The sequence below is a fragment of the Takifugu rubripes genome, chromosome 1, assembly GCF_901000725.2.
Source record: "Takifugu rubripes chromosome 1, fTakRub1.2, whole genome shotgun sequence".
In the NCBI taxonomy this organism is placed as follows: domain Eukaryota; kingdom Metazoa; phylum Chordata; class Actinopteri; order Tetraodontiformes; family Tetraodontidae; genus Takifugu; species Takifugu rubripes.
In genome coordinates, this window is record NC_042285.1 from 15,631,681 (window position 1) to 15,766,634 (window position 134,954).

The window sequence follows — 134,954 nt, forward strand, 5'->3', positions numbered from 1 at the left end:
GAGATTTGTTCCTGTTCAATGAAAGCTGAAAGCACTTCAGCCAACTCTGTTTTATTTTCCAGCACCGAAGTCATTTCATTCTCAGAATCTTTTCCAGTGTGCACTTTCTCATTATATTTCCACATGTATTTACGAGCAAATCCGATATTTCATTGGTTATTAACCCAATTTTAAATAAGTCATCTCTGAACTCACTGTCTCTGTCTGTGTGGAGCTGCTAGATGTGTTGTGCTCGAGTATCTCAGAAATATTACTAATATCTCATCATTTCAACTTTCGTATCTCATCATCTCTACTTTCGTATCTCATCATTTCTACTTTCATTTTTGTTAAATGGTGGAAGGGTGCATCCATGGAAACACCTTTTAAGAAGGGTTGGATTTTCTTATTAAAGATTACAGTAGCATTAGAGAAGAAAGTGACTAGTCACTCCAACTGAACATTTTAAGACTATTGAAACTGCTATCATAACACTATTAGCTTGATGTTGTACAGTTTCTGAGCACCAGCCTTCGTCTCCCTAAGAACCGAGCTGCTGGTTGCTTCACCACCAACCGATGTCCTAAAGTTCTAGTGGACTATACATTGTGGAACACTGCATTTTAAGGCTAACCTCCCTTATCTGATAACAGAGAAGTGTGAAACTATTCTTTCATGCACATGTTTCATTTCTGCATTTTGCTTCTGGGGAATTTTGGTAAATACCATCCCAACTGCTTATCTGTCACAGGAAGGTGCTCAATACACCACAGTCTAGACCCAGTCTCTTGCCTCGTCTACTAAACAGTGACGAGGGAGTGACGAAGGTACTTCTGCATTTCCGAACACATCAGTTCCTCCAAGAAAGACGTCACGGCAGCGTGGGCCGAGGACCAGGTTTGTGCCAGTCAGGAGGGCAACTGCTTTCTTCTGCTCTAAGATAATATGCCAACAATGCATAGTAACAATAACCTATTTAAAGATCAATCGACTGTGGCCACATTCAGCCGTGAGTAATTGGGTCAAGGACAACCCATAAACTCTGCATTTTATCAAGAGGCATAGGGAGAGTAGGTCTCATCTGAGTGGTTCTAATTCATTGTGCTTACCATGAAGCTGCCAATAAACATGGGGAATGATCCTGTAGAAAATATTAGCAGGTCTAGTATTAAGAATCTTTTAAAACATGGGCCTAAAGTAAATCCCACACTTCCAACAATCCTACAAGAGTTGCTAATTCTGTAGGTTACACAAATGGTTACAGGTTACATGTAGGTTACATGTTTGGTTGTAATAGGTGACATCTGGCTTATGAGAAACTCTCACTTTCCCTTATCTCTCACAGGAAGGTGCTCAATACACCACAGTCTAGACCCAGTGACGAGGCAGTGACAAAGGTACTGAATTTCCAAACTTATCAGTTCCTCCAAGAAAGACATCACGGCAGCGTGGGGCGAGGACCAGGTTTGTGCCAGTCAGGAGGGCAACTGCTTTCTTCTGCTCTAAGATAATATGCCAACAATGCATAGCAACAATAACCTATTTAAAGATCAATCGGCTGTGGCCACATTCAGCCATGAGTACATTTGCTGCACAAAGCAGGTGTTGGGCTTTAATATGACAACTGCAGAAAAGACACATGCGCTTTACCTCACGCCAGTCAAAGATGTGATATATATTATATGGCATGGCTCTGCCTCTAACACTTTAAGATGGTTAAAACTCTTAGCTGGATTCGGTATCTCTCTGCTCTATAAGTTTCTATTGTCTATTTATGGGACTAAAGAAAGCAAAAGTTGAAATGAGTGAAAGTGTTGACGGTAAATGATGGTAAATGTTTTACATGTATGTCGTTTCTCTTCTCTTTTTGTCCCTCATCCTTTCCCCCCCCGCAGCCATCAGCAGGAGGGTCCACCCACGTCAGCCTGCTCCTGCTCAAGGCTTCTTCCTGTTAAAAGGGAGTGTTTCCTGCCACTCTTGCTTGTTTAGGGGTCAGGCTCCAGGTTTCTGTAATGAACTTGTCTGCAGCAGAAGCTGTTTACATCAAGTTGCACTGAAATGAAGTTGAATCGGTGTTGAAATGTGTGATAACCTGCAATGAAATGTTTCACAAATGTGCAAAGATGCAAAGATCCACGTGGCATCTATCAGATGTTGGGGGACGTTTGTGGAACAGCTAATGAGAGGAATGTGTGAAATCATGTGCTCAGTCAGCTGCCGCTACAACCTGCCCTATGAAAGTGGAAGAGAATCATTCAGATGGACTCGAATCCAACAGCCACAGTTCTACTTGCTGAAAGACAGCCTCTGCCAGTCCTGCCAGGGAGGTTAATAAGACTTTAGTACAAGTTAGAAGTTCACCAAATATAAAAAATCACATTCAATTTGCAGTTTGCGTGTCCTCCAGCCATAGAGTTGTGGGTTCTATTACTAGAACCACAACTGCATGTAGAACTTTAGACTATTTTAAATATTTTTTCCATAACTTTACTTGCTGTGACTAACAAAGACATTGCTGCCATCCTGTGACGAATCGTTACAGCACACGTTTGAGAGCGCCCAGGTTTGAAGAGCAAATCTATGTGAGTCACCTCCACTCTCGCTGAGGTCAGAATATCTGTGCAACATTATGGTCGATGTATTTTTTAATTTTTTTAAATTGTTTACAAGTGATGAACGGCTAGTTTGTTCAAACTGTGTCAGGCAGAAACCAGTTCTCTTAGATTTTTTACAAGCATTTTTATATAAAGTTATTAAAGGGTACAAAATGTCACTCAGTTTAGCTCCATCTGTTTTGAACTGCTGCTGTGCACGTTGCTGGTGATGAATGCAAAGTCTCAGTGGAAGCTCATCAACGAAGGCTGTATTTTACAAAAAATAAAAAGATGATTTTTTCTCAGGTAGGAGTTCCTGAGAAATTACTTTGTACTGCAGCAATGTAGTTGCAAAAGATAATAAGTTGGTAATTTACTTGTGTAATATAGCGACCGACAGCGGCAACAGCGGAGTCAAGAGCAGAAAGGTTTTTATCCTGAACAGGGCTTTTCTTTCACTCTCCTAACAGTCAAAAGAAGAAACTTGACTAAATGTCACAAATTAGATGATTGGATCTAACCCTTTAACCCAACTGTTTTTCCCCCCGAAGAGTTTCCGTTTTCGCAATGTTATTGTGAGCACGTGATGTGCCAAAAGCAGATACTATCAGCGTCTGTGGTGCTTCCAGGTGCCACACTGCAGAAGAATAATGAAACCTACATCATGCTGCACCAAATGTGTCACCCAAACACCTGTCTTTTTGCTTATTCATTTAATTGCTTCATTAGAAAAATAAAAAAAAACCCTCAAAAAAAACAATAACTACAGTGAACAAGGCTGCCCCATTGTCTTCTATGAATAGCCATCAGAAAATGCCATGTCTGTCAGCGCTGGGTGTGATCTGGCCGTCTGGTGCCCAGTGAGTCAGACCCACAAGGCCAGGCTCTGAGGAAGTTCCTCAGCTTCCTCTGCCAAACTTTCAACAAAGGAAGGTTTGCGCTCATACGAAGGGAATCGAGCATTTCATATCCAGATTTCTCACTTCTCTTCGTACAGTATACAGTACCCACGGAATACAAGCATTTTTATGTAAGTGTGATAATAACTGTTTTAATGGCGACTGTGATGATGTTCAGAGGAGTGGACCAGGGTGGACCTGCCAACGTATTCTCCATGTTTTCTATCGGGGAAAAGCAGGCGGTCGTTGCCAGCCCAGTGGAACTACTAAACCAGCTAATTCTGCTAGTTCTGATTTACCCATTTAATATGTTGAGGTTTTTAAATATGCTTTGATGAAGCCAAGGGTTTTCTGTGCATTTACATTTGTCCTTCCAAGACCTCGATTGCTTGATGTCTTTTGCAAGATAAAAGATTTACATGGTAACCTTCAAAGACTAATTTTAAAGCCCATACTCCCACAACAAAGAAGACTACTATCCTTCAGAAGGAAGACTACCACACCAATCCTTGTGGTGCTGTCCTCTGTATCTTTCGCTCTGACCTCAACACACTATAATCAAAGGTGCTTTTGAACCAGAGTAAACAAGTTTCAGCCTCCTGGGTCACACAGCTTAGTGTGGAAAAAGCACCAAAAAACATAAGCTAAAATAAATCTCTGACTTCAAGTGGCGTGACTGAAGAGAGACCACCAGCACCAAGGCGGCTCCAGACGGCAGCTATGGCAAAACTGCAACAAAATCTTTGCACCATTCAAAGCAGCTCTGCTGTCAGAACAACTGTGGATCTTCCATGCAGCTGAAGCCACATCCTCCCCAGAGGAGACACATGGCACACCATGTGCATGAAACTAGGCACGTCTCAAAATGTCACAGATGGCTCAACACCCTCTCAACACGCACACACACACACACACACACACACACACACACACACACACACACACACACACACACACACTACTGTGTACTTCAGACATCAAGCGTTTCACAGCCCCTGACCCTGACCCTGAGCCTGAGCCTGACCCTGACCTTATCCTAAAGTCAGTTCTAACCTCAACCTTATAAATTAATCTTGATGTTCAAACAGATCTTTCAGAGTGTGACAAACACACTGAAAGTTCTCACCCTACTAACATGTATTTCCGCAACTGTGTGGTATATATAAACACACACACGCATGTACACATGTACAATACACACAGACATGCCCATTTTTTAAAATGAAAAGACCGTTTGATGTGTTACATTTGATAATTTGCAAACGTTTGAAATACGTTTACAGGTAGTCAAATAAAAAGAGTTGAAGTGACATGAGAGAGAGAGAGAGAGAGAGAGAGAGAGAGAGAGAGAGAGAGAGAGAGGGGAGGGAGAGAGAGGGAGGGAGGGAGAGAGAGGGAGGGAGAGGGGAGAGAAAGAGAAATGTGATCAACAGGATATTTTGTCACTATGGCTACTGGCAGCAGATGTATGACATGCTGCTGTCCTCATTCCGACAGTCTGGTTCAATGTAATTCGTTTGAACCTCAACTTTGCGCGGGTCGTGCCATGTCCTCTGGATCCTTAAAGCATCGGTGAATATCTAGAAATCCTACCTCAATTTATAAGGTGAGTTGTATCTGTCCTTTCTGACTGAACATTAATGACACTGAACTTTAAATGTATAGCTTTCTAAGTCTGTTATTCTATTCAGTCTTCCCACAGTCAAATACCAACTCCATGAGAGCATTTTTAATCCAAAGAAACACATTGTGCAAATCATTTTCTGTATGAAATTTCAGTGACATTATTTGGCTTTTAAGATTAGGATCTCCATGTGCGAACAGGAAATACCGTGGTGTCTTTCTGAGGAATTAATTAATTGAAACACTAATATCTCGCTAAACTTTCCCAGCATGTCGGGTTATTTTTTAATTTTTTAACCTGTGTAAAATATAACTTTGATAAGAGACCCCAGGTAGCATTTTCTGTGGCTTTGCCCCAGATACACCTTTGTGTTTGTGAAAGGACAGGAAATGTGGGTCTCCGCTGTGCCATGTGCTCATGCGTGTGATCATTTCAGCGCAAACAATATAACTTTCCTACTGCCTGCCATTCAAAGCAGAACACACTAAGGAAGCAGACTTCCTCATGTGCAAGACCATCTCTCAACACTGAGACGGTTGATAGTGTGTGAGAGAGTGTAGATCTGTATTCTAAATCACACTAAAGAACCCCACTGTGCATCTTTAAAATACACCTTTTTGCTGAACCAAATCTAGTTGTATTTAAAAATGTAGTCAAATGGGAGTTTGAGGGAATCCTTTTCTCGTTGCTGCTATTATGGTCTATGGAACCTACAGTTTGGATGGAGAAAACTGACTGTTTTTGTAGGAACTGAGGTAATAAAATAGAGCAAGGAATTGAATTATGTGGGTTGTGTCTAAAGATAGCCACAGGGTGGCAGTAGACACCACGAATGTTTGTGAGCAGCACGTGTATAATCACAAGCATCTACTGACAGTATAATCAGATAGTAAGGGGACTTCCTTTGCATTAAAAAGGCATCTACACATCTTCTTGAAATCGTGTCTGTGGTTTTTCTGCAAAGAGGTGTCATTTTAGCTTGTTTTTAGTACACCTGTGGTTATATCTTCCCTTTAGCAAAACACTGTGTTAGAAAATAAATAAAGTCATTAATATGTTTTCTTTCATGCAGTTTTTTGCAAGATGTCTGCGACCATGCTCTCCTCCTCCACTAGCAACAGCTCTGGGAACTCAACGTGCACCATCCTGTATGACCACCGGGAATATGCCAGGGTCCTCATGCCTCTATTCTACAGCGTCATGTGCTTTGTGGGACTGCTCGGCAACTGCCTCGCTCTGCACGTGATCCGTCCTAACCTGAAGAAGATGAACTCCACCACCCTGTACTCCCTCAACCTGGTCATCTCCGACATCCTCTTCACGCTCTCTCTGCCTCTGAGGATCGCCTACTACGCCTTGGGTTTCCACTGGCCTCTGGGCGAAGCCGCGTGTAAGATCTCTGGCCTGATCTTTTACATCAACACCTACGCCGGAGTCAACTTCATGACCTGCCTCAGTGTGGACCGCTTCATCGCCGTGGTGATGCCTTTGCGCTTTGCCAAACTCAGGAAGGTCAGCAAGGTGCGCTACATTTGCCTGGGCGTGTGGCTGCTGGTCCTGGCGCAGACCCTGCCCCTGCTGAACATGTCCATGACCAACGAAGAGGCGGACGGATACATCACCTGTATGGAATACCCCAGCTTTGAGACGGTCGACCATATCGCCAGTATACTGATCGGGGCCGTCATCGTTGGTTACATCGTCCCCGTGGTGACCATCCTTGTGTGCTACTCCATCCTGTGCTACCGACTTCAGTTCATGGCCAAGAACAACCATTTGACAGACAAGTTTGGGCGGAGCCGCAAGGCCATCGGCGTGATCTGCTGCGTCTCCTTGGTGTTTGTCGTATGCTACAGCCCGTATCACATCGACATCCTGCAGTACATGCTCCGCAAGCTAGTGTCTGACCCTGGGTGCACCGACCTTGCGGCCTTTCAGGTGTCGCTGCACATCACCGTGTGTCTGATGAACCTCAACTCCTGCTTGGACCCTTTTGTCTACTTCTTTGCTTGCAAGGGCTACAAGAGAAAACTCCTGAAGCTGCTCAAGCTACAAGTCAGCATGTCCTTCTCCAGTGTGGCGAGGACCTCGCCCGACTGCTCCTCTAAGGATGTTAACGACGGCACCAAGATTCACCTCAACAGTTCCATCATGGGCAGTGAGAGACTGGCAGAAATGAGAGCCCTGCAGCATGAGTGAAACAGTGAGAGAAAAGAGGAAGAAAACCCCTCCTGAACTGTGCAAGTTCTCCCTTCTAAAACTCAGCAGGTCGTGGAAATAATGGCATGAGATGTGGAGCAACACGTGGCCTTATATTTGAATAGAATTTTTACGTTATTTCTCTTTTTACAGCAAGATTTCGTTTGTTTGTTAAAACCCCGTTCTTCCAGTCAGACTCAGTCACTGAATTTAGAGAAGATCTTTAAAGTTGTCCTGTGACAGAAGAAAGCTACTTTAAAAGTGTATCCCCAGGGTGAAGTCTATTTAAATCCTCATAAAATATTTTTAAGAAAATAATCTGTTTTCCAGTTTTGTTTTCACACGTTTGTGACTCTCAGCTTTGTTCATGTGCTCTTGTCACATTAGCCGAGGAAACTGGAAGGTGTGAAAACATGTGCAAACCAGCAGTTACCCAAAGATCCAAAACTGGGAATTTGTGCCATATTTTAAACATTTGTTTTCGTTGTGCTGCTAATCTATTTATTAGTTGTTGTTTTTTCCCCGCTGATGTTTTTCTGCGATGGAACAAATTAAGCATCTCGCACATCTGGCCCACACTCCAGCAGTGACGCTAAAACTGACATTAGCGATATTGATATCACTCATTAAGATCATGCAAATTATGATTTAATCTAATTACAAAAAAAAGATTCCAGAAGCATGAGGGTGAACTTTGAGATATACATCTGTTTGTGTCACAAAGAGGAACAAAGTTCCATACAGTTTTAGAGCTTGAGGAAGTTGATCAAAGGCTCTGATAATGACCCCTGAATTTATTACAAGTGTGTTTGTTGGTTGTCCTGAGATGGAAAATAAAGACAGTGATTCACGTTCATATGTTGTGTTGGGAGGTGAGCACAGCCGGAGCTGCAGCAGCTGGTGGGTGTTGAAAGGCGGCATCTGATTAAGGTGAAGATCAAGTGTGCAAAACAAAAAATCGGAGAGGAGTTTCTATTTTTTGGGCAATGGTATCTTACAGTACCTCCCCAGACAGTAAAGCACACATCAAACACTCCAATAAACCCAGAACTCATCGGAAACACAAAGGAAAACACAACATTTTCTGCCGTTCACAGCTTTGTGTGAGACTTTTGGCAGGTTCTAAATTTGAAAAGAGTGTTTGAAATAGTGTTGAGCTATCAAAGGATGGTTCAACTCCAATCATAAGGTCAGGGAACCGTCTCTGACAGCAGGTTTAACAAACTCCGAGTTAAAACCTGAACTCTCGGTTGACCAACTCTGAGCTGCCAAATGCAGAGTTTTTGGTTTCAGAACGGTAAACAGTTAGTTCACTCAACTTTGAGTCAAATTTGCCCTGAGTGAAGCTCCTGCATGAAGATCTTAAAAGCCTTATCAATGGAGCACAGAAGACAAGATTCACCATGGCAACAGGTAGAAACAACATGCCTGTTATAAACGCATGGTTTGAATTGGACCTCCATTATGGCCAACAAAAAAGGGTTACACTATTGTTTCCCTCTGATTGTGGCAACACCTCATCATCAACTGGCTCCATGAGACGTGGACTCGGCATGTCTGACGCTGGCTTCAGTCTCCAGGCTTCAGCTTAAGAGCAGGAGAAACTCAGGGCCAGTTGGAGCAAACCCACCAGCGAGCATGCTAGTTTGATGGAGTGCGTTGCCCTGGTAACTGACTCAGAGTTATGCTGAACTGGCTCTGTGAAACTAAAGAAGCTGAGTTCCCCTCATCTCACGGGTGACTAAAGTCTTTTCACTAAACCTGCTTTTAAACGGGCGCTGGTGTAAAGAGAATTTGGGGATACATGTGCAGAGTTTAGTCTTGTCCTCTAGAGGGCAGCGTAAAGCTATTTTAAAAGCTTTTCTTAAACGCAGCTTAACAGGGGTGGTTTTTTTTATTGTTTTGGTTTGTTTTATATGTCCTGGATGTGCAGATATGTTTAAACTTGACTTTTTGTTTGGATTTACAATAAGGCTAAAATGGTGCTTAAACCGTGTATTTCTTTCTAAATGTATTTGCATGGACATTTAGCATACATTCTTGATTCTTTGTGGTGTGGAATAAGACATTTTTAAGTCAGCAGTGTGACAAGTTTCTAAGAGAGCGAAACAGCACACAGACTGTTGTCATAACAACATATTGCAACAAATACAAAGTACCATCTGGTATGATTTTCTTCAGACAACAGCAGATCATTATTTTTCAGGACAAAGAATGAGCGTGAATGAGCACCCTATATTAAACCATTATTTAAGCCTGGTGTGCATGCAAATAAGAGCAACGGCAGAAAAACGGGAACCGCAACAACAGTGAGAAATCACAACTTTAACTGATTTACTACATTGGAGTAGAAACTACAAGTGGGGGAAAAGAGGAAGCCGTTTTTAACGGCACAATGCCTCTGTGAGCTGCATTTTCGAATCCATAATGGTTGCAATCGCTCGCACATTAACCACACACATTAATCTGTATTCAGCTGCGGTCCAGCCTGACCTTGAGCTTTTCACCTCAGGTATGCGCTGTGCATCCATTAAGTCGACTTGGTGTAAAAACCATCTTACGGTATCAGCGTGAAGTGTCTATTACCACCGTCTTATTTCCTGTTTATATGGCAACTGCGTCAACATCCTGTTTTTAATTACTTCTCTCAAGCAGCAGATGCTTCTCGCAGCAACCTGCTGTGGATTACTCCCCTGAGAACTAATGTGCTGTGACAGACCCCACTTTTCCAATCAATAACTCGCCCTAAATCTGCCATCTCTCTGCCTGCCAAACACACTCCCACTTCTAATGGCACATCATTTTCTTTAAGGGGGTGTAATTGCAGACTGTGGAAAGCTGCGGCTCTTTGTGTCAGCTGCGTAGATACTGCTAAGACATGTAAAAGAACAGAAACTACAGCACACGGTCAACACAGGAAGTGATGGGGGCTTTACAGCAGCCTCCTCATCATTTCCAGCACTCTTTGTAAGAACATTTCATTTCCCTCTTTTGACTCAAATAAGAGCACGAAAACGCGTTTCAAAGTGGCTGTTGTACCAAGACACTGAGTGATTCCAGTGGTAAGTGCTGTTTTGTATTGTCCAGGTAGGGCTCCCTAGCGTCTTTTATCACTTTTGGGGAAAGGATTTTATGGTTATTCGCACCAATGCCAGTATTGTTGTGTGTAGTTGAGTTTTCAGACGAGCAAACTTTGTTTTAACGTTAAATTATTGTTGGATTTCAAGACTGTTGTTGTAATGATAGAATAAAGTATGGAAAAGAGAAACACAGATGGAATTTAAAGAAAAAATAACTTGTGCAAAGATTTCATTTTCACTTCCGAGCAGAAGATTTCCTATTGATTCCACACTGTCTCTGTTTCTAGACTTAGCTTCTGTGTTCCGGTTTACATGTATACAGTACATGGGTGTGTTTGTTCGGTGTTACTTTCTGTTGCTGTGGCTCTGTTTTCTGCACCCGAGCTGCACAGGTTTTACAAGTACCCTTTGAAATGATCCACAGCCGACTGTTAAACACGGACATACACATCTACACATCTACTTCAGAAACGGAACTGTGTTAATCTCTGTTCCTCTGCTATACATCATTCTGACTGGCTTTATGTTGTAATTACTTCTTTCTCTTCTTTCTCTCTCATTCTCTCTCTCTCTCTAAGTTCTTTTGTGTGTTTAGAAAAAAGGGGGGACAAAAACCCTTGCAGACTAAAGAGGAAAAGTAAGTGGCAGGATCCTATTTAAAATTTTAACGATTGCTTTTAAGAGTCTCCGAGGCACAGTGTCAACTCACCTGTCTCAGCTGTTTTTTTGCAGCCTCACAGTTCAGCCAGGGAACCAAGGTGGACAAACTGGTTGCGTTTGGAAACTTTTTCGATCTTGGCTGAGAACAGCTTTTACTGTAACAACCCCCGCATTGTGAAGCGGCCCACTCACTTTTGTGTCACAGCTACCTGGACTTTTGCCGAGATGTGTGCCATTTCTTGAGCAAGGTTAGTTTATTTCCCAGTTACTTTTCATACTCTTTTATACGTTTGTTTACGGTAGTTTTATGGTTTACCTTAATCTATTACATTATTGGAAAGTTGTTTCGGTTTTCATATCTGTTGTAGCCATGTAATTTAATTTAGCTACATGTCCTGATGTTCTGAATGGGGTGTAGGTCTTTGGTTCCTTTTTGATGGCATTGCTAAGTTCTGTTTTTTAGCCCAAAACAGCAACTTCTTGTGTTTTGCATATTTCAGAATGATGCTAAACTCGTCCAACATGAATCCGGAAGCTGCACGACCGGAGCAGGGACCGGCAGAGTACCGCATCACCAGCCTGATCTTCTACTGCTTCATCTTCACGATCGGAATCGTGGTCAACATCACCGCTCTCTGGGTGTTTGGGCTCACCACCAAGAAGAGGAACTCCGTCACTGTGTATATGATCAACGTGGCGGTGGTGGACCTCACCTTCATCCTGCTGCTTCCCTTCCGGATGGTCTACCACCACACCGACTACTGGTATTTTGGGGATGTTTTCTGCCGAATCAACGCCGCCCTCACCATCTTCTACCCTTGTATGGCCCTGTGGCTGTTTGCTCTGATCAGTGCAGACCGCTACATGGCCATCGTCCAGCCCAAGCACAGCAAAGAGCTGAGGAATGTCCCGAAGGCTGTGGTGGCCAGTGTGGGAGTGTGGATCATGACATTGGGCTCTACCGTTCCCCTACTCTTCTTTGATGAAGACCCTGATCATTCCTCCAACTTTACCACCTGCATCAAGATGCAGGACATCGTATACATGCGGAACAACAATAGTGTCAACTTTGTGCGCCTCATCTTCTTTTTCCTGGTTCCCATATTCCTGATGACTGGCTGCTATATCATTATTGTGGACAATCTGATCCACGGTCGCACCTCTAAACTCAAACCCAAAGTGAAGGAGAAGTCCATCCGCATCATCCTCACGCTGATCACCCAGGTTCTGGTGTGTTTCGTGCCTTTCCACATTGTCCTGGTGCTCCGCTTGATTGGGACTGACGAAGATGGCGGATACAGCACGTGGGCCGTCTTCACCACTTTCCTGATGAACCTCAGCACAGTGTTGGACATGATCCTGTACTACATCGTCTCCAAGCAGTTCCAGGACCGAGTAATCAGCGTGATACTTTACAGGAACTATCTCAGGAGCGTGAGACGGAAGAGCAGGCACGCGCACACTGGCAGCGTCCGCTCGATGAGCAACCTGACCAGCGCAATGATATAAAAGAGCCGTCACCAGCGCCATCGTGGGCAGCCTGCTGCCTCCTTTGCAACAGTGAGCGCTTCGCTGTATACATGGCTGATTATCAGCAGGATCAAAGCTTGCAATTAATTTCCAAGGCCTAATTTATACTCACAGTATGGGAGTGTTGCTGTTGTGGCGGAAAAACATCTGTGTTCAGAGCTGATTGACTCACCCATGAGACTCGGAATGTTTTCTGCGCAGCTCTGCTCTGGTAGACAAAGCGCGGCTCAGGTGTGACACATACAGGTGTAAAAAAAAAAATACTAAAAAAGCAGCTCATCATTAAAAAGAGTGAAGCAATGTTTCTGCTTTTGTTTTGTACACACACTTTATAACGCATGATGTCAACCAACGTTTATTTTATTATTAACCACCTGCAGGAAATGACAGGGGCTATTTCCCCCTGTCGATGCGTTGGAAATACACCTCTGCACCACCCATTCAAATCAGCACCAGTGCTCATGACGCACTGCTGCTTTGCGAAGAATTTTCTCTTTTAAAAAAAATTCCTTTTATTAATTCTTGGCAACTATTGCTGATGAAAACTAATCGCATCGACCAGTTGAGGGCAGTGTGGCACAGCTAGATCCCATTTACCTGCCAGAGCACCAAACATGTGGCTTCTTCACTCCTGAAGTGGCCAGCGTGAGATTTCTTTTTGCTCAGGTGCAATAGAGATGTAGATTAAAGAATTATAGGCAGTTCCAACTTTATAGTCTCGAACCACCTCCGCCTCCTTCCACAGAAGTTAACAACAGTCCCAGCGGCTTCCTCTGCCCATCTGACCAAAGTGTGTTTATGGTGCCACGTGAATGCTATTGATTGATGTTGAATGATTCAGTCGCTTAAAGTGCATTTACAGTAACATCCTCAAGAGATGTCAGCGAGGCAATTTGCTGGATTCAGAGTAACCTTTAAACCTTGAGGAGGAGGGGGGAAGCATTTCTGCACAGGAATGCTGCAGCCATGCCAGAACCAGAATAAATGAGTGGAATTTTATATTAAATAGAAGGCGAGAGCCCAAGTCCAGTTTGATGGGAGGAACGCACAAACACCGCCCAATCCAACAGGAGATCCGGTGTTGCCAGTTGTTATGGTAATTGAGTTTGCTTGTCAGTCACAGCCACACGGTCTTAACTGGATTACACAGAGAGTCAGTGCCACTGAGTAACTAGTGTCTCCTGGAATTGGATAATGTAGCACCACCACTGCAGCCACACACAGCCCATCATATCAGCTACATTGGTGCATTAGCTGTAGCAGCTAAACAGTTCCACATAAAGCTAAATAACTGTGTTGCTTCGTTGGGATTTTGTTGAACTGCACTGACAGTCTGTCTGTGAAGAGTCCACTGGTCAAAGCGCAGTCATGTTGGACAGACCTGGTCCAGATTTATGATTTATACACCTATGATTTATACAGTTTTAATCTCATTACAAGATTTCCATCTGATGTGAAATTCTGGGAACTGCGCATAATGATTGGTTTATTGGCCCAAGGACTGCAAGTAGATTTATAACCGAGATGTCAAAGGTCAGGCGAGGCATCAGAGAGTCGTCCATCTGTCCCACCTGTTAGACATCAAAGCGGGGAAAAAAACAACATGTCCACGCTGCTCACAGCAATTGGCATTTAAAACAATTAAGTTTCCTGTCAAGTCCCTGTGATGAATTATCCGGAAGCTTTACCCGCTGTAATTCTAAATCTTCCCAACAAGTGCCTTTGTTGTAGAGAAATTAATGAAAACAAGATTGTCTTTCATAGGAGCTGATCTAACAGCGCGGCAGCCAGCTGCTCTTCTTTGGGAATAAAAAAAACAAAAAAAAAACAGTCAGCATTAAACACAGCTCACGCAAAGTATGTTGGGTTCCCCCCCCCCCCACCACTCGTGTGGAAAACAAATCAGGCAGCGAGCGCAGTGGCCATCTGTTTTGTTATTTGATATGTGTGAATACATGTTGTAATGACTTTGTTTGTGAATCGCTCTCCGCGGCAGAACACACGAGAGCTCTCGAAGTGCTGGAGTGTTCAAAGCTAATCATATAATTGGACACAATAGTCGATGACAAATGGAGACGCTCGGAGCCAGCCAGCTGGGGAAGTGAATATGTAATCATTGTAAAATCATATCATTTTTGCATATTTGAAGACAGCTTAATAGAGTTTGCACGTCAGCAGACTATCAAATGATGATCAGAGCAAGTGTTTCTATATTTGTTTAACCGTAGAGGGCTTTGCTGGACCATCCGTCTTTGTTATCACTCAGGGTTCCTCGTGTTGGTGGCGTTGGCTTGCCTTTTGTGTGATTTTGAAATAGGTTTGGGCTGAATGACACTGTTGGATCTGAAAATAAAGAGGAAATGGGTACAGCTGGGAACCGCCTACAGCAACAACTCCAACCACAGTTACTGGTACCCCAAGGGTTCTGCCGCAGAGGCTGGGAGCTACAAAAGTAATGTAAAAAAGAATTGTGGAATAGCTCAATTATCCACATCCAGCTCAACACCTGAACAGTGTTGACCCACATGATGCTTAAAGCACTTTTGCAAGTAAGCAGAGCTTAAATAGACTGAGGTAGTTAAAGTGAGTAAATCACATCTGGAACTCTTATGACACAAAACATCTGAAATATTCATCTGACCTAATGTAATGTTTGGGTTTTTGAGCTTCACTGCGTAAATAACGCTACCGCTGTAGCAAACAATTGTATTTCAAGACCCGTCTTGCGCATGCCTTTTTTTCTATACAGTCAGAGGAAACAGGAAATGGTTGTAGGCAGGTTGAAAGCAGCTGAAGAACCATGTCTGTCGAAGTGGAACAGTCAAACCAATGTTTCTGATTTTATTTGGAAAATATCTAATTATGGTTGCTGAGTCACAGCTATATGTACTATTGTGTTTACACCAGGTCCATAGAGGAGTCATCGCATATACATGTGCCACACAACTAAATGACAGACAGACTAATCCTACGAATCATCTGACCAAATAATCACCAAATGAATCCAAAAGCAAGAAGTTGTGAGAACCCTCTCACAGGACTCGCACATGACTGCCTCTAGTGGTGAGGAGTAGAATTAGAGATGAGGGTCCTGTTGTTTAGAAAGATGCCGCCATTATTTCAACCAGGTTCAACCACAGCAAGTATCCAACGATAGATAGAAACTGTGAGCTGTTGCTGAGAGCAACCTGTCACAACAACCCTGTCAGATATCAAAATGCATTTTTTATAATACTTAAGTCTACGCGTTTATTGCGTTTCCTCACGAACACACGGCCACACTGTATGTGTGTTGCCACCAAACATGTTGACGTTTGCTTTGGATCCCTGTTCCCCACAATTTTACAGTACCATTAGTCTTCATATTGTTTCCATTAGTGAGCACGAGGACATGAAAGAGAGCCTATAATGTTATATAGATACTGTACACATCAAGCCTACCCAGGGCCTCCTCGTCTGCCGTACCACATTAGCTACAAGCAGCTGCCTGCATTTACATCATTTAGCATTTCTCTCAGGGCACTTTAATACACTAAAGCTCTCCCCTGGTAAATTTTACAATAGGATGTTGAAGGATACTTCTGGCCTGCCATAGGAAATGAAAGGCACATGTGCATGGATGGAGCTGTACACTGTGGGTTCCCCCTGTGATGCAAGACTAAAGGGCTGTGCAACTGCCCTAATAGATTCCTCTTGTGAATCGTAGGAGATTAGGCATAAGTTGTTGTTCTTATGTGCAGCAGATGTGCTATGATATCCTATCTTTAGTGTAGGAACTTCCAGAGGAACTCCTTTTCTGCACATGCGTAGCCACAATTGCTTTGTAGAGGGGTGTGTGTGTGTGGGGGGGGGGGTCCCCCTTTTTTTCTTAGGCAATTGTGTTCCAGCCCTGATCTGTGTTTTGTCTCCATTAAAAGGGGATCATCTACTGCAAGAGATTCAAATGCTGCTAAACGGACTCCAATTGACCCAGCAGTTAGCAGCAAACAGGGAAGGGAGAGGAAATGTATGGCCTTCATTACAGCACTGTGTCTATTTTTGCAGATTGTTTTGTTGACACAAAAACGCACGCGTGCGCACATACAGACACACACCCACACAAACACACATACAAAGACACAGACACACAAACACACACACAGCTGCCATTAGCACATATAAATAATGTAAGGCCCTCATCTCGTTTTTTTTTTCCAACTCTACTCAGCTAAGTGCTTGCAAGAAAACCTTGTCCTTCTGCTTGTCAGGTTCTCCATAGATTAGTATAAGATTTATTTTAAGTCGGTAAAGCAGCATGTTCTGGACAAGTGTTTTTCTCGGTGGAAGTGGGAATGTTTTCAGTTGTATTGCGTGAAGTAGAATAAGAAGGCCAGCGAGGACTGCTTGAGGTTAATATTTAATCTGCTGTCTCTTTAGGTGCCTTGCGATCCACAGAAGGGCATGAAATGAGTAATAAAGAAACAGGTATAAAGGTGTTGTAGTATTGGGAGGCTCACTAAAGAGGGCCTGTTGGCGTACGCAGTCGTGCTTGTTTCCCTAGCACCCTCAACAACAGCGCAGCGTTCTGCCAGTGTCTGCTAAGGCTCCCATCTAGGCTGATGTGATGCGCAGGTAAAGATGGCTGCTGAGAGGAAAAGTGCAAGAAGCAAAAGTGTGTGTCTGGTGGGGGCACAAAGGAGGACATACACTTAGGCAGGGCAATGTGCATGGAAAGAGGAAGGAAGGAGGGATGGAGCGATGGAGGCCCCTCGCTACCTTTGTGTGCCACTCACGTCTTCCCTGCCTGAGCTCAATTACTGGATTGATACTCAGAGAGGAAACTTCATCATGTCGTACAGATGTCTTCGCCGGACGGAAGAGGGAGACGACGCTTGCTGTCATTTAACATGACACGGGCTGCATTCATTCCACGCAAACAAGAAACTAATAAATACAGTGCTTAAACCGTGAGGGATGGCAAACAATCTGGCAGGGTAGCATGAAAAGAGGGGGGGTGTTTTGGATCCTTTAGAAACACAGGTTGACCTCGTTAATAAGCCTAAATGGATTTTGTTTTCTTTAGTGTTTTGCACAACAACAACTGATATTTATTTGCTTAAATTCAACATTAACATCAGGTGCTGCAAATGCAAGAACCTCTCTGCCAAGAAATGTGGGTCCCAGGGATCACTCAGCCTGGCAGGCATAATCCCTAAAACTGTATATGCACCAATCCACAGACCGTCTTTGTCTCATTCCATATCCGACTCAACCCGTCCTCCCAGCGTATCGCACCAGAGAGGAGGCGACTGTCCGTCCCCAAACTCATTCACTCCTATCAGGGAAAGAAATTACCTCCAGAGGTTTAAATCCCCGGCTGAAGCTGGACTTCAGCGAATTCATTTAAAACAATAACTCGTAATCAATAACACTCTTGCAGCGAGCCGTTCAGCTCCATCATAATAAACATTTTTTATAACCCGGACAGCTTCATAAAAGTGCTTTAGGCATCATTGGGCACAGCGGTCATTAGTCAGTGCCTGCGTGTAAATAAGACTAAAACCAGCTCGCCGGTGCGGCTTTGCAGACACCAGCCTGTGTCCCTTCTACACTGTTCCATTTCAAACACGACACACGCACAGAACACACTCTGCAACAATGGCCGTGTTTTGCTTTAATTTGATTAGGTTTTGTCTCAGCAAATGCCAAGTCCTGTTTTGCCTGAAGAACATATCTCTTAATCACGTTCCATCCAGGCTGCGTCTTTCATCTAAATCTCACAGCCGTGGCTCACACCCAACTTTATTTGCTGAAAGGTGTGTGTGTGTGTATGTGTGTGGGGGGGGGTGGTAGACGTGCACGCACCCACCCACCAAGCCACACACATACACACCCACGTGCAGACAGACCTACCCGTTTTATCACATAAAGCGGTGTTTTGTATTTAGCCGTGCGTGCTGAAGGTGTGTACGTGTGCACGTGCGTGCGTTTGTCTGTCTGCAGGGCTCAGATCCACGTTGTTTGGTTTGCTTCTCCATTAAGAGAGCTGTAAAGGAGAGGGAACAGATGGCTGCTGGCCCGCTCTGTCCTGCATCCTCTCACAACTGCCACACTTCCTGTGCGTCCATTAATCTTCTCTCGCTACTCCTGCAGCACAACTTTATTAAAACAACTCAGGAGAGAGCGAACAACGAGCCCGCGCAGCTGTCAGGAGCAAAAGACAGAGTCATTCGTTCACAGAAGAACAGCCTCGGATTTCTGGGCGCATCTGTGTCGAAGCTCCAACGTGGTCGGCTTTGCTGCGCGTTCGCGGTGGTACAGACACGATAAATGATTGTTATTACGCAGCCGAAATTCATACGTACGGCCTGTGAGGCCCCGGGTCCTGGCTACGTAGACGTGGACGGCATCTCCTCCCATCTAAGAGCAGAGGTTTGGACACACACTGCAACCCTACAGGCAGCAGGTTTGTTTTCAACAATGGGCAAACTGGATTCCTTTGGCCAATTAGACACATTAGAGGGACATCAGAATAATCTCTTCACAAAATGTCCCATGGAGTGAGAAATAAACACCCGAAGAAGTAATCACACAAGGCGTAAATACGCAGCCCTGCTGCCAGGTTCTTCTCACAGGAGGAAATATATTACAGTTTAAGGGGCATGTGGAAATTTACATGTGGTGCGCCGTCATGACAAATCTCCTGCAAACGCAGGACCACTGGGCCCTGCGCTGTGTGTCCGTAGCACTCAGCGGGTAAATTGAAAAATCAATTCCAATTTAAATTATTGGAATAAAGAACTCCAGGAACCGGAGATAAAAAAAAAGAGGGGGGAAAAACCTTCTTCTAGATCCCCTTTAATTGGAAAGTCAGTTCTTCAGGGTATTCTAATGGTTCTGAGGGAAGATTGCAAAATGAAGTTGATGAGCTGCTGGTAGTAAGAGTGTGTGTGTGTGTGTGTGTGTGTGTGTGTGTGTGTGTGTGTGTGTGTGTGTGTGTGTGTGTGAGTGTGAGTGTGTGTGTGTAAGTGTGTGTTTGTTTGACTGACCCTGTGTGTTTCTCTGTTCTGCCACACAGTGGTTGGTCCCCCCCTCTCCCCGATGACAGAGGAGCCAAATGAAGACTAATCCAGCAGGCTCACACACACACTTACACACACACAGCCTGTGGTCACTCGTCTCTCATCCATCTGCTATCTGGGGGAGTTTTGGGGCTTCTAGGTTAAAATTAATGAACGGCTCCTTATTGTAAGAATGTAATTTACGTAAGAGGACCAACTCTGGTGATTTCAAACTTAATTTTGCGAAGCCGACAGATGCCACATCAGTCCGAGGTCCCCGAGGTGCCCGGCACAAAAGCTGACGTACAAAAATCAGAAAATGTTTTGCTTATTGCTTCACTGATGCTGCTGGGAAGATGATTCTAATCATTCAAACCGTCGTGAGAAGAATGCGTCTTCCTGTCAACAACAGAACTATTACCTGAAGGTTACACCCCAGGAATAATGAGCTTCATAACACATTTTACTGAATTGTTTTTTTATTTTGTCCATTTTCTTAGTTTTCCAAACTCAATTTTTAGGTAAAAACTGCTTCGCTGCCCCCAAGTGGCCAAAATAATTGGCTATTATAATCAAGTGTATAGTTATTACAGATAATATAGCAAAATATTGTCATTTATTTGTCTTTTTAATGTCCTGTGTCAGCAATTGGTACAAACTGTCTCTTTTTTGTAAATCCACTGGTTCTGTTAAATATAAACCTCAAGCTTTAAACAAAAGACTCAAGAATTTAAAAAACCATAACAATATTACAAGAACTGAACCTGGACCCTGGATGCTGCAAGTCATTCCCTGATGCTCCAGCCTGCTCAAGTGCAAACCTCTGATCATCATTTCACTTGTGTAAATGAATGAAGACATGTTTGAGAGAATCCATCATCTGCCCGTGGATCTGACCTTTGACCCTGGTTCTTCCTGTAGTGAAACTGTCATAACTGCTTCGTCTCCGAGGTCTAATCCCCAGATGACACGTCACAATCCAGCGAGACCAACTGTGCCATTATCAGCCTGTGAAAACAATCTGTTGTGGATTAAATCAAAGGGGCCATGCCAGTGGCATTATGCCGCAGTCCTCTGTGAATCAAATCCGGCCCTGCCTCCACCTCATGCCAGCTTGGCCCGAGACCTTTCTGCACCATGTTGTTGACATTAAAAGACACGACACGCCGAGACATTTCTATTCAAGAAACTTGTTGACATACTTATCAGACATCACAGCGTCAGGTGTCATTTCCAGAGGGTCTTAAGGGAGTAATAGAGATGCTAAAGGCCAGACTGGACTCAAATATCACAAAAGGATGAGATGATATGAACACGCTTTGACTGAAAGCAAAGACAGCATGAGGGGAGGAGAAAAAAATAAGCTGAAATGCATTCTGCTGGGGGGTGGGGGGTGGCGGCGGGCTTGGCTCCATTTCCGCCAAAGAAGCGCAGAGTTAAAAGGTGGACCCTGTACAAATGAAACTCAATTTCACGCCACATTATCCTTCCCTGTTCTCTTTCCTGGCTTTCATTTTCATTAAGACCAGAGACAATCATAAATTAATAATTACTGCTGAATGTCTAAACGCAGGCCGCAGTCCCGGCTCCCCCCCCTCGCCTCTGTGGTCCTCCATGTTCACGCTTGCAAAATGTTAATTTAGGTAATGTGGCTTGGCCCTTGTCAGATAAAACTGTTTTGTAGTTTCACTAATACATAATGGTCCATCTGATTAGGTGACATTAGGCCCATCTTTCAGACAATCAGCCCGCACCTTTCCTAATGTCTCCTCACAGACTCGGGGCACTGCTGAGTGATCAAGACGTGCAATAGTGCAGATTTCACCAAATGGCCCTCCACTGTGAAACTGAGCGAGGAATCGGCTGCTAATGCAGTCTGAGCTCCCCGGCTTCACCCAAACTTCACTCTAGTGGCGTCTGAATCCGGAAACGTTCCTGCAGCCGGTCGAACGAGCGCAAAAAAACAATCCTGCGTGATCCAGCGATAAGCAAACAGAGGCGGGATGTGGAATAATCATGTTCCATGATCAGTCGGGCCGAGTAGAGGGGGATCGGCCCGCGTCCGAGCGCCGCCGCTGTGCATTTCCTGCAGCGCGTCGCACAGGAAAGTCAAGTGAAATGTAGCAACGCAACTATGACGCACATTTGGTATTTAAAGTCGGCGTGCCTCGTGGTCATATTTGTACTGAAATGAATTTATTACAAAAATGTGCAATGATATGAAACACGTAGCCGCGGGGGCTCCTCTCTCTCACATGCCAGCGCAGGGAGGGAAGGCATCAGATGCAAGAGGCAAAAAAAAAGAGCATCGCATCGGAGGTGAGAGCCGTGAATCTTTCATGACAGGAAAAGAGAAGAAAGATTTAAGTCATTAAATGGATAAATTAAACGCCGGGTCCGAGCGTCTGTTACTCCAGAGTGAGCTTGAGTTGTCCGGAATCAACAAGAAGCATGGCTTTATGATTGATTACCCGTGGTAAGTCATATTGTTCTTTCAAGGTTGATTGAAACTTTAACCTCATTTTTATTAAAAGGATAAAAAAAAGGGGGAGAAATACTTCAGGCCTTGAATTTTTACAATGCAGCATTGAATTATGCAGCAATCAGTCAATTATTCATCTCTGTAGCCGTGTTACGGCCATGCTTTAAAAAGCATGCAAAAACGGGAATGGGCCAAACATGCTGCATCAGCACGTTTCCTCAGAAGTGCTTACCAGAGAGATTCGTCTTTCAATGTCAATTTCATATTATTTTATGGGTTTTAGGAGCGCTACCTGTTACCGAAATGATCCCTGTGGATAAGTGCGAGCGGCTCCAGAGCCAAACAAACAAGCCTTTCTCAGAAATGATCCGCGAGGCCGTCATTAAAAACAAGAAGCTGTCAAGAATACTTCAATAAAAGCAAGATTAGGTACAACATTCTACTCTCCCGCGTTACGCTTCAGCCTTACACGGATACGGTGGTGTGTGTGTGTGTGTGTGTGTGCGTGTGCTTTTTACATTCATACAGAGACAAGTTTCATGCTGATGCTGCTAATATATGTCACTTGGAAATACACTTAAAAAATTGGGTTTTCTTTCCATTTGAACGAGCAGCCAATGCAGTAAAAACAAATACACAAGAGTGAGACCAGACCAACACTTTCAACGACTCTGAGACTCCTAACAACATATTTGGCCACAGCAAACAGTTATATTTGACCGTCTCCACGGTGACGACAAGCTCTTCTTCAACAAGGTGGCACAAAACAGGATCTGACCAGCACGTTTATCATCAACATGTTAACTTTATTTGAACTTGAAGTACAATGAAGAGATGATTCAAGAAGCTATATAAGTTATCAGTGACAACAGACCTAGACACTCCATTGAGAATAAAAAGAACAAACACATTGTGATCATGGGAGACTCCTCCTCCTCCTCCTCCTCTTCCTCCTGATTGTAACACATAAGTTCTAAACTGGTTTGCAGGTAAAGGACTGACATCAGCTTATGTTTAGAGAATATACACAGGCGTTTCAGCACCGGAATACAAATGATTTAAGGGGAAAAAATGATACATAACCCCCCTGATAATGTATCATGGGTTCTCTTTTGCTCATGTTCAAAGACCATGAAAAAAAAGAATGAGTTTGGATTCAAAAGGGATTTGAACGATGGAATTTTTCAAAAAGTGTCCCGACTGATTGTTTCTCAAGCAGACACGTGATCGATCGCGTTTATTCTGGAGCTTTTCTTTTATTCCGACTAGAAAATTCATTGAGAGGTGCAGAATTTTTTCTTGTGGGTGTGTCTCATGACAAAGAAAACAAAAAAGTACAGTAAATTCCAAGAAATATTACCTCTGTTACAAAGATTACAGGATTATTGACAGCAAACGTCTTCATTTTGTAAGTGAAATGTTTGATAGTTATCATCCGGGCTTGAGGCGGGTCAAGCCGAAATATTTGATCAGCACAATAGAGGATTTATTAAATATCATAATTCCAGGACAAACATTTACATGCCTGCATGCTTTCTCACCAAAATGGCAGCTATAGGAAAGAATGATGGCTCAGAAATAGAACGAAACAAAACTATAGGTTTATATAAATGGTGGTATTGTTTGCCTAATAGCTCTAATGCATACACAATACCTCTTAACATTATATACACACCTTGTCAATCCCCTCAGGATCGATAAGAGTCCGATTCGCTATCGTGATCACCAGATCTTTTATGTACAACAACGGTAAAAAGGAAACTTGATTGTTTTGTCATCTAATTTAGAAAACATAAAAATCAAATGTGAGTGTTCTCCTTGAACACGCAGATCAATCCACAGATATTTTTCTTCTTTGTCACAAGGTTCATCTTTGTGGGTTTTTTTTTTCCTTTAGCGTCTCAAAATTCAATTTGAAATACAAAACGAAACTTCAGTCTGATTTTTTTTTTCTTTTGATTTTGAAGCTTTCTCGCTGGCTGAGATACAGTATAAAAATCTTCAGTGCTGATTTTATGAGTTATTACCAACTGTGTACCATGGGTACATCTTTACTGTGCTCGATATATGTGTTTATCCTTCACACCGGCCATCCCGCTAAGTCAAAACCTGCTTTATCAAGCCAGAGTGTTTAATGTTGGTCTCGGTGAGAGAAAACAAAAAAAAAGACTTTTTTTTAACTCTACATTCACACAAAACCTCCCATGTGGGTGAACACAGCATTTCCACTCCTACAAGCAGCTTCTTCCCTCTACTAAATCAGCCTGGGATGGGGGACACTGAATCTTCAAGAGTTTGCTTTTGTTTCTGTCTTTTTAATTTCTTTTTTCATTATTATTATGAAATTTCCATTCCCTCCAGCTCCTGGTGGCCTTATCAGTACATCACTGTGGTTTTCAGGAACAGTCTTCCATCTGCAACAGAGGACACACACAAGCCAAGAATTAGCCAAGAGCTAACATCCTGCTGATGATGATGAAGGGAAAAAAAGAGGACAAAGCAGCGCTCAGGATGTGATTGTCGACGTAACCTCAAAATGTTGCCCCGCGGTCTCCCAGTTTCAGCTGTGCTAATGTGGATTTGAACCCAACCAGATAAAATTAACTTGGCGACCAGCGCAAAAGTGATTAAATATCACGCACTCACCGAGTTTACAACCGTTGATGGCCCTTTTATGATTTATTGGAGCGTGTTGTTGACGTCGGAGAGAAGAATAAATAAATCATTTTAACCTTTTGTATTGAAGCTGTGCGGCACATAGAACTACACACACACGCAGAGACACTGTTGCATGCATATTTGATCAGCAGTGCAGCTCACGCTGTAAAAGTAGCTCCGATAACAGGACAGAAGGTACAGGAACAGTAGAAGACATCTCTACTGATGTGCTTGTTTGAGCATAATACTGCACTCATGGCGTGGAGCACACTCTTAAGTGACATTTCCTGCATGGAAATTGTGTTGATTGAAAACGGCGGGCGCTGCTTTACTGCGTTATCTCCAGACACCTCCAACCTAACGAGCGTTGTCCATTTCCAGCACAACACTCTTGTCTGAGTGTTCGCCTGAGCGAGCAGCACGGCTCCGGAGTCGAGCTGGTAAAAGCATCTGTTAGGCACAGCTCAGGAGCTTGTCTGACGTTTATTACCTCGGCGATGCCTCCGCCGGAGTGAGGCTACAGCGGCGCCTTTAAGGAAGGCGCACCTCTCGATGGCAGCGCGCGTAAATAATTCAGCATTAAAGGGGGGCGCACACAAAGACATTTAGCAGCGCAAGTTGTCGGACATGACACGAGCCACGGAAGGACATCGGAGACGACGTTTGACTCCTGCTGAATCGGGGGCCCTGGGGGGGGGTGGGGGGAGGGGGGCAGGGGTCTGAAAGTGCAGTCACCTGTTCCAAAACACACTCTGCATTTTTTCTGGAATTGAAAACTTGCATGTCAGATTTAAACTTTAAAGGAATATCATTGCACACAGCAAATTCTGGCTCATTTAATACACCCCCCCCCCCCACCTCTTTTTTGGCCATTGGTTTATGAGCTGCTGTGCACGGGGGAGAAGAGACAACAAAGGCGTGTTGCGTGCGTGTGTTTACAGTAAGCGTGTGTGGAAGGTGGAGGGGGGGCGCCAGGGTGGCGTACAAACACACAGGCTAATTACCCAGCATCGCCGCGGGTCTCGGCGGCATTGCTCTCTGGCTGCCTCCATCCAGGCACCAAACACAGAGCTCGGCATAAAAGTCATACGGCACGGATGCAGACGGGGGGGGGGGGCGGCATGCACGGGCCGGGATGCACCGCTGTCGACACGCGCCTGCTTTTCTTTGCATGTTACGCTCACCTGGCTTCACAGTTGGAGCAGTTTATAGAGGTGCAAATAGAAACGCAGCCTCATTGAAATGATCTGACAGCTAATGACATCCGAGGCGTCGTGGCTTTCTGCCTCACCTCTGATGAGCAAAACCCCAACAGCTCAAACATAAAGTGCAAATGTTGAAACATCTTCTTTTTTGACACCTGTCACCTGATGCTGTGACATGTCGTTTGGTGGAAAGCGTTCTCATTAAAACATGTAAAAACTTAAAATATATATATATTTATATATATATATATATATATATATATATATTCAAATCAAGATGAAAAGTTCATTAAAGAAAATAAATATTTCATTAGATGCTAAATAAAACAAAGGGATTTTTTTTGGCTTCTCTCAGCATAAAATTCCTTTGAAAGATTAATTAATACATGTAAATTATGCAAATTATGCCCATGCAAATATTTTATGAAGACAATTAAGGGATCCATTAATTACAGTCTTTTTTGCTTCAGTGACATTCATTCATTTAATTTTAATTTCACTTTAACTGTTTTGATGTTTAATCTTGCAACAAAGAACTTTATCTCTGCGCACAGGGTCGCGTAAACTTGCCCGGCACATCGAGTGGGACGCGGCGGGGAATCGGAAGCAGATAGTGGGGGAAGATATTCGCATGTGCGCGGTTGCCAGGCAGTTACTGGCGAGGTTTTACGGTCCCAGTAGCTCGGCTGCCTGTTAAAAGAGCCACGTTCCCACTTGGACCTGATTCAAAACACTGTAAAAGCAATTAATAAACACAGACTGTGTTAATATCGCAGAATTAGAGAAGTGTGACAAAAGACAAATAGAAATAATTAGTTCTCTAAAATTATGCTCTCATTACTCCCCCCCAGCACCCTCTCTCTCTCTCGCTCTCTCTCTCTCTATTATCCGCGCTCCCTCTCCTGTTTTTGACTAGTTTGGAGTTGAGAATCTACCCGCACATTCCTCTTAGCTTTCATGCGAATGATAGGCTTGTTATTTTCCCCTTCTGCTTGTGTAATTTATCAAAATCCTTCCTTTTTTTTGCCACGTGAGGTTAATTAAGGGTAGAGCTTGCAGGGTAGAGCAACAGAGACATGGGTGGCAGACAAATGCTCTGCTAATTAAACCAAAGCACACAAAAATGCAGCTTTTTATGCGCTGTTCTCCTTCGCTTTTCACATTTGGGGGGGTGGGGGGGGGGGGGGGGGGGTAAGACAAAAATCCATTCTGACAAAGATCAAATAAAATACACATATTTTCTTTAATATGCTCACTGTCTGTCCAAGGTTTTAACACTGTATTTGATATAATTAGATTAGAAAAGTGCCAGCTCTTCATACGAGAGCCGGGAGATTAAAGTGGCTAAATATACTAATTTGGTATGAAATGAGGGGCCATAACTGTGCTGTATCTGAACATGATCATTGCATTTAAATGATGACATATGGATTTCCTTTTTTAGGGACATCAAACTGGTTCAGATTCCCGCAGTGCCTGAATGGCATTTAATTAAGGGGGACTCATCATTTCTCTCGAAGCATCCTCGTTGCTTTTGCCCTTTCACTAAATATCAGTTCAGTAGACTAATCAAACATTAAAGAGTTAAAAACAGGCCCCCTCTTATTCCCGCATAGGAGGGTGAATATTTTCCACTTTTCTCAGCAAATTACACGGAGCCTTTTCCTGGATAAATTAGGCCCTCTCCCACTGATAAGGCTGGTCCGGGGCCGACGCAGCTGAGGCACATTAAAGAGAGACGTTCGAGCAATAACGAGGATATTCAACCTCTGCGAGATGTTTTCTAGCTGGGTAAACACTGATAGCAGACGGTCGACCGAGGTTATCGCAGGAGCACCCTTCCCCAAACGCGTAGCGCACCCCCCAAGGCTAACAAACAAACAAACCATTAAAAATGTACAAGCCTTATTCATAAAATGGATTGATTTGCCCATTTATTGCTATCAGAGGGGGGATTCCATAGTTTTTTTTTGCGTGGGGGGGGTTGGTGGTTTTATGACTCATTAATGCTGCCAGTAATAATGCTGCCGTAAATAAACCCTTTTTTGATTCACGCTCAGTGACGTTACAGCTGGGTCCTTTTGCTACTCTTGTCTGGGGTTTCCGGTGATAATCGGTTTCCTGAACGCACCGCAGTCATTTAAAGTCAAGTAAAGAACAATATTATTTCTGTAAAAAACCAATGATCTTGACCTGGTGCCGTGGCCCAGATGGTGAGCTGTATGCCTGAACAGCAGGCACAGGAACACTAATGTTCATAAATTGAACAGTGTGTGTGTGTGTGTGTGTGTGTGTGTGTGTGTATGTGTCTGCATGGCTGTGTGCAGGGGGGAGCAGGACGTGGTGGGGGGTGTGTGCGCGTGGCAGCAGCAGAGAGGAGAGCATGAGGAAAAAAAAGAGAGCCAGAGAAAGGGAGAGAGATTTATTGTCTCATCTGAGCCCCTGTACCTTGTATTGTCCTTTCAGCATCTGTTCTTCCACTGCTGCGGTCGCTCTCCATCTCAGGGGTCAGAGAGTCTGTGAGGAGAGAGGGATCAGCGCCGTTAAACATCCCTGACACCCAACTATCACAGCACCACTTCCAAAGCATCGCTCACTGAAAACAAGAGGCTCTGAGCTGTAACGCAGCCCTTGTGTGTTCTGGATGGATTCAGCCGGGAGCGAGAGACAAATTAATCTGTAACCTCACCTCCAGAACAATAATCTCTCAGAAAGTTAGCCTGGCTTAGACGCGTTTGGCTAAAAAATGTTGCGTCTTTTGAGGGGGGAAAAGGAAAGTGGAAGTGCTTCATTCGTATAAATATGTCTGAAATTGACAGATAGCTGCAACCATTTGTGAAATTAAAGCCACCGTCAGAGATAGGAGATATCAGATGTTTGTGGTCAGTTCAAAACAGGAAATATAATAACATTAACCTACACAGGACCCTAAATGAACAGCAATCTGTAAAAGGGGAAAATTTAGAATATAAACGGAATTTTTAATTTCAGGTTGGGGACATTAAAACAGCAACAAAAGTGATCACAGCTTTAGATAAGAGGCTCTATTTTAGACATTTTATTACTGTGCAGTTAACGATAAGGGATGATGAGACGGCAGATAGGCGGGATATTACTAGATCTGTAATTTTACTTTGCTCCAGGTATCTCCTGGAATATCAGAATGAGTCGGAGGTGAAGTGTCTGACCGTTGAGCGAGCGCATGCTGTCAGAGGGCGACGGCTGCTTCAGGGTCTGCTCAACCTGCTCCCTCCTCTTGGATTCGTACTCCAACGCTTCTTGGAGTTTCCTCTTTGCCTTCTTCTCTTTCTTCAGACGCTTCTGAATGATCGCTGGAATGGTGCGAGACAGAGAGTTACCCACGAGTGGAAGATGCAAAATCACGTAAAGCTAAATATTTGATAGCGTATTAAGATCTTCCTTTATAAAATAAAATACTGGCTGAGCCTTAACAAACTGCTGCGGGGAATTGCAGCAAATTGAAACATTTATTGGGATATTTTTTTTTATGAATTTCTCTCATTAAACATAAACGACACAGTTAGCATATGCAGCTGATGCATTTAACATGAGACCCGGTGATTTTCTCAGAGTAAATGTGTATTAGCAATTAGGGGAACTGACTCTGAGGAGGGAGAGCCACCGCTAACGTGTAACCGGAGAAGCCGCCTGCGTCAGTGACTCGATGAAAAAATTAAAAATGCATGTGGGTGTAGCTATCGCGACTGCAGACGGCACACACACAAACATGCAACAGTCACTGGCTGGTAGTTGTCAGGCGCTACCTCTGTTCTTCTGTTCCATGGCGAGCTGTTTCTCCAGAGTCTCCCTGAGCTCCCGCTCTCTGAACAGCTCCATCTTCAGCTCCGTCTTCTCTAGCTGCACCTGCTTCTCCTGGGCCCGCGCGTTGTCAATCGCCACCTTGAGCAGGCCCTGCACACACACACACACACACACACACACACATGCATGAGCGTGTATACGCAGTGGTGAGGAGAAGAGAAGGGAGAGGAGGCAGCAGGGAAAAGAGAGTGACGTGGACTATTTAAGAGCTTCAAGCTGAAGTGACAGCTAACCACAGTGAAAGTATGTCACAGCACTTCTTTGTGCTGAAGCGGAACGCAGGGCCAAACGCCGGCTGCCAGCTTTGTGACTGCGCTCAGGTGGGCCATCCCAGTTTGAGGGTCTTTTCCATCTGTGAGGAATTCATCATTTTTCCAGTGTCAATATACACAATTAAGGATGTTAGATGTTACCTGGTCAGACCTACAGGCGGACAGGGCAGCATACTGTAGTCTGGTGCATATGGAAGATGTACATTAAATCCAGAACTTAGATTTGAATTGAGTCTGGGATTTCTGAACTTTTCTAGGTTTTAGAGCCTCTTTTGGCCAGTGTGACCATGGCTGGACTTCATTTAAAGTTTTAAGGGCTCATTCATTTCTAAATAATTGATTGAATTTTGAAACAGAGGATGAAATGACAGCGTCACATCTTTTTTATTTCCTTACCTTAAAAATTTTACATTTTGAGGGATATTCTTTTTTTTTTTACATTTCTTGAAATGTAACCTAACAACAATTTTAAAACCTTTTAAATATACATTCAAATCTAACACACTTGTTCGGCATTTTGAAATGCGGCAACTGAAACTTGTACGCTGCAGATTCTAGGTTTGATGTATGTGCAGATTTTACAGTTCCAATTGAAATGGACTCAGCTTTCCAACAGTACCTTTCTATTTTACACACAGCGAGCCCTTTCTGGACTGTTTTAGTGTCTGCGGAATATTTGTAAGCTCCTGATACAACACAATAGAAGTGAATACCCTGAAGGACATGTGACTCTTCATGTATCAATTACATCGCTGCCATTTGGACTCTGGCGGTTCTGAACTGAGGCGACAGCTCGAGTCAAAGCCACAAAGAGCGTCAGACACTGGAATCACAATTATTCCCCATCCACAAGCAATTATATCAAATGCGCTGGACGATATCTTACTAATTGTTGATTCTTCTGACCCCAATTTATACTAAGTTGCTTTATCTTCATTTTCTGCTTGGTTTCATTTTGTTGATTTATATATAAATATCTTGCGGACGGAGCATTATCAAAGATGAGTGGAGTGTTGGGAGCTGCTCATGGGTTTACTTGTGGCTCTGTAATTACCACACGCTGCCAAAGGAGAGGCAGGACAGTGATGCCAGCCTACAAGTGCAATGAGGAGGGCAGCGGCGCGCACACATCATTACCCTCGGTGACAGAAGGCAAATACATTCATCTTTCTGACTGAGGTTGTTTGAGCCGAAGCCTAAAAGGCGCACTGAGGAGAAGGGTGCTGCAGATGTGTGTGAGGTACTTTTACTGATGGGCTCACTTAGGAAAATGGCGCCTTTTCAAACTTGGGAGAATTATAAGAATTTCATCTACTTCCATGGATAGATTTTCTTTATTTAAAGGACTTTCTGTTTTCATTTAACACAAAGATTGCCGGGCAGACATTGCTGGTGTTCCGTACGTGCTGGAGGAGCTTTAAATGTCCTGCAAATGCAGACTGGAAAAGTCAAGAAAACGATATCAGCTGCATTTTTCGTCTGTCATTGGCAGAGAGCGTGTTCAGAAACGGAGCGAGCAGCCATCTGACCTGATGTGAACAGACTGGCGTGCTGCTCTGGGACCGTCTGTACACACAGCAGTTTGAAATAATCAAATTTGGCATGTGCGTGTCTGTGTTTTCTTTTCCTCCACGTGGCTGAAATGGGTTAAATGTAGTCTACAGATGTACGCTGTTATTAAAGAACACAGCCAGAATGGAGTCAAACAGGGTCGCTGGACAATACCTGTATGTTGGTGAGGAGAGTCTCTATAGACGACAAGCCATCTGGGAAGAGAAATGGTGATGGGAAGCCTGGAGGCAGGGCCTGTCCGGCCAGTGACAACCTCTCGTAGCTGTCTCTGGCTGTTGGGGTGCACACCGAGGTCTCCTCTGTAAAGGAAAAACAATAAAAAGAGCTGGATGACAATGGTTTATTGGTAGTGGGGAAACATATAGATTGTGATCCCAGAATTCCCCTCGCAGCAGGAGCTCAATGGAATTGTATTGGGGTCCTGTTCTGTTGCTTCCCAAGCCTTGAATGTGGGGTTAAGTAAAAATCATCTGACACATAAATTCTGCTTCCACCATTAAAGGTATGTCATGCGGACTAAGAAATCGGGAGCAAGCCCGCCGCTTGACCCCAGAAGCCGAGGCCTCCTTTGTGTACATACACGGGCGCCTGTCAAGCCCGAGATGACATCATCCTCCATTCATCACTGGCGGAGGGGTAGGGCCCTGCCATCTGCTGTCCAGCCTCTCCACCAGGCCTCAGAGGAGGGAAGAGGAGCAGGGGAGGGGAGGGCGAGGAAGCAGCAGACGCAAATGCATTCTGGTCAACCTAAAACAGCATGTCCGGCGCTGCTGTCTGTTGCCCCATCAGATCTGTCACGTTTTTAAACACCACAAGCTTTTCCGACATCCGATGCTCCGATCTGGCCAGTCCGACGGGTGGGGGTGGGGGGGGGGGGTCATTAGTTTATTCAAGCAGCTCACTCGCCGTCAGCTGTTTAACTGTTAATTTAATAAAAGGAGGGGAAACCATTTGATTTGTAAGGTGGAGCCCAGGCGGCGTTGTGCACGGCACCTCTGCTCTCATCCACTCTCTGTATCTGTTTATGTGCGGGCTGCATCTTGTACACACAGCGAGCCGAGCCGAACAGCCCACCCCTCCACCCCCACCACCCCCACCCCCCCATCAATATTCACCAACGCCAGCCAAGTGCTGGGAACAGCTGGTCTTACATTAATTAGTTTAAAGTATTTATTTCACCCATCCTCCGAGCAGATTGAGCAAAAACATTGGAGATTATTTGAAGCATCTGCAAATGCCCTGGAAACATCTCCACGCCAAAAGCCGAGTGCTAGAATTTGCAGTTTAGGCTTGTAATTTCAACATTTTTTTTTACTTCTTACAGAGGGAAAGATGGTGAAATATGCACCGCTGGTCCGTGGAGAGAGTAAACAACCTTTCTCCTCTTTCAGATGGAGTTCACTCCTGTTGATTAATTAGAATGGATGGTTGCCTAATGGATTAAAATTTGTTTATAATTTGACTTCATAGAAATAATGAATTGCCTACTTTTAAGGAGCCACTCCTGTGGCAATTTGTTTTGTTTGCTGTGGTCTTGTCTGTGGATTGAGGTGGGTGTCTGAGTGGAGATAAAATGCACTCTCCTTACACGGTGGCACAATATGAAAGTCCCATTTTATCTCAATAAAATAACTAATCAAAGATCAAAAGCATTACAGTTGGCTCCAGCTCAGGTTGATATAGATGCATTGCATGCATTATATGCTCGCATCACCCACCTCCAATAAAATCACCATAACAACTAGAGACGTTAGTAGACCTCGGGGAAAGGTCCGCCGTTGTAGCTTTGTAATTGATTTGTACTGTAGGCACTTTGTCCCTTATTTAGTGTTGGCATAAATCATAAATCATTGCTTTAACAAACTCCGGCTTCCCACTCAGCAGGCCTCCCCTCCAACACAATGTTGGATCACACGGAATACGTGATGGCTTTGTTGCAGGGGAAACAACCTGTCATGCTCTGGGAAAAGCAAACAGCGTGTTTTGTTCGACAGACTCCGACTACCGCGCAGCACCTCTTGTCAGGGAACATATCCGCACGGAGCCCAGCATAAATACCGACGTGTTCAAAGGAAAGGAATGGGAAGCTAATGAGCGGCTAATTTAATCAATATAATCAAAAGCGGTTTAATGAAACTCAAATGTAAATTCGAGCGGAACATGATTTAGATCTTCCGTTTCTTTCCTTCTTATGTTATTGCCCCCTCTAGACCCTCCCTCTTTTCCTCCATTCCTGGCTGCAAACGCTGGCATGTGTTTGCATGTTTATTTCTCACCATCGCTCCAGAATCACTGACTTCAACTTAATTACTGCGACAGGCGTTGGGAGTGATGGGGGCCGGTGGAACGGAGCGCTGTGTTTCCAGGTGATATTTCTCCACACGGCACCGCTGCCAACGGCAGCTGTGACAGCCTTTTTGGCTCACTGTACGCTGAAGGTACAGTTACGGCCGCCAGCCTGTGAAATACTGTGTGCAGCAGAACCACTCGCGGGTCACCTCTGTCACAAATAACATTTCATGCACAACTGTTTCGCCGGATAATAGGAGCCACAAATAAAAACGGGGCGCTGTAAATACAATGCATTCTGAATGAAATGCCATAATTTAAAACAACACCGCCCCGCTCTGCCACCCTCCTCCGCCTTGCTCTCAATAGCTGCAGAGGGAGTCCTTGACAGTGTGCTAGCAATGATGAATCACCCATCCAGTTAATTTTCTCACTCCTCATGTGCTGTGCTGCTAAAACAGCGACCCAAGAATTGACTTGACAAACTATGAATGTATAAAAAATATCACTTGGAGGGATCTGGGCTTATCTCCAATTTACATGTTATTAGAGTTACGCGGCGGGCGGCACTTGGACCGAACAAAGTTGAGGCAAAAAAAGATGGGTGCGCGTGATAAGCGGAGATAAAACGTGTCTAAAAGCCACTTGAAAAGCCTTTGAAATAGTTGAAGGAAAGTTGCAGGGAGCGGGGAGAAGCGGGAGGAAAGTGGCCTGATTTTCAAAATGTGACAGACACACATTGCAATCTGTGGTAAATCTGGAAGAAACCTTGGGAAATTTAGCTGCAATCTCTGGATAAATAGCTGTAATTGACCTTGGGAGTTGAAAATGTGCCATATGTTTCTGGTTCCTGTGTTTGAAACTGAGTCCCTCAGGACATTTCTGCTGAGTCCTTACAGAAAGGCAGGGGGAGAGAGAGAGAGAGAGAGAGAGAGAGAGAGAGAGAGAAGGATGCCGAAAATGAGAGATAGATGGATGGAGACAGAAGATGGATGGGCGGATGGATGGATGGATGGATGGATGGATGGATGGATGGATGGATGGATGGATGGATGGATGGATGGATGGATGGATAGGTGAGGAAGGGTCTGAGTTGTAGAGGAGGCTGGAATAGAATGGGTGTGCCGAGAATAAAAGACTGACAGAGGAGAAGAGGAATAGGGGAGGTGAGGGGAGAGAGGGAGAGCAGAGGTAGATCTGGCTGGCCGAGTCAGTGTGATATATTGACAGGTGAAGCCTTTGTCCTTGCGAGCTCGTGTTCCTCCCAGCAGGAGAAAAGAATGCTAAAGCTGGAGGTTGTCAGCGCAGCCAACACAAAACAAGGCACTGTTTCTCAGCACACAATTACATTTGATGTGACCTGCCAGGGCTGCGGAGAGAGCAGCCTCCTTCAAATGGAGTAGTTATGACCTCTTGGACGGCCATTAGCAGCTAACACAGCATTATTCCACCTGCACTCAAAGCAATGAATTCGGAAAAAAACACTTGCCGGCGGAAATATCAGCCTTCAGAGATCAGAGAACAGAGCTACCGGTGTTTGTATTTGGAAATTTAAAGGACACTAAAAGAAGCACAGATTTACATTACATCTTTTAGTCATTTTGTGTCATTTTGTGTTTGTGTTAGTATTGTTCAAAGCATAATTTAGTGTGTTTTGCCTTATTAGACCTAACAAAAGCCAAAGAGAAGGCTCCTCCGTGGCTCTGTGTGACCCTCTGCTGTTTCTCAAAAGGCACTACAAACCACACAGTCTCATTTCTAAGGATAAATAACAATGTGTGGGGACAGATATGACCTCAGATATCAACTCTTGTGAGTTGTGCAAAAATCTGACTGTATCAAACACAAATCAGTCCAGACTTTCCAGAGTTAAGCTGCTTGCCGACAGATTAAACTTGCTCACCATTTGTACTCGACTCTGATCCCTGACTTCATTTTGTACAAAAAACTTGGTTTAAAGGAGGTCAAATCTTGGCTTAAAAACATTCAAGTGTCCTTCTGTTATTTCTTTGAAGAAGTTTCACCTCCTTTCCAAGAGGGTTCTTCAGTTCTAAACTAACTAGTGGAGTCCTTAAAGGAGGTCCTCTGAAGACTCATTTAGCCTTAACACAGTTTGGTCATAACGCAGTTAGATTTTTCAATTTGAAAATAACTTTTCCCACGTGACCAATGTGGGCTCTTCTCAGTGGAGAAGAACTCAGGCTGGACCTTGGCCACGCATTGTTCTGGTTGGGCTGAACGGAAACATAAATCCTGGTATTTATTATTTCAAATTACTTTGCCGGATTAACTGGCTTACATGGAAATGTTGCTGCAGCTGATTAAGAGTTTGCAGGACACATTGGGAGAAAGAAAACCAAAATTCCTTTGGAATGATCACGTGCATGTGTTGTACACATGTTGGCTATATGCTCTAATAACAAGGAGAAAACATAAGAAGGCACATGCATTCACTCATTAAGCACGCGCAATCGACACACACAGGCACACTCGTGCGCGCTCATCACAATTGAGCTAATTTCCTTTTCATCACAGAGAGAGGAAAATGAGTGTTTGCCCCATCCCTGCTGGGGGACAAAGTCAAGGGGCCTGGTCGGTTTGGGCTAGATTAACAGGTAACATTTGGCTTCCACTCTCTTATCACAGCATGAAAATCAAAGCGTGTGTTTTCCTCTATCGCTCTCTCTCCTTCCCCTCCCTAATGTTCCCTTCACTTAGAGATGAAATCGCTTGCTGCACAAAGCCATTTGGAGAGAGGAGAGAAGGTGAGCGGGATAATCAGGCTGGCCACTGGGCCGTGTTTCCTAAATGCTCTCCAAAACATTACTGTGCACAGGCATAAAATTAGCGGTGGGACCTTAAAATGCTGACATTTAGCATGACTTTTTGGAGAGTGACACCCTCATATTTTCTCGTAGGATATCATTATATTTCGACTGCCCTATGGCTCTGCCTTTCCATTAATAAGCAATTCAGTGTGTCACTTCTGCCTCTCTCTCACTCTCTCTGTCGCCACCTTTTTAAAGTAATGAGTCCATTGCTTTGCCTTAATAAATTGAATCGTATTCTCAAGGCCATATGAAGATAGAGCCACAGATGGACAGGCTGTGTGGAGGAAATAACCATAAATCCTTTACTGCGAGGCACCGCGTGGTGACAAAAGGAGACAGTTGTGATGCTCAATTGGGATCACATAGAGATTAAAAAAGACAACCTGAACTTCTGAATCTTGGTCAATCAAACCTGTTCTTGGAAGTATAATGTTTGTTTTTCAGCTTTAATTGCAAATAAAACTCTGGGCTTGTGGGTAACCGCAGTCAAACGAGAAGGCTCCACTGTACGCTACGTGCAGCACACCGGCAGCAGAGAAAATCATCTACAAATGAGCATTTTGATGCATAGATTACCACATAATTGTGGATATGATTAAAATCGACTGAATCGCCAAACTATTAGCTGGAGCGAAGGAGAGGAGTACAGCGTGAGAGGCCGAGAGAGTGAGAAGTGGAAGGGAAACAGGGCGAGCAAGAGGCGAGGGAGCGGAATCCATGTTGACTTCCATTCAGGAGGAAGATATCTTGTCTCTTTATGCGGCCCATGTCATATTTATTGCATAAAGGTCAGAGTGTTCATTTGTTCAAAGTCAGCGTTTTCCCTCTCTCCTCTCCTCCATGTAATAAATGCAGGGGCTATGTCATTATCGGACCTCGGAGGATTACAGGCTTGGCTGACTGTGATGACTGCATAAAAGCATGTGGGACTTTTGTTTCTTCCAGCGCACACTTTCAAATGAGCTCTTGAAGTGAAACGCAGAGAGACAAGAAGGGGGTTTTGCGACGGCACACGACGGGGCAAGGTGATTAAAGGTCAGAGATCGCAGCGGTGAACACGTGACCTTTTATAACAGCACAAATCACGACACAAGCCCAAAAATAGAGACCTAAATGCGTTTTCTGTAATTCACCTATTGACGCTTCCACTCCTCTGGTAGATACCAGATAATACGAGAAAAAGGACATTTTGAAGGTGTGTAGTTTGTCTCTGCATATTGACCTCTGCTGACCGGGTCCAGTTATCGACACAAGAATCCCAGAGATTAAATTGGCCTAAACTATTGATTGGGTGCTTTGCCTCAATCATTGCTCTTTCAGAAGGGGATCCTTTACACTGTACACCCCACTAATCTCTCTGACCCACTAACCATCGAGCCATTTTATTCCCAGCTCTTTATTTAGTTCTTGTTTGTTTAGCATTTATTAATTCATTAAGGCGACGTCTCATGCAGCTTAACTTGGACAGGGACTGAGGAGTCCTGTTTCCAACCGATAGCAATGTGCATTCCAGTAAAATATGCCACCGCATATGCGCCCCACATTGCAATACACATGCCAATTAGAGTACATATTGATAATTAAGCATTCAAACAAACAAACAGAGAGGAAATCCCCCATAATCACCAGGTTTTAATAGAACAAGCATTAGCTTGGTGTGGTTGGCCAGATAGCCCGCTGCTACATCTGAGCTTCACTGGCTTTGTGAGGGGTGGGGCGGAGGTGCAAGGAGACTGGCTGGTGTCATTGCCTGGCATCACAATCCTACAGACGCTGAAACGAGTGTCGGCGGCGGCTGGCTCTAATCCCGACTGGGTAGACTGAGCTGCTTTTATTTAAAGGAAGACGAAAGAACAAAAGAGGAAATGGGAAATGTAAAACTTTAGAAGGACGGGCTTAGGAGTGCTTGCTCCACCACTGCCTGCTGCAGAAATGGATGCAAATCCATGACTAGTTCCAGTTTCACAGTTATAAAAATACTTAAGGGGTTTAAATGGGAGCGACGTGTTAAACGTGTGGAAATCTGTTTTGATAACATTATTCATAACACTGGCTTTGCACTGTGTGAATTAATAACACTTCATTTGCAGACGGAAGAAAGCCGGCATGGTATTTCCAGTTAAAGAGATTAATTTTTAAACACCTAATTGACAGGCTGGGGTTAGGCAGGATAAGCAACTGACTATAAGGCTGCAGCTGCAAAGTCAAGGTGACTGGAATACTCAGAGAAAGGCTTTCAAAAAGCAGAATGGAGAGCAGAAAGAGAGGGAGGGAGTGAAGAGAATTAGTCCTCAAGCACTTTTTCCCCTCCGCCCACCATTCTTCCTCTCTTTATTAGGAATGATTTACTTTCTCAGTGAAAGGATATAAAAGCTCAAGTATGGCGGCGTAATTATCGCGGAGTGAAAATTTAAAGGTTTGACTCACAATGTCCTCAAGTCAGCGAGTAAGGCTGCCAGATGATGAGTGACTGCGTTCAACACTATAGGCACCCACTTGGTGGTGTTTTATGGGCTTTGCCAGAGAGGAGAACACAAACAGCACTCGGCTCTGCAAGTCTGTAAACATGATGGACTGTGGCACACTACTAGGGATGCTGTTTACCTTGGCAGAGCCTGGCCCCGCAATGTCGAGGCATCGCTTAATTACTGTTTACATGTAAATGCGAAATTATACAAACAACCCTGCAGAATGTCTCCAAAAGCGCAGAAATACATATTCAGGGTCAACCTTATCTGTCTGCAACAGTTGCCGCCGCTAAGATGTGAATTGTTTTGAATCACAAATTGGTTATTGTTAAAAGCTGTTGTCCAAGGGCATTTGTGTAAATACGGCCCCTTCATCTGCATAATGGCAGATGCTCGGATATGTAAAGCGCACCTTGTGCTCTCGGAGAGGAAGGGGAGGAAAAAGCAAAGTGAGCAGGTTTGAGAAAGTTTCATCAGAAATGAGGTCTGTGATCATTAACGTCGCCATTGGAGCCCAGCAGATGATTGCTTTGAGTCCAGGCCTGCTTTCTGACAGTCCAGTTCAGCACATATAGAGGAGCACTGGTGCCTACTGTGCATCTTTGGTATGGCTGAGTACAGCACTTGTTCATTTGCACTGAAGGGTAACATGAAACAGGCCTCAGCCTTCTGATGGACAGGAAGATTTCACCTTCGCCAGTGAATGATAATGCATTATTAAATTTGCCTCTCTGCTCACTAGATACACTTAGCTGACCACAGCATATTTATCTCCCCATCCGAGGCTCACGTCTTGGCAGGAGAAAGCATTCTGTCACTTTTGAGGCATTTCAAAGATTAAAAAGAACCTCTCTCTTTTCAACGTCCCTAAAAGCATCCCCCCTTTCCCAGTGAAATGTGATTAGCGAGAGATGGTGTCACGCAATGGAACATTCATGAGGGGGAGAACAAATATCCAAATGAACTCCCCATGTCCTCAAGGAATAGGCCCTCTCTGCACTATCAGCATTCTCTCTCACATGGGCTGGAGGAAATTTGATTGATCCTCTATTGAATTATTTTTTTGCACTCTTTCATTTCAACAGGACGCACTGACAAGTTGTTTGATCATAAAGCATTATTGTCTGCCAAGTCACATTTCAGGGTTGTGATGGCTAATGATCTTGCCTCCTTACTTGGTGGAAAGTCAGGTAGTCAGCATGTGTTTGAAGCTCGCAACGCCAAGGACACGGCGAGCACTGAGCAAAACACAATGCATTAAAGTCAGGAAGATGAAGAGCGTGAGCTTGGGCCGCATATGTCCAACTTTTAATGATAGCATACGGAGATACCGTCAATGTCAGTGGAACGTTAACGCTGCAGAACTGCAGTCCTCAAACTTTGAGCTGATTATTAATAATGCAAAAATCCCCCCCCCCCATCACCCCACACACACACACACACACACACATTACACCAGGGCTTCTTCTTCTAGAACATGGCTTCTGCTCCACTGTGGTGACTATGATACCACCATACCGATCCAGGTACCGAGCCCCTCAGGAGAGCGTCTGACAGACGTGGCCAATCAGCTCCGTCCTGTGGTCACAACAGCGCCTCATCCGCTGGACAGCTGATATGAAAGGATGGACCTCTAGGTGACATAATGCACCACAGGCGTCCATTTGTGCCAGCGAGGACATTACCAGTTAAAGTCCTGTTGTGTCAACAAGCGCATATAACATTTAGCGGGAGGCGCGGGTATCATATTACCAGCAAATTACCCACTTTTAAAATATGCTGTGCGGGATTGGTTTACGCGCCAAATCATGTCAGCCATTTTAGCCTGGCGTCAAAGAAATGTGTAGTGCGTCTCACTTGGACGGGAGGGCCGCGCTAACGTTTAGAAATTTGTTGTTGGCATAAAAACTGCCACATGGTATTTACAGAAAACTCCTACACTTGGATGTACATACATATGGCTTGTGTTTCAAACACTTTCCCCCCCGAGGAAATAAAATGATGTCAAGTGTTTGATGTCCAAAGTGATTTAACAGCCAAAGGCTTCCGTACCTTTCAAATGTTCCCTTGTTTGTCAGCTACCTGCTGTTTCACGAGACAGAGGCTTGTCGGAAGCTATCGCCACAGACTTTCTGTTTGAAGCAATTCAATTAGTCACATGTGAGGTAACATTTAGCTTTCCACTGTTTTTTTTTCCTTCCTCGCCTTTCTCACACATCATTTGATGCCCCCTCCCCCCTTTTTTTCTCAAGGCAAAATTTGGATAAAAATAAATAAATAAAAATATGAAAGTTTTAAAAAACAGCCCCCTCCTTCCAAAAAGACAGGAACCATCTGGCTGTTCTGCACTGGGTGACCCAACTTTGGAACTGCTTTTTTTTTAGACGACAACAAACAGCCTTTGTCCTTCATCGGCAGAGATGACATGAAAAAGACGAGATATGTTCACAGGATGTGACTGAAGTGACATTATGGCGACTGTCTCTGAGGTGTCTGGCTCTTTTAAAGGCTTCTATACTGCAGGAGCCTGGCCGCCGCATCCTTCTCCCGCTCTCGTTCCGGAGACGGCGTTGTAAAGAGATTAATTTACCGCACTGCCAGGACCACAAAGATCAAACAAGTGGAGAGATATCATTAAACCGTTGGAATGTTATCTCATTTATCTAAACAAACTGATGCGACGAACAAGGCTAATTAAAACGCTCACATAAACAAACGTTCGGATGGCGAGGCCTCCCCCCTTTCCAACAATGGCAAACATTTATTTTATTAATCTAAATGCCTCATGTATCATATCATTGCAGTTCAATGTATCTATCATTAATTTTATTCCCTTCACTTAAAGCTTTTATTGGAATTACTTTGGTTATTAGCTGGTTCTAATGTATTGGTTACCTCTGAATCTGGCTGCAACAATCTCTCTTATCTCGCTGCATAAACCTGTGCATGTTATTCAAATTGCCTCATTTATTATGATAGCTTCCTCATGTAAATTGTGCTGACTGCTCGCCCTTGCACAGTCCTCATTAGACTAATGAAAACCTTCAAACGAAAAAACTAAACAACCTGCCAAATAAAGGTCTGGGGTTATTATGAAAATTACAACTGTGGGAGCCGGGAGAAGCTCTCTTCATTAATTCATGCTCAGCAAATTGGTAACTAATTTAGTTGCACTCCTCTGCATTAATGGGTTATTTTATAAAAATGTTTTCCACAGACTGAGACCTCTGGTGCACAAGCTGGAGAGCTCAGAATGCTAATCAACTCCAGCGACATATTAGGAATTGACAATCTCAAAGATAACGCAGCGTGTGTTTTGCAGGAAGATGCGCACGAGTTGGCCAGCATGAATTGGCGTAGATTGCTGGGGTCATGTGCTTTCTCCTCTAATATTGCTGGGTTGGGGTGGGGGGGGGGCGGTCCATTTGAGTTGATTATCTGAACATGGAAGAAGCTCTTCAGTGAAGAAGTAAGAGTTCTGTGCCTGAGGAAACATTCATTTCATTCAGCATGTGGATACATAGTTAATCAGACTGCTTCTGTTTGCTTTCCTCAGTTCCCTAATTTTACTCTCTCTCTCTCTCACACACACACACACACATACACATACAGAGTCAGTTAGACATTTCCTGACCCATAAATTTAGCTCATGATCCTGCTAATTATTACTATTCGCTGTTTCACACCTCCTGAGTGGAGGTCTGATCTTCACGTCAGCCTGGCCAACAGGGAACAGGCAGCCTGGTGATTTCCATAGTGGTTTTAATATCATTATCAGCCTCACCACACCCTATATCACCCACCGCCATGCAGCCCGCCCCTGCTCTGTCCTCAAAACCAACAGAGAATTCTTAAATCTATTATTTGCTTCATTTTGTATTTAATCTGCTTTGCTTTGTAGATTTCTATCTTTTCTCCTTTTTATCCAGAGCTGCAAATTTAGAGTGAAACAATGCAAATAATGAATTTAGCATACTTAATTAAGTGCCACTGGGATGAGAAGTCGCACATGCAGGATTACAAATGTCATCACTAATTTATACCTACTGATGTACAGATATTAACGAGGCTTTCGTTTTTATATTAACAATAATCAAAATATTGGAGCTGTGTGGTAAGAACAGTTTTCTGGAAATGTAGATTATTCTGTTCTGGGAAATGTACAAAAAAATACATAGATGCAAAACTACCATGTTATGTTATTATGTCATGCACCTCTGGGGAAACGTTTTTATATCTAATATAATAATGAAACCTGCATTCTCTAACATGCCATAATCATTCATATGTTCACAGAAAGTACTACTTTCTTTTTCAGTTCTTGGAGCTTCTTTACCAGGAAGATCAAAGGTTCCCCTGTGGCTGATTGTTGGGAAGAATCGCTCAGACTGCACATATGATGGCCTTAAATGCTTTAGCTGTCGTCTGGTCAGGTATCAGAACTAACCGTATGAACTTTGCTGCTCCGCAGCTACATTTACACCATAGTTCCTGACAGCACCTGCAGTGAGTGCAAATAAACCTGTCTCACCTTTGTCAGCGTGAATCCTTTTGTGTGTTGCTGCTTCATGACTCATGTCGTGGGCCAGGTCTCCCTCTTTGGGCCCAGGGGGGATGTTGGGGGACAGGCCGAGCAGGGCGTGGTTCATGGACAGGCCATTGTGGTGAATCGCTGAAAGGGAGGAGGTGCATAAGAAAAAGTGATATCCACTTGACCTCAAAGCAACGTTTTGATCTGCTGATGGGAGACCTACGTATCCTGTCTGAGGAGCTTTCTGTGTGGGCCGGGGAGCTGGACACACTGCTGCTGCGGTGGGACGACGGGTGACTGCCAGGCCTCCTGTGGTCTTCTAAGGAAGGAGCAGGTGAGGGACTGTCCGGCACTCGTTCCTGCAACCCCAGTAGCAGCAGAAGTACAGCCCAAATAAAAATCCAGCTCCAGCTACTTCACAGCTTCAAATAAAAACCTCACTCTTTTAAAAGTTACCTTTATTACAGAGGTGACCATTCTGGAGGGCAGGCTCTGGCCCTGTGCTGCAGCCGCCATGTTTGCTATGGTGCTGAGATGGTTCATCTGGCTCATTGCCATGGTAACGGAGGCTGGAGGCAGACTGACAGGAATCAGGGGGTGTGGCATCATCATGAAGGGGAGTTCCAGGCCTGAGACAGATGAAGAGGTTGTTGATTACTCAATGATGCGTATTATGGCTGAAATATTCACAGGGGAAAGTTGTGAGGATCCGACTGGAAAATATGCTGCACTTTCATTTAGCAGCCAGTAATTCCCTCCGCTGTGAAGCACTAAAGTACAGCGTTCGTTGCTGAAGAAAACAATGGAATCATTCAAATGAGTCTCATGTTAACATAATACACATAAATGTTTTACACTGGTGTTAATAATAGAAACTAGTATGATGATAATAAAGATAATATCACGATAACTAAACACATAATCATTCAGATCAAAGTTTACACAGCTATAAAGATGCATCAATTATTCCATGCTGAATAAAAAGTGCACATTATGGAAATTATCTCAGTATTTAATTATAAACATATCTCTGTAAAAACAAAGACTATCTTGAAAGCCATTACCCAAATGACTATTTAAGTGCTAATGACAAACAAGTGCCGTCAGACTGTGGTACAGCCATGAGTTTGGGCTAATTATAGCAGCCTATATTCCAGAGCGGGCAGAGAGCAAAAGAAGAAAAAGCAGACGCAAAAGGAATAAAGTGACTTCCACAATGATGGGATTCTCATTTCTTTCTTTTTCATATGCACGGAAATTATTCTATTACTACATCAGAGATATTTTGCAAATGCTTTAAATTATTCAATTGCTGTCTGGCAACGAAGACGGCTAATTGGGAGAATTGAACCCATTAGTAGTCCGACAATGTAAAGAATGTCTAATAAAGATACCACGGGGGTTAGTAGTTAGTCAAACTGTGGCCCTGCGCCGCGCTTCTGAACGGTTTAATGAAAACAAGCCAAGTTTCAAAGGACACGAGTGCAGACGGAAGGTCAAAGCTAGGTGTCTGTAACTCCCAACCACGGCACCCCCGTCCCTCTCCCTCCACTCCATGGGGACTTTGAACTGGCAGGATCAAAAGTGACTGGGAACAGTTTGGTCTCATTCCTCCGCCACTCAGATGCTTTTCTTCAAATGCTTGAAAGGGAAACCTCACAGACATTACTGGATCTGATTGAGCCTCTCTGTTGATTTTTCATTCCTTTTTCTTGGCAGCCCAGTTCAAGGTAAAATCTTTTTTTTTTTTAAATCAACAGGAAAGAAAGAACGAGGGGGTGGGATGGGGGGTGGGGAGGTGGGGGGTATGGCACTACAAAAAGCCGATCCCCAAAACAACTCCACTTTTCTTTTCTGACAAAACATCGGTAGCCAAAGGGCAAGGAGATCTGCATGGCAACATCTCTAAAGAGAAGGACACTGGTGGAAAATGAAAGGACATGAGAGGTACTCCTCTGTCACTCCCCAAAAGATGCACCCATTTCCATAAGAAAGATGGCGTGCAGTTTCTCAGTGGTGAGAATTCCCAAACAATATAAAGCGAGGGAGATTAAAGACAGGCGGAAGCCTGGCAGCACCTTGTATCAGCACCTCTGCTGAAGCTCAGGCTGAATCAATTACCACTCAGCAGGCTAAGCTCAATTAAAAAGCACCGCAGAGGGCTTGATTGTGGGGGTATTTACAGTAAGACAGCATGGAGAGGTTTAGGCTACCTATCACTCCTTTCAAGGCCACTCAAAGGCCACAATAAAGACCCTTATACTGCCTTAAAGGTGGATTTGTAGAAGGAAATCAAATCAAATAAAGCTTATGGATTTAAAGCTGGCTGATTTTCACCAAACCAAGAAACAGATACGTGGGGGAAACTTCTGTCCCAGTCTAGAAGGCATTAGCCTTGCTCTCAATGCCAACAAGGCTATTTAATGTCACCACATCCCAGTGCTGGGTTCCTCCAGTGTCTCTCCAATAAAAACCCATTCAGACCAGTGTGGGGGAATGTGCCAGAGACCAACAAGGGTCCGGCAAATCCCTTTATTTGTTGCTGAATGGAGCCAGGTGAGGAGGCTTATTCCAGAAACCCAACATTTCTGTTCGACTCTGAAGTGCTTTTCACCTCATTCACATGCAGTTCCTTCCCAGGGTTTATTCTCGCGGAACAGAAGGATCAAGAGGAAAAGAAGTTTACAATCCCAGACAATTTGTACGCTTTTGAGAAATGGCCACGTTTTTCTTTGCTGAATCAAATGTATTCATCAGCTGAATTTTTTTGGAGGTGTTTCAGGGGCAGCCTGTTTGTCAGCTCCTATTTATCTCTCATGCAGAAGTTAAGATTTGATGAGAGGTGAATTCCCAGAAGCACCCCCCACATCCTGCAGGGCGTAAACAATGCATTCGGAGTAATTTACCTAAGTAAGCCTGAGGGACCAGGAAAGGTGAACTCCTATTTACCATCATTAAAACTACAAATCACTTAATACCAATATAAACAGCTCAGCTATTATGTTGTGCAGTGCGCGAGAGTTCACGCGTGGATAAGCAAAGATCCGAATCGCTAAGGATGAATTGAATGAATTAAAACAGCCCTTGGAAACAACATGATTAAAAAGCTGTTACATCAGAATGAAAAGGCTGACAGTGGGTCCATATTTAAAAAAAAAAGGAAATCCCACAAAACAAGATTGAACATTGTATGTTTTAAAGTGATTAAAAAGGGAGAAGTAATTTATTTTGATGACAGAAATGATAACCTGCAGTGATTTGTGCAGCAGTTAATCTTCATCTAAGCGGGACTTCAACCTTTCTGGCTGCGTAACCCAACAGAGGAAAATAAGGAAAAAGGAACTAAGCTCGTGTCACTGAAAGTGGTGTCGAGGTAGCAGAAAGGCCTTTACCCTTAACTCTGCTGTGGACAGATTTCCCCTGACAAAAATTAAACTAGCTCCTACTTGGCACTTTATTATCTCTTCAACTGAATGATTTATTGTTTGTAGAGTGAAAGAACCGAAGAGAGGGGGAAGATTACATTTCCAGCCAAAGCTCAGGACTGATCACATTTTTTTACTTTCTCTGTCCAAGAAAAAAAAAGCTCCAGACAAACAATAATGTCAGCCGTAATTGATCGGAGGTCGCGGGCTGGGCCTGCAGTAAAAAGCGCACTATTTAAGCGACAATCGGCCCCGCGCTCTTCAGACGCTGGCTAATGAAGCTGTCTGTCTGGGCTATTTACCTTCTCTTAAATGGAAAGGGAGAGATGTACTGTAGGAGACAGGGGTCGCAGAGGATCTGCCTCTCGCTCCTGTGAAATAGGACCTGCACATGTCTCAGGAATGTATAATTGCTCTGTGCAGCCAAAGCTGAAGATCCGTTGCTAATTAAATGACTGGTTTAAAGCCTATCTGTCTTTGTTTGGGACGCTCCAGGCTTCAGAACAATACATTGTAAATGCTCTTGTCAAACAAACATTCCCAGTTATCCTTTGATTTGAATTGAACGAAACAAAGGGCTGATTTGCTCATTGCTAAGCCTTTGGTTTTCCCGGCGTTAAGATATTTTTTCCGCTTCTGATCTGTCAAAATGAACAGGGGCGTTCCAGTTAAGAAGCTAAATGAACTGACTCGCTGCACAATGCATGTGCAGTCTGCGGCTGAAAAACAAGCTCAGTTTTCCTCCTAATTGCACTTGTAAAATGCCCCATGTTGTGTACGTCCCTCTCCGACAAAGGTAAGACGGCGTCAGGGTCTTTGTTGTGGTCGTATCGAGGGCTTGCACACCGGTCCCAAAAGGAAATGGATGGATCATGACGAAGGGTTACTCAGACTGCGAGACATTTAGAAGTCTGTCCGTGGCACTAATCAGCTATTTATCTTTCCGAGAATTGTTAATCTTTGCCGGAAATCATAGGCCTGCCACGTGAAATGGAAGAGAGCCTCAGAGCAATCAGATCGAACATAAAACTCCATAAATATGAGGCCCTGGCAACATGGGGCCACTTTACACAAGCATATATGCAACACAACAACACATGCACACAAAAACCACAAACATGCAAGCAAGAGAAAGAACAGACACACAGATGGCAGGTTTAGTCAAGGCTGGTGAGTCCTGTTTCTCATTAAAATGGGGGGAGAGAGGAAGGTATGGAGCTTTGATGTAGCCACCCACAGCCCCTCGGTGTCATTGAATGAAACTTTGAAGCCTTTTGTGTTCATGCAGTTCATGTTGATAATAAAGCAAACATTTTGCTTTGTTAAATACCTTCGGCACGTCCGCACGCGCAGGAGCAAACGCAAAAATGGCCCGCGCACAAAGAATGCGTCTGGATGCAGCCGGGATCGGCAAACACGAAAACATGCGGGCGGGTGCACAGACTGCGATGTTGTGGAGATAACTCTGACATCGAGAAAGCCAGGCGCTTAAAAAAAAAAAAAAACACAAAACAATATTGTTTCTACAGTCCTAAAAACACGATGACTGAACCCGTTTCAACCCATCTCACACAAAAACATCTTTGTCATGCCAAGAGAACAGACACACCTCCCAGCCATTTTGCAGAATGATGCCTGGTAAAGTAGAAAAAAGCCATAATAAGAAGACATCTGAGGTTTAAGGAGGTAAACTAACTGCTTTCCTACCCAAACCACTGGAGTGGGGCATGTGGTAGAAATTATCATGGAGACAGGCAGAGGTGTTTGTCCTTTAAGTGTACAAAATCCAAGACAGGCATCTTTTATAGGATAATTTGAATCCTTGGCTTTTGGAACACGCATTCCTGATGAAAATTGAAAGATCAATCATCTCTCTGACAGATCTCTCATAAAAAAACATCCTGTCTTTAAAGAGCAAATGGGAACCGCGTTCCCCCCTACATCTCGCCAGCGTGAGCCCCAGTTTTAGCTGTCTATTCATCTGAAAATGTTAACAAACAGGGCAACAATCAAGCCGCATGCTTGGGCGATTTGAATTTCATTAGAGTAAATGACCTTTACCGACCAATGCCAACATCTTTGCTCTTGATTACAGGAGGGGGGGCGGGAGTGACAGTGAGTTTAGTTAACACAGGCGGGCTTGTGTCCTGGGGGCCAATGACAGACAGGCCTTTGGGACACATGAGCAAACGACGTCGACTTCTTTGATTTGGGTCAGAACCAGACCCGGTTTGAATTTGTCACACATCTGCACAAGAGCACCGACCACCGTTGGCGGATGGTAATCCAGAGCGCAGAAAAGTGCTGCGGGCTGAGATGGAGAGCAGAGGGAGAGCAGCGATATTGCTCGCAGCTGTTACTACTGTGGGTGCAATATATTCAAGCCCAATCAATAAAGCTCCCACAGACAGTGACACCCTAGCAGACAGAGGAATCATTTTCATCTGATACTTAGCGAAGGCTCCCCTTTTAAAAAGATTGCTTTCAGTCAATGACAAGCAGTTGTCATTTGACTAAGGCTCCTGAAATGAAATATATTGACGAGTGTTATCAATCATAGCCCACTCCGCCATCATCTCACTGCAGCTGAAGGGAAGGGAGGGGGGTATCGGTTTGCATGTGGTCATCAGATCATCTGTTTTAATTACAAAATTAGCATCCCTTCCTCCCGTGTGCTCACTTCCTCCATTACAATCAGCCCATGAGAGAAAATCAGTAATGCAGTGTCGAGTTTACAACAGCGTTAATGAGCTCAAGGTGAGCCGACGGTGTGACTTTAATTCTATTGTTAGAAAAGAAATCTTAAATCTTTTAATTGCTTAAGTTCAAAAACTACGATGGTGATATAATGCGTGTGATTCTAATTTAAACATTGACTGTACGAGACATGAAAGCGGTTCTATTTATTCGCACGGTGGAGTTGCGCATCACGATTGTGAAATTCTTTTACATTGTTTGAACTTGCTCCCTCTCCTGCTTTATCTCGGTCCCAGAGGAGAAGCCGTGTGTGATGGTGAAGATGTCTGGGCTCAGTCTGCCTGATAGCTCTACTCAAATGTGGGTTCCCATATCATAATTGAGGAGGAAAACCTTTCAGTTCAGCACCGACAGAGTGCTCTTGTGGAACAGAACCAACGGAGGAGCTCTTAGATTATACCTCTGATTTTCTTTTGGCGAGACAGCATTTTCATCGTGTAATTACAGGAAAAGACAACGTTGTTTTGTTGTCATCACCTTAATGTCATTACTGTTAGTGTGTGTGCGGCAATATTGCTACGCTACGCTAATGTTTCCTTTCAAACATATTGTAATCACAGTGAAATGAGAGCAAATCGTGGCGGAGCTGGAACGCCGCGTCGCCTCGGCTGCGTCTGTGCAAACAGCCCAACATTCTGTTGCAATTACGTGCCGCACATATTTCACATTATTCCAACCTGCAAAAGCTCATCATCACTGAAAGGTTGAATGTCATTTATTGCACGTATCACATTTACACCAAGTGACATTGTCTTTTCAAATTGTGTTGATCTCTTCACTTTCAAAGGTCAGCCCCTTCCACGGCTAAATTCAACCTGACAGAGAATAGTGAGGAGGGGACAGCCAAACGCATGCATCAGCCCCGCATCAAAGCGCTCCAAATTAATCTATCCAATTAATGAAGAATGAGGCCTAATGTTGATGAGGGATGACAACTTGACTGGTCAGTTGTTTTTTTTATAGCTCTGCTCCTGTGATGGTGAACTAACCGCAGGAGACAATAAAACAAATGTTTTTCCTGCAGGAACTCTCGCTTGCGTGCCGCTTATTCCTCTTTGCCGGGCTGCAGTGCCGCTGCCACTCAAATGTGACAGAAGTTGATATGGATCATTATGGAAATAATGTTTAATCAACTCCCCATTATTGTAATCTAGTTCTGCAGTCATCTGCATTTGTGTGTTTTGCAGCGACGGCGTTGGGTTTCGTTCGTTCGAGTATTATGCTGATGTTCAACGGCCGACACAACCGGAATTAGAACGAGGACATTAGACTTCATTAAAAGGAGGAATGATTATCAGGTTTATCTTTTGAAATGTCTATTAAAATGTGTGTGCCGTTCTTCACTTATCTGTCACCTGGCTCCCATGAGCCTGGCAGACTAATAGAGAGATGGTGAGGGCCAAAGCCCAAGAGAGAGACACAGACCCATCAAGGTCTGTCCTCGCGCTGGAAGGCTGTCTGTCTGCTCCGCCACTCTCAGCCTGCCGGTTACAGTCACACCTGCAGTGTAAAAGGAGCCCGTTTTGTCTGCCGCAGCTGCGACACCGGAAGAGAGCGTTGTAAAAACAAAGCATGTTACAAATGCATAAATCAGGCGAGACAATGATGTGTCACAGCCAAAGAGTTGTTATGCGCTCGTGAAATGAATTCCATTCAGCCCATGGCTACAATCTAGCTTCTCTCAAGAGCTCCGGCTGACAAAAGCTCCCACAAGAGAGCTAGGGAGGAAGATGGATGAAGTTGCCCCTAGACACTCATATCAGGTCAGTATGTGCTTTATCCCCTAATGGTTAAGGTTAGGATTGAGTAGGGGGTGATACTAGATCTGAGCCCGAGGGCCATTGTTCCGACTAGAGGAGCAGGAAGTAGCCACCATCCTCCATCATGGCCCACATTCAGTTCCAGTGGGCCACCAGCACCAGTGCAGTTAGCAGTTTGGAGTGTGCGGGAAACTGGTAGGATGTGTCCTTCCACCCAGAGAGATTTATTATTAGAAAGGACATAAACAGACTAATTAAATCGCAGCAGTGGAGCTGGGCTGACAGCTGGTGCAGAGTGTGACCAAACAGATCCATATCAAAGTGCAGGAGCAGTCCGTCTATATACAGCACGCTCTGCTGCTGTCTGCCAGGAATGTCTGTCTTTTGACACAAATGATCAGTAAGCGAATTTTAACCCATCACAGACGACTGTGTTGATCCTGTAATTGATGACAATATACTTTCTCCTCACTGCAATTGCATTCACATGCGGTACCATCCCAATGTCTTATTTGTCTGTTCACACTAGACCGCTGACTCACCGAAATGATCCAAAACGGTGCAAATGCTATCCAGCAGAGTTGTAAACACTGCGGTAATTAGTGCGTGATCTCCAGGCTGCCTCCACTCGGCTCTGCCGCGTGGCCAAGCAAGGACCCCATATAGAGAGGAGTCTAGTTATGCATTGATCTTGGAAAATTAAGGCTAACTGGCCCAGATTGTGGCGGCTTGATGTACCTTCTGGAGGAGAAATGTACTATACGTGTATTAATCATAGCGTAAACAGAATGATTTGGACTCCCTGTGCTTTAGAATGAATACATTGTGAATAATTAAAGACTTGAAGCGTTGTTACCGAGCGTAAAACCACCGATGATGAGGAAATATGGTTTTAACAAGTCAATAACGGCGGGTGCAATGAGAACACTCAAATCAATGAGACGGCACTGAATTGAATTAAAACGCCAATAATTGATCGCATCCATTTTTGGTCTTCTTATGAGGTCTCTGAGTGCTTCCTGTTGGTGAAGGGGCGAGGGGAAGTTTTGGACTTTGTTTTTGCAACAACTTGTACCCCCCGCTCTCTTTCTCGTACACCTTTCGCCCCGTTTCGTCCTCCCCCCATCCCACATGCCCCTCCCCGTCTCCATTTGAAATTTGCAAGCTGTAGCACCAGCTTAACCAAAAAGGATTAAGTCCCATACCCAACTGAGAACACAGATAATGCTCAGTAATTGGTAAAAAATGAAGATGAATGGGACAGCTAGATAAGGACCAATTAGCTGCTGGGAGTGTACAGCTGTGGTCTCCTCACAGAGCGCTCTCAGGGGCCAAGGCCCCCTCTTTCTCACTCATGCAAGCACGCACACATGTTCACACTCCAACACACACACACACACATAAACGAGCTTGAAGGTGGGGCTTTCAAAAATTAGCCGAATGACCCCAAAAAGAGAGAATGATGCCTCCTCATCGTTTCACCCCGAACCCTTTCCCTCAATCTTCAGTGGGGCTTCACGCCGGGTACCTGCCACCGTCCCTAAAGCTTCAGGCTGGCAGGTGGCGCTCTATGTCCCACACTGGGTGGGGGCAGCCTGACAGTCAGACAGAAAAGAAAGAAGAAAGAAGAAAAAAAAAAAGCTTTCTGATGTCGAAGTAGCAGCAAAATGAGGCGGCTGGGAGTGGTTAGAGCATTACAGGTTTGGGATCGCTTAAAAAGGCGCATTTAATGCGACTGTTGGTTACCAGGTTTGGTCAGCGCCGCAGTGGCATCATCTGGCTGATGACAGTGGAATTCCCATATCTAATTACAAACAGGATTTGTGCTCCATTAGAGTTGTGTGCTGAAGAGTCAGATGAGTGGCAGGGCAGGACCCAGCGGCCAAAGTGAGGAAGGCAGAAGAGCGAGTGAGACAGCTGCCTTCCTTTTTATCACATTTGCTTGCTGCAGGTCTGAGACACATTGGATTTTCCTCTTTGCGCCTGGTAAAAATCAGCTCTTCCTCCTCTAGAAATGACCAGGTGTTTGTTAGTGGGCACTTGATAATGTTTTCTCTCCCAGTAATGAAGGCTGTGACTGGGGTCAGTGCACTGGGAGGGAATGGTGGGCTGTTTATCCCCCTAAAGGCCCAGCACCACACGTGTTTTGCTCGGTCTGTGATCTGTAATTGTGGCATTTCCTGAGAGGCACTGGAACAATCCACATTGTGCTTGGGGAGGGATCCCTCCTAAATAAAGCATGTGAGGCAGAATCAAAGAAAGACACCTCCAAAAAAACTCTCATTCTATTAAAATAAGAACATTTTAAATCTCTTTATTGCTGTTTCTTTCTCATGCATCTTTTTTTTTTTTTTAAATTACTATCTATCAAAGTCTTTGGTAATTTTAGTGGAGAGTTGAACTGTCTGTTTTTCTACCCCTGTTATAATTAATAACATTGATGCAAACAGCAAGGTCTAATTGTGATGAATATTTAATAGGAGAGAGAAATATTAGCCTGTTCAATTTACATCAACACAAAGACGGCGACAGGCAATCCGGCTCTACAAACAGAACAGAGTGTCCTTCACTGGATGGCTCGGCTTTGGTTCGATTTAAGAGCCTCACAAAGAGAAACAAACACTGACACCAAGCACCTGAATTTTTTTTTTCTTAGCCTGAGGATTTTTTTTAAACAAAAAAAAAAAAAAAAACGGGTTTATGTAGCAGCTCCTTGTAATTAAATGGATCTGTGTCCTTAGCAGTATCATCAGAAGCATACTCATTATCATATCAATAGCTATTATGGTGGGCAACATCATCCTGTGTAAGTCAACACATCTGTTATTTCTTCGTTAAAGCTGGGTGATTATACAACTGAGTCCCTTTCTTTCATTAAAGAAGCTGTGAGTTCCTCACACCACCAGTAGTTCCAGTCGGAGCGCAGCGAATTCCCCTCGACCCCCTCCTGCTATACGTCAGAAAGTGATTTATACACTGGGGTCAGCTGAATAAGGCAGTATTTACACTTCAAACAGGCCTGAGTGAGACCCTGAAATGATCCTACATTCATGCTTCAGCTATGTTCGCTTCTCATTTTTGGAACGCGTGGAAACTGCTTTGGTTGGGAATAAACACGTGAGCGGCTGCCCGGGGCTGGAGGGAGAAGACAACATGCTGCTGGCTGTGTTTCATGGCCCCGCAGTGCCGAGTGGGCCATATTTCTCTGCCGTATTATCAGGATGACTCCTGCTGGCCACCCTGTCACAGGAGAGTGCTTGATATAAACAAGAGATTGCTGCGACACCCAGTAATCAATATTAGGATGGTTTCAGTACCAAACATCATTTGTCTCGGCGACCATTCCTTTGACCAAACGAAGCATTAATTCAAATCATAAATCTGGGCTGATTTAAATCCGAGGAGAGCGAGAGAGAAAGAGAGGCCCCTGTCTGACTGCCGGCCCCTAATGATTTATTTTCTACATTTCTGCGAGCGAGAGATTTGTCCATACCCACTGACAGGTCACCTTCAAACGCCAGTGGCAGACTGTTCATCACCATGCAGACGAGCATCTCATCGCTGCGAGTAAATATTAAAGGAAAAGAATCCAATTGATTGTGGATGGGGCTGAGAGGCGTCGCTGCCATATATTTCACTCAGAGAGCTAATGCTGCGGCCCATGCGCCCGCACCTAAAGCTGCTCCCCCTGCCAGAATTATGATTCTACTGGGAGCCCGGGCGGCTGGCTGTGGGCTCAAGGTTACAATTTAAATTGTAAAAAGATAAAACAGTTTCTTATTAGCTCCACTGCCACAGCCTTGCTGTTGGTGCTCGCATTTATCTTTATTTCCGTGACCTCGTAGACTTGTTTTTTTTTTTCTTTTTACATACTCCATTCTCTTGGAGTGATGACCTCACTCTTTATGCATTTTGCATTGTTAAATCAGCTCAGAAACACATCCTGTTTTCATCTCACACACCATGTGCTCCATGGTGTCAAGTACTGCTGATGAAATGTATTCAGGAGTGAAGACATTTATTACACTAAGTGAATCAAAACCTCCATTTAGCAACCAAAGCTACGGGGATTACATTCGGTTTATAACTTGGAATGTGCTCATGAATCCACACTCGTGCACATTATTATTCCGTTTAATGCATTAAATGGGTCTGTGTGATATTGCAAAAATCCTTCTGCATTTTAGGGCTGATAATTAATTGAAATGGCACATAGTGAAAAACCAAAGCTCTCACAGCAATTCAATTAGAGCTTGTTAAAAGCTTCTGGCTTTGGGAAAATGTGGTCGCAGCTTCATTTACACTACTTTTTTTTTTTTTGCTTTTTACACAACAGTTTAAAAAAAGACTTACCATCGCAGTACAGAAACTGTAAAGAAAAATGTAACCAGGCTTTGGTTTCAGTCAAGCTGTATGCATTGTTCTCCATCTACCTGCCCACAGATTTTAATGAATTGTGGCAAAGTGAGGGAGTAAATGATGAATGCTTTAAATGAGCTGAATTATAAAACACTAAAGTTCCTACCCAGAATCATAGAAACAATTATATGTCCTTCTGCATGAATCAATATCATGAGCAGGACTTCTAAACTGACACAGGCTGAGCAGAGCTCCAGCTCAAGCTTTTATTTCCCATGGTCCTATCTGAGAACCTTTTGACCTGTACGTGTATTTCTTCTAGCATATGGAACATTTATCCGGTATATTTATAGCTGCATTTCATTATTTTATTTCAGTTTGTAATCATATATGGTCTGTCTTGGTGGGATTCTGCCCATAGGCAGGAGACATGACTCCCGCTCAGCTTCTCTAAAGTAGTTTTATATTGGCTCAAACAGACATGTGTTTGGAGTCTTTTCTACGTATCTTTAATACGTCACATTGATTTTTCCAGTCTTTTCTTTCAAAATGGCAATTCACTATCATAATGTATCTGTTCGTGTCTCTAAGGGGACATTAAAACATTTGTCCATGTGACTTTGGTTAATCTAAATTCATACCTGGATGCAACCTCTGTGTGTGTGTGCACGTGTGTGCGTGTGTGTGTGTGTGTGTGTGTGTCTCACCGACGCTGGAGCTGAGGTCTCCGTTCTCTCCGTCGCCCCCATGGTGGTTGGCATTACTGTGGTAGCTGCTCATCGCCTCCAGCTTGATCTTCTTGACCTTCATAGCCTCTGCGATGGCCGCGTTGGCAGCAGCTGCCGCCGCTGCTGTCAGGCCTGGGGAGGGGAAGGTGGAGGAGACATGACTGCTGAGGTTGAGACTGTGCACCTGCGAGAACTTTGCAGAAGCCCGCCCCGCTAAGAACAAATAAACAACGCAGGATTTCACAAAGGCTACGAATAAATGCCTGCGAGGTCACAACTCGGCGCTTCATCTTTTGACAGCCGATATCATCGCAGCAGGTTATCGTGCTGATGGGATGGATTCCTGTGCATGGCGGCATATATTTTTTTATGAATGTTTCACCAACTCTCAGGTGCCCCACCAGTATATTGATGCATTTGCACCTTGATATGAGCCGATGTACTCAGGGCGCGATGCTGTACACAAAGTATGAGGCGCGTAAGCTGCATATATTGCATTGGCGTAGTGATACAGTATGACAGCAGAGGGTTCAGGGAGAGGAAAGGGGGGAGCGAAATTAGAATAAAATATGTGGACAAGGACAGGAAAACATATCTTCCAAATACTGAGGGTGTTTCAATGATACACTCACTTCATCCTGAATAATAATAGCATTGGTCAAATTCCTTCACAGTTAATTGAAGCACTCTTGTGCCTTATTTGTAAAACTACAAGGACATTTCTGGTCCTCGGGATGTATGACCAAGCAAAATAAATGCAGAAATACACCCATGGTTGCTAATGCTAATACAATCATTTACTAATATTTCTGACACTATGCTTCGCCATGGACCAATGATCATCTTAAATATATGATGCATGTTGACTGGTTTTATTTCAATCTTTGTCCATATGCACCGTGATCAAAATGGACGTGATCTGATTGATATAGTAAGTCTGAGATTATAGACATATACTCCTGTGATTTACATATATTGAGCACATTGCAGAGACCATAAAGCACTAGTTTGTCATTGTGATATTTCCAGGGTGTGTTGAACGTGCCTGAAATCTTTATTCATGAGCCTGCTCTCAAACAGCAGGGACAGATAGCGCTAAAGCTCCTCTAGGCCTGATGTGTCTCGGGAGAGTCCCGACGCTCCTCTCTCCGACGGCGGCAGCAATTTCAAAAATGTAGGGAGGGGGAAAAAAAGATATGTACCTTTTAGTCAAACTCCTATCCTCAATAGTGTATATCACCTGGCCTTTTACAGAGGCTGGATGTGGAGGTTTGACGCAGAACAAGGTGGCGTCTGCGTTAAACATCAACAAGCTGTCAAGCCTCTGTGATGCGACTGAGGATCAGCTATTAGCATCTGAGGAGAGACGACAGGACATGGAGAAGTAGAAATCGAACATGTGGCTCGGATAGATGCATGTGGACATGGCCACACACACACAAAAGAAAACACATCCGCGCACCTCCTGCATCCGTGCATGCAGGAGGATACCAGCACGGCCACTCCTCTCATCCCCCATCTGATAGGCAGATGGTGAGAGTCAGTCTGAGCCACTGACATGGAGGTGCATATAATTTAAAGCCTTGTTTGCATCTTAAAATACATCAGCACCATATTGATGTACAGTATACATCATGTCAGCCGGGGCCCTCTCGTTTGCAATGGGCCCTGGATGCTGTTCAATATGCAAAGGCAGAACAGGGGGGGGAGAGAGTGCCATTGCTTCATAAGAAGGTGATACTTCTCCACATAATGAATGTGGCCTCTGCCCAGTCTGAAGGTCAGCCTTCATTTGTGTATAATGGGCAAGAGTCAACTGTTTTCCAAATGAGACGTATGCAGAACAGACTGCCGAGTAAATATTGAAATCACCTCTGGGCTGTTTGTGTGATAAATTCCCCTCACAAATCAGGTGCTGCTCAAAGGAGTGCCGCAGTGGGGCTTTCTGATGCTCTCTAACTTTGGCTCTGCTGCACTGCAGTTCACAGGAGCACGCTGCAATAACAAAAGATAAAAATGGAAATAATCCACAAAGACCAAAGTGACACCCTGGTCAGATATATATTGAGTTAATAAAGGCCGGGAAATTGATTTGTACTACTGTAAAACACACAGAATAATCATTTCCCCGTTTTTCATTCATTACTCCACCCTGTCTTTGACTAAATGACACACTCCATAAATCCAGATCTTTGTCCTGATAATTGTTTCATCTCACCAGATCAATTGCTATATCCATATGACACACACCTCCAAAGAGTGGATGCAATAAGGAAGCCAGGGAAATGTTGGCACCCAGCAACAAGTCTATTAAGCTGCTAGAAATCTAAACGTCAACAAGACCAATCCCACTCAGCGCTAATCTGCATTCATTACTATGCAAACAAAACAATCCTGTCTCGTATATTCTTTCAAAGTCACCTTTCCGTTCAGACACTTTTCCTAATACGGACGTTTGGGCTAGTCAGAATCCTCCTGAGCGGGAAACAAACAGCACATCACGGACACACGTAGAGAGCCACACCAGTCGAAGAACGGAGGAAGGAGCATTTCAACAAATAGAGAAGAGCACGGCACTGTCACATGGGGAGCGCAAAACAGCAAATAACAGAGACAAGGTCTGATGGTAGCCCTTGGAGCAGCTGTCATATTAAATAATAATGAAGGATCTATTAATATGCAAAGGAAGCAGCAGCCGACTGGCTTAACGCTGTCATGCCTCTGCATATTGTCAGGATCTTCATCATTAATTAACATGCTAGCTGCCCCATACCTGCGCCAATGTCAGAACATTCTTACAACAAACACCCCAATGCTTGTGCCTTCCGCACCTAACTGCTATAATTAAATTAAAATCAGATTAACTTCACATCAGTACACAAAAGACTGACTTTTACGACTTTCTTTAACCGAGCTTAGAACAAAGAAATTGAGCGGGGCTTATCTGCTGTTAGGGGGCGCACGGTGGGCAACAATGGAAACAATCTGTATTTATCGGACAAACAGGATAAGCGGGGAGGAAGCACGCCATGTCAATGAGCATGGCCGCCTCCTTTTATGCATGCAATGGTTACAGCGCAACAACCAATGCAACCCCAAGGAACGCAGCGCCACTTTAGCTGCGCTATCCACATTGTGACAAATTTAGTATCAATTACACAGAGCGCTAACCTTATGACAAGCCGTGGACTGAAGGAGGAGGGGTAGCAGCACAAAGCACTGACATTAAATCACCTGCCGCACACTGGATCTATTTTAAAGCAGCTGGAAGTGTCACTGGATTAGATGATCTCGTCAAGAAGTTGACGTGCTAATTGTACATCAAAAGAACATAAATATTGGAATGTGCCTCTCCCTGCAGCACTTGATGGGAGAAAGTGCACTCGGAAACATCACTTGCACTCCAGACGGCTCCAAACAGCATTAGGAAATATTGTTTTCTTTCTCAGTATAAAGCACCGGATGCACCCTGGTTAGATGTAGGTGACATTCATTTCTCTAATGGTAAATGCAGTACTCTTGTGTTATTCAAAAGGTTAAAGCCATATCCCGGACATAAATGAATTATATTGAAGCTGCCGCTTAAGTAGTGGCCAGAGTGTGAGTGGAGGCCCTCTCCACTTTAAAGGAGATGTCATCTCAGTGTGGTGTCAGTCCACAGCAAATAATCCGATTTGGGGGCCAATCTGCCTGTAATGCATCAGCAACTGGAAGGGCTCCAACGAAAACCCCTCCTCCCGGGACAGGATGGGGATGGGGGGTTGGTGGTGTGCACGGGGCGCAAGCACGCGAACCGCACGCACTCCGGCACCCACACAAACACGCGTGCTTTCACACACATATGAGGGTATTTCCTTAAATGGAATCCTAAGCATATTAAGATGTCCTTTTCTAAATGGAACCAGTGTGAAGGGCAAAGATACATATGTTAACAATGTGTTTCACACAGGCCTCTCTGGTCCAGCTACACTGGGAGCTTGCAGTGTTGAAAATGCACGTTGATTTCAATCTGAGCCGATTTGAAACTCTGTAATATATAAACAGAAACAGATTATACGCAGCTATAACTGGACATTATATGCACGAGACGGCTGCCTTCGTATGCAAATATCTAATCAGTTTCCTGTAAAAACCTTGCAAATATAGAAACAGAGTAAACTAAATCAGTCCCCTCGTACTGTACGAGCTGAGATAATTAAAAAATGTCCTGCATCGTTCTTAAGATGAAACCTTTTGACAGCTATTCCCGAGTGTGAAGCACCACAGGGGGAAAAATAAAAAAAACCAAAAAACACCGGGGTACACATTTGCACTCACGACCCCCTGCCTGTTGCCTTCGTTAAATGGAACAGCCGCTTTTTCACGGAGTCCTGGGTGCTCAGTGAAAGCCAGAGCACGGGTAATGGTGGAACAGTGGAATAAGACAGTTGCTCAATGTCACTTTATTTTCATCATCAATCTATACATTTGGACATGACGGGGAGATCAATTACCCGCCTCCTTGGATGCTAACTTACGTGTGGTCAATTATGCTTAATTATTAATCTGTCAGAATCAGTAAATCCATCACCCTTTCATGTTTAATACCGTAATCAAAATTCTGAGCAGTTTAATCAGAACGCAGACGGACAAGTTAGGAAAAGAGCAAAAAATCTCAATTACTTCATCCGTGCCCCCCCCAAACACTTGAACAAATGTCAAGATCATAGAATGTCTCTGGGCTGAACAGGAGATGGTATCAAAAGGCTTTTCCTTTGCTTTATGTTGGGCTAAATAACACAGCTCTTTCTCATCATTGTCCTCCTCTGTGCTCACATCGGCCTTTAAGATCACCTGTTATGCTGTTGTGCAGACAGTCGCTGACCTCCTCCGCTCTCCAGAGTTCAAAGCATGAGCCCTGCGAGCCCATAGTCTTCTGAATGCTGGGGTCGGGCCAGTCCGTGTTTAAAGTATTCTTGTTTTTAAAAACATCCAAGGGATGGAAGCCTGTGTGCACAATGTGTGCTGAAGACAGAACGTGCACTCAAAGAGCTGTGTTTGATGGCACAATATCATTAAAGACATATCAAGATGCAAAGTAAAATATGCAAATCAGAGCACTTACAGCCACCAACATCAAAGCAGTCACAATGAAGCCAGCCACAAATAGAACAAAAGCACGAGTCGCAATAAGACTTGCCCCAGGGGTAAGTCAGGGCACAAGCGGTGGTTGTTGATTCTTGTGGCGATAAGCTTGCTTTAGCATCACCACTGCCTATGTACATTCACCAGTGGAGTGGATTTAATCGCACTAATTAGAATGCACTTCAGGCAAAATGCAACATCTACTAATCTGAGAGAAAAGATCTCCACTTCAATTTATTCTCCCTGCTCCTGGTTTGCGGGGATTGAGCAGAGGATCTGTTTTTGGTAAACGGGTGAGCAGTTGGTGTCTGGTGGTTGGGTGCATGTGTCACTTTGGACTGGCTGCCATTTCGAGGACAAGCTGCGGGGAGGCTACTGGTAGGGAGGCTGGGCATGTGTGTGGGTGCGCGTGTGTGTGTGTGGGTGACAGAAAGGAGGCCACGGAAAAGAAGGCTATAGTGTGAATCATCAGAGCCTTAGCAACAACCACCAGGAACCTAGGATTGAAGGCCAAAGCGTACCTGTTGGAGGGATCATGCCGGGAGACATGAGACCAGGGACCGAGTGGGGCATGATGTGTGGGTTCTCCGGCGACGTCACACTCTGGGTCCTCTTCGGAGGTCGGCCGGGTCTGGAGCTGAAAAACCAGATGGGGAGAAGGAGAAGTGAACGGGCGAAGCGACATGCACGGGGAAGGGGGGGCAGTGTTAGCATTTGAGTGGCTGTAGAAAGCAATTCCATTCCAAACAGCTAACATGTACTGTAAATAAATTTCTTTTCAAGGACAGTTGCTTTCTGCAGCTCAACATAATAGACTTCCATAACTAATTAGATTACACGGTGAATTCATTTCCTTTATTGAAGATCAACCACTTTTTGATGCATAATTCATAACCCGTACCTCGTTACCTGTTCCTCCGTATTAATATCCCCACACTATTTGAATTGCCTCGTTTGCATATGCTAAAACCCAGTGCACGGCCCTCAGCCTGGAAATTACATGTTAACTTGTTATAATTATTGCAGTCAGGCCACTATTGATTTATGAGACTTTTAAAAACCAAATATGTGTAGTTCTGGTAATGAATGATATTTTAAGGTTCTTCAGGAAATTAAAAGGCAATGGCCGCCTTAGGAAATGTTCTGCTTGCTTGATTTAATGCGTGCCTTAGCTGGAAGGTGGTGTGACAGAGTGATTCAGACCTGTTGGACGGTTCTGATGGGGGAGTTTTATTACACCAAACGCGGGGCACAGATCCAACGGTGATAAATGACTGTGCCACCTCACCGTGGAGGGAAAAATAGGCCTTCAAAGCAGATACACCCTTGACTTTCTACATGTCTTACTTTCACTTATTAACAGGTCCGAGATCCAATCAATACGCACTTTGCTGGCGTACAGTTACAAAGACAAGCCTACCAGGTGAGATAAATATACAGCGAGTACGCTCGGGGGTGGGGACGGGTCCTATGACGCTATATATTCTTTATGAACACGGAGCTGCTGTCTCAGATGAAGATAGATTATGATGACTTGATACAGAAGACATATTAGCTTCATACATAATTCCACAGTTTTTAACTTTATCAGAATATTAAATTCTCTCCCATGCTAACTCTTCAAAGGGCTTTAAAACACAAAGACAAAGAGATGCCTCAGAGGCTGTAGATGGACGCACAACTGCTGGAGGTTCAAACAGCTGCAGGACAAAAAGAAGCCCGACAATGAACTGTGACAACTTTGACCTCAGAGTCCAACTGTTACAAATCTGAGTCAGGATGCCTTCAGCTCTGACTCCTGTGGTTTTCCCTGGCTGGGCGCGGCTCTCCCCATTTTCTTAATGTCCACACACCTGCTCGTGCTCCCTCCACACACCTGCCCCGGCTCCGGCCACGCACCTGCCCCGGCTCCCTCCACGCACCTGCCCCGGCTCCCTCCACGCACCTGCCCCGGCTCCGTCCACGCACCTGCCCCGGCTCCGTCCACGCACCTGCCCCGGCTCCCTCCACGCACCTGCCCCGGCTCCCTCCACGCACCTGCCCGGGCTCCCTCCACGCACCTGCCCCGGCTCCCTCCACGCACCTGCCCCGGCTCCCTCCACGCACCTGCCCCTGCTCCGTCCACACACCTGCCCCGGCTCCCTCCACACACCTGCCCCGGCTCCGTCCACACACCTGCCCTGGCTCCGGCATCAGCTCACCTGGCCCACATCAACTCCAATCACCTGCACCATGAAAGCCTGCTCTTCCTCAACCTTCTTTGCCCATTTTTTGCTCAACTTTTGGGGTAGATTTGGTTCTTGAGCTATTTAGGTGTGTTTTTGCCTCCATCCCAGTTCTGTTCTTCTGTGACCCAGCTTCGAACATCATTTCCCTGGTCAGCAAACACTCGTTTAGTAAGTCTTTGCTTAACACCAAAAGCTGGAAAAGGAAAATGAAAAACTGACCAAGGGACAAGTAAGACTAGGAGACATTGAAATAAGAGCAATAAAAGCTGAAGAGAACAACCAAATGTGACAGCAATGGAAAAGAAAAGAAGGGGTTGATAAAGGGGATACAGTGGTCCTGGAATTTGGATGATACAGCTGAGTATCATCCAAATTCACACGTCCACACGTCTACTGTTCCTCCACAGAGATCCATCCATCGTTCTACATCCGTAGAACCTATTTATGGTTCTCTTAGTCACAGCTGGCATGCCTTAACTCAAATATTAGTCTTTGTTATGAATATAGTGTTTCTATAATTCTATATTTTCACTCTGAATAATGTAGTAATGTAAATAACTTTAAAAAATCTTTATAATGTAACATTTGAGATATGTTTTGCAAAATTAAAATAATAATACACTGATCTGATGTCATACATGTGATTTTATTTAAATCAATTTATTAAAAAACAGAAATGTATTCAAACATTATTGACAAGTGTTTGTGTGAGAAGGAAACCATTTGTTTTCCTTTAAATCAATGTCACTGGCTGATGAGATTGATTTTTTAAGTCTGGACAGCCTGTATAATGTATAAGGCTGTTTGTGTTACAGTACATTTCCTTACATTTCCCAAAGGCGGCATCCAGAGAGTGATGCATTGTTTTTGCCCCGACACCACATGACCAGAGTGGATGAGTTCAGCCATGTCCTGTGAGGTTTATTTACCTCTACTCTTGCTAATAGGGTTGCACTCGCCCTGTCTCCCAATGTGCTGACTCTCTCACGTACTGGCACCGCTGGGGTTTTAGAGCTGAAAGCAGACCCAAAAATGTCCCTTCTGAGGGACGGAGGGAGGGAATTAAAGAAAAACATGAGGGGTCAGATATAGAAATGAGGGCCAGTTCGACCTGGCGACTTCAGGAAATGTTATTCCCATTTCTATAGAAGTGGCGCTTTGATCTTATGAGAGGAAGAGATCGCACACAGTTTTGCTGTCATCACTTTCACTTGTACTCTGGCTGAATTATTTATGAAAGAGCTCAGTGGAGGGTGTGTGATGGGTAAAAGGCTTTTTTACCAACAATGCTAAAAGCAAAGAGGCCATCCGATGGACAAAAAAAAAAAATAAATGTCACATCCAACTCAGATTGTGTCAAAAAAGTGAACCTGGGGTATAAAAAGCCAGAAAAGTGAGAGTAATGTTTAGATAAGCTGCAAGGGTATCGCCCTGTGTGTTTAAAGGGATAGCATTTCAGCTACTCTCTGCACACAAATAACAACGGCCAGTCATGAAAGTAATATGCCAGCAGAATGGGAGCTTTGAACTAAGGAACCTCCCAGCAACGGAGAAGTCTCTTTCAGAAATGAAGGTCGTTGCCTCTTTTCTTACTGGCGAATGAACTTCTGGAAACGGCGTGCGTTTTATTACTGAGGTTGCGCCACGGATGCTTTTCTTTTAATTCAGTGTCTTCACAGCTTAAACTTGATTTATGCCTCTTAAGAAAATATTAGTATCCTTTAAAATGCCAAAGCCGAGGCACATGTGCTAACAGCGCTGCAAATCTAGCATGGTCTGAGACAGCCCAACCCGGTCTTGCAGGGAAAAAAAGACAGAAAGGAAAAAAACATGACCCAGGCTATTTATCAAGCAGCAGATGCTGATTCCCTAAATAACTTGGCACAGAAAATCCTCCAAACGAGGCCATTACTGGACAAAAGAGAAACGCAACTGGGTTTAAGGCTAGACCTCTGCTAGTTTCCATGTTTTAGCTGTCTGTTTGAGTCTCCCTTGAATTCGCTGTCTTTAAATGTTTTTCCATGGACGAATGTCAGAGAAGACAAACTTTTTAAATGATATACTGGAGGTCACTCGTGAAATTATTTTATGTCGCGCTTTATTTGTGTTTATTCTTAACTCCAGACCCTCGAATATCTGGTTTGAATTAAGAAAACAAAACATAGGCCCCGCCAGCTTTGGGTTGGGGCCACAAATATGTTACACATCTATTCTTTCTTTTTTTTGGTTTCATGAGCATGGTGAAAAGAAAATAGTGGTGAACTTTCCCTGAACCAGACTTCCTTTAATGGCCTGGCCGTGTGTTGACCCAGCAGAGTTGGCTGGAACCCGATACTATCCAACACAGTACACTGTGCAGGCAATCAGATTACAAGGGGCCCAACAATACACTCCGCACGACTTCAATTTCAACGCTACAATGCAATAAAAGTGCAATAATTAAATTCATATTCGCACCCCGTTTACAGGAAGCCCACACAAGGTGATGGCTATAATGGGCGCTATATTATCAGAAGAGATATCGGAACCTCTTTTTTTTGATCTTGTGGCAAAATTCTGACATCTCCCTGTCAGAGCGTTCTTCTGTCAGCGGAAGCCGTAAGTGAGGTCTTATTACCCAGACCTCCGATAATGCAGCGATTATGATCTGTTATAAATCAATCGGAACCACAGATGTAATGTTTAGCCCAAGTGAGCGCACTCCCTCACTGTATCCAGTTACACACAAAAATCAGCCCGGGATATCTTTAGGAATTCAACCTGATTATGTCAATAGTGACTCCAGCTTGCAGGGAATGAGCGTATGATTATTTCCTGCTGGTTATGATTAAGCCATTAACCTTTTATCTCAACCTTTTGTTTGATGTTTCCAAAAGGTAAGGATGGAGATATTTATTCCATTTCCGCTCAGTGGGCCAAAACAAGCGAGTGAATCATTCCGACTGGGGCTTGTGTAAACAAAAGGCCTCTGCAGGTCTCTGCCAATCAGGCCTTATAAAATATTAACCCAATGTCATTGCCCTTTTAAAATCTCTCACCTAGAATTCTCTAATTGTTCCTTTTCTTTATCTCTCTGGTGCAGAGAGTAAATAAATTAACAAAATAGCTTTTATCGCCCTGAGTAACCTTTTAACTGAAGGATTATCTGGGGTTTATTTTTCATTTCTCTCACAGCGATAGCGGAGCACGCCCCATTGATTGGTTTGCCGGGGTGGTGACCAGCCATGAAAACAAGGTCTTATTGATAAAACAAAGCGGCTTCTTACCTCGTAAGTGCCGGGTCAAGCAGAAATTCTTAGGCCTCAGACCATCGGGGGGCTTGAATTTGCTTAAGTTGAAAGTTTTCTTTTCTTTTCCTTAGGTTAAACATCCTATCAATATTCATGTAACTCCCCTGAAAGGTGAACTGTGCATGTTGAAACACGTGGCTAACATAGCAGCGCTTCACTGCTTCATGATTCAATTCAGAACCATAAGAACAAACAAGCTAATTCTGGGAGACAATGGAAGTATCCTTCTTTAATGTTAAAAACAAGTAATTTAAGGTCCTTGATTTGAAATAAAGTTGCCTTGTAGCCATTAAAAGAAGACTGGCGATGACCTGTTGTGGGCTGTTGCCTAGGACATATAGTCAAGCAACGTATTGATCAGTTGATCTGAATGTGATTTCAGCTCTCGGGTTAATCTTCTTCTTGCTCTGAAGAGAAGACAATAATGTGGGCAAACAGGGCCGAGCAGATAACATCCCTGCCAATGCAAACGAGCAGAGGAGGAAGTGTTTGATGAATCATCAACACGTTTCCTTTTCAAAGAGCAAATCCTTTCAAACGTCTCACCAGGTTTAACATTGTTAAAAAACTAATCAGCAAATATTTGATGACCGATTGACCACTGAAGTGACCTGGCATGCAAAAAAAAATTTTAAAAAGAAAAGAAAAGAAATGTCAACATCCTAAATTAGTGCAAATTGGAAAATCAAGCAAGTAAAAACATTATGCCATGTCTGTGCGCACTCTTTTATCTTGTTAACAAAGACAGTTGTGCAATATCGTTGCACTGCTGCAAACACGTTTTGAACGAAAAACAAACCCACCACCGATGACAGGAACGTGTACGGCTTCTGGAAAAGAGGGGGAAAAATGTGATTTATACTTCCTGCTGACCTTGGCACTCTATTGGATGTGATGATCATAATCTCAGTCACAGCGTGATACATGGGAATGTATTCACTCATCCATCTTTTTCATGCATCCATCTATCCACACCCTCATCTTGTATCTGTATTTGCATTGAGCCTATTCTTGGATTATCTCAATCAGCTTCCCCTTGCACCTGTCAAACACTGCCTCGCACAGGTAGCCACATCACGCTTATCTGATCTAGATAGCTGGATTACAGTGAGTTTCAGAGTGTGGGGGTGCTGCTTTTATTTATTAGGAGTAGGAACAGCTGCATCCGCCTGCAAACTGCGAACCTTTGTTACGGAACAATATATCGCAGATCAAATGGTGTGAAATCAAAGGCGGGAGAGAGTTAGCATCAATCCCGGTAAAACCCCTTTTAAAGTGTTGTCTGCGCTCTGATCCCAGCGTGGACTAATGTGCGGGGTCGAGATCAGTGGTAGCTCAGAGACTGGGTGCCTTCCTGGTGCTTTCTTTTCCAAGCTCAAGCTTGATTAGAACCACACACGGTTGCGAGGCTGGAACTTCCCGGCAGTTGACTGTCTTCAAGCTTGGAGAAACCTCAGCCAGGCTTTAGCGGAAAAAACTGTCACAGTAGCTACAGAGCGCTTACTCCTGTAGTCACACTCCGCTAGAACAGTTTGAAGCCTCTCAGCTGTGAAATAGAATCTTAAAAAAGATCTAAAACATGATAAATTAGAGATTATTCCCATGCATCATTAATGTTAAAAGCTGATTTCATAATTGTACATCCCATAACTGCAGTCCGAGATTGTTTAGTATCACATCAACAGACAGTGATAATGAGTAAGCAGACTTCCTACATCGTGGGAGCTGATGAGGAAAGCCTAATTGGTTGACTTTTCCATGCTTAATGGATGATTCTCTTAATTAAAAAGATACTGTACCAAATGTTAGAAATCAGATAGTGCTTAAAGTAAATGCAGTTAATCAAATGTGCACGAACGAGCGGTTCCAGGAAAGCCTAAATGAGATTGGTAGATATGATTTGGCTCCAATATTTATTAATTGCTAGTGCCTTTGGTTAGCAAAACAGAGCAGGTCTTATCTTCAAAACTGCGAGGAAATTTCATCTAACCACTCTCACTGATCTCTCTTTTTCATGAACTGCGATGCATATGAAACAAGTCTTCAAAACAAGGCTTTAAAAACTTACCCAGTCAGGGTGCCTTTGAGGATATTTAATTAAAATCTAATCCTGCATTCATTAAGGCTCACATAAATTAAGCTGTCATTCATAAGATTTATGGATTCTCATTTGCATATTGCATACAATTCATCAATTACTCAAGTATGAAAGGAGCGCATTTCCCTTGGAGCTGCCTGCTAGCCTGCCAACATTTGAAATGAGAGAAAGAGCACGACTGTCAGGCATTCACGGCAAACTTTTCCCCACAATGTCTGTGCGCTGATTAATCTCATTTTCTAGGCATCCCTTACAAGATTGTACACAGTCCAGCTGCACTTTTCAATTATTTCTCCTGTCCTCTCAACTAAGTTTGAAAGCAGGATGAGCTAAATGTGGACTGGGGGCTACTTTAGTCTTTATGTATATAACATGTCTTTTCGCCAGGGTATTCATAAATTAGAGAGAAGGTTTTGGAGATTCTAATGGAAAGGAAATGTAGTCGTTTTATTGCAAATCCCATCAGGCAAATATTCTGCATGCTATAATAGCATATTTCCTGTCACATTTAGAGGGGAGTACAACCAGCAGGCATTCTGACAGAGGGAGAAGGCAAGGACAGGATAGAGGGGGAAGGGGAGATGGATGAGAGAACAAGTTGCAGAGAGAAAACAAAAGAGCGGGGGAGACCCTCCCTGCTAAACGCATGAAAACTCCCTTTTTGGATGTGGCGCTATGGGAAACGCAGTATGGAGTAAGTGCTTAAACCAAGCGAGGCGTGAACACATCTAAGATAAAAGGTCAGGCGAAAACAAACAGACCACTCGCGAGGACGAATGGAATTAATTGCCTCATTAATATGCATGGCTAATAAAGCTCAAAATCCTAAAACAAAAATCATTGTCGAGCATCCCCCTGTAATGGCTCTTATTTTCAGCTTGAGAAGAGCCGGTCTACAGGGTGTATCAATCTTAAACGGGGTGGAGCCCCATCGCCAAACAGGCTCGGGGTAACCTCGGCGTTGTACGCTCATGTCCTCCCCGGCAGACAAAGGCAGAGTTGTTCTGGTGTGGGGATTAATTGAGAATTAATCCCAGTTTCTGGCAGTGGAACAGACCAGCAGCTAGAAGTGAAAGTCATCCTGAAGGGTAGTTAATTGGTTCCCCATAGCAAAAAGCTTTGGAGAACAGAAATCAAGCTGCATTTTTATTAATCCCCCCCATTGTTATGTGAAATTGTTGTGGAGAGTGACTTCAGATAGTGTCAATAGTGAAGGCTTTTAATTTGCTTTTAATTCCGCCAGTGGGGCGACAATTAAGAAACCCCAATGAACAATAGCTGCGAAAATGATGCGTCCGATTGACTCCAAATGACTCCGAAATCAAAAACCGATAAGCAATTAATATACTGTACTCTACAAATGGTAAGTACCTCCAACATGCCCGACTCGCTCCGTCTCTCACCCCGACTCTCCCCGCAGCTCTCTATCACTCTCTCAGCGCTAAAGCTTTTGAACTTTGGGAATAGCACCACCAGATTGTCGGATGTGATTAATTTCATGTCTAAATGGACACAACAGACAGAAAGGGTGATGTAATCAGAACATGGGGAGATGCAGTGACTAACAGCAGAGGCGGAGGAGGGAGCGTAGGGCAAAAGAGTGAGACGGGGCATAAGATTTAGAAGAGACGCGCACACAAACACACTCCGAACTGAAGCTAAACAGGAAGACCAGACTGATTAGCATTAATTGCACTGAGGATTGGAATCCTGTGTGAAACATTAAACAAAAAAATATCTGCTGTTTATTTTGGGCTTTTTTCCCCCCTGCACGTTCTATTTTTTCCCTCCAATCATTAATGAAAAGTAAATAAGTGGTGGAATCCACAAATGATGTAGGCAGGAAACAAATGTTTACATAATGGGGGGAAATAGTTCTGTCTTCTCTTGAACTCTCTCTCTGTACACATGCAAAGGTTACGTCTAGCCTGTTTCTCGCTGTTTCACCAAAAGAAGAAACAGTGTCGGCGTCAACTGCTGTGAGACTGTTTGCATATTTAGACACACGCAGCTCCGCTCGCTGCGGCTCAAGTTCACTCCGACGCGGGCCCTGATCAATTTGGCCAGCTGCGCTTTAAGCGTTGTTGACAACAATAACATGGCAGCTAACAGAGCAGAGCCTAGCATGCGAACGCACTCGTGCGCTTCCCAGAGAGAACTTCAGAGGAAGCCCCCAGACGAGCGTTTGAGCTGTGTTTAAGGCGAATCAAAGTCTGGCTCCTCAGCAAGATGCGGAAGAGTTGGATTCCATCTGTATGCGACTCTCTGATCCTTCCGGAAGGATCTCTGACTGTGAGCAACAGGGAGGAAATAACAGGCTCTACAGTTCCAGACCCACCCTGAAGTGGGCAAAACTGGTGGTGGCACGTAGCAGTTACAGGCTTCATTTCTAATAAGTGAGTGGCACAACATGTCAGGCTCACTGAGATCCCCACACAGGTGACGATGGCTTCGGACAGGCAGCCGCGCCTTTCGCAAACAACTTTCCGTGAGGCACCGCGGTCCTTCAGCCCTCAGATTTCTCTTTAAAGCTTAAAGAGATAGAAAGAAAACTCCATTTAAGCCTGGCAGGGGAGCAAATGGGCCTGCTCAGCAGATAGCGGTGGAGCTGCTGGTGTCCTCTTGCTTGATGATATAATTCTTAATGTACAGCCTGACTAGACATAAATCTTAACCCAGGCATCGTACCTGAATTCTCTGTCCCTCCCTCTCTCCTTCTCTCTCACATGATGAATTGTTTGCTACATCTCAGAGACTAAAACCCTTCAACCTCTTCAAACCCGGGTTTCTAATAACGCGTAGGTGTTGGAGAGAGGTGACAGCATGATGAATATCACAACAGACAGCTCCAATATGGGACAATTTTACCAGATCGATATCTCGCTGCAATATCAGAGAAAAGGAGCTGATATTAGTCTACACAGTGTATTACAGATGGGGTACATTTCTTCCCCCTGCACTCCCAGTGAACCTAAGCTATATTTCATCCATGTCGACAATGGTTTACACACTCACAATTGCTCTGAAAACTAATCATGGCCTGGTAGCCACACCAGATGCATCTGCTTAAAATGATCCATATGTGTTAGGCCCACACGAGCCCCAGGTTCGACACGAAGGCGGACTTGCAAATAAACTGCGAAGCACATTAGAGGATGTTACAGACCATTATTTCTAGAAAGAACAAATGTTTTGTCACATTCTAATAGATCGCGGGTCTCATGTGGGAGATGCAGATTGAATTGGAACGCTGAGGAGCAAAGAAAAAACAATCAGAGGTACACAGTGGCGCAGAAATCAATTAAAGTGAGAAGGATGAAGTCTTATTAACGAGGCTGAAAATAAAGAAGGTCGGTCGCAAATGGCGTCTCGTAACACTCTGATGATTTCACAGCAGTCCTGGAAAGTTTTATTAAATCTCAGTCAAACAAAAAAACAGAGCATATTTATATCTGCAAAATAGGCTCGTTTTAATGAATGAAATCACTCTAATTTACTGTAGTTAGAAGAACAACAACTGTCTAAATATTTATCAGCCAGGTTCTTCTATGTGTGAAAAATCCTTTTTTTTCTTCTTTTAGCAAAATGCAAAAAAAATCACAAACAAAATGTTTTTGTTTGCCCACTTTCTGATTGCCTCATTTCTTTATTAATCAATTTTTCCAATTAAATTAAATTTTAAAAAATCTAATTGTAATCTATATAAAGGCGATGATGCGTTCAAGTCCGCAGTTAAAAAGGTGGAGCTGGTGAGAGAGGCAGGCAGATGGAGACGCTACGAATGTGCAGACATGGCTGATATCTCTCCTCTCCGAAGGGCCGGAGCTAAGGGCCCCTCAGCTGTCATCCACAATAGGACAAGTCTTTTAGCCAGAACCAAAGTTCCTCCGGGGTTCTGAATGGAACATCCCTGATGCAGGAGGCTCGTCAGTGTTTCAGTAGAGGGCGATAAATATATAACACTGTTAAACTGGGTGTGAGTGGTGTCATTCCACACCGGGAGGGGAGAAAGATTTTGGGAATGATTGGAACGTCACGGCTCTGCTTGACTTGGAGGAGAAGGGGGGGGGGGGGGGGGGACATGAGAAACAGCCGAGTTGTTTACAAGCAGTATCAGAGACAGGAAATCTCTCTTTGGTAAAAAATAGAACAGAATTAAAGTCCTGAAAGATGATGTAAGTGAATAAAAAATAGTCCAGGGTTAATAAGACCTCCTCTTCCTCTGTTCTTCTCCTCTCCTCTATTAGGGTGTTTTTTAAAAAGTGGAAGAAGAGAAAAAAAACATCATATTCAATTAAAGCTCTTTTTTCAGCACTACTGAACAAATGGGCCCACAGTTGGGACTCTGGGGCCAGTTCACAAAGTCCTTTTGATCACTTCATGGCAGTGAGAGAGTTTGGAATCCCAGCGAGTACGGGACCGAGCTGATCTTATTATGATAATTGGGATACATCAACTTCAGATAATGCTAATGGAGCAAGATTTCAGTGATCAAGAGCACATATTTGATTGTAGAAGCAAGTTCGCTTTTCTTTCTTTTTTTTACAGGACGTTATTACGCAACGCTCCAGTTGTGTTCCCAACAGGCCCGAGTCAGAATGTGCTTTGAGCTCTGCCTTTGGAAGCGACATTCGCCGACATGAGCGGGGAGTTTCAGCCGTTACTTCTATTCCCCCCACCAGTAAGTAATTGGTTACCAGGAGCATTAATCAGTTAATCTTCTTCTTTTACTTCCTCTCTTCAACAGGGAAATATCAGAGGTTCAATAATTAAAAACGTGTCAGGTGAAAGTCCAGCGTGCTTCCTCACGCTGTATGTTCTCACATTCCCTGCTTTGTTCATCTTATTAACCTCCTCTCCGCTCGCCGTGCCTTTAAATGAAATCTTTAGCCCCTTACATGTGAAATTAAAACTGCCCTCCCTTGAGCGCTTTTAATTATTCTTCTTCAAGAGAAACTTCCCCTTCCACTATTGTCGAAGCGGCCTTCTTTCTTCCCACTCGCCCTTTTCCCAACTCCCACTCGCTGCCCAGGTCTGTCATGCTTCACTCCTCCCTCCAGTCCTCTTTTTTTTTTCTTTTTCTCTTCTTCCGTGGCTCTGTTTAATTCTCACCTTGCTCTGCCCTTGTCATCAAGTCGTTGAAGCACAAAGCCAGGAGCAGGGGAGTGTTTACTCATTTCCCCACTACATTACCCCTCCGATTAATCATCACACGGAAACTTCTGGACACTGAAACATCTCTGCAGTCGGCGCTCCAGCTGCCCCCCTCCGCACTAACAGGGCCAACTTAACATAACCAGCATTTCCAGTATGATCTTATTTTACAGTTTTGGTCACTTTTTCCAACACGTCTCCCCCATCCCAGACACGTTGTTGTGACGAAAGGTTAAACAGGTCAAATCTTTGGGATAGAAAAAAAAAGGTATTTATAAAATGCGTCACATTAATTCTGGTGAGTAAATTAAACACCAGTTGGTAAACATGAGATGGTTGACATTGAAATTCATGATACATTATGTGCACACAAGATGGGCAGAGGTTAGTGTCTCTAATTAATCAAATTTAATTGCATGTAAATTGTATTTTTAATGCAGATGAGGGGGAAAAGGAGGTTTTTTTTTTCTTGACACAATGTCTCGTAACTTTTTGGTTATTTTACTTGGTGAATGAGGGACTGGCACCATCGGCCAATTGTTGGAACGCATTGATAAATACAGAATTTGTTTTATTCAGGTGTCTGATTAATTTAAAAAGAAATCACAGGCAGGGGAGGATTGTGGAGCCTGACGTGTCGGCGCTGCCCTGTGAAAGAGGCAAAGCTGCTGTGAAGGATTCTTATGAAATTCAATTAACACAGCGACAGATTTCCTTTTCTCTCCTGCCCTAATTCCCACATTCCCACCGAAATGACTGCATTCCCGGCGATTATGCTAACCGCTTAAAGTGCTCCATAAATTCACAGGTCTGGGAAAGGCTGTAACGAGAGCTCCTTAAATATGGGAAGGAGACGTTTGAGAAGATGGATCGCCGTGGGCCAGCGGTCGACCGGCAGTGGGCAGGGGGAACTTGTTTGTGAAACACATGTTACTGGCTGCTATGCTGGCTCTAATGAGGCTATGGACATAAGCAACATTATCATTAATGATTGAACCCCTCCTTTCTGGCTTCTCCTTTGTTGTTTTTTTCATTATTTGCCAGAGCCCCCTGTCCTTTTCTGCAATTATTCTTTTACTGCCTCGCCCAGGGTGCAAGGGTGCATGTGCGCTAGCTTTATACCGCCGAATGAAAGAGCTCAAAATATTTAAAATTCAAATAAATGAGTAATGTAAATAGTTTTGGGAGAGTTTACCCAGTGAACAATGGCCCCTTATGAGACACAAGTGCGACAGAGGGAGAGAGAACAGGTCCGCTGGTGTGGGGATCGCAGAGGTGGGGGTTGGAGGGATGATCCAACACAATGTGGCCCTTCTCCTAAAGCAACTTGTTATCAGGCGCTACGCAGAGCCCCCATTCAATCTGCATTTAAATACATTTCAGTCCACTCACTCATTTGCATTCATTTCTCCCATTATATTTGAAAATGGCCAAATGTCTCGCCAGCACAATGCGGGAGCCCATCACCGGCCAGGGGAAGCCCACACCTGATGCCAATTCAGCCCGCTTGGAGCATTTTCATGGCCGTATCCCGATCTGACAACTGCAGCTCTTCCCAATCCAGGAGACTTTTCAATTGGATCTGCTCGCGGTGACAAAATTGTTTTGCTCATTGAGTTTTTCTTTCATCCCCAGATCCCCCCTCCTCTTCTCCTCTGTCTCACTATCCCTCTCTCACCGTCACTCCCTCCGTCTGCAAGTCTGGGTGTCTATTTGCGAGCCATGGGAAAAGGACAGGCAAATGATTCTCAGTGGCTTCTGATTTCCACTATTTGTTCAGCATTAGGCCCACTTATCTCTGAAAGAAAAAGCAACATGTGGAGAGAAAGTGACAGGCAGAGACCCAGCCTCAGTAACAGGGCTATTGTGCACTGAAGATCTGCATTCAAACATGAGGGGCCCTCCAACTCTTTCTCCACGTCGCCCCTCTGCCTCTCCCGTGCTACAAAACAAGCATACTTGTGCTCAGACCTCTGTTGCAGTCAATTACTGCTGCTAATCTGCGCCGCAATGGAGGGTAAATATTTCATTACTTTTTTCGAATAAACAGTGGGTCTGATCTCAAGAAGTGCCACCTATGCTATGAAAGGCACCGTGACGTTCACATTTAATTAAACACCAAGCCTCTGAAGTGCACGTTTTGGTTTTTTTAGTGAGAGCTCACTGGTTAAATCATTTGATGCAGACGCGGTAGCAACATCTTGAGATTAAAAGCCGAGCGGAGAGGCTGGTTTTTACACCACAGCACCTGTTCTTCGACCCAAAAAACATTCAGCCAGCCTGCCCCGCCCCTTCCTCTTACTCCAAAGTGCTTGCTTCACCCGCTTTTATGGCTCACAGAAAAGTTCCGCGCAGACAACAGCTTTCTCTCCGCGACAGGCTAAGTAGTATTGTGAGATTAGCAGATGAAATAATGCAAGGAGCAGCGAGGGCAGAAGGGGAGGGGGGGACAGGCGGGGGGTTGACGGAGAGATCGCAGAGTCTACTGCTCATTAATCACTGCAGCGTCTTTGACCTTTCGTTTGCCAAGGGCGGAAAAAAAGGAGGAGGAGGGTGGCCACTGCTGCTGCCGCCGCCGCCACTCTGATTGTCCAGAAAAGAGGGCCAGCTAGCTCGAGAAAGAGAAACGGCTGGAGAAGAACAAATAAGACAGAGAGAGACGGCAAAGTCCGGAGAAGACATCACAACACGCCCTTAATGAAGAGTGAAATTAATCAGCTTCATGGGCTGTTAGATAAATCAGGCATTTCCCAGCCCCCAGGTGGTATCAGCTGCCCCGCTTGGCTCACCGGGCCTGATAAAGACCGATAGAGCCCTTGCCCATTTACACATGTTATTAAAAGAATTACAAAGACGTCTCCTCGCTCTCCAGCTCGCTCCTTTTGCACCAGGCCCAGCTTTGGGAATCGGGTGCTGGAAATGGCGCTGGTGTGTGACATTAGCATCAGGCTTATTTTTAGCCTGTGGGTGCTCACGATCTTGGTTACCAGGTGGGATGAGATCAGTGGTGATGGGGGGTGAGAATAGTGTTCTGAGAACTGTGTGTGCGTGTGTGTGTGTGTGTGTGAGTGTGCTGACTGTCAGAGTGAAAGAGAAGTAAGTGAGAGAGAGAAGTTGCAGCTGGATCGTAATTCTGCTTTCGACACTCTGGTTGATTGATACACAGCATGACTGTTCTAGATCATTACATCTCTATTGTCAGTTGTAACTTGGAAACCCTTCTGTAATTAGATAATGCACTCGATCTTTCAGAAGTGCTTGGGGGAAAAAAAAACAACCCTGTAAATAATGAAGATCTACAGTAAATAAGCATGGCAAAAAGATGTAAATTAATGAGGACCGATCTAGTGAAATGTAACAGAGCAAACATAAATGTTGTGTAGTTCTATTGTAAACGTGGTGGACAGTTGTTGAAATATAGTTAAGCTTATTTTTTAACTCTAATTGATGTTCAAGGTTAATCTAATCAGACCAATTGTACCTCTTGAAGAGCCTGTTCCAATTTAATTGGCTATCTTTATTGCCTCAGCGAGCTTTTAATTGAAACCGAAGGGAATGTAACAACAACTATGATACGCTGATGTCTAGGGGATAGTTATGAATATGTGACAAAATATGTGCATTATTAATGTGTTTTTTTAAATGCATTATTGTAACGTGTCCCCAGAAACATGGATATTACTTTACAAGTGGGGGTGGGAGCATTCCTATCCTAAATATGTCAAGAAAATAATTCAAAGATATTTTCAACTGACTAAAGGCAAATGTTGAATGTTAAGGGGTAAAATTAAGAAATAAAATTAGTCAAAAGAGAATCTACCCTTAATGACATAAACATAACATCTCTATTCAAATGGATGTGGAATAATAACCAAAACATGAAAAACAGATTGAGCTTTATGTTATAAAATCCATCAAAATTGTCATAAATGAATGCACATATAGTCTATTCCAACAAACTAAAAATTGATCATCTTGGATGAGGTTGCTTCAGGTCGAGATCTGACACAAATCGACTAAATATAGGAGGATATTTTGGAGGATTTTAAGATAAAATAGCTCAGGAATAATGCTTCTGTCTTCATTTACAAAAGCAATCAGACCCTTCAAAAGAGTGTCCCTGCTTCTGCAGGAGAGATTACATTGTGCCTGACGCACGTGTGAACATTAACATGAGACTCCAGGATCAAATTCTGCCACCAGTGATGCTATCAGTCAGTTTCAGCTGCTGTGACGAGCTGGCACCATAAAATGGGTTCAGGCTTTCCTTTTTTAGTGTTTCATGTTTCTCTAACATCTGCATTACAGGGCTGACACAGAGTAACGGAATAAGGAGGGAGACATTTTGGCCAGATTCCATGGTAGATAGGGTTACGGAAATACATAAGAGATTACTTTAACGACTGCTGCTGCTGGTGAGAGCAAACATTACACTTCATGATGATGCATCATTTCACTGAAAATGTCTGGAAAAGGCTGAATCACCCCCGGAAACCAATATTTCTGCCAAAACACCAAGTAAAAATCAGATCCATATTGTCATCCTATAATATATATATATATATATATATATATATATATATATATATATATATATATATATTTCATGTTATACTTTGTGTGAGACATGATCTTTCACACATTATCGCTGTCAATCTCACATCAACAAAGAGTAAGTAGAATATATACTAGTCTTTGTTATAGGCAATAACTCTCCACACCAACAGAGGGCACTAACATATATATCAGTCAGATACATATTCAGAAAACTGGAAACTCCAGTAATATAAACCACAATGGACACATCATAATGAGTTGATCTTTGCACTTTTGAGTACTTTTTTCACATATCATTGCAGTGGTGAGGAACACGCCATCACAGTATGCTAACAAACAATATTTGGTTTATTACAATCACAAAGGTTAAACTAGGAAACGCTAAAGGAAGAAACAGAGGAATAAATAGTGAGAAATGGTACAATCTCAGACCTCTGGTGAGGAGACAGGACTTTAGTCCCAGAGCAGGACTGGAAAACTCCACCTACTCAAGCCTGACATCTGTATAAAAACAAAAATAATCTGCTGTCAGCAGAATGTTCAATGACTCCCATCACCCTGGTGCTGATAAAGACTCTGGCTGCTTTAAGGATTGCGCTGTTATGCGAGGGGCTCAGTGGATCGGAATGCATGCTAATTGCCACCAGAAATATGTGGTGAGCCTTACAATTTCTGGCACTGCTCTGCACCTTGGCGAAGGACATGCCAGAAGGGTTCTAGCAAAACAAAGATTAATGAACAGTGTTGAATCGCTGTAATGCCATGTCAACAGGACCATACATTTCATTACAGAGGTCACCGGTGCTTATGGGCTAATGCCATGCGAAAATTCTTCACAGCACGGGTCTACAAGCTGAAAGCAAGAGATAAACATTTTACTTGTTGGATGATATTATGCCACTGACGTGATTACAGGGGCCCATTTTCTGCGGCCAAATGCACATGCACTCAGCCAAAGGTACAAAAAGGGTGTTGAAAATGGAAAAGTTCCGAGGAATACCACGTCGGCTGCGAGAAAATGCATTCAGCGCGTCAGTTTAATCCATTGTGTCAGTAAAACCTGATGCTCTAAACAGGAGCAAACCGCCCCTTTTAAATAATTGATATTTTCTGATTAAATGTGGCAGTTTGGAGATAATGAATTCTTTATAATGTGCCTTAAGCAACTCAACAGCTTTGCCCTGCATGACAGCTTTATAGGGCATCTTTTTTTTTTTTTTTTTGCCCAAATTTGAAAGTTTAACCTATGTAGACCAATGTGCTTCTTTAAAAGAGTTTAATAAATTAAAGTGCAGAGGGCTTTTTTTTCCTCAGTGAGCAGAAAAAGCTGATGAGACAGGTTTAGTTTAATCTCAGGCAATAGAAGTCATTAACCATTCTCCCAGGAATTAAAATATAGCTTGCCCTTTTCTTCTCTCACTTATCATTAGCATCACTTTAATCTCCCCGCGTTTCACACTGCTATTTTAATCATTACTTACTGCCTTTTGACAACTGAAGAACATGGCTTCTCCTCGCTCAGGCAATATCCTGATTTTAGCTGACAAAATGTAGGACATCATTTAAAAATATCTAAATTTCCTCTTCCCTTTTTATTCTTCTAACTTCCACTCCACAGACCCCTGAATGTCTGCCTATTTATATCAAAGAAAGCACAAAAGACGAGCGGAGATTGGGTGGACGACATTCAAAACCTAATTTGAATCAGCAAGGGTACGATAGCAAAATGTATAATACAGGTTTATTTGCGTCTGTCATGTTATTTTAATGGATAGTGAATTGCATATAGTGCGCTATGTGGGTCACGCAGGGTGTTGGGGGTATATTTGTCTGCCCTTGAATCAATGAACGTTTACAACTGCAACCACATATCTCCAGAGTAGAATATAAATAAAGTATTACGGCCAGTCTGTCAATGACAATGACAGATGTAGGGCAAGTGAATTCTTCAACTTTTGTTTCTTGATTGTTCCTGGTAACAGTAGAATTGAACAATGGGAGTGGATCTGGAGCGTGAGTAATCTGAATATGATGATTCAAACAGATACAAAGGCTTACAGCTGACTGTATTATATTCCTTTATTGGCCACTGAGTGATATTTATTGCAGAATTTCATTAATCAGCTTCAGCGCACCTCAATTCCATTTTTTTTCCTGGTGTCAACTTTCTGTCGTTCGCAGAAAGTTGACACCTAAACTTTTGCGTCATTACATTTCAATTCATTGATTGAACGGTAATCCATCTAAGCTTGTGTAGCTCTCCCCTAAAATACACGAAATTGAACTAATCTGCTTTCCCCTCGGTGGCTCAGTTCTGCGGTGCCTTTTCTAAAACTGTGCCAAGATTAAAGGCATTACCAAAGCACAGAAATCTCAAGTCCTTTAGATTAGTGTTCTATTACTTAATCCTTTAATAGAATCTGAGTTTTGTCCAAAGCAACAGCGTACCTCAAATGCACATTATTATTATTGCTGCCAGAGGCAACAAGCAGATTAAATGGAGCTGTACGTTTATGTATAGATGGTTTAACTCCCAGCCCAACTACATTAACTACATTACATTAGAAGCATTGAGCGAAACCTGAGGAAAAAGGACATTCAGAAACTGCCGCAAATGAAAGTATCCACAGGTGCAGGCAAATGCCATCGAAAACCTCATTTCCTCTCCTCAACCCTTCGATCCCTCCCTTTCTCATGCCTCAGCTCTCAAATCAACGCCGAACTCGTTCACTAAACGGTCGGAAGCGGAGTGCGAACGTTTCAACATTGCCGTCTCCTCCTCTCACATCAAAAAGAAGCTCGCTTTATTTCTGATCTCCATCCAAGTTCAAAGGCGGACTTAAAGTGATGCTTCAAAGTGTGTAATCAAAGACACACAGCTGTTAAAACAATCTTCTGCTGGTGCATTGTCTTCAGACCAAACTCTTTGGCAAAATCCCCCCCAAAAAATGAAGGGAAGCGGCATGAAACAACTTACATTCAATCACTCTGAGTGGGTGGCCTTGTGTCACGCTGGAATAAATGCAACAGTGGAGATTTACTACTATTTACAGCAGCTGAAATAGTACAATAAGACTCGCATCCTGCCACGGGAAAAACCTCCACAGTCCTCTTAAATATGCCAAGAGCTGGAGGCACCGTGAAATATGCCCTAGACAAAAGGAGCCTTTTTGACAAATTAAGCACCTGGTTATGAAGGCTGCAACGTTAGAGTTGAGGCTGTATCCTTGTGCTTGTAACACGAGCTGTATAATGTCCTATCAGGCTGCTCCTCTGTGGCCTGATGCACTGTGTCATTTGATTTCCTCCACAAGGGCAAGCTGCCACTGTATTAACAAGTCCCTATCACGACTTGACGCCATTGAAATTTTCATATTAGGCTGTTTAAAAGGAGACCTGCAGTACGAGGGAGGGGAGGAAAAAGAGGGGGAAAAAGGAGCTTTGTCAGTCCACTGGCTTGGCTTAATTTTTTAATATGCGTTAGCACCTTGGCTTAATCCGACTCTAATGTACATCATCGCGGGTTACTGTTGAGATAGAGAAAGGGACTGTCAATCAAGGCTCGGACAAATTATACCCAGACTCCATTAGATTTAAAAAAGAGCGATGAGGTCTAGCGTGAGTCAATCAAATCATTTAAGGATGGCTGTTATGGTTATTACGTCCCACTTGTTATGGAACCCGCTCTTACCTCTTTTACCATCCACAGTGAAGGGAAGTGAATGATCACCGGGTTGCACCACTTGTTTTGGCACTCAAATGTCATTGTACATTTTCCAAGAGTTCTGAGAACTGAGGTCGACTTTTGCATTTGCAAAACACAGCTGTCTCTTTTAGAGATTACATTTAAAAACAGAGGAGTTTCTTTAAGACGGGTGATGAAATAATAAAAACTATAAGTCATGTTTGCTAGAGGGAAGACAGTACGGTTGGGTTTTGTTTGGAGCACTTCATACTCTGGTAGTAAAATAAGCGACTTACCTGTAAATGAGAGGAGCGAAACAGGAACAACCACATGGAAGAGAGAGGGAACAGAAAAGAGAAAAAAAAAATCAATGCACTGATAAGAGTAATCTACATTTTCGAGAGCATATAAATTGCTTATTGTATTTAGTACAATAACAGGAGGGACCATACTGTGTTTCATCTCAAAAATAAAGGCTTCAACATCGTGCTTTCTTTCTTTTTTGGGCATAACTCCTTCAATGAGTCTAACTGCCAAAGAAGACAAAGCATGTTCATCTGTTCTGTTCGGCATCCACAGTTTTGGGGGGATTTATTTGGGGGTGGGGGATCTGCAAGTAAATAAAAAACAACTGAGAATTTGTATAAATGGGAATTCTGCTGGGAAACATTTTCATTTGGACTGTTTGCAAACATGACATGAGCTGTAAAACTGCCAGACAGACTCTTTAAGAGCCACCGTTTCCAACCAGCAGAAAAGTGGAGGGAAGACAAATTGCCAAAAATGACATTATCATTTCCGTGTATGTCACAAGGCAAGTAGATCTATGTCAGCCATTGAAAAGAAAGCGTGTGAGCCCTGTGTGTGCGTGTGTGTGTGTGTGTGTGTGTGTGTGTGTGTGTGTGTGTGTGTGTGCGTGTGTGTGCGTGTGTTTGTGTGTGCGCCTGACCTGCTCCATCTGGAGGATTGGAGCACTCTGGTGCTGTCACACAATAGGGAGACGAAAGCCCGCTGAAGGATAACAAATGACTTCATGGCAAAACAGCCATTGAAATTCTTTCAGTATGTGGCATTAAAAACAACTGAACAAATAGAGATAAGAAGGTAGGTAGGATTTGAAATGAGATTTTTTTGTTGCCTGCCCCTCTCCCTTCCTCTCTCCCTCAGCTTAAAAGCTAAACAAAACAAATGGGGCTTATTACTGCAGATTACTTTACACTGGACAGATTCACCGCATGAGGCCCAGTGTAAACAATGTCTTTCTCTCTGTGTACTAACTATGTGCCATTTATAACGCTAAGCAATCATATCAACAGTGCCTATAGATAAAGCACAACATATCCCGACCCGCAGTTTAAAAATATAATTATTTGCTAGGCTGTTTCCACGCGCGTTACCATAGCAAACAGTGATAAACTAATTTGAGGCTGTTATTCTGTTGCTTGTACGACCTCTGCATAAACAGTGGCTGCCACGGGAGACTGACTGGCCGTCCAAGAGGCTGAACTCTCCATCTCTGTCATTCAGGAGGTGTCGGAGCAAGTTGTTAACACAGCCCACAACCAAAATATATTTGCCTGTTTCCACACAAAAGGCAAAGAGCTTTAAACACGCTGCCTTTTCTGCAGCCTCTTCACAATAATTGCAGGAAATAAATAAACGGGTGCATTCGTTTTGGGATGCAGCAGTATTGAACACAAGGACTGTTTTGAAATGTTTGTATAATATAAACCCTATGTGGCCGTTGGCAGGGGGAAGAGGTCCTTTTTGTGTTGTTTATTGTAAAAATATTGACTTGAATGTTGGTTTCTGACAGATATACTGGCTGAGATGTTAATTAGCAGTGATACTGTATTAGACTTGGGAGAAAATGTTACTCAAATATAAAGAAATGAGCAGGTCTTTAAGGCTCTAATAGAGGAATAATATAAAAGAAGGTGTATCTCTTTTGTTAGTCGGAGATAGTTTTTTGGGTTTTTTTTGTCTAAGTCACATCCATGTGCACTACCATGACACTAAATTGAAAAAGTAATTGAAAAGAACAACAAAGCACTGTGTTGTTCTAAATTGCACAGACAAATTGCATCGTCTCCCTTTAAAATGTGATGTTTTTGTCAAAAGGCGACTTCCCATCTCGTTATTCGAGCAGAAACCACAACGGGTGTGTCAACCTCCTGCCTCCTGTTTGTCATAATTCATAAGTCAGCTTTTATTGTACTTTGGCATTTTTCTTTAATTGATGATGCGTCAACTTTGCAACATTAACTCGCTTCAATAATTCACCTGTTCCTTGGGAAAAAAAACTCAGCAACGGAGCAAAGCTGTAAGGTGGCGTGTCCCGCCGAGGGTGCAGGGGGCAACAGCACACAGCTACTGCAAAGAAACAACCTGCTTAAAATTTATCATGTGCCCGAGTCAGCCTAACAATCAGGCGTTAAAGAGAACAAAAGCCCATTCCAAATAAATTCCCACTGTATTTGTGCTGGGATTTGATTTACTGGCCTGTGGGGAGGCACCATTTGGTAGCACAAGAAGAGGCGGGGAGAGGTAGGTGGTGTCTGAGAAGTGTGTGTATGTGTGTGGGTGTGTGTGTGTGTATGTGTGTGGTGTGTATTTGAGGGGGCTAGGCACCAGGGGATGGTGGGAAGAGGGGGTGCTCATGTGCCAGAAGTGTTTATTGTGTCATGGTGATTTATTGAGTGAGCTTCATTTCACTGAATGTTCTCAGATATTTATTTCCCTAAAGGCCCCACAAAGATATGAACAGGCCTGCATCCACATATGTCATCATTGCCCATTTTACAGCGTCAGGAGATTTCTCTCAAACTAAGAGGGGGAAGAAAAAGAGCGAGAGAAAGGGAGAGCGAGGGAAACAGCTCATGGCGATCAGGGCACCTCTCCATCAAAGCCCTATAAACAATGGTACCTCAGCAACAGCAAAATGGCATTTCAGAATAAGGCTGATTATATTTCAGTGTTCATCCCTGCACCTCTTCTTCACACTTTCCTGCCAAATACATACTTAGAGACAATAGATAATTTAACACTTTGGATCCAGACACCAAGATGACATAAATTTTGAAGAAGTACTTTTAGAAGTCTGTTTTTAGGGGGTTTTTTCATGGGCTTTTTGGCATTACAGATTTGACTGGTTGAACTGAACTTCTGGTCATGACTCTGACATCTTTGAATAGCAGCACCAAACAAAACACTTGTTGAAACCTCAAAAGAGTGTATGCTCGATTGAACAGTTCTGATGATAGCTTAAGAAGTCAACTGTTTAAATTTCTAAAGTGAATTAAAATTTAAATTTTGAATGTGACAGCTATCGGGTAGTTTGCATTTTATACAGGAACCATGACGGAGTGGAAATGTGATGATCTCAAATTCTTGCTACGAAAGTGTCTGTATTACTTTCATCAAAATCCATGTTCTATTTGGGCTGTGAACATTGGCAATGAGAAATTGAATTCAGAAGTTTGATTGGAGTTGATGCAGGTGGATGAAAGAGGATCACTTTTATCAAAATCCTTTTTCTCTTTCGCTCTAACACCTTCCATGAATGACAACAGGTGTGGACTTTTTAAATTCAGTTTTACCTGACTGTTTGGTTTCTTCCAAAAGGCCAAGGAGTGTTATGGCCGAGTCCTATCTGCTTGATTCTTATTCAGTGGGGGTAGAGAGTGGGTGAGGCAGCCAGATGGTTGGAGTCTTTGATTCTCCAGATGGCTGTTCTGTGTGGTGCTCAGTGACACTGGGCAGGCTCATTGACATGCTGCCTCCCTCCCCTCCATCTCCTCACCTCCTCTCCCTTCACCTCCTCCTCCAGCAGAGTCACTGTTACGAAGATGGATACCAGCCCCCTGGCCCCTAGCAGCAGATCTTGAGAGGATGGGATGGGACTCTCCACTTAGCCCACCAAAGAAAATGTCAATCTTTGGGCTCCTGTTGATGGCGCCCATTTGCCACCGTCGGATCGGCCCAGCTCGTTTAAGTAAATTTCAAGTGATCTGAGGGATCAGCTGTAGCATGTCGTACTGCAACGTTAATAGCAAACAACCAAGTGCAGCTTTCACACCTTGAAATCATCAACTTCACACGACAGATCAGCTGTTTCTGCCGAAAGTCTGGGGTAGCTAAAATTCTAAGCTGCTGGATTTTCACAAAACTACAGCACATCACACTACTTTTAGTAAGTGATTTCATTACTAGTATAAATTATCATATTGGGACTTGACTGCTGACACAGAGAAAATTAGCATTGACCCCTATCATTATTTTTCTGGGAAGCAAAAACACACCCTAGCCATAGCCACTTGCAGGAAATGACTCGACATTCATGCACATCTAAATTAGCCAGTTAAGACAATCTTTCCCTAATTTGAATAGGCGGTGTTTTTGCAGATCAGCCCGGCTCTGGCATTAAACGCTCCCTGCTTTTATTCCCTGACCCCTGGTGCACCTCGTCTTTTGGGGTCATATCATCATTACCATAGTGCAAGCTCAGAGTCTGCATTTCTGTGTGCCTTAATTAATGTGTGTTTATAAGGGGCCACAAGAGTGAGTGCACTTAATGAAACATCGCTACGGTAGCCTCCGGGGTCCAGAAGAGACGACTTCTCTATTGTGTTGCTGATTCTTACAGGCTGTAAACACTTAATTGATCTGAGGAGCATATTTCACTGCACATTCTAGGGAAATCCCTTCCAAACGGGGACCACTCATGATTAGTTTTTAACGTCTCTTTAAGGGTTGAAAAAAAAAAAAGAATCACTGTCTGGTGTCTGTTTATTTGTACAATGCAAGAGTTAATTAATGATGACTACATAAAACCGGAGCCTATAAAGGAAAAAGACGACAAAAAGTAATGAGGAAAGAGAATGTTGATCTTCTTATACCTCTGAATACGGATGTGTATGGTGTTCGGTTATGATGACACAGCTGAAAATGATCTCTGATTGTTGTGATGTCACGTCTGGGAGTCGGGACGGGATAATATCGGTGCTATAAAAAGGCATGGAGGTCCCTCTCCTGTGGCGGATTGCTTTCCTCCTGCAAAGATCCATCGAGTGCGAGTGAGCGTTTGTCTACGTATCCATATGCGTCCGCATGTGTCTGTGTGTGTGTGCCTACGTTTGTGTGTGCTCTGGGGCCGATGACAGGGGCCATGGCCTCCATACCCGGGGGACCGCCAATGAGAAAGAAGCATTTCCTCTAACATTCCATGGGTCACAAAAACAATTTGCCCAGTGAAAAGTGGCTAAACAGCCACAATGCCTCTCACCAGAGCCAGGCAGGAGAAAAGAGGAAATACAAATTCTGGATCTTCCCTACCAAGCGGGCTGTAGCGGCGACGAGACTAAGTGCAATTTTACATAAGCAATACATGACACCATTTAAAATCTGAATCTGCGAGCTCACCAGTGTTGTAAAAATTTATATTTGCTCTGAAGCTGTTCTGCATCGGAAGAAACAAATTCATTTTTCACGCCTCAAGTGCTTTGTGATTACTGTTAATCGAGAACACAGAATGATTCCCTACTTCATTACCCCGTACACATACCATGTCTGTTACTACGTGTCAGACTCTGAAGTGTCCCCTTCCCTGCATTCCCAATCTAAATATGTCCACTTCAGTTGGTCAGGGCCGTCTGAAATCTAAACATAGACAATCAGCAGGTCGCATTCGTGAGCGCACATCATTATCTGTGGCACTTTAATCAGCGCAGAGCATGGACCCCCGTAGGACGCTCACAATGACACAACATCAGGTCAAGTCAAACGCAGAGCAGATATGCCACGCTAATCCTTCGCCAAACGAGACATTACTGATCAACAGGCTTCTTGGGAAGGTGCTGGTGGAGGACAGTGTTTTCACTTTTGTTCACGCGGCCCACAGGAGCTGGCTTCTGGGACAGGTACGAACAGAAGAGGACGTTCCTCAAAATAATCCTTATCTAGGACGAGGGAAAAAAACAGACAATGACGAGTGGATGGGGCCGTGTTACTCTGACAGTAATCTGAGGACATAATAAATGGCTACGAGGCATGATAAACTGTTATTGAGTGGGACACATGTGCTTCACGGAAACGGTGCAGCTCCTGCATGTTTATACCCCTAACTCATCCCGATGATGAATTGGTATGAAGTTTTCTTTCTGGCTAAGTATGAAAATGTGTTTAGCAGCAGTCTTAAAAGGAGCTGATTGAGGTTGATGGTGTGGGTGGGTGTGTGTGTGCAGGGGGGGGGGGGGGGGGGGGGGGGGGGGGGTCTCCCAGAACACAGTGTTTCCCTAGGAGCGTGAGGCCAGGTAGTTAATAGGGGTCAGAGCCGGGGCTGAAGTGTAAATTGGCAGGGGTGCATCAATTAGAGGGTGGCAGAGGCTAGGATAAAGAGAGGAGAGAGGAGCTAGATGGAGCAGGAGACAAGAATATAATCTTCTGCAGCACTGTGAGATGCTGCAGGACGTCCATCTTGGTAAGTCAATGAAAAAGGAAGAAAATAATAATGCATGCCTGATGAGACAACTGAATGGCTGGACAGGGTGGAACAGTCAATCCTTTCTTATCCTCAAACTGTCACGCACAAATATTTCTCATGAGGGTCTGGAATTTTGTCCACTTCCATCATGCACTCCAGGTTTTATGATAACAAACCCTTGCAACTGATTTGAGCTCCAACAACATGACTGAAGAATGTAAATGACTCAGGTAAATTTCAAAATCGATCCAAAAAGCAGACTTGTCTGAGACAGGAGGGTAAAATAAAGAATATAAAATACAGAATTATGAGAAAGACAGGGTCCCTTAAAGAGACAGGGCAAGTTCTGTTTGTTATTATAGTAGTCCGCTTTGTTTCAGCCTGTGTTTTTTCTTCTGTATCCGGTGCTCAGCCAAGTTGAAGGAAACATCTCTGAAGTTATGTCTTTGAAAAGTTCAAACATATTTACGTGCGCCTGCCAGGCAAATATCAATCTGGCACTGATTGTAGGGTTTAGTCAGAGCGTTAGACTATCTGCCACCAGGCCAGAATAATAGCGCCGAAAGTCGTGGACCGTGCACTGTGCACTGAGCCCCACCCCTCTCACCCTGAAACACAAAGGTTGGCTTTGATTAGGAGGATCAACTCCACAACTGGGTTAAGGAAAAGATGGCCAACATTTGGTTAAGTTTATGAGTAGAAGACACTCGGGGAGGAAATTACTCGTGACACAAACGAGACATGAACTCTCCTGTGTCAAAGTCATGTGCGTGACCCTCAGTTCCACCTTTACCTTCATCCCCCTTTACACGGCATGAGCGGCTGTACATCAATATTTGACGAGCTCAGGATGAGATTGGACTGGACTAGCTTGTCAAATTTAGCATGTCAGTGTGCATACATTTGGCTTAGCCTATCATGAACCATTCCGTTCTGAAGAAATACAAATGCTTTGTCTATTTCTAGTGCCTGCTCTCGATTTGAATGAAAGGAGTACGAGCAGCACACCTGGATACAGATGGAGCACTTCAAATATCTCAGATTACACATTCACCCATCAGGAAGAAAGGAAAATCTCAAAAGGCTTTTTTTTTTACCTTTTATACAAAGTGACTCAACGCATCTGTGTGCAAATGTACGTGCGCGCGAGCAACGTGCCCTCTTCTCTGTTAAGATGAACGTCCTTGGGTGCATGTGAGACAGTTCTTCAAAAAGAGACATATTTGATGAGATTGTGTTCACCTATACAAGTGATCCAAATGATTTGAACATTGAGCAATGGAGCAGACGGGCATTACAGAGCTTACATTTGCAATCTTCTGCCGTTTAAGTGTATATTGGAAAAAAAGACAATCTCACTTATTGAACACATTCACCCTGGAGGGCAAACTGCTACGGTAATGAACACCACACTCTCGGAGAATTACAGTGTCCTTTATCCTGCTGTAGTAGAGGATGAAAAAGGATCTGACCGACACGTCGAGACGCGTGCACGCACACACGCGCGCGCACACACACGCATATACAGTACAAAAACAAGAAAAGCCTGAGAGAGGGAGTGAGAGCAAATGTGCGTTTCCAAGCCCCATAAACCTGTAAACAAAATCTGTGAAGCAGATAAATTATAAAAGGCACAATGCAATTAAAGCCAAATTCAATTTGAGCACACACTGTCCATCTGCCACAGTGAAACAAAAGCCGAGAACCTCCATTATTACCAAATCCCTGCTCCCGTTAATTTGTTTGCCGGGAGATTTTTAGTTTCTAGAAGCGAGCTGTGCTTAAATGCCAGGTTTGCTCACTCAGGGCTACGTCTTCTGAAAAACAGCCTCCAGATGCTCCCAATCAGACTTCATCAACATATCTTCCCCCTCCCCCAAATAAGATTTTTTTCCCCTTCTTTCCTCTGATCCTAATGAGGTTTTATTGTTCAACAACAATGCAGCAAAACAGGTATACCTCTGGAGACCGCTGCTGTAATCTGCATTCTCCAGCATGTTCTAACTGTGCAACAGAAAAGAGCAAATGAGAATCACAGAGAGGGGGGGGGGAGGCAAAAAAGAAAAAGGGTTTTGCTTTTCAAAAATGCTCTTTTGATCACATCAGCATATCTAAAAGTCCTTCTAACAGGTGAGAAAACAACAGCTGATACAGTCACGGCGTGCATCTAAGATCTTTAGTCAGGCTCTGGTGAATCATTGTGTACGCTTCCTTGGTCGAACTGAAATAGAAGGGCTCCTTTTCCTAATCCTGTTTGGCCACTTTAGAATGGGAGATAGTAATCTGTGCCCCAGCATCTGAGAGCGCAGTTCAAGAGAGTGCGCTTTCTCTGCTTTAAGCCAGCGGGGAGGGTAAAAAAAAAAAAGAAAATCATCTTCAAAGGTGCAAGAGTGTGTCAATTTAAAATCAGAAATGTATCTGCCATCTTTCTGCTTCTTAAACTACAATACATCTGTGCTGATTAAAGCACATCAAAGCCTGTTCTTTCACTCCTCTGAGCAACGAGGGGAGATTTTAATTGCAAAATGTTAAACCTCACAATTAAAGGCTTTGTGCATCTACGGACTAACCCAAACACGGCCATTAAGGACAGCATACAAATTAGCCTCCACGTGAATTCGATTGAGGGACAAGGACTGCTCAGAAGCGTGCTAGGCCAATGATAATCTTCCATTAGAACCATTGCAGAGGGTCACGCGCGTTCTTAGAAATGCAGCTGGAGATGCGGCACCGTTTCAGGCTTGTTTTTTTGTGTCACCTCTAAAGGTGGTTAAACCTGCTAGTGGCAGAAAAATTAGCTTTTATTCATTATAAGAGTAGATAAAAAAAATATCCACAAACAGCCAAACCGGTGGTACATCGAGTGTTTTGGGCTGTCTCCCCAAAGTCTCAACGTCTCTGCTTGAGATTTGTTGTTCAAAGTGGAGTTTGTTCCGCCTCTTTTCTTCACATGCGCTACCCCAACGTGCACGCTGGTGGGTGACGCGAGTTTAAATTAAACCGAGTGTTTGAGTGAATGACATGTGTAACCCGTCAACATGCTGAGACTGCTGGGCTAGATTCGAGCCCTCCCTGTGACCCCCGATTAGGAATAAAAGACAAAATTAAACGATATGAACAACAAACCACATTTCAGCCATTTGCTCACTGACACGGCATGCAGGTAACCATGCAAACACGTGTTTGCCCCCCACATGCACATACACTATTGCGGTGTCAGAAAGACTTGTGTCTGCCATGATAAGAGAGTGACAATGATACTGCACAGCCATTAGCCTGAAAATAGCCTGCCAGTACAAACAGTTGTCAGCCGGGCTCATTGTCAGACGCTGGCTATACCGTGAAACTGAAAGAATTCATTCGTCTGCACTTTCAAAGGTAGTTTCCTGAACCTTTTTACCACATTGTATTATTCATTGCTTCAAAAAGGCCACAGAACTGATAAAGAAAAATAAACAACTTCATACTGGCCACAGTAGTGGCACAGAGAAAGCTCACCGTTACCTTGTAGGCTCACACTTGCCTCCTTGTTGCAAACACAGAGCCCCCTTTTACAACCTCTCTGAGAAACCGTGTCTAATTAAAATTCACATTTCAACCAAAATGGGGGAAAATAAGCCATCTTTGAACAATCCTGTCCGTCCTCACCCTGGTCATGAATTTCAGATAAACACTGCGATACACAGAGACCGGTGCCACATTAATTAAAAGCCTTGATAGACACCGCTTCCATCTAACAGACCTATCAGGAATTAAATTTGTATCAGAGGCAGAAAGAGCAGTTGAGGGGTCCCTCAGGGGGATTAATGAAACAGACTTTCATGGAGGAGTCATCAGAGCCGTAGACTGTGGGCGGAGGCAGAGAAGAAAGGGCCAGCAGCAGGATGTCATGTGTGGGACCGTCGCGTCACTGACCTCTCATTTCATACTTTAATAAAGTCGCACCCAGGTGTCCTTGATGCCTTCCAGCCGCCTGGGGCTCTGGGAAAAGCTAAACAGGAGGCAGCCATAACATAATTCTATAGCAACTGCTCCTTTTCTGTATTTCCACTGAAGTGTTATACATCCGTGTGCTATTGTAAACAGGAAGGAACAATGCATACATTCGATATGCTCCCTTTGGCCTTTTAATCAGGATGGAACTATGCTTTGGTTGAGACATACAGGATGATGTCCTCATTGAAGAATTGAACTTGTGCAATACAAAGTAACAGCATTACATCAATCCTGCAACAACCTGTCTCTCATTTTGCAGATTTGCCGGGGAGGGGGGGGGGACTCGCCGTGTCACTCCGGCCTCATGATTTACTATCATCCGCTGTTGGTAACAGGAAATTGGAACAGCGCTGACTCGCTTTTGAATTGTGGTCGAGGCAGTTTTCTGTTGAAAACAGAAGCAGATTATCTCAATGAAATGGCAGCAGATTTAGAGATGTACAGTATGCAATATGTTATCACAACACACTCGGCCCAGACAGCTGCTATCTGTCATAAACTCTTGCTGTTGTTGGCCACACTACACAGCAACATGTGACCTAATCTAGATGAGCAGCCACTGAGCAAATACAGTGGAATGGTGTCATTTTTAATAAAGCTGTTTTATGGACCACAGTCAACAGAGCCAGAGGAACAAGCTGAAACTTCCTTGTGCAAATGATATAGCAGTCAGAGTTTCATAACTTCCTCTGCTGAGACAAGCCTGTGGCAAGCCCCCAAAGTGTTCAGAGTGCAGAGAGAGAGAGAAAAAAAATAGTCTAACCCTCGTCTTATCAAGATTACTCAGAGACATTTCTTTAATTAGTTTTAATATTTCTTGTTTAGATAATGTCAGCCAATTGACAATCCAGACCCAAACGGAACAGAGGGAACTCTGCACTCCTCTGATACAGAGAAAATAACTGATTAAAATGATTGCTTACGCCATTTGATTTAAATGGTTATACACATATTTTGGACAGGACTCAAATACCTTGTGCACGCACAAAGTCACAGTACTGATCTTATCAGGCGGGTCTGAATGGTATCACGCTAGCGGTATTTGTTCAATTCAACAATGCAACATTACGGAGAAAAAAAAGGCCATTAATTGTGCAAACACTCGCGCAACAGCTTTTTTCCCCTCTTTTTTGCTTTCCTTGTGTTAACAGGACGTGCTCTATTTGTTGCCTGGGAAGCAATATGGACGTGAAGAGTTCTCGCTGGCGGTGGTGCGGTGATGGAAAAATAATTAGTGTTGCTGAGGAAAAGTTTCCTCTTTGTGAGACCTCAGACAAACACGCCAGGCCTCAACCCCGAAACAATGTTGATCAAAGGACGCAAACATCTGGAGCAATGAGACTCCGGCCTTCGGAACAAAGATACCTATTTATATTTTTCCAAGATTACCAGTGATGATAACCAGCCGCTGCACATGAGGGAGCACTTAGAATACCAAAGGTTTAGACTGTGACACTGTAGCCTACCTGCATATCCTCCCACCTGTCTCTCCTCTAATCTTTGTATTTCCACAATCCTCTCTCCCACATTAACACATTCCCAGGCTTTTGTACTCATGTCGCCGCTCCCTAACCACCTATCTCTGCCTCCCCCCTCTCTTCCTGCACCTTTTCTCTTCACCAGGCAGCAGGTGTTGAGTAGTGTTTACTCCCCCTTGCTTCGTTCCTGCCGTTCCCTCTCTCTTTTTCCCCGTCTTTCTCTCTCACTCTCTCTCAGTCTTTCTGTGCATGTCTCTGTGGCAGCTGGTAGGAGGAGTGAAGATGCTATAACAGCTGCACAAGAGGGCGGGTGGAAAAAGAAGCACACAAGGCAAACAGCTCCGATCCCCTCGGGGTTGTCAACTCCAATCGGCCCTACCTCCGGATTTTTAACCAGGCAAACAGCAGGAAAACTGTTGCAGCCAGAAGACATCGGGGTCCTGGGTTCCATTAGCCCTACCTGGTGATCTCCCAGAGGACGTCTTTGTGGAGTGGTCCCGTCGCCTGAATGAAAAGTGTCCACTTAAATCCACTTACTAGCATTTGATAATTTCAGGTTTGAAAAACATGTCACTTCTAAATGGAAATTTTTGCTGAAGGTGCTTACATCTGTCGGTGAAAAATACAAAACAATGGACAAACAACAGGCTGCATTTTCCCTCTGTCTGCCGCTCACAATCTGCACTCAGTGTGTGTGTGTGTGTGTGTGTGTGCATGTGTGTGTCGTTTTGACGAAAGGCATCAAAATACATGAGATCAGCTCTCAGGCTTTGTTTGGCCCTGGCAAGGTTAGGCCAGACTCATTCCAAATTTCCTGAGGGGGAACACAGAGAAAAACGATTTGATGCAGATAAATCACTCACACAGATCAAAAGACAAATCAGTGGCAAAGACAAAAGATGCTGACTTGCAGAGAACAATGGAGACAGGGAGACACATAGGTATCAGAGGAGCCGGCCTGGAGAGCCCCGCGCTCTGCTTGAATCGAACCTGCTAACCATGGTTTCCTTACCAGGTCAAACACACTCTGCTAGTGTGAGACAGAAAACCGTGTGTTTAAACCGATCCTGTTGTGTTCTTTCTGTGTACAGGGCTGCTGAGCTCTTAAAGGTGGGAGTTTGACAGACTCCTGTAGGCTTGATTTAAAAGGGGAACATACATAGAGAAAGCAAGAGGGGAGATAATCTACTTGATATAGGGTGTGTGTGTGTGTGTGTGTGTGTGTGTGTGTGTGTGTGTGTGTGTGTGTGTGCGTGTGTGTGTGTGTGTGTGTGTGTGTGCGCCTGTTTGCAGTCGTACATCTGTACGGTTTGATCTATGGGTTCGGCTTAGATTTTTTTCTATAGTTCTACATCTAAGACAAGAAGTCCTGTCCCGTGTAGCCACCCTTCACGCCTCACAGCCCCCAGTCTTCTATTAACTTCTTCAATGGAAGCAGTAAATAAATATATGAAATCCACAACTCTTTATCATCCACTCATCGCTTTAGTGAGTCGAAGCTTCAGCAAGAAAAGAGCCCATTGGGAGACGAGGTGTAGGAGAACATGGTCCGGCGGCGCCCCGAACCGATATTACATTTTTGATCAAATTGTTTCACAAATATCAGAGGAAGCAACTCATCACTTTTACAGCTCTGCTTCCCAGTTCTGGAAAACAATTCACACAACGGAAAACCATTGTGATTGAGCTTTAAAGCATATTTTATTACAATGATGGCCAAATATTCTTTAAAAAACACAGTTTGCCAGCAGCAGTCAGCATTTGAACCCCCCCCCCCCCGCTGAGATAGGAAGAAGATAGGCCGTCAATTAAGATTAAGGGGAAATGAAAGAGAAATGTAAAAGAGGGTTTGAGGGGGAGGAGTTGACACATTTCAGATGAATAAAATGATATTAAAATGAACATGTGGAGTTGGGACACAGTCACACTTGACCTGTAAAGTGTGCTTAAGGAGAAAATATTTTAGACCCGAGCACTGGGTGAGTGCACACGTAAGAACCACACGACACTTCAAATGAAACAATGGACATATATGAGGATAGTAGAAAAACAAATGAATCTATGAATAAAAACTAAATTATAAATGACCTGGGAAAAGGGGCGTCCATATCCTAAATGTGACTGTGACTTTTCCTTTTTTTCTCTTTTTTCACAGATATAATCCCTCCTTTTCCCACCCAGTTTTTTTCTTTAGCTTCTGTGGCCCTGGTACACCGTCATACACACACGGCTTGACATCAGACTATATTCAAATATCAGGGGGCAGACAGAGTAAGGAGCCTGATAAGGTCAAAAGGATTTACCTAATAGATGTGGATGGAGGGTTAGAGCCCCATTCAGGTGTCTTGGGGAAGAGAAGTAGGGAGCATTAAAACATAAAACTGAGCTGGGTCAAGCCCTTAGTGAAAGTAATCCACCTTCCACACTCCAGCCGCTATCTCCAGTCCAAACAAGTGTGATTTGATACCGCCGCTCTGGTCTGGAACAGGGGGGAAAAAACAAGCCTGCTGCCACAACAAAGACAGGAAATTCAGCATGGATTCCTACTTCTCTCTTTTCTCCCGCCTCCCGATACCTAACAATGCTGGTAATGGAGAGAGAACAGTGCCCGGGGCTGGCAGAGACACCTGCGACATATTTTCTCCCCCCGCTCCTCTCCGACATCCCCATCCACCCTCCCGCTCTTCCCACCCCCTCGACATTAAAGTCCTTCACAGAAATCAGAATTTAATAAATCACCCCAGAGCCTGACAGAGTTTATCTCCGGGGGTCGCCTCCACTGTGCAGAGACTCACAGACAGACAAAGCCCAGCCCGATAAGATGTGAAATTAAATACAGTTAGCAGTTTGAGACAAAGGAGGGAGAGTGTCACACCAAGCTTTGTACGGTGTAAACGGCTGGCTGATGGTTGGGGCACACACACACACACACACACATATGCGTGCGTGCGTGCGTGCGCGCAGCAGGGTGATTCATTTCAGGTTTCCTCTCACATTTAGCCTCATTTGCATCATCCACTGTCAACATATCGCTTCGACCAGATATGTTCAAGAGCTTTCATTAGACGTCCGGGGGATGACATCCTTTTTACCCAGATGCACCATTATTAATCACCAGCTCCACTCCTATGTGAACTCATCTCCATCACGGATCAAATGCTATCTGCCTGTGTTTCCTTTCGTTCAGCAGACATTCCTGACATCAGCCATCACTGCAGCTAAAAGAGACTTATGGGAGTGTGTTGGGGCTCAGACGACCTTATGAATGCCGCACAGAAGCGTTAGCACCTAGAGGATATAAATGTGTGGATTTGTTCAACATTGGGGAGATCTGTCAGAGCAAATGTCTGGCCTAATCGCGCACATGCTCCACGGCGTGCCGACTTTCAAGCAGCGTAAGAGTGCAACTGCTGAAAAGATCCTTTAAATCCGGTATTAATCATACTTACCTAGAATTTCTGTTTCAGGAAAACATACACATTTCACCATAATGAAACTTAAAATACTTTTGTGAAACAGTTCTACATCTTCTCCTGATTTAGTAGGTGAGAATTGTTGATTAAAACCCCACCCACTCGGTCCTCCACCGGATTTTTAAGATTTCAGAAAGTGATCCTTTCAGCTGTGAGTAAAAATATTCTTTAGGTGTTATTATTAACTTAATAGTATAAATCAACCAAGTGTGTGCTTAACTAGGATTGCAGTGTTATGGTATAATACACAGTCACGTAGGTTTCAATTAGCTTATTCTTCACATCATCACAGGACAGGATATGCCTCATCCAGCATTTTGCCTTTGCTTCACACTTAAGTAAAAGCACAGTCAGACTTCTAGTAAGAAGTAGTGTCAGCTGTCTAATGGGCTTAAACTGGTTGTTGGACCTGACCTTTCCCTTCGACGATTCTGGGGCCAATGGGCTCAGGCCTGTGCTGGGAACACAATGACCTCCGGGCGGAGGCTAATCTTCTACAAGCCCGTTCGCTTTGCTGACCAGACAGCCTTCTTCCATAGCCTCTTAAGCTCCAACTGATGTCTTCCTGCTGAGACAACAGTGCCAAGGAACTGTCAACAGTGCTGGCCCAGCAGAGCCCCGGCCGGGCCTCTTACACTGGGCCCTTTAGGGGTCCACAGGCGCAGACACTTGAAGAGCAGAGTGCCATGCTGCTCTGTAGAATGTGGGGAATGACAGGAATGCTGGGTGCCATCGTGGACCCTGATAACATTCTACAGTACATCTAAGAGCATGATTAGAAGTCTCTGGATTCGGTCCATCTATGGATGTGATTGGGGAAAAAAGAGGTCCTGGAAAGACCTGTGAGGTTGGCATTTCAGTCCTCCAGCATCACTGCTACTGCCTCCCAGTCTATTGAAACCTGCATACTGCAGAAGAACTTGACGTGTTTCGTCAGAAGCTGTAACATTTAAAAAGAAGAAACGGTGGGCAGCAGACCTGAAACCCAGTAATGTGTAATGTAAAAAACAACCAAGACACTAAGCATACGTGCGCACACATGCATACTCAAAATGAACAGTCAGGTCCCGGATGACTCATATAAATCCCGCCGCTGTAAGAGGGGTATACCAGATGAAAGAAGAAATAAAGAAAAGCCTGAATGCATCAGTTGTTGCGTTACTCCAACTTTTTAAGTGTTTGATGTGTGCAAGTGCTGACAAGGCAGCTCATTCTTTTGCCAAATATCCTTTTTTTTTATTTCTCTGTTCCAGTGATGGACGGTGAAAAGGTTGTTCTTTCTTCTCTATGTAAGTAAACTGCACAAAGATGTGTTTGATCTTAGAAATCAGATCTGTATTTCTAGCATTGTCTCCATTTCCTACTGTGGCAACTTAAAGGTCAGGAGTGAAAGGCCATTTGATAACTACAGAAAGACCTTTTGGCTTCATTACGTTGCCTTTCATCTCCTTTCCGGCAGAGGTTAAAACAAAGCATCGCATCCTTTGAAAAAGAAAGGATAAAATGGATTGCCGTGGAGCCCCGAGCCTTTCTTTTCTGTCACCAGGGGAAGTCTAGAATCCAGCATACAAGCAAAACTCTAGTGGGATGTCTTCTCAGACACAATTAGCATATGTCCTCTCAACCTTCCACCAAACCTCTCAATGAGACCCTGAAATCCTATTGAGACGTTATTACCACTCAAACGGTGGATTGCCCAAAACATGGAAAGCCCCCGCTCTCACAGGTGCACGTGTACAATCACAGTGACAGCCGCCACCTAAATGAATCTTTCTTTCTTTCTCTTTTTATGGTAACCTTGGGAGACAGGCCGCGCCGGCATAACACTTAACAGCCACTAGTCTGGGAAAAATGTTTTGATATGCTTCTGTCATTTAATCATCCACATTCTGCCGAGGCCGCACAGGACAATTTTGCAGGATATTAACTCCCAACTAAACCCTTGCTTGTATCATTTGTGGGGCCAGTCAAGCAGGAGTCCCAGGAGGTGCCGAGACTTTCTCCTCACAGTCGTAGTAATCTAAGCTTGACTGGGTGCAAAGAGAGAGAGACACAGAGAGAGAGAGAGAGAGAGAGAGAGAGAGAGAGCTAATAGATAGGTAGAATGAAGCATAAAGGAATAAAAGAATCCAATGAAAAGTACAAATGAACCCTTTTATTGAGAGTCACAACAGTAAAAATAAAATACGGGTGTATTTGTGCTTTGGATGATTGAGTAACAACAATAATACAGCCAAACTGTGCGGCGGTGTATTTTTTTAAACCGATGTTAGGGAATGAACGAAATTCCTAAAATGTCACTTTAACGTGATCCACGTGGACATCCCACATTGCTTAATGGAGTAGGAAATTCGTTTCTTTTCTGCAGTGGAACCGACAGAGTGGATGTGTGGTTCTATGCAAAATATATGAAGGCATTATTACAAAAACGCACAAGTTTCAATTGTCTGCGGGGGGGGGGGGGGGGGGGTGTATTTCATTGCACTGGAGACTACTCCTATTCTTTTAGCAGGGAGCGTCTCATACACACATAATGCAAAAGACAGCAAAGGCAACTGATGAAAACCATTTTTGTTCCATCACAAAGAACTAGGTCACCCTCTCATAATTGTCAATCATGCAATAAATCTCTCTGTGGCACAAATGAATACGGCATTAGAAATGAGACAAAGCTTATTGGCATGCTATGTCAGCTTGACTCAATTCATCCTCCTTTTCACACAAGTCCATTCATATGTGAAGTAGTGAGAGGGTGTCTCTCACAGGCAGCACGCATGCACGCACGCACACACCGAAGCAGACTCAGACTCTCTCCCTCACTGAGCATGTCGCACACACGCTTGCACACAAGCAAACGCAATCACACAATCTCCATGTGGCAGTTACAGGGGCTTAATGTATGTGGACATTTCAGCCGAGGGCTCCTTTAAACCCGAGCATTGCAATGTTCGTTTCCTTAGAGAAAGTGTCTCTTTGTGTTTTCTGCAACATAAACACCAGGAATTATTGCTTTAAATGCATTTGCACTTGAATCAGATGTCCACCTTGCCGGTTTGAAGCTACATTCTGGCTGGAAAAACACTGAAGTGACGCCTGCTTTTTCTCCTGACCCAACACTAAAGCAGGTTTTTGGAGATGTGCGCTTAATGCTATCTGATTGGCTGGGAGCTTTGGCTTGACACAGCACTGCAGCTCCATCCACGCTGGCTTCTGTCACATCTCCGAGGACCTGACTGTCACTCTTTAAGAGGAGGGTAATAATAGCCAGGCGCCACAGCAAGTGGTGGTACAGGCGATTTTAAAGAAACATCAGGGAGACGGTGACATTTGAGTCTACAAGGAGCGAAACCCAAGCGCAGCAAACCAATAAAGACTCCCACCTATATTCTCAATAGGCTTAGAGAGAGAGGGAGTGATGTCAGTGTTAGATGAAAATGTGTTGACCTGCTGATATTGATACCCCACTCATAAGCTCTACAGGTGTGCGGTGAAATCAGGAAACAACGCCGCTATCTCAATGCCAAAACTGCGAACCTGATCACTTTAGCACGCATAAGCTGCTTCCTTCACTCTGAGAACTGCTGAGATGGCATCAAACGGAAAACACAGGCGGAAAAGGAAAGGCATTCAAATTTAAAAGGAACATATAGGGACACTAAAATAAAAAAGCGGAATGTTTCTTACAGGTTCTAATTAAAGCGGTTTTCCTCTGACAGTGGCCTGAAGATGACTGATTGAAATTTGATGGAGCACTTTCATCAAGGTTACTTTTTTTGTGCATTTGAAAGACAGATCTGGAACAATTTACTGATCAGTGGCCAAAAGCTGCCAGAACCAGTTATTAAGCTGTGACCTATTAATGCAGGAATGAACACAGTAGATTTTCTGCATTTAGAGTTTTTGAAATACTATAATATGGAAAAATCCACATTACAACATGTAAAATATTTTTTTTAAAGACTTTAAGATAATAGAATTATGATCTGAGCTGTTGGCATTATCACTTACACTATACCTAGTCTATTTAAATACTCATTTTATTTAAAACCTTTAATTCATGCACACACCAAAGCATGAATTCAACTCCAGAAATGTTTCAAAAATGAGGTAAAGGAAACTCAAAACTCATTTTACGCTCTTATTTTGTGCTCATTGTTCGTCTGAACTGCACCAAATTGGATGAATTAAGGATTTGTTTTTTGGGGTTTTTGCGTTGCAATGAAGCCAGACTTTACACAAACAGCTATGGGGTGGTTTTCATCAGAAGGTATTGACTGAGCAGATGCTTTGAACCACAGTAGAATGTGCCGCTTGTCTCAAGTGTCATTAGCTTCGGGGCTTTTCCAGCTAGAGCCAGGTAAAGATTAGATAACAATCAGCCCTTTAATAGATACTGTTGGAGGCGCCGGGGCCGTTCCTGCGCTGTGCCACTCATCTGAAGCGAAAAGCCGAAGAAGAGAGAGGAAACCAATGTCATTTCCTCACTCATTTCAGCTGTGCAATGTTCAACGGAGCTCGGGGATGAACGCGGCTGTTGCTAAATTACACAAAGGTGGGTTTAATCCAGTGTCTGCAGCGTCTGTGGCAGCCGTGGAGAAAATCAGGTTTCCATCATCCAATCAGGGCAAATGGACAAATTGTTGGTGTACCAATGCACATATACATATATTAATGTTTTTGTATTGGAAAAGTACCCCTGTGTAGGGTTAGCTCACACAGACAAATCAGCAAAAGTAGGCTACAAAGGGCTTTTTGTTGGATGACATTCCTTTCTTAATAGACCTCAATTATAAGAAGAAGTCCTTTGCACTGAGAGGAGAGCTTCAAAAATATTGACACGGGAGGGAAAAACATCTGCATGTTTACTCAGGAGAAGATTCATCCGCGATAGCCTTCACAAAAATGAAGAGGGCAAGAGAAAAACAAGTGAAGGAAATTTGTGGAATCCCATCTGAGATTGTTTCCCTGATGGATTCCTTTTCCTGTCAGCTCAGACGAGAAATGAAGCCGGGGAAAATTAACTCCTGATACAGTTACGCTGAATTAGACAGAGAGGAGGAGGAGGAGGGGGTCTACATACTTTTTAAGGATTCCAGCCTTGTCATTTTCAATTTTCTGCTCTTTGGACATGCTTGTATTCAGATTCCCCAACATCTATTCGCCATATCAATCCTAATTAGACAATCTGGGAGCACGAAGGGTGGGAGCAGCTTTATTTGCATAATTTAATCATAAATACTCAGTGATACATATTTCCAAATGCATTTGTACAATTATCTTTTCTTCCTTGGGGCAAAAGTATTAATATGATTAGGCAATAATTCTTTAAAAAGGGGGGAAATGGGAAACCAGCAAGTGTGCACTCTTTTTTTAAACTCCAGCTTTGGGCTATATGAAAAATTAATTAATTTCTGAGGAAAATCAATTTCTCTATGTGACCATATTAGACAGAGCGAGGCGGCGGCCTGCATTCCTTCTCCAATCAGGAAATCTCATCTGCTCCCTCTAACTTCTGTCAGTAGTGTTTAACATCCTGGCGCGAGCGTCACTGACTTCCACCATACTCCCTAAATGTGCGGTAATGCAAAGGAACCTGCGATTAAGGATAAGCAAATAAGCCTCTACTGGGCCGTCACAGAGCAGATCTAAGTGAAATCTGTCACCGGTCTGACTCTATTGTCAAATTATAGCGGAGCTACAAAACAGCCCGAGTCGGCAGCGTATATGAATTAAATAGGTAATTTTAATACGCTGACCCACATGGAAAGCTCTGATGTCACTGTGAGACTGTAAACCATTTCATTTGCTCCAAGAATTAATTGGCAATTCAATCACTGTTGCGCATCCAGTAAAGACATGCAAATAAGATCGCAGCTTGGACAACTAATGCTTCCAACAGGCAAATTAATAATACAGGCCTCTTTCCCATGCAAATAGGCCTTAAATCCACAAATGACATTAGAGAGTGTCAAACAAAGCCTCCTTAACAAGTGAAACACAAGGTTTCCACAGCTTTTGGTTCAGCTTCACTGCAGGCTCAAAATAAATAAATAAATAAATAAAAAGAATCCTCAAAAGCAAAAAAAAAAAAAAAGTGTATGTTACTTTTGTCAAATGAAACATTGTGTGGATTTGACTGAGAGAAAATGTTTTAATTTACACTTGTTCCCGCTCAGTGAATGTCAAGTCAATAAAGCTATTCTGGTTTTCAAGGAGACTATTTGTTTAAAAAAAACACACACCTTGCCGCCATCTGCCAACTGCACAGTTGACTTGAGCACATGTACTGTACCTAATCAAATTTACCAGAGCCCTGCTGAAGGATTAAAAATCTTTTCTAAAAAAAAAATCATACTACTCTTCTCTCTCTCTGTCTTTTTTTCCTCACTCTCTCTTTCTAATCAGGCATCTGTCACTCTGTTTTTGAAGTTATTATCGCCCAGGCTCCCTCTTGGATGTGGTTGCTGGGTGATGGGTATCTTAGCACCCACTCTGACTGGGAACGATTTGAATGGAATCCAGAAATCTCCCCTGAGTACCTGTAAACACATCCGTGCCTTGTAGAAAACAAATATATTATAAGAGAGCTCAGCGGAGGAGAAGAGGGAGAGACAAGCTGGCACCCTCAGTGGCAGCTCACACTGAGCGCTCAACAAAACAATTACCATCATTTGCAAATATGTGTGTTTAGGCATAAACACTCTGGAAACGGGGACCAAAAAAAAAAAAGGTGAGAAGTCTCCCAATGCTCCCCGTCACATCAACATCAATTAAATGTATTTGTTAAAGGAGAAGCGGGCGCGACCTGTCACTGGGAACGTTTCAGAGTCAAACCTGCCCAACTGCAGCGGGCTGGGGGAAAATCTGTTTAAGAAGGGCGTGCGAGCAAAAAGCCGTCCCGTTCCCCCGTCGTGGGACACCGTCTGGGGCGTGTGGTTAACCTTCAAGGATAGACAATGATTGTCAATTAACTGCTGCTTTTCTGCACCTCAGCATCGGATAGCCTGCCTCTACGAAAGCAGACCAATGAGAGATACGCGATATCTTTGTGCCGCCTCTTGTGTTATAATAACCTTTCAAAGAGTTCAAGTGTCACGAGGCAATAAGAACCTTTTCCATCCCACCGCAGGGAAAATGAAAAGGAAAACATGTAGCCAGAGCAGGGGGCTCCTGGAGGGCTCCTGGAGGGCTGCAGTCATAGACTAGGGGACCAGGATCAGTCTAGGAATGAGGGACAACACTGCTAATATGGGATAAGTGTCCTTGAGAAAAGATGGGTCAAGAATGACGGCAGTGCTCCTAAAAATAAATAAAAGATCACAACTGAAATATTCATTAATTGTGTTAATATGTACATCATGTCAGCATGTTACTGAAATAAGAATTCCTCACAGTAGTGCCTTTTAAAGTGCCATTTAATGCGATCAAACAGTGCTACACAATGCCTATTAGAGAACTATTTGGTGGAGTTTTATTTTTGTTCCCATCCAAACTAAAACAGCAGGATTCAGAGGTGCTCTGTGATGCTATTCACAATCACACTGTGTGCAAAATGAGAGTACTGTTGTTTTAACACAAAAGACCGAGAGAGGGGAAAAAAAACAGCATGTGAAATGGCACGACCTATTGTACGGGAGTATTATTCGCCTCATTGTTAGCGCTCGGCTACTGTAGAAAAAGAATAGTGACATTGTGGTAACAGGGTGGGATGAAAAGCTAAACTATCTCAGGCAGCAGGCTGTTGTTGTGTAACCTGAGCGGGTTAACCGGTGAACCCAGATACTTTCCCCCCATCTGTAAGTGGGTGCAAAACGCAATACTGGGTCTGGAGAAGCAGCTCTTTTTCACCTGCGGGCCCGCGCCCTGTTTGCCTACACCGATCATTTTGTCAGCAGCCGCTCAGTGACAGGCGGCGTGAAGCGCACATCCCTGCAAAATAAAATCAACTCTTCTTAAGTAGCAGAAGCCTTTTATCCAGCGGATGCCTCACTGTTCCATGATGTAATTCTCCAAATGGGGCAGGCAGGCGGACACGCCGGGTCTGAGTGATTGATTTCAGCCCAGCTCCAGGAGTACCTGGCTGCTTTCAGAGACAATTACAGTCCTGTCCATGTGCCCATAATAGCCCAGCACTTTAGCGTCATTAAAGCGACGCGAGGCACTGCATTATCCTTTAACCCCATCGCCGGCCATCCCCCCATTGACAACCCAGAGAGTTCAACCACATACTTTGTCACCTGAAGCCCTACAGCAGGCTGGAGAGGACGGCCGCCACAGGGTATAGGTCTGTCTCTATAGGAAAGATGGGTGGGTGTGCATCTCCCTCGATGCTTTATGTAAATGATGCTTAAGCACCAGAGTGCACAGGTGACTTGTTGAGACGATTGTCATGCTGTATTATAAATGGAGAGCTCAGGCAAATTCATGAGCCCTAAATATTGCAGGCAGCTATTTCTAGCTCTTCTTTAGAAAACGCTAAATGAAAGTGATTTTTATTAATGCATGCAACCGAGTTACAAAATAAATGAATAGGAGGAGTAAAAGGTACCGTAAATGGTTACATTTTGATATTGGCCATTTCAAAAGCTTCCTAAAAAATGTCCAAGGTAGTTTTCTGTGTCCTAAAAAATGCCTTTCCTGACCAGGCCTGAGAGTCCACTGAAGCAGATGAAGCAACGCTGAGAGGGTCATCAACAAATATAGATCTGCACCACAAATTCTGCTGCAGGTGTGTTTCATTAAATGTACTTCTTCAGCAAGCATTTTTTTTTTTTTTAAAGTCCAAATTAAGTGGTATATCTTGCGTTCCCAAAGCCTGCATACAAAGTGTTTAGTGTTGGTGGGTGCAGATGCGAGCCTTTCCATCATATTTGCATTTCCACCTCATTTCTGGGTAGGAGGATCAATATGAAATCAATCACAGTGACAGGTAAGATGGTAAATTTGAGCGAGCTGAACCGTCCTGAGAGACCAGGCGATACATCAAAGGCAGCAGGAAGAGGACAGCAAAAAGGAGGCTTTAATCAAATATTGATCGCTACTTAAATCACTCCGTATTAAAACATATAAAGCTCAAAATCATTGGTTTTCATACTGTGGCTGATTGCACTAATTTCCAAGGTGTGCCTGTTTACCACATTGGATTTATCCGTGATTCGACCTGTTTAGCTACAATAAATTATTTCCGGATGTTACTGATTTGTAATTGTTAAAACAATTCTCACCGTGAACACTCGCTTCGTGCTGCTTTAAAATGATCATATCAGCAAAAGTATTAATTAAAAAAAAATCAATATGTGTAATTTATCTCATTTGCTTTCTTAAATTACAAGTGATGTGCATCATTCCCTCTTCCGAGGAGACACCAGAGTATTAAAATAAATTCCAAAAAGCCTCCTTTAAGTTTCAAGCTATCATTCCAAAGGCTGCTGAATAGATGTGCTCTTGTTTTTAAAGTTTTAAGTGAGGATTTCTCCACACCTGAAAGGGAGCAGCTTTTTTTAAATCCTGTGATGGGTGCAGTTGATATTATTGATTCACTGCACTCATGCACACGCTCGTCGCTGTCTTGGCCTTGGCCTACACGTGTATAAAAACTTTTACTAAACTTTTTTGCCTGGTGTTGCGCGCTGGCCTTGTTCCCGAGTAGTTATAACTCAACTGTCTGCGTGTGCGCGCACGTTAATTCTTTTTGTAACTCTGTTTTTTTTTTTGTTTTTTGTTTTTTTTAATGATTGCTGAACTGGATTTCAAAGATGACCATGTCGCCTGAGCCCACGTTTTAATCAGATGAAAAATGTCTCCCCCTTCCTTGCTCCTGCGTCTTTACGCACGGTCGTCCGGAGACACATTTAACCAAAATGCCGCACACAGCTGCCCACTAACCTCGCATTGGTGCAGTCGTTGTACAGCGTCTCGAAGTCTTTTCTGGAGATGAGTTTACAGCGGTTCACCCCGGGTTGGATCGCGCCGAGCCCTCTGAGGATGCGGACCTGCTCCACATTGCACACCACCGGCGTGATCTCCAGCCGCTTCAGCTTCGTATAGACGGTGTGCAGTCCGCCGACCAGGTGCTTCAGAAACAGGTCGAAAGCCTGAGGAAGACAGATGAGCTCGCAGCCGTCCACGGTGAAAGACGCCACTTTGGCACCGCGCAACTCGACCATCTTGCACTCGTTGTTTTGCGGTATGTTTTCAACAGGCGACGGGGTCGAGTAGACGGGTTTGCTGGGGGGTAGCGCCGCAGTCGGGATGCCCGGGCTGCTGGTGGCGAGGAGCTCTGATCTGAACAAGGTCTGTCCGGGTCCGGATGGGGGGGCCAGGGATGGAGACGGTGATGAAGTTGTCGACGGCGGCGACGTGGTCGCGGAAGGAGTCGAGATCGGAGGCGGTGGGACCAGAGGACTTGGTGGGATTAGTGCAGCCGGTACGGCCATGGTGACCTACAGCAGGGGAAGAGAGTAGCCGAAGTTCAAAGTAGAAAACCCAGCCTGCCGAGACACCCCTAAAATGAAAGAATCCACGAGAGTTTAGCTCCTCAGATAAGTTGGAAAGTAAAAAAGAGCTGCCCCAAAAAGGCGTGCTGAGTGAGGGGCTTTTGGGGAAGGGGGGGTGAGCAGCGGGACAATGATCAAAGATAGGAGGAGGAATGACAGGAGGAAAATGAGCTGAAAAGTGCAGCTCCGCTCTGTGGATGAGTTGTTGTTGTCACACGGTACAGAGAGGGAGGAGCTAGGGGACAGTCAGCCTTTGAAGAACAGATAACCGGGCTGCAGCTCTGCGCACTCGCTGCCGTTTATTCCACGCATCAGGAAAAGGATTTGCTATGAATGTTTCACTGCGAGTCCATGTCGTGGTTAAAAGAAAGAATTCCGGATCGCGTTCCTTTCTTTACAGGTCACCTTTACCTGCAGCTGAATGAGATTCATTATAGTTTAGGGGCTACAAAAAGTGTGCAAAAACTATATCTATAAATATTTTATATTCTTATTTGTTGTACTTTATTGGGAACATCCTGCTGCGGTCTTACAGTTCATTATAGTCCAAAGTACACCATATCTGTGGGAGAGGAACATATGTTCATTTATAATGATTATTGTATTGACACAGCAAGAGTTAGTTTTGGTGTGAAGAGTGCCTGACGCAAAACCAGGGAGTGTCTGTTTGTGCATGGTATCAACTCTTTACATGTGGGCAAAATTATACATGTGTCAAAATTAAACGGAGTTTCCAACAGCCGTGTTCATGTTCTGCAGTTTGCACTTCCAGCCCATTTGCAGTGTTATCACTGTTTTACTTTATTAGCTATGAGCATTTCAACTAATGTGTCCTCCAGTAAAAAGTGTTAAAAATTAGCAAATTTATTTAGATAACGAGCTGTTGCTTTGGGGATGGAAATCACATTATGATATAAAAATTGAAATAGAGCGAGACAGAAGTCTAAAATAAAGGTTAGTTATTTAAACTTTGGAAGTCTGGAGAAAGAAAAGTATTATCGCAGAAGCAGTTTTAGCCACTCTGCTAGAAGATACCCCCCCCCCCCTCCTTCCCACAGTGTTTGTCAAAGCATGGGATAAAGAATAAATGAAATAATAAATAAAATGGCATTCAGTTTGCACACAGATTGGGGGCCATCATTACATTATAGTATTTCTCTTTCCCAGCTTTATTAAATCCGGCTCCATGAGACAGTGAATGATGTAAACATCCTGAATCCACATACAGTGACTGCTAAGAAAGTGCTAGAATGAAACTGGTGTTAAGACCTGAGCTTCGCATTGTGAATCTTTTTAATGTTTCACTTGAAAAAAATCTGTTATCTCGATGTAAAATCTATATGCGCCAGGATTTAATGTGCATTGTGAAGGCTGCAGATCAGCCGAGACTCTTATCAGAGGCTGCATTTGCTCTAATATTCCCTCTTTTCCTGTTGTCTTGTTGTTTGAGATTAACTTTAAGATAAGCAGCACGCCATCTCACAATTATCATTCAGGGGAAAGAGGTAGCTTGTAGTGTAAAATCAATAGCTGCTTAAAATTCATTGCCAAGCAATCCATTTGCCCTTTATGTTGCTAACCTTTCACTTAAATATGCACCATATTAAGATTTCATTATATACAATGAATGTCACAACAGTTTGCCCACCATTCCTCTTGTTTGCATAGGTTAACTGCAAATCATAGAGCTTGTAATGTCTGAAAAATGACTTTCATTAATATTATGCAGGAAAAAAGGAAAATATACGAGGCAGAGTGGCCTAATAGGTATTAAAAAGCACCACAGGATATGTATGATGTTGGAGATATAAAGGCCTTTCAGCAGACTGGGTGGGCTGCATGTGTCTGTGTGTGTGTGTCTGTGTGTGTCTCTGTGTGTGTGTGCGTGACCCCAGTAATGAAAACAGCAAAAATACAGCGTACTGGTGCTGTACAGCACACACCGGTACACTGTTGATATAATTGAGCGCACATACAAAATCATTACTGCGTATAAAAGCAACGTGGGAGCCTGTCGTGAAAGGAAAAAGCTCCCTAAGAAAACTGTTTACTTGCAAGCAAATGTCAGGGGCAGTGGAACTAAAGCGCATTCTGGTTCCGTCCTTGCAAAAAGACCCCAAATCTTGGACCAAATGAGTCGCGATTTCTTCAGGGTTAATGAGTAAACGGTGAACTGAGCGGAGAAAAGTAAAGAGTTTTCCTGAAAGTACACAGAAGTACAGTACGCAGGGTGATTGCAGCAAACAAATGACTGTGTCAAAATATAATCACCCCGTATGATTCATGGCGTCAGGAAAGTGTTCCACAACGCGTGGATGCGGGACAGACGTGTGCATGATCAATGACACACTATATTGTTTGATGTAATAATTTATTCAGTCCATAAAGCTTTGATAAAACAATGTTGAAAAGCAATTTAAATTGAATTCATTTAAATGTCAATTCTCATGGTTAGGATTTTTCTATAATTGGCTATTTAATTAAAATAATTTTCACACTCATTAATACAGCCAGCAACTTGTAGTGCGCTGACGTGTTTTAATTACATGGTATTAACAAAATTGATATGCTTTAGAAAGCACAGTGAATAAGAAATAATTAGACCAATCATACATCATCCTCTTATGGACGTTAAGTGTATCACAATATAATTGATGAACTTAAAAAACAAGAGAGATAAATAACTTTAATTGAACAGAGTTGGTGTGCAGAGCTGGGACCGGAGAATCACCGTGTATTATATTTCAGAGGCAATTTATTATCTGTACCCTCGTTTGGCTCTCCGTGGCCGGCGCTGCCCCCCCACCCCCACCCCATGATTACATGACATTTTAAAGCAGTCGGACTGTTCAGTCGCCTAAAATGTCCTCTTACTTTGTCTGCATAAATCTTGAAGCTGCATTTCCATACGGGGGAGAGGGGCTCTGGACATAAGGATCATTTAGATGCCTGGAATAAAGCACTTATTGATCATGAATATTTGTTTCGCCAAGGTTACGCCACCGTGACCTCATCTCTTCTTAGACACAAGCCAACACAAACATGCCACTTGGGGTGAGGGGGAGATAGAAGGCACAGCGATGGCGGGCTGTGCAAGGAGCACGTGCACTTCCTGCAGAGGCACAAACTGAAGACACCCTGCGAGTGATATGAAAGCTAACAATAATCTGGCTTTAGAATCGGATGCAACGACCTGTTCATTGCTGATTGGGAGGTACGATCTGCGTTTGCCCAGCATGGTGACGTCTGCCATGATGTCGCTCCGCCGAATGATGTTTGTCAAACACAAACTGGGACTTTTCTCAAGTGCCAGGAAAATGCATCCGCGATAAAATGCAGTGAAATCTAACTTTGATCTTGATGAGGATTGCAGACGCATCAATCTTTCCGAATATAAACCATTAAGTGAAACATGGATTCGGTCATTCATGAGAAGAAGCTACACCACAACAACAACAACAACAGCAGCAGCAGCAGGCTGTCAGTTTATTAGAGACATCTTGTATTTCCGCCTACAGCATTAACAACTGCCTGACTCAGGACCGTGTCAGTATAATTACCTTTTGATGTATTAGCTAAACGAACCAACCGAAAAACTGCTGTGTGTTTGATTCTTTTCTTTGTTATTACTGTGTTATTACACTGGTCAGTGTGCAGTTATACCCCAGGTTCCTGGATGATGGATTATAGCATATGTACTCTATATGTACTCAGGCTACTACCTGAGATCACAAACATGAAGTTTTTTTACTTCATTTTCCTTCTTTTGTCCTCCTTTTCTGAGCAACTGAAAGTGGATGTTACATTGTTATGATTCTATAACCGAAAGGACAAGTGATTTCTTTCTTTATCTATTTATTTATTCACTATTGAGTTCACATCCTATCAAGATCCTCATAACCTTTTAAACTTTGTGCATGATGAATTTATATTTGCTGATTAGGGACATTGACTTTCTTTTCCAGTTTCAAGCACTTTGAGCTGTCCTTGAACCTGACTGCAGGGAGGTCGTCCTGTTGTCAGTGATCCCAAATGAAAACAAGGCTACAGAAATGGAGAAACCTGGGGTTTTTATGCTCTTCCTCCCTAAAACAGCCAGTTCCAAGTGGCTGAAGCACAGCAGCTTTTTATGTAATTTTGGGAGTGAAGGTTAAATAACCAACTGTTTCCTGACTCTGGGGCCACTCATGTGCCGTCTGATGAATGCTTTCCGCTTTTTATTTGTTTTATAGTCTGATAAAATAACAGATTAATATAGAAGTACAAGTTAAAACAGCAGTGAAACATTGATCTAATTTTAGTCTAATTTTGCTGTTTTTTGTTCTGTTTTTCATCGTCAGAAGAAATAACGTGCATCTTGGGCAAGGTCATATTTATTTCTAGAGCACCTTACAAACAACCTGGGTTGACCAAGGTGCTTTACATAAACGAAATATTGAAAAACAATGATACATTTAAGAGATAAAGGCAATTACAGCAATGACATAGATAAAAACATATCAGAATAAAATCATTGGCTCACTGGGGTCTGAACGCCTGGCAGAAGAAACGAGTTTTGAGAGACGATTTAAAACCCTCCAGAGTTTCTGATGAGCGGATCCGCAGCGGCAGACCCTTCCATGGTGCTGCAAAGACACGCTCCCCTCAGGTAAAACCACAGGAGCAATACCATTCAAACTTGTAAAAGCAAATCATAAAATCAGTTCTAAAACAGATCACAAACCAGTGCAGGGAGACCAGAACTGGCGATAGTTGATGGGAGACACTGATCAGAAGTCCGACGGCCTCTGACTCTGATTATTCCTCCTGGATCCGTTGATACTTACAGGAGCAGCGTTGGCTTAACCTGTGCTTCTGTTACAAATGACAATGTATTGTGCTTTTAATGTTTTCCAGGGAAACAACACTGACATTTCAAGCTTACAGCATCAGAGCGTGATCTTGAATAGTATTAAATATGTCTTGTCTCCACGTGTGTTCCGTCGAGGTCTTCTAGTACAAAACAGAAAGCTAAACCACCACTGGCCTGATGGTGCATCCCACTGCAATAGGAAATAACTAGGGCCTAAATTACAGGATGGAATTTGTCAACAGGGGCAGTACACTAGGAAGACAGCTTTTTCTGTCTGAAGAGGGCTAGATCACAGCAGGAACTGTGTTTTTGCTAACCCACACAAAATATCTATTCTCTCTTCCTGACCTTGGAAAATTCTACATATTAAAGGAAAATGATCTTCTTTTAAATCAGTTCCCTAACTCACATCAAATGAAGTGGGACAAATATCACAGAAAATTTCTGAGTCGGTGACTGAAGACAAAGATTTTCCAAGGAGCGACGTTAGTTCGAAGAGGCTGATTCCAGTATGGAACAGTATTATAGCCACCCAGGATAAAAACATAAGAGAGTACGTTTCTCATCATGCACTTTGAGAATTAAATTAAAATGTTGAGAATAAAGTCATAAAGCAACATCGGGAATAAAGTTGAAATCCAATGTGATGTCGATAGGATACATTGTCAAAATATGTGGGGGAAAAGTCAGTGAAATGGTCCTTTTTTGCAATTTCAAAATAGAATACAAGTTTCACAAACCCATTAATGGCTGTCAGACAAAGTTAATGTGCTACCTAAAATGCCTCAAATGATTTCACATGGCTAAGACACAATAAACAATCAACAAGTGGAGAAATAGTCGCTCAGCATGACTGATTTATTTTCCCTTAAGTTGCCCCTTAATTGCCAGATAAGAAGCTATGAAGCTAACTTCATTATACTGATTACTCTATCTATCTATCTATCTATCTATCTATCTATCTATCTATCTATCTATCTATCTATCTATCTATCTATCTATCTATCTATCTATCTATCTATCTATCTATCTATCTATCTATCTATCTATCTATCTATCTATCTATCTATCTATCTATCTATCTATCTATCTATCTATCTATCTATATTTATTTCTCAAGGCTCTCCATTAGCACCACAGTCATTTTCTGCCTCAGGATATTAAGTTTTTCCACTCATTGTTAAGAGTCTGATGGGATCGTCCTTGGATGGACGTGTCAATGGCGTATTTATCGGTAGACCTGCTATTGTGATCATGTGTGTTTTCACCGTCACACACAGCTCAAATTTCTGCGTATGTGGGTGTTGAACCAAATGGTGGAATAAAGAAAAGATCTCCTGGGAAAATGCAGCCCAGGGTCCGTCAGCTGTTGACGCCAGAGAAAAGACAGAAAAAGATGGTGAGAAGCAGTAAAAAGGTTGTTATATTTGCAGGCACAGTGATGGAGAGCTACATCGCTCATTTAAACTTCAAAGGTCAGACTGTTGAAGCCCCAATTTGAGTTTTAAGCCTTCAGTTAACGATGGAAGAAAATATCCAACAATAGAAAGAGCACAGTAAGAACTCTCTTCTTCTTCTTCTCAATAATAACAGCAATTGGGGTGGTGGTGCAGTGAGCAGTCGTTAGCGCAGGTGCCTCATATGCTCACAGATCAAATTATGCAGCAGTAGCAGGAGGAGCAATTAAAACACAATATTAAAAACAAAGAAAATGGCTACAAAACATCAGCCTGTAAAATTGAGTCTAAAAGTTTTTCTAAAGACCTTTCTGGTGACCTTATGGCAGCTCCAGAGAGTTGGAGCTATAGAGAGAGAATAGTTGCCCTCCGGAACCTGTTTTGAGTCAGGAACGAGAATCTGAGGAGAGTTCCGTGTGGTCCTGGTGCACAAGTGCAGACGTATGAGTTCAGAAGTATAAGAAGGAATCAGCCAATGGAGGGATTTGAATGTAAACATTGGTGATGGGTTCGCTTCATGTCAGAAGTCTGAAGTTGAGCTAAAACGGAGCAAGAGGAGGGAAATCATGAAGAGATCTGAGCATTTGGACTAATTTGGACGAATGTTTTGTCCATCCAGTCTTTGCTAACACTGAGGAAACAGCAGAAAGGCTCCATCATCGCTCTCAGAGTCAGAAATCAGTCCTGTCAGGGCGACGACTAGACACAGGTTAACAACACGAGGACGCGGGGAACGCCAGAACTCTGGGATGCAAAACAATCCGGCGCAGAGGGGGAGGGGGGTTAAATACACAAAAAGGCTGAGGGAGGAGGAAGGAAGTTCACAGGAAGAAAACCAACACAAAGACACAATGACACAAAACCCTGGGTGCTTCTGCAAAGAAGATCTCCACACTTGTGGCGTTCAATTGCCACGACATTGGAGCCAGGATGAAAACTGCATTAGCAACACTACTGTTTTAGCTCCCAGACAGACGGGCATGTAAATACGCCGTGACTGACAGACAGTACATGCACAATCAGGTCTCCCTCCGGCACAAATAATGGAGCACAGCTTCAAATGTTGAGAGTGGAAAGAAGCTAACAGCTTTCTGCTGCCGCCAGTGCTTAAACACAGGGACAACTGGGGCTCACTTCATTTTCAAAGAGCCATGCAGCCTCACAGATAGGCTGACAATTAGCGTATTCATGGCCCACGTCCTGCAGCGCTACGTAGCTCCTATTATAACTCAGGTGCAAGAAAAAGAGAGATTTGTGGACGGCTAAATTGCCAAAGCAGAAACCTGTATAAACAGCGGTAATTACCGAACCATTGACAGTCTCTCGGTGTTGTGCTCATTCTGCCACAGCCGCAGTGATTAAAATGAATCCTCATCGACTTCTCCATTAAAGCGCTGGCAGGAGCGATCCTGTGACCTTTCCCCATTGATTGAACATAACAATCACAATTCAATTGTAATGCAAAGAGAACATTTGTTATAATGTACACGAGATGCATGAGCCATTTCCTGGGAGCGGGGAAGGGTAATCAATGGAGTGACTTCTGCCGTGACGCAAGGAGAATGAGGCTGCGTTTGCGGGCCTTAATTCATACAGCCGCCAGTGTATGATGGAAGGCAATGATATGCATGTAAACACTCTGATTTCTCTCTGCCTGTTGTTCAATAGGCTAACAAGGAAGCCTGATTTCTATATCTATAAAGACTAATAGCCCAGCACGGCCATGACTGACACTAATGTACATGCACAGACGCTCCGATACACTTTTAAGCCAATCTGAGATCAAAGTTTGATTTATACATCATGTCACATGGCGATATTTCTCAACTCTAATCTTTCATAAACTGGCAGCCGCCATCTTTTATGAGTGGCTTAATATAATATATGACTTCAGAGATAACATCCACTTCCATAGCACTCAGTAACCTCCCCACATAAACCCAAGCTTTGTTGGTACAATCCAACCGGCGTGTATTTTCAAGTGGTATTCGATCAAGGACACGTGTGTGGAAAATTATAATTGTCCAGCATTAGCTAAACTCCAGTTAGCGAAACTGCCACAGAAGCATGATAGGCATAACAGCCCATCAGTGCTCAGTTCCACTTTAAAAGCTGCACTCCATCACATCTTTCAAAAACTGTCTTAGGAAGAGTGCACGCGAATGATGTCCTTAAGGGATTTCTTTTTAGAATCGGGAGATTATAGTTTACACGGACATTAAACAGATTAAAACAGCCAGCTCTCTAAAGGCAGTTTATCTGTTGGAGAAAATGTGGTATGCTAATTGAGAAATTCTGATGGTAAAATTATATCTAAATCTCTCTCTCTCTCTCTCTCTCATCTTTATGAAATCAAATGCCTAATCGTGGCCATAAGCTGTGAGACATTAGCAGAGTGAAACACTGTTTGCCGTGCTAAAAGGTAATTGTCTCCGAAAACTTCATCGATGACAGATTCAATTCCATTTAGTAAATGTTTAATAAATGCTGTACAAATAGGCAGGCCTATCTCACTGTGCTTCCAAAACAAAGGGAAACTTTAATTGCTTTAATCATCCGTAGCTTTGACATTGTTATTGGACTTAAAAATAGCAGTTAACAGAAACTGTCCTGCAGAGGAAATTGAACCACATTTGGAGTACGATCCCTAATTAAGATAGGGGCATCCCGAGCAGCCGGTCCGGGGAAACTGTTGTGACTAGGAAAAACATTCCGAGTCATACAAAGCTATTCAATTAACAGAGGGACCCAAGGAAAACAACCTCTCTGTACTGTACCGTGCACTTTAATCAGATTGAAGGCGATTGTACTCCTTTTTGAAAATCCCTTACCACAAACACGTTAATTAACAGATAGGAGGGTGGAAAGATGTATTTTTCATTAGAGGGTGAAATAATGTTCCCCCTTTAACATCAAGGAAAATCAACTGCTTACTGCAGTTAAACCAGTCAGCGGTGTAAATTCCCTGCCAGCATTTTTATTTAAAACCTCATTAATGTGTTTCAGGCCAGCATCGCTGTACCTTTAATCTGCACTAAAAGGAAATAATGCGTTTCCTGCTTTATTTACCAGCCTTACTTAACAAGTGTTCCTGTACAATTAGAATTGTTAATAGATCTGGAAACAAAAGGACTTTGAAGGTGGGAAAGTGCTGACATTATTTCACAGGGGAAAAACACTCTTGAGAAAAAAAGATCTGCTGTAAACGTAGTTTCCTGGAACACAGGCACACTGCAATGTTGCTCTCTCTCATTAGAAATGCCACGCACAGGACATAAATCAAGGCCCGTAAAACATTTCATTGCAACACCACCACACTAAATTACGCACTGGCTGGTTTGCCCCAATGATTGTGTTTAAACATTGTAATTTTACTTAAGTCCCATTAAATCTGTGCAGAGTTTTACCATCCATAAACACAGTATCTGTAATAAAAGTTAATAAATGTCAGTATTTGCATTTGGAAGGGTGGGGGGTGGAAAAACTCTGGTACATTTTTGCAAATATCAATCTGTGAACCTTTCAACATTTTGTCAAACAAAATGCTAATTGTACCTTTAGGAATTTAAGAGGCGAGTGACAAGAAATGAGATGCAATGTCCTTTAAATTCAGGATAACAGCTCAGCTGGAAAACACCAGGCGACAGAGGAAAGCAGCGAAGATATTTGTGCAACATACTGTAATTAGCATGTAGACCCAAGTACAGCCTTTTTTTTAGCAATACTTCTCTCTGCTTTTGCTGAAATGAAAGAAAATCCAGAAGAATATAGCATCTCAGTTGCAAAAAAAGGCACATAGAACTGTGTTTATTCTATTTTAATTATCTGTGATTAGCACCACACATCAACTGACTGACAACCGGCTTCCGCCTGTTATGTATTCCAGAGTTTCAGTGTTTATGTCTTCAACACAATCAGCTGTAACTACGGTATATTTCCCTCCATCCTGCGCACACTTGAGTGATAATAAAACTATTATTTTTCTTAGATGTGACAAAATTAGGAGCAGCATTTAAAATATAGGTACACTGAGCCAAATGATAATCACATTGATCACATTTAGCCTGTAACCTGGCACTAATTTTGGAGTTAGATATCATTATTTTTGCGTCAAATAATCGATGAAAGAATGTGTTATAATAGCTCTTATTCTGCAGCAGGTCACTCTGCTCTGCTGACTTAATAAACTATGCATCCAACAACAATGATTATTCATGTCATTCTTCAAAGGTCCTTGAGAGGATCTGGATGCAGCAGCGATTCAACCTTTCGTATTAATTCAAGCTTGGCGAACGTCGTGCCATCTGGGCCCTTGTACATCATGATTAATGCCAAGGAGTTGATTCATATGTGCAACTGGAGTTTAATAAACAAGGATTTTGGTGTTAAATGGCACATACAAATGCTTTGGATGAACACAGTCTGCCTAATTTGTGTTCTCGATAATAAAACCCACTCGTAATCATGTGGCAGACGAACAAATGTGGGGATTTTGTGATTAACATAATGTGCTCCTTCCACAGAAGAAATAATCCTGCAATTCCGAGACATCTTCAGACATATGTACATAAGATTCTTTATTTGGTGCAAATTAACTTACTACTGGTACACTGTGATTAACTCTGGCACAAGAAATAATTACTGTTCATCACTGTACAGATTAAGCATCAACAAACAGTGCTGTTTGTACCAGACACTGTGGATTGGCAAACCAAATTAACTCACTTTTGCTCCTGTGATTTTCCTTCGTGTCCCAGTGTTTGCAGCAGACTTTGCAGGCTGAGAGACTGAGATTCCCGTCTGACACAAAGGCAACACGCAACAGTGACCTCTACAGGGGCACCGACCACATTCACTGATCCGCGCTCACACTGAGGGCGAGAGACGTCCCAATACTGCTGCATCCACATGGTTCAGTCAAGAAGACGATTTCTTTTATTGATATACAAGATGGTTTTATGTATTAAAGGTGATTTTGAAACCTGAGCTGGGAGTTTCCCCTCTCCCGGAGGAGCACTGGGCAGCCGCCCTGCAGCACCCGGGGCCCAGATCCTGATCTGAAGTTGGCGTTGTGGTCAACGGCACCGCGTGGGCTCTAACCTAACACGCATGTAGATTGGGAGGGAAACACAGCGAAACCACAGAAAACACTCACAGGAACGAGAAGAGCATGCAAGGTGCGCACAGAAACCCTTACAGGAAACCCAGAGCGTGAGGTCAACACTGCCGAGGCATCCATTCAAAGAATCATTAAACATAAATGATGCTCCTTTTCCTGATTTTACCAGTGTTGCTGATGTTCCAGCTAAATAAGGTGGAGTAACAGGTGAGGCTGCTGCAGATCAACAAGTAAGGCTTCAACACGTCCCATCCCCTCCGCCTTCAGCTGAGGACAAAGAACAGTGCGGAGCTGTGTCTTTGGTGGGGTGAAGGAGCGATGGGAGGGAGCCAAACCATGCAGAGCACAGCCAAGTGCAGGATCAAGGAGAAGGAATGAATGATGCTCAGATAAGACACAAAGTAAAGAGGGCAGCAGACCAAACAGGAAAACTAAGTGAAAGAATGTACACGGTGTTGCCTCCCCCCAAAAAAGAGGTTGTTTTCTTCTTTCCAATGAATATAATTTAGGAAAACAAATTAAAGACGTGCCTCACAGTTGGAATGCGGACACACAGCCAGTGTGATGTGCTGACAATTTTGCATCAATAACAAACTAAATTTGTAGAAAGTCTTCAGCAGTTACACTTGCAGCGAATTGTCTCTGCCGCAGATCCGTTAGGGGCTGATTAATTGCCGCGGAACGGTGACACAAATGGGTTGCTTGGAGCTAAAATGTGTTCTGTTTGAGCTAATGCACCCACGGCACAATGGCAGACTTTAAAATGTAACATTAGTAATTGAGAATAGGGACAAAATGGGGGGAAAATGGAAGGGTATTCTTCTGTTCTCACACAAGGGACCAGGAGAACACAGGCTGTGTTGTTCCCCCCTTTTCCTTTTCACTCCAGTTCTCCTTTATGTATTCAAATTCACTTCAGCAGCATAAAATTCCCCCAAGAGACACCATTGTCCTCCTCCTTGTCCCCTGAGCTTCCCATCTCCGTAGCATCGCTCTGCTCCTCACAGTTTCGCCCTACACCCGGCAGACAACATTCTCCCTGTGCAACCTCCTTTAAAAGATCAGTCTGATTTAAGGAAACCTGATTCAAATGCTCTAAAAAGCCATCCCCGATGTGAAGAGTGTTTAAAGGATTTAAAGGAAAATTACTCCTTTCTCTTTTTTTAAGTTGGAGAATCGGAAACAAACGCACTGAATAGCCTTTCGCTGCTTTACCCCTGAATAATAATAACGTCTGCTGTGTTATTATGTGTGAAAATAAAAGCTGCCCGCATTGTTCCCTCTCTGTCCTTTGGCTACTCGTTTTCGGCAAAACGCCGAGCAGCAAATTTTCCACCGATGGCTGGTTTACAATCGCACTTACAAATGTACAAACACTACACTCCCATAATAACGCGGTCCAAATGCTTCGAAAGGCATGCAGGTCTGCTCTAGTGCACTTGAATATGTGATCCTTGGTGCATAAAGTAAGCATAAGGCCAACTCCAGAGCAATGAGACTTCCCTGAATGAAATGAGAAGCCCCAGGCTTCAGAGTTAATGCATTAACACGCTGGAGGACTAACAGAAAAAAGACTGTGATACATGGAACACAGGAAATGTCAGAAAACAGCAGTGATACGATACTATAACACCGCTTCTAATGTTCAGGTGTAATTCTCTAATGTTTAAGGTAGAACCAGAAATAACACTCTTTGCTCTGATACCCTGAGCGGAGCTGCCAGAGGCTCTCGCCACATAAAAAAATCATGGCCTAAAACCCTTTTTTTTGGGAGTGATTCCAAAGCATCACAATATTATCATATCTATTCACTGCTGACGTGATGCAAATAGGCTCAATGGCAGGCTTGGCTCTACAAAACTCTCCCACCGGGTTCTAATAAAACAGCACAATTTCTGCCTCTCTCCCTCCGCCTCAGAAATGTAACAGTCGGCGGCGCTGTGATCTGCCACAGACAAAATGAGACGCAGCAGCTACAACTGAAGTGAGACACAGTCGGTATTCCCTGCGCTCCTTGAATAGATAATGCATTTTTTCCCTTCCTATTGCTTTATTCTTTCAAAAAGAATGCATCAGAGGCCAAATATTAATTCTTCTCGTCATATGGAGGAGCTACGCAAGTGGCATACTCGGATGGGATTTTGAATGATTAAGGAATCACATAAAGGGTTTCTTGTGCTCTTTGAACTTTCTGCAGAGTTCTGAGATTTCTGCACTTATTCCCCACTCTGCAGGAGACTTGATGTTAAAAGACAACATTAATGAAAGCTCCATAACAGGTAGAGACAAAGAGATTAATGCAATCTAAACACAGCAAGCCTCTCAGAACTGGTCGTGGCTAGCAGGTGAATGGGGGAGTGCTCTCCCTCACGTCCCCTCCGTCCTTCGCCCATGAATCTCCTTTAAAGAAATGCCAATAGATCTGATCGCCTAATTCTCTATTCCCTCCCCACCTCCTGAGGCCCCGTGAAGATGCACGTGTGGGGGAATCACTTCAAGGAGTGACATTGACTGGGGATGTGCTGACTTGCACCACTGTTTGTCTTTTGATGTGAGAGATCAAATCAATGTACACGGCATTCTCCGAGCAATGTGCAGGCGGATTAGCATTAGCCCGGAGGTGCCTGCTTGCCCTCAATCAGTAGCGTTTACAACCGACTCTCCAAATAATCAGGATTTAATGCTCTGTGCTACACCGAGAAGTGACAAATGGTAGAAAAAAACATATTTTTAATGCGAGGCTGTCATAATCAGACCAAGCCATATATAACCCGCAGACTCCGCCTGACACTGGCATTTGTTCTCGGTGTGAGCCGTGTTATTTGTCATTGGTCTGGTGTGCAATGGTGCCGTCACATGGAAAATACCACGATGAGATCTCCTGAGTGCTTAAGTCAGATGGATTGAACGCTCTTGAACACTGATAAAGGTTGATTTCAGGTTGCGGCAACATTACTGGGGGCAAACTAACGCAGACTAATTGTCATATTTTGTCCTGTCATAACCGAGAACATTGACTTTTTTTGCTCTGAAGTTTTTTTGGGGGGTTGGTGGGAGTTTGCATCGCAGGTGATGAAATCGCATCACGAGAACGTTGGCAGTCGTGTTTTTTTCCACACCTAATTAGAAATGCGCGGCTTAATGACCTCAAACAACAATCGTGTCAAGAAACTATTAGGAAGTGCAACGTGGAGATTAAGAAGGCATCAGGATCTTGGCAGCGCATTTCTGCCACATTTGAATTCGTACTGTTTGCCTTTAACTTCATGCTAATGATCAAAGTGGGGGGGGTTGGGGGGGGGATTCTCCTGAGTGCAAGTTATGAAGATGAGATGAGGAGAGCAAGGGAATGAGAGAGGAAGAGAGAGGAACTGCTTTGCTGCCCTGCTTTGAACACTTTTACACTTTCCAACAAGCTTTGTTTTTTAATTGGCTGAAATTAATCTTAGGGATGTAGATGCCTGATTTGCATTCATTAAAACCCAACCAAAAGAAGTCATGCTTAATTCCAATCAAATTTGCTTAATTATGCATGGCGAGATATTCCCAAATGAGCAGTGGATTTTTGTTAGACCCCCTTTTTTTGTTTCCTATAGCAAATAAACTGTAATGAAGCCGTCTTTTTGTGTTTTACTGAACGTTGAGGAGCACATGAGGAGCACCTTGAGCCCGGGTTAAAAACAATATCACTGCTGAAGTAATTACACGAATCTGCATTTTTCATTGTTAATTGTGGATGTCAGCGTCATTAATTTTAATTTACGGCAGGCAATAAAATTAAGAATACTTTGTGCTGATGTTTTAAATCATGCCTGTGAAGGGGACACATAATGCAACTTAAATCTCAAGTAGATATTGATTGGGGTGGATGGTCTTTTCTATGAATGTTAACTAGGCAGACGCTGGGAATCTGCTTGAGACTTCACTTTTACGAGTTAACTCTCGCATCACAAGTGCAACACAATTAAAGAGGCGTCAGCGTATGCAGATGCACTTTTACACAGATTTCAGGACCAACCTGCTCGATAGCCTTAAAGACATAAGAGAAGCAAACAACTGGTTCTACCAAGACTTTAGGAGGAATGTCCAATTAATGAGCTCTGCATATTTTCTACAATATCACAACAGTCCTTTAATTAGATGTGCTGACATTGGGGGCCTACAGACAGACTGAGAGGCGAGCGGAGGAGTTTGAGGAGCAGTACGTGTTCAGTATGTGGTCTGTGGGGGATGACATTATGTGTTTCTGCTCCAACACTTGATTTATAGCTTCATTTGGACCACGTTTGTAAGAAACACATCCTGCTGCTGCAGGGCCTTTAGTGCATTGTAGTCTGAAAACAAAGGAAGAATAAAATTGATCTTTCTGGACACACACAAAATCAATGAATGACTATTTCCTGTTCTGCAGCATGTTAGTCCAACTGACTCGCTCAATCCTTGAACTTTAGTTGTGTCCTCTCTGCTGGAGAGGAAAGGTCTTCAGAGTTCAGTGGAAAGTTATGATGATATCATCAGGAGTCTCTGGATTGGGATTTTTTTTTTTTCACTCCTGGCTGTAACTCTTAAAAATAAGGGATTGAAAGGGCAATGGGTTCAAATGGGTGTTATTGTTTGATTGTCTGTTCATTATAACTGGATTTCATGTTTTGAATGTTTATGTTGAATTATGTTGATGGTTGTGGCCTCCTAGCTTAGAAAAGAGTAATAATAAGGATAATGAGGGCGCTCTTACAGACAGGACAAGATAATGGATAATATGACAGGTCAACCAAAACCTTCTTTAAGAGGAAAATGACATCAATATTCCCAAATCTGCTGTAAAGTCACTGACACTGTCAGCACGACTGCATATAAAGCCTGAAAATACGCTTTGATTGTCAAGAATCAGAGTCTAAATCCTTCAAATCCTTGAAGAAAAACCTTCACTGAACGACTAATGTCTCCACACACACATGTGCTGATGTGTTCAAACCCACGACTACCATTCCAGAGGATGTCTTTTTTATACCTATTGTACAATACATGCTTTTTTTCTAAAAAGGTGATTGTGTTTCGAACAGCGAAAGATTGCGCCGATGTCCAATTGTTCTCCTCTCGGGCTGGCTGCTGGCCAGCGGCTCCTTCATGACACATGGCGCTGGTGCACTATCAGCTCGGCTCTCCTCTTCCTGCCCGCTTTCCTGGCTGTGGCTGAACCAAGTCGCTTTAATGCAACAATGATGGTGATTTCAGGCTGCTTATCGAAGAGACTAAGTGCTCGAGCAGATGGTCGTGTTTTGAACCAGCTCGCTTCCTGAACGTGTGTCTCCTCCGCTGTAAACAGCCCCGGCAAATATGTCGCCAGTTTGGAGCAGAGTTTGCGAGATAATTGTTAGCGGGCCTTCCCGACGTGGGTGCCGCCATTATTTCACGCAACAACTTGCATGTTACGGCGACGGCTGCAGTCCAATATTGTGGCGCAGAAGAAAAGCCATAAGCTTAATATGGTAACCTTTAACATCATTGTGCGCTTGGCTCATCATCAAGGACAGAACAGATAAAAGATGATCAGGAAGGAAATTGATAGTACTGATTTAAAAAACATCCTCAAAATGATCTCCGTGACCTGCAGGCGGCGCGGCACTCACTCGTACTTCACCCGGGTTAACGAATCAAGTGAGATGATTCATTTGAGTGACTGAGGCAGTTGAGTTTGATGGATCATTCCTAAAAGCATCATTGCTAATCTTCAGCTACTCTTTTTTAGGTTATTCACAGATCAGTGAGTTTTCCGGCTAATCCCGGACCCGACGCTGCTCCTGTCTGTGTACATGGCATTCATCACGCGCTGACAGGGAGAGTCCTTCAGACGACAAATAACCTTCAGAGATTGGAGGCAGGCGAGCGGTAGGTGTGCAGTTATTTTGGATACATTTCACAGTGGAGCAGGAAAGCTGCGAGGGGAGATGTATGGTGTCCTTGTTGGGCGCGGAGAGATGGAGCCTTCTCCGTTTCCTGGCATAATCATTCTGAGCCTCAGCCATGCCTTCGACAACTCAATCAGACAGCCCTCTACCTGTGAAGTGGCTGGGTTGATTTGATTGCCATTTTTATTGGATCGTGGTCACATAAATCAAACCAATGGGGACGGCTGTACAGACGTGACCACTCGTCATTCGCTAGTAGCCTTGGAAACATTGTTTCGAGGGCCGCATGGTTGTCATCAGAGGTAAATCAGGGGTCTGAAGTTTCTTTCCTCCAACACAGGAACATGGAGTTAAATCATCTTGAAAATTGATGTCACCGTGCTCAAGGGTTTTCACCTATCCTCGGATAGAGTCTCATCAAACGGTGACAATGTCAGCACTTTTACCCTCTCAAAAAGATGCTCCTCGTCTTTGGGCCCAGAGGCCCGCCGTGGTGAATAACAGCAATTAGTTTAAACCTGTTTCAATGCTGATTTTTGTCAGCTGGTGTGATCCACGATCTAATACTCTGGATTTTTCTTATAAAAAAAACAAAAAGAAAAGAAACCACTGATGAATCAGTTTGACTTTTTTGTGGCAGCACAGAAAATTTAGCTCCAGCAAGAGCCAGGTTACTTTAAGTGTCAGCTCTTTATTTGATCTTTTTCAGATGCAAATATATATGTGTGGTTACAAATCTAGAAAATAGCTTGGATTTATGATGTGAGCCCTGGATCTGTTACTTCAGCAAGACGCAATCCATCTAGTTGCAGTGCAAAATAATAAGACATGTTTGAACTGAATGGATCCCGCAATATCTACCAGGCATCAAACCAAATCAGGCAGTTGTGGCTTGAGAAGATTGGTCCATCATTTCAGACGTAAATGTGCAGTCAACATTTACTGTTGACTGCACGGTTGTTGGCGTCTCTTACAGTGCCAACAACCAACCAGTAATTTGTATCGTGGGACTAATTTATTATTTAAAATAAAGTGCATTTTTGGTTGTGAAACCCTGTCTCTGAAACTTAATACGCTGTTCATCAAGAACCTGTCTGCTGAGCTTTTGCTTCATTGTGAGCTGATTAAGTCTATCATGTCCACCAGCGCTTACTGTGGGAACATATTAGATTAAATACAGGTAGCTAATTTCCTCCTCTGCATGGATGAGTGGGAGTATGAATGAAAGTGATGTAAAATTAATTTAGACCTCTAAAATTTTGATCACGCCAAGGCTATTTTGGTTCTGGTGATGACAAGTAATAGGAGGTTGTGCCGCCATCCTCGTAATATCGCCACATTAGCCTGCGGGGCTTTCAGGATCCAGTTCGTTCAGCACAAATATCACTCGGCCTCTAAAACAAATTAGAAAAATAAAGGCAATAAATATGCACCCAAGCTCTATTGAGATGTCCCTCCTAGCCATGTGTCAAGATTTGAAGACATTAATGATACACGGAGGCGAGAAAATTACCATCTAGGATACGTCCAAACCAGTAAGCTGGTAAACAAGCCGGCCGTTAGGAGTGGGGATGATTTGAATCAACAAGGGTGAACAGATATGGATACTCGGCGCATTAGTGTTAATAGGAATAGATTATGGAGGGATTTCGTGGAGTGACCTTCAGTGCACTAATTGAAATAGTATTCCGAGTCAGCAGTGGAGTAATCAACTTAAACACAGAATCATAAATCATCATGAATAGCGCTGTCACAACCAACCCATTAGCCTCATGTTTTTTCCCAAGCAACCTCATGAAAATATCTGCCACACCGATCCATGGGTTAATAGGAACAGAAATGGCATTTAGAGTCTATTTGGATCAAATGTACTGTGAGCTCCAAAGTAGAACTTTGCTAATTTGCAGGTAATGTGAATTGATGTAGTGAGGGTTGAAGATAGTTCAGGCAACAAGTCAACACCATAACTCTGTCGGGAGGGGGGGGCGACAACGGATTCAAAGACGTCTTCTTTTGTCTGGATCTGGTGAAGAGGGCCCATTAGTGACTGGATCTGTTCTCCATGGTTAGACAATCATGTCGACTCAATTCCTACTTCAGTATTAATTATGACTGACAAAAGCTCAATAAAGTGGGCGACTGTGAGCCGCTCATTCTGACTTTCCGCTGGCAACAACTTGTTTGATGGTTGCACGTCCACAGCAACTCTCAGTTCGAGCAAACTGTTAGTAATACACCCATCATTAGATCTGAGCCCCATTCAGCAACTTCATTTACTTATTTTCCCTTAATGGCAACCCCCTTAATATAAAGAGAGTTCGTAATCTGCATTTACAACATCTTTATTCATATCAACAAGTGCTCTCGCTTAAATAGCTTTTTAATTGCAACTAAAGTGAACGAATTAGATTTTAAACAGTCGGTTAGTGTCAGTAAAATGTCTTTCACACAACAATACCCAGCAAACTTGTCAGAAATGCTGATAAGAAGGCCGATCCTGCGCGCTTACACGGCATTAATCAAATAGCAGCTCTAATTAAAAGCGCTTTAAACAAAGCTTTTTTTCTAAATGTTGCTCAGGTATGGCAATAATTTTTGATCAGCCAAGCCTGGAAGACAAATAATTAGAACTGCCACGGCGGCCTGATGAGTGATGTCAGCATCTCCGAGTGACCTTCCCCTGCTAATTAATTTTCATTCCAGGGAAAAAAAGGCCCTGTTGTTGCACATTATTAATTGAGTTCATGAAAAGATGCACCTGATTAATTTTTGTTGATAATACTTGTCATTCTGGCCACAGTTCGTAATCATTTTATGGGTTTTCATCTTAGTGTTTTTCAAAGTTGATCTAAGTCATCTTTATTGGAGATTAATTTGTCCAGAGCAACAGCAGCCTGTCCCTGCAAACAGCCGGCCTTCAGTCTGCCTCACTCAGATCTCAGAGGCAAATGAAAAATTAGGGGGAAGAAGAAGAAGAAAGTGGTTTGTCTTCATCTGCATTTGTTTTTATTTAGCTCAACGCAGTTATAACAGAAGGGTTGCCAGGCTTATAATGACAAAGCTTAACACTTCACCGCTGATTTCTATCAACAAACACCGACAATCCCAGCTGCCGTTCTTCCACAATAAAGCTGATAGACGAAAAAATAACAGGAAGGGATCAAATCACACCTCTGTTCCCCTAAAGATCATTAGTGGAATAACATTTGGACTATGTTGATGTCATGTTATATCATAAAGTAAGACAAATTTAAACCCCATCAGTGAAATATACCAACAAACATAAGCAGCATGTAACCACAAACAAACAGGATTTCTGGGGGATGGAAGAAGAAGCATGCGTGAAAACACAGTGTACCACTGAAGACTGTGGTAGCTGCACCACCTACAGCACGTCTGCTAAAATCAAGAGATAGGTTTGATTATGATACGTTTTTCATCCATTCCCTGATGTGAATTAATCATAATACCTCTTTTTATTTAATAGCAAGTCCGGTTTCCTCATAAACTGCATCACACTCTTGTATCTCATCGTGTCAGGTTCTGATTTTAAATTACTAATTTCAAATGGAATATATTTTTAATTTTTTAGCATATCATTTAATTCCCCCGGAGCTTGTTGAAACAGGAACCTACTTTATTTCCCATGTTTAGACTTTTTTATTGTAAAATAAATACCCTGTGCAGCCTGCAACTGCATGATAAGCCCCAAATGTAGAGAGATACCTAGAAATCCATTTGGAATTAATAAAACCCAAAGCATCCTGTGCAATAAAAACAGCAAATTATCTGAAGAGGTTCAGCTTTGTCTTGTAAGACGTCACCGAGCTGGGGAGTGCACGGTGTCACGGATCCATGAAGAGGTTCAGTATTGGCTGAAGTGATGTGACAGCTCAGCTTGTCATTGTGGTGAAGCTATGAATACATCTGTAATTACACAGAGCAAATAGTTGATTTGTTTTCTTCTTTTTCTTTTAACTCGTGTGGTATTTGATATGCTCGGCACACCGAGGAGATGAATTAGGACTAATAAACAGCTCTCATGATTCTGTTTCTAATTGGAGGATCATTAAATCTCTTCCAGAGAGATGCCCACAGCTAAAGCCTTTAACTACTGTTTCAACAGGACACAAAGGCCTTAATGAATACTCCTGTGACTTTACACCATCCCTCACAAAGGGAAGCAGAAATTCTGTTTTTATCTTACACATAGCTTCCTGTAATTGTTGGATTGAGGTGCAAGATCAGCCCCGCTTCCTGTGGAAATCACAGTAATTATATCAAGGTTGCATTTAGGTTAAAGAGCTAAAAAGATCATCTGAAGACGTGCGCACTGCAGAGGCGTCGCGCCATTTTTTCGCTAAGTACCTGCATGGATTCTTGAATGTTTAATAACTCTGGAATTGCTTGCTATGGTTTAGAATGTTCTCACACGCATCCTTTTGTCTCGCCATTACCTCGCAATAGCCAAAATCAGGAGAGCAAATGTAATGCACGCTCAGGGAACGAGTTGAAATCTCCGGGTGCCATTTGCTCCCATCAGCGCGGCTGATTGAGTCATTAGAGAGCTGCTGCAGCTCGGCTCCGGGTTCCCTCTCCTGTAAATGGCCCCGTTGGATGGGTGAGCAACCTTCGCGCGGCTCCGTGGCCACCGAGCACTTCACTAAAGCTAATAGGTCATAGCAGCAGGAACGAGGGACTAAAGCGCGAGTGTTAACAATGGATAATATGAGAATGGATTGCAGTTATCTAGCACTTTCTCTGTCTCGCCATTCAAAGTGTTTGACACTGGACGAGTGAATTTCAAGTGTGAGCCGCGTTGGTATTTGGTCCCCTCTGTCTCTGCAACCACGCTAAAGTTTGAGGATTTTCTTTTTCCCGTTTCCCGTGCATGCATGACCTCCATGTTAATGGGGGAGTCTCTGCTTTATCTATTAGTGACCAATGCGATCACCCCTGCGCGGCTGGAAAAGCAAAAGTGCTGAAACGTCTAAACGACGAGCTGAAGGATCTGCAGGTTTTTTGCATATCACTCCTCCTCTATGGCTTTAAGAAAACGGGTGAAAGAGGTCACCTTATTATGCATATAATTTGGGGTTACATTCAAAGTTTGGGTTTTAAGCTTCTTGATGAAAGACTGCCATGAATAAATGTAATCTTTCCTCGCGCATATGGTCATTTGCTGAGGGCGAGAGAAAAAGTCTTTGCATGTGCTTTTACTGTTAATAATCTTTATTACTGCTCCTTCAGCTTCATTGTCCTTCTGAAACCCCTTCAAGCCACTGAAGAAAGTCGCTGATTAGGGATTGTTATTTGCGGCGAATTTACATCAATAAAAATGTCGTGGTATAAACATAAAGTTCAATGTGGCCGAGGTGCGATGCAGGTAGGGAAAAAGTTGAGGCGGAAAAGGAACTTATTTGTCGAGCGCGGCAAAAGAGACGGGGGCAGACTCTCAAAGGACCGAACCGCATTCATCTGCTAACCTGTTCAAGGTGGTGCCTGGTTGATGTCCTCCTCCTTTGGTGGGGAACATATGTCCACAGCAGCTGTGCCACCATCAATAGGCAGTGATTGTGTGCTAGCTAACTCCCTGCCTGGGAGCCGGGCCAACTCCGAGGCGAGTGAGCTGTCCCGTTTTTCCGAAAACGAGCGTCTACATTCCACCTGATTTACGTGCGTGGCTCGCTTTTCACTGAGCTGGAAGCCATTCACTCTGGACACCTGATGTCCGGGAGGCTTGTTTTATTTGGACAAAAGACGCTGATGAGGATGAAATACACAACACGCCGACTTGTGACTCGAGCGGGTGTGACACAAATCTCTCCGATGGCACACTTTCACAGACCCACGGCATGTGCTCAGCCTTGTTCCGATGATTCACGGCAGGGGCCAGACCGTCAAATCGGCCGAAGTTATTTCTGTCCGCCAAAATACGTGTGTGTGCTATTGAGTATAACTTTTGTGTAAATGACGTTTGTGCAAAAGGAATGCCACGATGGGATAAAGTACCACGCTGCGGCTACACGCTACTGTCAATACCTCATGACAATGCATGAAAATAATTAGCTCCAGGAGCTGCTGAGCACGTCATCCTCGGATGCAGTCATTATTTTCAGATACCGTACACCCCCCCCCCCATAAACTCAAACACCTGTAATTGTTATCAGGCTCTCGCATGAAAGCCAGGCCTGAACACGCAGCGCAAACATTAGAAGGTAAATGGAAGTGTCATTTCTGTCCAGCCTGATGTCTGATCGCAAACAAACAATAGACGTCTGCAACATTTCTCTCGTCCTATCGCGGACCTCCATCCTATGAGGCACAAGGTCAACAGAAGAGCCCTGAATGGGACGGTGATCCCAAAAATAACAACCACCCCCCCCCCCCCCTTAAACAACACAATCGGACAATCAAAGCCCCGCTGCCTTTCCCTCATTGTTTAATTTCTGCCGGCTATCTTAGATATCTCTGCGGCTGTTCTTATCTTTGACCTTCAGCTTGTTGCTCCGCCGCACCCCCTCACCACCGACACCTCCACCACTTTGCTCCCGCACCCACCTACCTGCTCCCCCCAACACACACACACACACACACACCCCACGCCAGTGCGCCGCGACCTTCAGAGGGGTGTCATTACTCCCTGACCCATTTGACGAGCCCCTCATGTGGAATGTGCATATGCCGAATCGGCGGCGGATCCGCGCAGTATGGGGTGAGGTGAAGTACTTACAGAAATATGACTTGACACGCTTTATCAAATGGGGAAAGATGAAGACGAAACAGCTGCTGGTGCTGTCGTAAGCAATCTGGCCGTGATTGAATAAAAGTGTCAGGAAAAGGGCCGCTTGATGGTCTTTTGTTCTCCCCCATCCAGCTTGATGTTAGTTTGAGCTGTCAGGAGGGAATCACAGCTGGGTGATTTATCAATACTTGGAGTGACCTTGCAGCCACACAGCCGCACGTACGCGTGCGTGCGCGCGCGCGTGTGCTCGTATCTCCGTGTGGCTCTCGTGGAATAAAAAAGAGACACAAAGTGGAATATTTTCAAAATAGTTGGCACACGTGGACAAAGACTTGGCTTGACTTGGAACAAAACTCTCCCTTCTCTTAGACACAGTAAGTGGATTGTTCTGCCAAAATGATAAGGGTTTTTTTCCCTCTCTCTCTCTCTCTCTCAACATCAAAAGTACTACCACCAGCAAATGTTTGAGAGAAGTATGTCTTTTAAGTAATGCTTCTTTTGAACAGGTCCCCCCCACCAAATCTCTTTACTTTTTAATGTAACCCATGCGCACCATCTCTTCACCTCAGAACTTTCTTTGAGACGTACTTGGACAGTGTTGTTTTGGGTTTTTTTTCTTTCTTTTCTTTTTTTTTTACAGCCGCTGCAGCAGCCATTGACTGTCTCTGTTGTGATGAAGCAGATGTTTTATTGCAGACTGGAACAGTCATTACTGCCATAAACCCATCTGTGGAATTGCTTTTTATGCAAATTTGCAAAGCATCTGCATAAATAAAGTTCTAATTAATACCTTTCCGCAAACCTCGGTGCTCTTTGATTCTTAAGCGTTCTTAATTGTGCTCTCGCAGGTAGGAAGCAAAAATCAGCGGTCATGGCGGGTTTTGTTTGTCTTTGCTTTGGTTAAAATGTGAACGAATAACAAATGAATTGTTAATATATCCATAGATTTTTCTTTTGAATCACAAAGTTAATTTAAAGACAAATAATTACATTTTGACAATCTGGCAGTTATTGACAAATGTGTGCTTTTCAATCAAGGATTACACGTATGTAAAGATGCAGCGGGTAGCAGTTTCCGCTCTCTTTGTACGCTGGTTACAAGGGAAATAAAATCTGCTGCTACCGGTTGATTGGGAACTACTGAAGAGTAAATTTTCCTGAGAACATTAACGCTGCTTTATAGATCCCTTTGTTGTGAGGGTGCCAATGGAAGCTCATTAATTTCCCTGGGCTTTTAATAGGGAGTGTTGAACATGTGGCAGGAGTTGTCTTAGTGAGGCCCTCATGAGTTGCACCTCTGTTGCCGAGTGAGCGCCGTGCTGTTTAACCATGCAGTGTCCCGATCCTGAGCAGTGCAGCAGATTTTGCTGCAGATTTCAAATGCTGCTCACTTAATGGGTTCTTTGCTTTGGCCGCCAGGTTTTTTATTTTTTATTTTTTTGGAGGGTTGGTTGGCTTTAAACTGACCACAGTCCTCTATTTGTAGCAGCGAAATGATGCTATGAATAATTCATTTTTCTGCTCACTGTCCCCGCAGCTGATAATCTTTGCGCAGAAGGCTGCTAAAATGAAGAACTCTTGCTGGAACTTCAGTGCGGTGTTCTACAACCCTACAGTAGATATAAGCAAGAACCGGGCGTCTGCCGGGCGTCTGTCGCCGGGGAAGGCGGGGAAAAGACACTCCTCGAATAAAGAAAGACCGTGTGATGATTAAAGGAGGCAGCGTCAGACCCGTGACTGAGAAGGAGGGGCTGCAGTCGCTGAGGTCAGGTGGAAATGAAAAATGACTTCAAAATATGTCTCGGGATGAGGACAAGGGTTTTCATCATTTAGCATGAATTTTCTATTAATAATGGACATTGTTTCTAAAGGACATATCCTTCCTTGCTTCTGGTAAATGTGAATGTTATTTATCAATCACTGCAAATTAACTCGGTGGCAGTGTCACTTTTTATCCACATCAACACCGGAGCACGGCTGCTGTTACACATAATGGGGTCAGCTCACATCCCGTGTGATCGAGCACC

The 134,954-nt window shown here is 43.5% G+C and overlaps 3 protein-coding genes across 8 annotated transcripts; 2 read left to right on the plus strand and 1 right to left on the minus strand.

Annotated features, from left to right (window-relative positions):
- Window positions 1-4,908: 4,908 nt before the first annotated feature.
- gpr183a (G protein-coupled receptor 183a) lies at window positions 4,909-8,151 on the plus strand. Its single transcript, XM_011606911.2, has 2 exons — window positions 4,909-5,078; window positions 6,169-8,151. Exon 2 carries the CDS (start codon window positions 6,180-6,182, stop codon window positions 7,293-7,295), a length of 1,116 nt encoding a protein of 371 aa, XP_011605213.1. The 5' UTR covers window positions 4,909-5,078; window positions 6,169-6,179; the 3' UTR covers window positions 7,296-8,151.
- A 1,590-nt stretch (window positions 8,152-9,741) lies between these two features.
- Window positions 9,742-12,865, plus strand: gpr18 (G protein-coupled receptor 18). The gene is made up of 2 exons (XM_011606918.2): window positions 9,742-11,283; window positions 11,536-12,865. Exon 2 carries the CDS (start codon window positions 11,537-11,539, stop codon window positions 12,542-12,544), a length of 1,008 nt encoding a protein of 335 aa, XP_011605220.1. The 5' UTR covers window positions 9,742-11,283; window position 11,536; the 3' UTR covers window positions 12,545-12,865.
- A 10,007-nt stretch (window positions 12,866-22,872) lies between these two features.
- Window positions 22,873-109,078, minus strand: dachd (dachshund d). Of its 6 annotated transcripts, none has more exons than XM_029837282.1 (12): window positions 108,235-109,078; window positions 62,431-62,546; window positions 61,619-61,789; window positions 56,765-56,917; window positions 44,213-44,385; window positions 43,980-44,115; window positions 43,757-43,897; window positions 31,791-31,936; window positions 29,736-29,883; window positions 29,139-29,282; window positions 28,399-28,467; window positions 22,873-24,501 (listed from the first exon to the last, which is right to left on the minus strand). In XM_029837282.1, the coding sequence occupies exons 1-12, from the start codon at window positions 108,783-108,785 to the stop codon at window positions 24,464-24,466; spliced, it is 1,986 nt and encodes a 661-aa protein (XP_029693142.1). In that variant the 5' UTR covers window positions 108,786-109,078; the 3' UTR covers window positions 22,873-24,463. The 6 variants fall into 6 exon arrangements, with proteins under 6 accessions (XP_029693142.1, XP_029693137.1, XP_029693134.1 ...); XM_029837277.1 differs by having other exon boundaries at window positions 43,980-44,130; XM_029837274.1 differs by having other exon boundaries at window positions 43,980-44,133.
- Window positions 109,079-134,954: the final 25,876 nt, after the last annotated feature.

Excerpts from the sequence above, each read along its gene's own strand:
- gpr183a (XM_011606911.2), top strand. The coding sequence starts at position 6,180 with ATGTCTGCGACCATGCTCTCCTCCTCCACTAGCAACAGCTCTGGGAAC.
- gpr18 (XM_011606918.2), top strand. The coding sequence starts at position 11,537 with ATGATGCTAAACTCGTCCAACATGAATCCGGAAGCTGCACGACCGGAG.
- dachd (XM_029837274.1), bottom strand. The coding sequence starts at position 108,785 with ATGGCCGTACCGGCTGCACTAATCCCACCAAGTCCTCTGGTCCCACCG. Across the intron at positions 31,937-43,756 it reads AAGGATTCACGCTGACAAAG|AGGAGACCTCGGTGTGCACC; the intron begins GTGAGACAGGTT and ends TTTCCTTTACAG. Across the intron at positions 29,884-31,790 it reads CTCTCCTCACCAACATACAG|GGCCTGCTCAAGGTGGCGAT; the intron begins GTATTGTCCAGC and ends GTGTGTGTGCAG.